The 144,179-nt window shown below is 40.9% G+C and overlaps 2 protein-coding genes across 3 annotated transcripts; both read left to right on the forward strand.

The window, feature by feature from the left end:
- Nucleotides 1–12,331: 12,331 nt before the first annotated feature.
- On the forward strand, nucleotides 12,332–70,891 carry LOC147633690 (choline/ethanolaminephosphotransferase 1-like). Its single transcript, XM_086804689.1, has 20 exons — nucleotides 12,332–12,718; nucleotides 12,811–13,003; nucleotides 13,316–13,468; nucleotides 13,806–13,815; nucleotides 13,912–13,962; nucleotides 15,241–15,318; nucleotides 15,638–15,713; nucleotides 15,806–15,828; nucleotides 15,925–16,025; nucleotides 27,702–27,796; nucleotides 27,917–27,985; nucleotides 28,102–28,171; nucleotides 28,292–28,355; nucleotides 28,695–28,735; nucleotides 53,282–53,366; nucleotides 53,514–53,576; nucleotides 53,678–53,736; nucleotides 70,052–70,104; nucleotides 70,201–70,273; nucleotides 70,368–70,891. The coding sequence occupies exons 3-20, from the start codon at nucleotides 13,332–13,334 to the stop codon at nucleotides 70,387–70,389; spliced, it is 1,170 nt and encodes a 389-aa protein (XP_086660815.1). The 5' UTR covers nucleotides 12,332–12,718; nucleotides 12,811–13,003; nucleotides 13,316–13,331; the 3' UTR covers nucleotides 70,390–70,891.
- Nucleotides 70,892–131,840: 60,949 nt separating this feature from the next.
- On the forward strand, nucleotides 131,841–134,244 carry LOC147633691 (uncharacterized). Of its 2 annotated transcripts, none has more exons than XM_086804690.1 (2): nucleotides 131,841–132,364; nucleotides 132,465–134,244. In XM_086804690.1, the coding sequence occupies exon 2, from the start codon at nucleotides 132,606–132,608 to the stop codon at nucleotides 133,782–133,784; it is 1,179 nt and encodes a 392-aa protein (XP_086660816.1). In that variant the 5' UTR covers nucleotides 131,841–132,364; nucleotides 132,465–132,605; the 3' UTR covers nucleotides 133,785–134,244. The 2 variants fall into 2 exon arrangements, with proteins under 2 accessions (XP_086660816.1, XP_086660818.1); XM_086804692.1 differs by having other exon boundaries at nucleotides 131,885–132,364; nucleotides 132,527–134,244.
- The last annotated feature ends 9,935 nt before the right edge of the window (nucleotides 134,245–144,179 follow it).

A 144,179-nucleotide genomic window follows, 5' to 3' on the forward strand; every position in this document is an offset into this window, starting at 1 on the left:
TTCCTTTAGATACACTACTCAATTAATCGATGGCGATATAGAATTTACATTCCATGTTACCCTAGATTCCCTTGAGTATGACGTCGTCCTTAGGACGAAACTTGGATAAGTGAATCATTGTATTCACTAGATGAATCCATGCAAACAGTCACCTTGAGCACTCCTGCAAGTAATGTAAAATTGCTATTACGGGAGGAAGAGACCTTACAAACAAGAGCCGGAACTTCTAACATATCTTACTGAAAAGATCCCTAGGATTCTAATTGGATAGAAAATTACAAATAAAATCACCACAGCTCAAGCACAGCTTTATCCAACATGAGAATACAATCTTATGACTCTCGAGCTATGGGATTTGTTAGGTCAAGGAGAGTTAGAGTGAGCCATAAAATTTTTAGCACCGTTGCGCTATCCCTTGGCTTTTTCCATCGTTTTGCCTCTAATCTATGCATAACCCATTGCCCATTATCTTGATTAATGGTTTTCCATAAAAAAAAGATATGGATTTGATGATGAATTGTGTGAGATTTGGTGTAGAATAGCTCTCTTTTTTGTTTTTGAAAGGAATACTTTTTGCTTAATTTTTAGATTAATTTATTATTTTTATTATTATTTTTGTGGTTTTTCATGTTCCTAGGGCTTGCACATAGTTTGTATTAGGCTTAGTTTGCATCCATTGCATCAAACAATGCATTAGAATGTAATTTTTAATGAATGTTAGCTCTCTTTAGTGTTAAACATAGAACTAAGATCATTAATTCTAGTTTAATTATGTGTTTTTTAATGAAATTATTGAGATTAGAGTGTTAGCAAGCATTAGGAGTAGCTTAATCTTTCAAAAACATTCTTAAAACTATCAAAAAACCCTTGAATTTGACTAATTTCTCTTAATGGACTAGTTTTTATCATTAAGTGTGATTAATCTTGTTCAAAAGGCCAAAAATTTAGAAAATGTGTTAATTAGGGTCTAAATGGATCATATGAGTAGTTGAAATTGGTGTTTTTGAGTGTTTTGAGAGCATCTAGATACATCAAAACACCTAATCACATCAATTTTTTCATCAATTGGAGAAATTTGACTTTCTTTGCTTAATTTTATCTTAAAAGAGGAGATCATAATTAAGAGTCTAATTAATATCCTATTTTAGATTAATTTACACAATTGTTGATGCACAAAGATTAGCATTCCCTTGCTCTATCCAATGTGCTCAATTGTATGAATTAATTAAGGATTAATGGTTAATTAGAGTCCTTGATTAGTGTAAAAGAGAGAAAGATTAGTAAAAGAATTAATCTTAGATTAATCCTTAATCACTTTTTTACATAACTCATTAAGGCTAATGAGCATTCAATGAGTAGATGCTTATGAGTGTAAGGGGTGTCATTAAAAGGTTGACTTTTTTTATTTCCACTTACTTTTTTGTGGAAAAATGTCCATACCCCTTTCATTTTAAATTAAAAAATATTCTCCCTCCCAAAAAAAGGAAAATGCCCATATCCCTTTAGTCCCGCCGTGAGGAAATTTCAGCAAAAATTTCGGCCGTGAAAGTGCAGGCCGTGAAAAGGTCTGTCGTCGTGAAAAGTTCCGCAGTGAAAGTGCAGGTCGTGAAAAGGTCCGCTGTGAAAGTGCAGGCCATGAAATAAATTTCGGTGAAAATTCCGCGACCGTGAAAAGGTCGGCCGTGAAAAGATCCGTCATGAAAGTGCAGGCCGTGAAAGTTCAAACGTTTTAAAAAAAACAAATTTAATATTCCGTGGAGTTCAGCATGAAAAGCTGTTTCACGCGAAAAAAAACCTCCGGAAACCACCCCTATTTGGAGGCTCGTATCTTGTAAACTGTATATCCGATAAAGGCACTCTAGGACATCGAGCTCTTCAACTTTGGACCTATTGTCCGAAGTCAAAATCGACCATTTTGGCCTCCGACCAGCAGCCTCAAAATTTGACCCTAAAATCGAGGTAAAAAATAGCCCAAAAATCACACAAAAAAATCATAAAAAACAGTGCGAAAACGACAAGACGAGCCATATTCGGGCTACTTTTTGAGGGTCTAAGTGACAAAATCACAGCCGACTCAAGGAAACAAAGTTGTAGTACTCTAAAAATACTACAACTGTCTCATACATGCGTCATACAGATATAGAGTTTTTCAAAATTCCTTTTAGAACACCCTAAAAAACGTGCTGCGAAACATGGAAAAAAATTCTTGAGACGGTGATGGAAAATAGGTTTTAGGGCCTCCTCTCCCATCTGGGAAGTTACTAGCATATGCTTTTTTCATAAAAATATCTCTCAGAGGTTCACGTGCGTATAACGCTTAAGCTAATTAGGACGAACGGACATTCGTTTGATCCATGAAGTACGCCAAGCCTCTTGAGGCTGTAACGGGCTGTGGAAAAATATTAAAAAAAAACTTTTAAAAAACTGTGATTGCTCATTAAGGAGTATTTAGGCACTCTGACATGGCCATAATAGAGAGATTGCCAAGGATCATACAAGGACTGAACCCAAGGGCTGACATCTTCGAGCCATTGAGTTCTATGCCACAAATTCACCTCCCAATGCCATTGGCCATGCTTATAACAAGCGTGTCATCAGGTTTTACACCCCCTATCACTTCGATCTCACCGGGCTTTGGTCCCTTGCCTAACATTCCCCCGCAAATCCTGTAAGTACCAACCCTTTCTTGGATGCCCACACCTTGGACATATTGACTAGTCTAGGAAGGGGGGTGGCCTAAGGACTCAATGAGTCTCTTCCAACAAGAGCACTCACATACGGCTTCAATGACTCATACAGAAATACGACCGTAAAAATTTTCAAAATTATGGGCAAATATGACGGAACAACAGACCCTGTTCAATTCATTCAAATGTTTGAACAAAGATGTGAAGCTTTTGGAAATCCCAACTGCCCCACTAAAGTACATGCGTTGAACTTATGCTTAGAGGGAAAAGCTAGTTGATGGTTCATCGCATTGATGCCAGCGAGATCAAGACCAACTTCAAAACCTTGAAATCAGCCCTTTATACATGGCTTTTCCAGACAAGATGCTCGGTGGAGTGCAGTAACAGAAATCTATTCAATTGAGTGTCAACCAAATGAATCCATTAGAGATTTCATCGCATTGATGCCAGCGATCAAGACCAACTTCAAAACCTTGAAATCAGCCTTTATATATGGCTTTTCTAGATAAGATGATCGGTGGAGTCAAGTAACAGAACTCTATTCAATTGAGCGTCAACCCTATGAATCCATTAGAGATTTTATCCTTAGGATAAAACTCGGACTCACAATGCGAGTGATGGGAAAAATTAAACGATGTTCAATTAAGGAGATGTTTCATGATGGGCTTGAAGAATAATAGCTTACACAACTTGATTATTGTATCCAATCTGGAAACATTCGATCAATGTTGCAAAGAAGCAATGCGTTAAGATGACAACATGCTAGAAGATGATCATGCTACGAGGTGTTCCTCATCTAAACCAAGTGAAGCAATGGCAAAAGAAAGATTGATTTCGGAATTGACATTCCTAGACTTTTATGCAGCCTTGCTTGAGACCTTACAATCAACGTCTCTAAGAGAGGATAAAAACCTTCAAACCTAGACATCCTTAATGCCTCTAAAAGTGAGGAACGAGATGCCTTGTGTTAAGTGCAATCACTATGACCATCCCAATCCTCATTGTGCATACAAGGCACCCGTTCTTCTATACTGCATATATTGTAAAACCTTTGATCGTGATACTAAAAAGTGTCCCGCTTCCTTGACAATGGACTCAAAACCTCCCGTGCACCAAACAGAACAGTCCAAAGGATAGAAACTAGTTTGGAATACTTCCATGCCCATAGTCATTGACACCTTGCGACCAATGTTGTGGCATTGATCACATGCTCCAAGATTGCCCAAGACGAGGTACTTCAATGCAACTTGTCTCTCACAAAATACAACTCTTGATATCTTAAGTGTACAAAATGGGCAACTGGCCACAATAGCCTTGAATGTGCTTACATGCTTACATGCCAAGGCAAGAGAAATAGTAAAAAAGAGTGTAAAAGACAATACCTCAACATGGGTAGAAGAACACGCTTCAAAATAGAACCTAAAAGAAGAAGCAAAACCTTCTAAACCCAAGAAAAACAGAAGACAATAAATTGTCAAAACCAAGGTCGAATTAAAAGACATAGAAAAGGAGTCTGTAGAGGACATAAACATAAAAGAGCCAAAAGCTATACATGATGCAGAAGCATCCACCACACAAACCTCAACACCCATATGTGCGACACAAGATACAAAAACCCAAAAGAAAATTTGATCTCATCGCATGGGTAAACATAATGAAAAACTAACAAACCAAAGAAAGTAAGAGAATGAAACAAGTTCTAGTACATCACTAAGTGAGGATGAAACAAGTTCTTACTCTTCGCTCAGTGCACCACATAGACCAATCAAGAAACTAGAACCCACCCAACCACCCCAAATGGATAATAATGATCACATGACGTATGCGGAACGCAAAAAGCAAGCTCAGGAGAGCATGCTTAGCTTGGTTGAATGTCTTACAGGGTCATCGGTTAAGATTGAACCTCATAATGCCAATCCTAAAACAGCAACCAAAATACAAAGCCCAGAGGAGTATCGCTTTCCCTTTCACAAGAGGAAGACATCATCTCTATAGAAGAGTCATTTTTTGAAACAGATTGTACGAACTATAAGCTTGAGAAAGCATGTGAGGAATTCGATAATTCCCTTACAAGATTAAAAAAGTCTCTCAAAACCTCATTCGGAAGAATTCTCTTCTCTCATTGATAAAGCCAGCATCACATCAGCACTTGCACCTTTAAGGGCTCAACCTAGGTTATACCAAGACATAAAGAACTCCATAAAATAGGACTGTGAGGATTCACAAGTTTCCAAACACACATCATTATGAATTGTCAGAGGGCCAAGTGTGCTAGTGTATGCATTGGGTACTCTTGAAAAAGATGAGACCTAAACGAAGGATGAAAGTGAATGGGAGTATGAAACAGAAACATGATCTGAAGCCGAGTCAATAACAGAAACATCCATGGTTTCTTTGGAAGATTCTATCATGGTATGGTTGGATTTTCTTAGAGGCAATGATGTTAACGCGCATTGATTAGCCCTCGAGCTAGTCATAACATCGTGACAATAGACACTTGGGTGTCATTGGGACAACCTAAACTCATCTCCTACAAGCAATAGTTTTGCAAGAGGAGCCAATGGATAAAACATTGAAGTTTCAGGTTACTTTAAATACACTACTCAAACAATCGATGGGGCGATATGGAATTTAGATTCCATGTTACCCTAGATTCCCTTGAGCATGATGTCGTCCTTGGCAGAACTTGGATAGGTGAATCGTTGTATAGATGAATCCATGCAAATAGTCACCTTGAACACTCCTATAGGGGCAATGTACAATTGCTATTATTTATGGGAGGAATAAACCTTGCAAGAGCTGGAACTTAGAACATATCTTACTGAAAAGATCCCTAGGATTTTGGTGGGATTGGAAATTTCAAATAAAATCACCACAGCTCAAGCACAACTTTATCCAACACAGGAGAACAAAATCTCATGACCCTCGAGCTATCGGATTTGTTAGGTCAACCAACACTCACGGCACAACCTGAAAGAATAAAATTTACACAAGACTTGAACATGCCATGTTTGGGGTACTTTGAACATACAATGTATATTGAAACTAACCCCCTCACTTTAAATTTTTTATAGTTGAGTATGTATTAGAAATAGATTTGATCGTGGCATAAATGGACTATTACTGCCCAAGCACCACTATGCTTTGCTAGCGATAAAGTCATCTCATGATGGTCAAAGACAAAAAGTTGATAATACTAGACTACAAGAAAGAGGATCCAACTTTAATGGATTTCTATGATGCTCAATGCAAAAGGATACAAGCCTCTTCCACAAAAGCCCCTCTACACAATGACCTACCATCTCCATTAATGATCGACTCCGATAAAGCATCTACTCCTTCAACCCCATCCTCACCTATGAAGTTTGATGCCAAAACCTCGCAATCAGCAACTATTCCTGAAGAAGTTCCCAGAGCCAAAACCATCTATCTCTAACAAGGAAATCAAAGGAAAGACCCTGGATCATATGCATCTTCATCAACAAACCTCACCAAAGGAGACAACCACATGCTCAAAGGCCTCATCATCATTGACAGCCACTCCACAAGAGACTCTAACCTCATCATCATTAATAATGTCCATGAGTCTCAAACTTGCAGCCTCAGCACCAACCAAGTCAAGGAGGGCTCTAAACCTTCCACACCAACCCAAAAGAAAACTCCACCAAGACTACCACAATCACGATATCTTAATAGTATCAAAATGTGGGTGGAGAAGCAGCTACTTGTAGCTCAAGGCTACTATGAAGGTGCCAATCAAATTTGGGTGCCTTGACAGTCAAAACCTCTTCCTCAACGCAGCACTCAGAGGCCAAGAAAAAAGAAAAGTACTCCACAACACTGTCTACAAAAGCCTATGCAAGTTTCTCAAAGAACTCCACCAATGCAACAAGTGTGTGGGTACCAAAAACACTACTGCAAGAACAAAGGTACTACCAAAGAAATACCAAATCTTGGGTTCCCAAGCGAATCACAAAGTCCCCTAAGCTTGCACAAAGACGAAAGCCTCAACACCACAAGCACATCAACCACCAAATTACAATGTTCGTCAAAGATGGGTGCCTGTGCATGTACTTCAACAACAAGGATACTATGATGGTAATTCCATCATATGGTTGCCAAAATTGAACAACGTGAAGAAAACCTCACCACCGACTTCAACCCCAATAACTTCACCTAAAGTTTGACAAGAATGGAGGCCCAAGCAACAACAAGCAAATCACTCAACCACTCTCATGCATTCAACACCAACACAAGAGCTTGTCTGTTCAAGCAAACAATCAGCAGTCTTCCCTACTGCCTCGACATCATTTCAGCAAACAAATTCAAGAATCAATACGGAGACTTAGGAACACATCAAGAACAAAATAACAATGCTCTTGTGTCACCCCTCTGGAAGTGAGAAATGAGTGCACAAGAAGCTGTTGCTTGCAAATCATGACCTAGATGACCCATAAAATAAAATAAAATAAAATCCTCGGGGTCAAAACTTGCAACTTCATCGAATTAGGCCATCTCACGAAATAACCCCCCACGGCCAAAAATCTTGCAATCTCACGAGTTCAGGTTTCTCAAGAAATACAATCTCACAGTTTAAGAACCAGCACTGTCACGATTTAAGCCTCATCAGGGAGTAAGACATATCACGCAATAGACACTATATAATTTTTAAGCTTATTGCTTACTATTCTTTTGGCTCAATTAATGTAGCAGCTGCTCCATGAGTACATATCCATACTCATGCATTAGAGAACATTTGCACCATAGCCTCACTATCGACATCTTCCAGGTACATCTCTAGATGGGGGGGCCATGGTGGGTGAAAGTCTGGTCAATGGTACAACCCACATCGCCTAGAATTTTCCTTCAAATTGCAAACCTCTCCAAATGACGCCACCATCTTCACAAATCATGCATCTTCAATCCTTAGTGAAGATATCTATATTAGCCTCGCATCGCCTAGAATTTTCCTTCAAATTGCAAACCTCTCCAAATGACGCCACCATCTTCACAAATCAATAATCTTCAATCCTTAGTGAAGATATCTATATTAGCCTCGCAAGTCGACTTTGTTCTTTCAATCCTCAATAACAAGTAGCTATTTTAAACACAGAGCAGTACAATAAGAGTCTATATGACTCAATTCTTGTACTTTATGTAAATCTGCTTCATAAGAGCACTTAAATATACATAAAAACATAAAAAGCACATGGGCAGAAGAAGACACGAACAGGTCCTTCTCAACAACATTTGACAAGAATCTTGCCGCACAAAGGGACATCATCAAAAGCCAATTACTTCAAATGATGAATGTCGCTTCAATGAATCAAATGAGGAACTGAGAATCACCATCTCGTTATGATGATTAAGTCTACGTTCCCATGGAATCCTTCCCTCTCTTCTCTCCCATTATTAACATCTCTTAGTGTCCCCACCACTAACAAAAATCACATATAACCTTACTGATGGTTGCCAAAAACAAATTGAGCCCAAAAAAAGGGCTCACATAAATATAAAAATACAATCATTACCCCGTTAGGAATTCCCAATACACCACTAACCTATTCATTCATTAACTAGCTTTTCTTGTTCCTTCTGGAGGAACAAAGACCATTAAACGTCACTCAACATCAACGCCATCGACAAATCTTGTTCGTTCTCTCCACACAAAGGTCTTCAATCACGATCACGAGGACGCGATCTACCACCATTATCTTACATCAAGGACTCACGGTAGATACACCAACGGGTCATACATTCAAGATATGAAGCAATAAGTCCAAGGCTACAACTTGGACGGGCGTCAGTAATGGTGTGACAGAGTATTTATGGGTGGCGATTCTCGCTTCAAGAGCGAGTGGTAGCAAGATAGGATGAAGTCCTAAGTGATTTACTTCATGGATATATTATGAGAGTAGTCATTGTAACAGCATTAGGCCTCTTATGAGCCTAAAGTGCCCGGTCGACCACAGTATAAGAAGTGAGTGTGAACACTTATGGCCACGTATATAAGTGAATTTCTCTCATAATACAACGGACTCTCCCATTGTGCAATTGAGGCTTGCTCTTACTAATCCTCTTGCTAATCTCTCTCCCTAATGCATGCTAGTGAGTGTGTGTGAGTGAAGTGAGGTGAGAGGAGGGATGAGGACCCATAGTGCAACGCAGCAGTGTGACAACGCTTATGGGGGGAGACGCGATGGAATTGCTTCTCAAGGAGTTATAGAGCCTGGAGACCTCAAGGGTTACGAGCTCGCCCATTGGAAAGATCCTCACGACAGTTGTGGTTCACTAGTAGGTAATCTCTTTTTGGATGTGTTTCAAGGAGGGTTAGGGTGAGCCCCACAATGGAAGAAGCCATGTGGGATGGCAAAGATGCACATGTGTTAATCCATTTTAGGGTTAATAAGGTTTGCCACACCTAATTATATGTTAAAGCATAAGTAATCTATATCAAATGTCAAGGATGTACACACTAAACTCATATCAAAATAAGCCATGAAATAATGATGTCCAAGTCTCAAACTTGGATGGGTGCTTGTAAAGGTTTGATGGATAATTATTGGCATTTTTGCTCTAAGAGCGTGTGGTAGTGAGATAGGATGTGCTCCCTAGTGTTGTAATAAATCAATATATTATGAGATTAAGCAATGTACAAGTAATAAGCCAATAGAAGTTTAGGCGCCTACCTGAAAGTGTGTGTGAACACTTATGGTCATGTATATAAGGCAATTTCTCTCATAATGCAAGAACATTCTCCCACTGTGCAATTGAGCTTCCTCTCTTGCTAAGACTCTCTCTAATCTTCTCTCTAATGCATGGTAATGAGTGTGTGAGTGATTTGAGGTGAGAGGAGGCAGTAGTGCCCGTAATGGTCGACAATGGTGTGGCAACGCTCACAAGAGAAGGCAAATTGTAAGCTACACATAGCGGTGTTGAGCTTCGAGACCTCAAGAGTTATGAGCTCGACCATCAAAAAGATCCCAATGACACGTTAAGGTGAGTAGAGGTGAGTGGTTTCCTCTTTGCTATCTCTTAGCCTTAACATTTTTAGTGCTATGCCAAGGAGCAATCACTTGGCTTTAGCATTTGTTTTTCTCTAATATGTGGTTTACCCATTGCTCACACTGTTAAATGGTGGATTAGCTGTTAGCATTCATACTAGGTAGCTTAACCAACAAAAAAACAAAATAAAACTCATGATTTTTGCTAATTTTCAGTACTACACTAGTTTTTTTATTAGTGAAGTCAAGAGATTAGGCTCCTTTGAACACATATTAGTGAAGTCAAGAGATTAGGCTCCTTTGAACACATATTCATGATTTTCATGCTTAGGAGACCCATATTGGACAATTTGGTCAAGTAAAAACATCCCAAAATTTGAATTTTGATTTTTTCTACAAAATCACATTTTTTGGGTAAAACCTACAAAATCACTATCGTGATTCTTTAACAATCACGCCCATGATTATTTTCCCTAAATTTCCGTGCGATTTCTGAGATTGTGAGGCTGAAAATAGAAAAGCCTTATCTTATCTTGATCGATGTGTTTTTGCAGTCATGAAAAAAATAGACGTGATATAACAGATCACGGTGCGTACGACCAAATCACGGTGTATGAGTGACGTGATTCTACAATCATGGAAAAATTTGACATAATCACAGATCACAACATATGACCAAATCATGGTGTTAACCCTTAGTTATCCCCCAATAGTTATTTGCCAAATAGATATTCTTTATCTTTATTCATTATTCAATCGGCATACTGAAAGTATGTGTCGCTTTGTATCTTAACTAGAAACACCTTATGGCACAAAGCGCAGTCACTTTGAAGTATATGTGTATTCAGAGAGAAGTAGCAATATATGCAAATACGGATGGTTTGCCGACTACTTGTCTTTCATTTACTTCTATCTATGTTGTTATTCATTTATGTTCTTTGTCTTTGTCTGCAGTGCGTTAATATGAATAACGATACATGTTGGCTATCCACCAACACTTTGGCAATCCTGCAACCATGATTCTTAGAGCCCTTGCCTTTTTTTTTCCCACATGCAGATAGGTGAAGCAGGATGGCGGTTGGAGACCTGACGCGGTTCCGTAATTTTCGTTTGTGGGTGAGCAACCGGTAGATCTGTAGTGGGCTATCAGGCGATTGAGTGGGCTATCAACCGACCTTTGCATGTCCCCATAAAATCAAGGAGCACTATTCCTCCAATGTAGCATGGTTCCCACTTGATGCTTTCTCAAGCAAAAATCCTATCCCTTTCATGGAAACTCTACTCGATTGTTGACTCTCTGATTGTAATCATGTTCACACTTAGCTTGGCATGTGGTTGCTAAACTTGTGTGTGGTTACACATGTGTTAACTCAAGTACAATTATAGAGCCTCCATATTTTATCACATAATTGTCATGAATACTCAGAGTATATTACTTGAAGATTGCACTTTTAAGACTTGAGAAGGACTTAAAATTCAATTTAGAAAAACTAAACAAGGTGCACTTTTAAGACTTGAGAAGGACTTAAATTAGAAAAGACCAACTTGTTCAGGCCTTTGCGAGAGCGAGGTGACCCTTGGAAGGCTTGGATAGCACTAAGATTTACTTATTGGCTTTCATGAGGAAGTTTGCCAAGCCAAACTTACCACATTTGATAGAGATGACTGCGACCTAAGGAGAGATCTCATGGGGGTGAGGCCTACATTTAGAACATTTAGAACATTTTGTTTTGGTTGTATTAATTAAGTGGCCACTTAATTATTATTTTTAGTCTAAGGCTACTTTCTCTCCACGCTCCCTCCCTTCACCAGCCTCCTCGACCGCTTGCCATGCCTGCTCACCTCTGCTTGCCTACCCTATCCTATCATATCCTCTCCTCGCCCGCTTGCTTGCTTCCCCTAGCCGGGTCGCCTCCCTCACCTTCCCCTTGCCTGCTTCTGCTCTGTTGCTGGCTGCAGAGCAGGCAAGAATCCTCATTGCTAGCAGTTGAGGCACTACTTAGAGACCTTGTCCGATTCTGTATAGCTTGGAGATTATGTCCAAGCATGTTATTGCTTGTTGCCAAGCCTGCATGGCCTGGGATGCCATTCACCTGCCAATTTCCATCCTGTGTGCCTCGCCTCCCCGCGCTTGCCCAATTCTTAACCCTCTCTCAACCATGGCAACCTCGCTACCCCGCCTTTCCTCCTTGGCCTAGTCGCCTCCCCCACCTTCCCCTCGCCCGGTCTCGACTACAGACAGAGATGGCCACAGAGAGAGAAATAACGAGTGAGGAGTGAAAATTGCATGGAGAGATGACAACCGACAATATCTGAAGATATTTATTTCACATGCCTCCCAAAAGTAGAAAGGCATGGATGCTCGTCCGCTGTTGCAATAAAAAATTTTGGATGCCTCATTACGTTATACATTAAAAAATACTTTTCGACTTTCAGCAAAACCTTGAAGATTTTGACCTTCTTTCCTGCACCACTATCTAATTAATTTATGGCACAAAACGTTCTATTATGTGACAAATGGCTTCAGGAGGCTAGGTACTTATATTTGGGATTGTCTAGTGTGCTAATAACATAGGTTCAAATGTTAGGAGGCTTCAGGAGGCTAGGTACTTATATTTGGGATTGTCTTCCTTCTTTAGTGTGCTAATCGCATAGGTTCAAATGTGAGGGAGGGCTTCGGGGTTTTGGAACGTCAGCTCTTATGCAAAACTTTTGAAATCCATGTCGCAATGCGAAGAGGAGACCGACAGCCTCCGGGAGTCTCTTGCCCTAGCCCACCCAATAACAACAATACAACAAATTAAAGTGTGACGCGCACATTCTCCCCTTAGATTCTTCCCACAAAACCCTCCCCCTCCCTACAAAAATCACTGTGACAAACAAGACAAGCTGCCTGAGTGTTTGCCAGCGACCTGTGAACTGCTTTCAATTTAGCCGTACCTATATGGCATTCCTGTGTTCTAGAATCTACATGACATGCTGCTGATAAACAAGCTTGGTGTGCTCACTTACACATATCATATTTAGGTCATTTTTGTATGTCCTTCTCTCTCTGCTGTAAATCCTGTTTACCACTTTTGGCATGTTGAACTGAAATCTTGTGCCATGATTTTGAGCAGGCACTTAACATACATACGAGCTTAGGCTTCCCTGTTCCAAGCCTGCCTTTGTGCATCCTGGAGGGCCCGAAGTTTGCAAAGCATTCACGGATTCATTCGACCTCTGGGCCAGCCGAGTCACCTTTTAAAACGAAGGCATTATATTTGAAGTTATGAGAGTTCAAGCCTAATCTTGAGGTTGCGTTAAGCTGAGGTGAGGTGGATGCCCAAAGGGTTGGAGCTTGATGAGGACTTGTGTGTTTATACTAGACTGCATGGCTTTGTCTTTGGTAGTGATACTTTTGGAGCTGTGGCTGCATGGTACAAATTTGTGAGATTAGGGATATCAATACTCGTAGTGAATGGTGAGAGCTATAGCAGTTGGGATAAGATATGCCTTTTGTGCCATCTAGAACAGGAATTCTTTCCATGCTGCCCTGTCAAGGTCGCTCAATCTGAAAGCTTGGATGTAATTTGATCTCTCATGAAAATTTATTCATTGGACTTGTCACATTATCTTTTGCAGGCTACACGCTGTTGGGATGGGTTACATAGGGAAACATGGAATCGAGGCCTTACAAAAGTATAAATACAGTGGCGTGGACCTCTCATACATGGCAAAATATGTCTTTCAGCCTTTTTGGAGCCGATTTGTCACGGTTTTCCCCTTATGGATGCCGTAAGTCTTCAAGTTCTTTTTCCATTGCTACAAACTGTGGGTGTTTTCCATAGATCATTAGAAAGGCTTCACTATCTCGACAAGCTAGTGTCGTACGTGCCAAGATGACTATTATACTTCTTTGGATTCCTTGGACAGCTTCTTAATGGTTTGAACTCGAAAACATTAAGCCATTCTATCGATCTTAATAACTGTGTTATTTTCACATTAGGAGCTTTGGTTCAAAATTTTGCTTTTAATTAGGCACCGTAATCTCCAATAAGAAGTTCTAAGTTTGCTCATTCCCTTTTTTTTTGGGCGGGGGGGCTGTTCGCGGGGCTGGATTTTGCTGCATCAGGCCAAATATGGTAAGTTCTGTTTTTACTTCTTTGTATATGAAGTCAGGTTTTTCATGGACTCTGGAATTATTCAACACACTGACTACTTCTGTTTTTGAAATTCAGATCACTTTGACAGGATTTCTGTTCGTTGTTGCATCTGCTATGCTGAGTTATGTAAGTGTTAATGAGAGTGCTGCATGGCAAGCTTAGCCTTTTTTGTGGACTTGAAATTTGAAAATTGTTGCTTGGCCTTTCTTGCAAAAAAACCTTACGTTGATATGTGGAATTGTAAGTCCAGTCGCCCAGCATCTTCAATTTGCAAGAACCATTTTATATGGGGTTTCAGTTTCCAACGCCAGTTTAATAAGTTTTATAGTATGTAATACAAGCTATCAAAAGCTCTGTATCTGCCTTCAAGTGATGGCTTGACCAAAGGTTAATTTCATGCCTGCATGGATCACTGTCAAAGCATTCAATGGCCACAGCTTTGGCCACTGATCAGCTTGTCCTACCCCTCAAGTCTCAACAAAAATGGTTACAAGAGGGGGGAAATAAAACAACATAGGACTCACTAGTCAAGAGTCGAAAGCTAAGAGAGCCCTGGCCCCTTACCTCAAAGTTCTTTTATTATTATGAGCAGAATAATGACCCTCCTGTTAGGCAATTTTGGGTTGTGCTTTTCTTCCTGGACAGCTCGTCCTCTTAAGTTCCATTTGAAGCATGGATGAACTTAGAGCTTATGGGTATACTCTTGTTGATTAGTGACCATCTCATCTTACATTTTGGAACTTGGAAGTAATCGTAGAGTAGAGTATTTGAGGTGGCGGTCATTGACAAGGCATAGTACGATGGCTACGTTTCAATCAGAGAATGCTACAAGTCTTTTTCCAAAAATGGGATTCTCAATATAAGGGCTCTCTCTTCCCTTGTTACCTAAGTGGGTGTTATCATGGTTACGAAGCTTCGGAACCTCATGATCTTTGAGATCATCGTGAGGCTGTATGATCGTCATTGACTTGGGCTCATAGGACAAGAAAGTGACCTTGGAGGGAAGGGCAAAATGCTTGTACTGCTCTACTGTCCTGACATTGAACAGGCAAAATGCTTTCCAAAAAAAAGTAGGCTTAGCAGATCTTTGTACTCAAGATATTTGCATAGAGTTATTGGTGATTGAGTTTCATTTGTGAAAATTTTTAATGTTTGCAGGGCGATCTTTTTTGAACTTGCAACTGCTGTACTTCACAATTTAAGTCCTATTACTCCTATGTTATGATTATCAGGCTTAAGTATAGACTGTTACATTTTTTTCGTGGAGATTTCAGCTGAACCTCAGCTATTAGCTTTTTGAGAAGATTTTGAACTAGGCAATTGCAATGAAGAAGGTTAAAATATTCAATTTACAGTGAGCCAGTAAAGCTGCATCATCGTGATGCTTTTGTCACCTTTGTGCAGATCTACTCTCCAGGGTTTGCTTCTCCTTCTCCAAAGTGGGTCCACTTTTTGCACGGTCTCCTACTGTTCCTATACCAGGTTTGGCTGAGGATTTTCTCAAGTGTGTTGCTGAATCCATCTACCAACAGCAGTAGAAGCTTTTACTGTAAAATATCAGCATTGTGTAGGGTAGCAAGAAGAAAATGATCTGCCACATGAAGTTGTGAGGGCAAGAAGAAAACGATTTGCCACATGAAGTTGTAATGTTATGGATGAGATAACCTTTGGAGCAGTAAAAATCTATCTCAAGCCTTACTGAAGGGATCAAATTTTGGGATGGTCTATTGCAAGTTCAAGACACAATGCTGGAGGTTCATTTACTGTAGGCTCATGTGTGTCACCTTGAGTTGTTTCCCAGACATTTGATGCTGTTGATGGCAAGCAAGCCAGGCGAACGAGTTCTTCTAGCCCTTTGGGAGAGCTTTTTGATCACGGTAATTATGTTCTTCATGCTTTGGTTTAGCAATGCTTGCTAACTTTTAGTGGGTGTTTTTGGTGACACATTTCAGCGACTGTTTCTGTGCAGGTTGTGATGCTCTTTCATGTGCAGTAAGTTGTATTCTTTTGTGCTGACAATTCATGGCTTAAAGCATAGCATCTCAACTGCTTGAAGAGTGAACTTTTTGGATCTTGGACTTTGTGCAGTTTGAGACAATGGCTTTTGGGAATTCAGTCATGAGTGGAAAGCACACACTATGGTTCTGGGTGATAGCAACCATCCCCTTTTATGGGGCAACTTGGGAACAGTACGTAATCATAAATTTTGAGTTTACTTTGGCTCATTGATAAAAATAGCGTGTCCTTCTGTTTTGTTTGCTTGGTATATTTATCTTCAAAGCTGATTCATACAAGTAACAAAGGGACTTAAGGCAGCTGACAGGCTTGTTTCATATCCTGGTTTGACTGGAATATGATACTGTAAAATTGGTTGATTGACAACCGAATTCACCTTCAGACTTTTGGGAGAACAAGGGGCTTGCTGTAATCGTGCTAAAGTGAAACCATCGCAATGGCGCTTATGCCACAATTCTTGCTGCAAAAGGAGGAACCTTTTTCTCAAGCTTGCAGGAGGGAAGTTTGTTACATCCCAAACCCTAGGTGGGTTACAGGTGTAACTTATAGGTTAGGTTAACCAGGATTCAGTGATTAGGCATTTATGGGGAGGTCTAGTGGTTATTAGAGGCATAGGGCTATTTATGGTTCCTGCTTGTGGTGTGCTTATCTGCTTCAAGCTAACTTTGCAGCCTAGTGTAGCAGGGTACACAAAAAAGCGTGGTAAGAGGGCTGGATGTTGCTGTACAGCACCATGGAAGGGCCGTACATGTGGCTGTACAGCAGCAGCACAATTTTCAGTATGCTGGCTGTACAGATATCACTGTACAGAACTGGTGGTACAGGGCAGCAGGCTGGTCGTATAGAAGCTGGCTGTACACGTATGATTCTACAGAGGTGGTCATTTGGGGCTGGCTGTACAGGTGGGCAGCACGGTCATGGGCATGTGTATAGATGGGCAGGTAATTGTGGGTTTAAGAGAGGGCAAAGATGCTTTTCTTGGCAGTAGAGAGCGCATCTGATAAATATGCATCGTGCACTTGATCGACCAAAAGCTCTGCAAATTAGAGCCCAAAAGCGGTGTGCTAAGCCCAAAAAAGGATGCACACCCAAAAATACCCTAGTTGCCTAAAAAATGCAACTTTCCACAAAAAGATGGGAATGTGTGTAGGACTGGCTAGTCAAAAAGCTGAGAGGTGCCCTTTTCTACTCCCTATTAATCACCCTGGGCATGCTTTCAAACTCCGGGAGCTAGCAGCCATTGTTTTGCTACAAACAGGCCATCTCTCATGGCCAAGACTTGCCTTTGCTTCAGTTTGCAAGAGAACGGGCCAATCCAAAAGAGCCGAGTATTGGAGAAAGGGTGTACCAGGGGGCCTTTGGGTGGAATGTCAGGTCCCTCTTGTGCCACTAGAGGGAAGTGTACCACATTTACGGTGATGGAAAAGTGTAAAGACCTTGTATGCCGGGAGTGCAATATCTGATGTAAACCACCGGTTGTAGATATCTATGTCATAAATAGTTAAAGTAGGTAAATGATTTGAGGTTCAATGGATCAGAGTACGGCTCTCCCATATATATATATATATATGTGTGTGTGTGTGTGTGTGTGTGTATATATGTATATATGTGTATATATGTATATATGTATATATATGTATATATATATATATATAGAGAGAGAGAGAGAGAGAGAGAGAGAGAGAGAGAGAGAGAGAGAGAGAGAGTCTACTAAAGACCCAATGGGCCTATGAGACCAACGTGATACAATATTTCCATGGCATATCTCATCATGGAACAAAAAATAAAATAGAAGCAAAACAAAACTATCTCATTGGGATGATACAAAACTGTCCATGGAAATCTCATCATGGAATGCCAGGAACACGAAACATGTGAGTAGCATTAGCCCCCAATAGGTGGTCTACCACTCTCCAAAATATCAAGCATGGGGCTAATGAGTATGGCGAGAGGTCTCCCTCAACTATGTCATGTGGAAAGGTAGCTCGATGGCGGGGGAGCATGTCTAGGATTTGGAGCAGATGGGGGGATCATGGCCGATGTCGTCGGGGAGTTGGGCACACCGGAATGCGGAGGTCTGGTTCAAGCTAACTCCTCGAGCAAGGTGGGTCCGGAGTTGCGAGCAGCCCGAGGTGGGTCCACGGGATCCAGTGTATGGGTGTACTCCTCCTCTTGGGTCTTGAAGAAGCAAGTGATGGTTGGCTAGCGAGGGAGGGGTCAGGGTCGGGCGGGTCCAGGGTGGCTGGGGTCGAAGCTCTCTCAAGAAAGTGTCCATGTGTCTATGGAGCTCGAGCAAGAAGAGCCCTAGGTAATGCTGGTTCAGGAAGTCAATCATTGTGGGGTAAGTCGGCCAAATCCCTCGTGGAATAGATAGTGAAATGTCCCACGGATCTCATAGTGTATTGGGTAGCGGCATATGTAATGCTCCTTTGTCTCAACCTCTGTGTGGCTTAATCGGCAGATCCTCTCCTCCTTGGTTCTCCGTATGAGCTCCCTGGTTCTGAAGACGTGCTCAGCTCTGCCTATCTTAACTCTGAGACGGTGGGATGAAACCCGTATCTGCGTGGCATAATCGGCAGATCCTATATATATGGCAAGGGGCAGTCAATCGGCTTGTATAAATAGGGCCGACAGCCCCAATATGGGCCCTCCAACTAGGCATGGCCTGGTCGGCCAGCCTCTAGTCGCCCCCCCCACGGCCAGCCGCCTCCTACAAGACAACCATAGAGAGCAAAAATTAGCCCCCCTCTACACGACTACAGAACTGGGAAAAATGGACATAATCGGGGACTCCTCTTGCGGGTGGGCACACCCACATGACATGCCCTCACTCCCTACTGTATGGTACAGACACGAGATGAATGCTAACACCCCCTCTTAGCTCCTAGATGTGGAACCAATCCCAGTGAGCTGGTGTGTTTATGGATCATTTGTTGAGGAAGAGTCTTCGTGAAGAGGTCCGCTGCATTGTCCTCCTTTGAACAAAAGGCTAGCAAGATGTCACCATCCAAAATCTTTTCTCGAACAAAGTGATATTGTATCCTATATGCTTGGTTTAGGCATGAAAGGTTGGGTTCCGAGCAATAGTTATGCAACTCTGGTTATCGCACGGGATGACCGTGGGTTCCTTCTGTGGAAACCTGATCTCGCCAAGTAACCTCCTCAGCCACACCACCTTGCAAGCAGCACCGCAAGCAATCCGATACTTTGCCTCAATGGAAGACAAGGCAACAAAAGGTGGCTGCTTCTTGTTGCTCCAAGAAATCGCTCCCGAGCCAAGGGTAAAGCCGTATCCTGAAGTAGATCTCCTCCCCAATCAGAGTCACTCCAACCTCGGAGATTGCCTCGGTCCTTCGATCCCTCCCCAGTGTCATAAAAGAGTCCAAGATCCTTCGTATCCTGCATATACTGCAAGATCCACAATCCTGCATCCCAATGAGTCTTTAAAGGTGTCTACATAAATGAGCTCAACAGTCCCACTAGAAAACTGAAGTCCAATCTGGTGTTCAGCAACCAAATCAATGAACCGACAAGTTTCCGATATAAAGAGACATCAACTTGCTCACAAAGATCATGTACAGTAAGTTTAGTATTCAGTCCATCGGAGATAAATAGGCTTGCAGTTCTCCATCCCAATGGCCTCCAACAACTCATGAACATATTGTTGTTGAGAAACAAAGAACCCCCTTTGGGTTTGCCAAATCTCCAATCCCAAAAAGAAATGGAGTAAGCCTAAATCTGTCATCTCAAACTCCTGTGACAAGGTAGCCTTTGTCACGACTATGTGCTCCACATGACTGCCAGTGAGGACAAGATCATCCACATAGACGATAATCAATGTGACCATATCGCATTCTTGAAAGTGATACAAGTTCGGATCTGCCCCACTGATCTCTGGAAATCCTGTATCTGAAAGAACGCATCAATTTTCTGGTTTCAAGCCCTGGGAACCTGTTTCAGACTATACAAGGCCTTCCGCAACTTGTAAACCATACTTTTTGAGCCCAGAACCTCACAGCCTAGAGGTTGCTCAACATACACCTCCTCTTGCAAGTCACCATTCAAGAACACAAATTTAACATTTATCTGATACACCGGCCACTGCTAATGAGAGGTAAGGGCAAGAGCTGTTTGAATCGTGGCCATCCTAGCTGTCGGTGCAAAAGTTTTCTCATAGTCAATGCTTGGCCGTTGAGCATAGCCCTTGGCCACAAGTTTGGCCTTGTGCTTGTCCACAGACCCATCGGACGTATACTTGGTTTTGTAGACCCACTTAACACCAATGACTGATTGTTTTGACGGCCTCCGAACCAACTCCCAAGTCCCATTCTTCACTATGGCCTCAAGTTCCACTTGCATGGCTTTCCTCCAAGTCTCTTGGGAAAGAGCTTCCTTAACTGAAGTAGGCTCCTTGACTCAAACGATACGAGACATCAAGGCAGAATTTACTTGTAAACGCTTCTCTAACTGACTTTTGTCACGAACTTTGTGCGATCTTCGAGGTCCATCCTCCGTGGTCCACTCAGAGGGATACTCCGTCACACTAGACTCTCGAATGGTATCCAATAACCACTTCGAAACCCGAATAGAACGTGGAGCCGCCTGTTGTTGCTGTGCTGTGGCAAATCTCCAACCTCGAGATCAACCTCTCCTACTGACCGAGGTTGGCTAGCTGGAAAAATAGCCCGGTACTCATCTTCATACTCATTTGGCTCTCCAAGAAGCGGTGACTCCTCAACAGTGGAAGCTGGAACATGCTCATTGAAGTCAACATCTTGGCTAACAACCACCTCATTCTGCTCCGGGTCATGTAACTTGTAGCCTTTGGAAAGAGAGTTATATCCCACAAAAACAAGCTTATGGGACTTGGAGTCAAGCTTTCCCCTCTGCCTCTTCGGAATGTGAACATAGGCATCACTCCCAAAAACACAGAAACGGGACACATTTGGTTTCTTGCCAAAATAAGCCTCAAATGGCGTCACCTTAGGCACTACAGTCATGGGAGATCACTTGAGGATATGGACAGTTGTAGCCACAGCCTCTCCCCAAAGTGGACGAGGAAGGTCGCGATGCTCCAACATCGTCCTCACCGTCTCCACCACAGTCAGGTTCTTTCGCTCAACCACTCCATTCTCTGAAGGAGACCTAGCATTGGCCAGCTCTCCCGCTTGATGCCATTCTACGCACAAAACGGCACAAAAGCATTGGTAGAGAACTCCCCTCCTTTGTCAGCCCGAATAGTCTTCACCTACAATCCAGACTCCTTTTCCACCAAAGCATACCGGTTTTTGAATCAAGCAAAGGCTTGGTCCTTATGTGGCAGAAAGTACACCCATGTAAACCTGCTTCAATCATCCACAATCAGCATGAAATACAAGGCTCCTCCCAAAGATGGGGTTTGCATAGCCCACACATGTAATATGTGGAAGATTCGGAGAAGAATCGGTAACTTCAATACTCATAATTCAGCACTCTTTTTGCGACGGAAATTAACGCACAAACTGAAAGGAGATGTGCAGAAAATAGAGAGAGAGAGGGAGAGATGGAGAGGACACAGTATTGGGTCCCAATTACCCTCTGTAGGGCCCCCACCACGGATGGTGTATTTGCTTTATTAGAATGATGAGAAATCTGAAAGAAAATACAGCAATCTTGGACCTTTTCTTGGCTGAGAAATCTCTGCCCTTGACCTTCAGTTCTCCACCCCTTTGCTTAGCAATTCCCTTGGCTTGTCTAGCCCTCGATTTGCTTGAGCTCTTGGTGAATATGAATGAATGGGTTTATGGGCCATCCTATTTATACTACCCAATCATGAGCAGTCGGCCAGCATTAAAGCAGCATCAAATACTCCCACGACCAGAAATTCAGCAATAAATGCTGAATTAAATCCCAAAAAATGCTGCTTTTTTTCCCTAACAGGCTGCAAGTGATGCGCCTGATTCTAAAGGGCTGGGCACAGCTTTTGCCCACAATCCAAGGGCTGGGCAGCCTGTATGGGCTGCCCCATACCTGCCCTACAGCCATGCAAAGGCTGTAAACTCTTGGAATCTGCCTTTTGCTTGCCCTAGGGCTGTCCTACAGCCCCTTCATGGCTGGTGGGTTCAGCCTGGGCCTTCCTGGCCCTCATGGGGGTGGTTCTACACCATTCCCATGCCCACACTGAGATCCGAGGTAGCCCTATGGGCTGGCCCCTTGTCCTAACCACTATCTACTCAGTGATCTGGTATCCGGTACCATACCAGATACACAAAACCACTGACATCATTCTAGAGGGAGACTCACAGCGCGGACTGGCACTGTTTCATGTGCAGGACCATGCACACCTGACCTTGGACTCATGTGCAAGACAATGCACACCTGACCTCGGACGACCGAGATGGATCCCTGGCTGACTCGTCCCGGACTGGGCTCACATGGGACCAGTTCACCATCCCAGGTCGTGCACCTTCTGTACAGAAATGTCTACGTGGCATCCAAGTGCGGGATGCACGTGACGACACAAGTCAGTGTGAACCAACTCCAGTGGTTTCGAAGCTCGCTTGGTATCCTACTTCGGAAAAGACTCCCTATGTTGCTTCCCACACGAATGCAAGAATTGCAATGTCCCTGCCTCTTGCCAACATCTGGCAAGCCATCCACCATCTGGTCCAAGAAAGCCCGCCATAGCGCGTCTGCATTCAAGTGGCTAAAATGAAAATGCCACAAATCACCGAGCTGAGTACTTGTAAGAGAAGAGAGTGGTGAGAGTTTGTAAATCCTATTCTCCACTCCGCCTGCCCAAACAATGTGGCCTATTGCTTTGTCTCGGATAGCAATTGAATGCTCATCAAACTCCACCCGCATGCTAGTCATGCAAACCTCATGCAGTGACAAAAGATGAAAGCCAAGAGATGGGACATAAAGAATTGGGGAGGAATGCTTCCCTCCTCTGCCCTATCGGGAACAATCTCCAACCTACCCTCACTGTGAATCGGGATAGTGGACTTGTCACCAATAAAGATGTGACTTGTTTGCCTCCGAAGGTCCTGTAACAACTCTCGGGAAGGAGTCATGTGCCTGGAAGCACCATTGTCGAGAATCCACTCCTGAGTATCCCCAACGGTGAGACCAACTACCTCCCTGCTCGAAGAAGATGAAGCTCCGGTGTCCATAATCTCCAAGTGCAGAAAAGTTGGAGTCTTCGCGGTTGTAGCTGAGGAATCAACACCTTTCTCGGTGCTCCGTTGAGGACATTACCTCTAGTAGTGACCCTTCTGGTCACAATGGTTAGAGGTCCGCTCGGCTTTCAGGCATCACGATCCGAGTCGGGCTTCTTCTTAGAAGATTTTGATTGTGAAGACTTCCCTTTGCCCTTCTTGTTGTTGTTGCGGCCTTTTGACCGCGGGCCAATCAAAGCCTCAGAACCTTTGAACGGTGGAGGGTTCAGAAACCGCTCCTCCTGGTCCAAGATCATTGGCACAAGCTCCTCCCAAGTAATGGTGCTGAGCCTCCCGCTGGTGATCAAAGAGGAATAGAAAGCTGAGTACTGAAAGGATAGATGAGACAGCAGGGTGATGGCCATGTCCTTTGATGATATCTCCTTCCCAGCCTGAAGAACCTCCTGCTGAAGAGCCCGGAGTTTATTGATGTGCTCCCGCATTGTCGAAGACTTTGCAGGATTCATCATTTGCATGTGCACTTCAAGGAAACTCTCTTCATGGTTGATACCTGATTGTACAGAGAGGCCAAGTGCTTCCAAATCCCTCGAGCCAGCATCATGTGTTTGATATGATTGATCACTTGGTGTGTGCAGTTGAGGAAGATGAAAGAGCGCACACATGCATTGACACGATCCCACAACTGTGCTTGGGCCTCTTGCTCTTTGGTGACTGATAGTGAAATTTCCTCCTGCTCCGGATCTGGCCTTGGAACTCCAACCATGATGAAGTTAGCCAAATCATAAGATTCCAAAACAGACTCCATCATCACCTTCCAAATGCCATAGTTGTTCCCGTCCAACTGTCAGTCCACTGGGAATGTCGGGAGGGTCGGGATCTTCACAGGTTTATCCGTCATCTCGAGCAAATCTACCATCTCGGGGGTTCACTTGGTCTTGTGAAGGGAGGGTGGGTGGGTAGAAAAAATTAAAGAAGAGGCTGCACTTTCTTGCAAGGTGGCTGTCCAGCAATGACGCCCGCCTTCTACCTGCTTCTCCACGTCCTGTACGGCCCGAACACTCTCCAATCAGCACCAAGCACAGCAGCCCTGCAAGCTCTCACCGTCTCCAAAGCTTCAAGCCACCTTGGGCTCTAATACCATGTTGGAATGTGCAGCGGAAATGAGACCAAGAACTGAGAGCAGAAAATGCAGAAGTGCAAGAGAGGAGAAGTGCTGTAAAGCTCTGCTATATACACAGTAGATCCGGTACAATATGTGGGCCTATATATATGGCAAGGGGCAGCCAGTCGGCCTGTATAAACAGGGCTGACAGCTCCAATATTGGCCCACCGACTGGGCATGGTCTGGTCGGCCAGCCTCTAGTCGGCGGACCCCCCATGGCCAGGCGCCTCCTATAGGCCGACTAGAGAAAGCAAAAAATAGCCCCCCTCTACACGACTACAGAACTGGGAAAAATGGACAAAATCGGGGACTCCTCCCGCGGGTGGGCACACCCACATCACATGCCCTCACTCCCTATGGTATAGTATGGTACAGATAAGAGATGAATGCTAACAAATAGCCCATCCCTCATGGCCAAAACTTGCCTTTGCTTCAGTTTTCTGTGTGGATCCCTGTGTGAATCTGAAACAAATTTGTTGGGTGCATAGTTGAGCTTTGAGAGTTTGATTTGGAGTCTTCAAGGGCTGATCGCCATGGATCCTCAAGAAATCAGAAATCTCAAAATCAAGAGCAGGATGTTCACCCAGAATCTCAATAGCCCTAGTCTATGATTTATCAAATGCAAGCGTTAAGCTGCCTTGGATATTCTCAGATAGAATAAGCTGTTGTTGCAAAGGAATCCGAGTCTAATATTTTCAAGCTAGAAATTATGTATCTGGGACACATCATTGGTGTGCGGATAGACTCAGGTAAGGTGAGGATGGGAGACCCTTAGCATTCGAAGTAAGAAACTTTTAGAGGTAGAGATGTGGTATTCTACTTAGGAAAAGGAACTTCTGGTGGTGGTTTATGTGTTGAAGGTCCAGCCTAGTGGCCCTTGGTGTAGATATCAATCTCCTACAATAAGGTGCTAGTCCACATGACCCTTGTTGGCGTGTCCATAAGTCCCCTTCCAAGAGGCGTCATTTCCACACTATGGAACCCGTCCATCCATATGTCTGGAAGCGTAGAGAATGCCCCAATAGTGTGATTACCTCGGCTTCTAAATAGTTGGCCACAATTGAAAAGCTTCCAATTATGCATCTATGAGCTATGGATATTCCTAAAAGTACACCTCATTCATCCATTTAGCATCCATGGGTGAACAACTCTTGAATTTCTTAAGGTAGTGTATTTGAAGTTTGCTACTTGTAAGCTTACGCTCCTTGTGAACACAATTTGTTCTGGCTGCAACATCGCTACTAGCTCATCCACTTTGAGTGGATCTTCCATAACCGGCTCTTTAGGCTCCGGCCCTACATATTTGCACGAGAGGCTTACATGAAATGCATTGTGTATCCTCAGCAAAGCCAACCAGAAAGCCACTTCATTAGTCTTCTCAATGGCCTTGAACGTTCCATAATACTTGGTAGTAGTTCATGATTATTTCAAGTCATACACTATTGATGAGAGAGCTATGCTTCATCTTAGGGAACAATGTTCTAAAGATGATGGGAGACATCCCGTCTTTCCCAGGCCTCTCCCAAAGTCTGACTTTCTCAAATTTCAGCAATACCTAATCATTTTCTTTGATGTCCAATTGCCTTCTCTGCGTATCGGCAACCCTCTCATGCTTGTCTTGTGAACGCTCCATGGAGGGCAAGAATCCATTCCAACAACAAGTACATGAACAGGTACTGGTATGCGGTGTTAATAGTAGGTACTCAAACAGGTACACTTGGTGCCAGTATATTCAGCACGTACTTGTGGTACAGTAGGGATTTCGGTATGTACTTGCCACCACAACAGTAGGGTTTTCAACATGTACTTGTAGGTACAATTAGGGTTTCGGTATGTACTTGCGGGTATAGTTAGGGTTTCAGTTTGTACTTGTAGGTGCAATTAGGGTTTTGGCATGTACTTGTAGGTACAGTTAAGGTTTCAGCAAGTACACAGGTACATCAGGCGAAAACAAGTCACGCGAAATCAGTTTTAAGCAAGTAGAGATGCATGCATATGCATTATGGAATGGATATATCTCCGGTTCCTAGAACTTGTAAGTAGGAGGTCTTCCTAAGCACGGAATTGGTTGAGTGGGAAGCCTAAACTAGGATCCTTGACAGTGGGTTGCATGTCTTGGCCACACTATAGGCGACACGAGGCCTGGCCTCTGGTAGGTGATGCGGCTGACATAAAGCTCCCTGGCCTACCCTATGTACGACTGACATAAAGCTCCGTGGCCTCCCGTACCTTGGCACGAATTAGGGGAAGACCACTTGGGCGGTCAAATGGTGACATGCGGCATGCTACAAGCTAGCTAAATGAAAGGGAGATTGTCCAAGTATGACATACTTGCATGCCTGGAATTGTTTTCGTGTGAAATGATTTACTGTGTGCAAGATCCGCGTGTCTAGTTTTTGGTCAGAGGAACGCCCTCTCATGAACCGTGCGTGTGAATGTGTGTTTTGACCTCGCTTGTGGGCTGTAGATAGGTGGTAGGTGTGACTCTGAACTCTTTGTTTAAGCTTATTTGTGTTGCTTTGCAGGTCCACACTTCATTAAAGTATGGCCGGACAACTTATAAGTGACTTTGGGCATCCACACTTCATTAAAGATTGGTAGACAGGTCATAAGTGAGTTTGGGCACTTATTTGATGGCGGCCAGCCAAACTCTTATAAATCAGGCACACTTTTAAATAAAAGAGTATGGACAACTTATTGGGCACCCTCTCCAATTATGGGGGAGGTCTGGCTCTTGTTGAGGTGGCCCAACGGCCACCCATTATATGAATGGAAAGACTTATCCTCTCCCTTCCTTGTAGGGAAATAGGTGCCTTCTTCATGAGGAGGAAAAAGGAAGACAATTTTCAGCATAACCAGTCCACACACATACTTTTTGGCATGGTTTCTTGCTTCTCCAGCTCTTGGATCAGCAAGCAAATGATTGCTAAATCGCTGTCCAGCCCTAGCGAGTCCTTTTCAGCTGCTCTCTCTTGGATATGTGCGTGCTGAAAATGCTTTGGAGCATTTCTATCGCCAACAATTTGATCAAAAGCTGATTTCTTGGATCAGCAGGCAAATGATTGCTACATTGCTGTCCAGCCCTTGGGAGTCCTTTTCAGCTGCTCTCTCTTGGCTATGTACGTGTTGAAAATGCTTTGGAGCAATTCTATTGCCAACAATTTGATCCTTCTGAATTCCTTAAGGCATGCACTGAGCTAGTTGGGGAGGCTGCATATCATTTATGGGTTCAACGAGACATTCCATAGAGAGATGCATTTTTTAGGTTCAATTGAAGTCGTTAGTGTCATTCTTTGGGTTAGAGGAATAAAGTGGGTCTTGATTGATGCGTCATAAAACAGCACTTAATGCAGTGTAGTGTAATACTTCATGAATGGAAGATGAAAGGTCTATGCCAAGTTAGATGGAGTCGGGAAACCCCCTTTCAACCTTTTTCCAAAGTTATATGATGCTTTTGACATGAATAGTTATATCGTGCGTTTGACTACCTAACCAGCTCCTGTTGAATGGCTATTTTTTGTGGATTGCAGTTTTTTCACAAACACACTCATTCTTCCAGAGATCAACGGTCCCACTGAAGGCTTGATGTTGATATATATGGCTCATTTTTTCACGGCTATCGTTGGTAGTGCACATTAACTGCCAAAGCTTGCTTGCAAGCTGATTTGATAGGTACTTTGAACATAGTAGGAAGGCTGGTGCTCAACGCTCTTATTAAGATTTCTTTTCTTTGCCATCTTTGCAGGACCAGCTTGGTGGACTCAGAAAGTTGGTGACATTTTCTATGTTCTTGCAGGGTTGCCAATTTTATCAGGTAAGATCAAGGTGATGAGTCGTGTCTTGTACTTTGATCATTTTTTCACCTGAACTTTTTCAATATGAAGTTTTGTGCATCTCACTGTTGATGTCTGTGGGGAGTTTCACATTCAGACCTTGTCCTTCACGACTTTGTCATAGTAGCCATGATGTTGTTTGCAGTTACGCCAACGGTGAGCTACAAGTAAGTCGTTTGGTATCTTTTATATCTGTATCATTACCCATTTATTTAATTATGAGTTTGTTCACTGATATATTTCAAGGTTTTTCTGGGTTACCTTATCCTTTGGGTTGTGTCTGGCAGTGTCTACAATGTGTACAAAGTGGTTCAAAGCAGAAATGGGAGCATGCCCTTGGCATTGGCCATGGTAAAGTTATAACCATTGAAATTGCTTGTGCTCAAAGTGATTGAATCAGACATGCAGTGTCGAATGAAGCACTTGTATCAGTCCCCATGGTATTTTTGGTGTGTAGAGTTCATCGTTCATGTTGTTGATGCAACTTGATTACACATTTTCTTTTTGTGATGAGCTGTGGTGCTCTCTAAGTGCTTGAACTTGAGAGTCATGTTCCACTGTACAAGGACTTCTTTGCGTTTTCAAACCTTGAGAGGTGCTATTAGAAGAGTGTTAGCAAAGACTATGCTTTGCTAGTGTGCTCAAACAGATATACTTGGACTTGATTTTGATCCTCTTGTTTTGTTTCAGCTTTTCCCTTTCTTCTTGCTGATAGGTGGCGTTACAACCTGGTATGATGCCATTTTATGGCTTCAATGATTGTCTTAATTTAGTGACTTCCTTACTTATTGTTGTGGTCAGTGTTTACATTCATTTGCATCAAGTGCTGTAGAAAAAGGTATTACTGCACTAGAAAAAAGTTCTCCTGTCTGATGGCTTTTGAATGATGTTGTGACTTGGCTTCTTGAAGTCCTGATAGAGGCCTCTTTTAAAACCATTCTGTATATTGGATGAATAGCAGAAAGTTCTTTGTTTTCTCCTGGAGAAATTGAACAGCTTATCGGTGTAGTTGAAATTGAAATAGGGTGCTCCCTGAATTGTCCCATACTCAATAGAAGGCCTCCCCATCATGTACCAGCACTGCCATTTATAGATGGAGGGTACCCATGCGGAACACTCCAACACTTCATGAAACACAACTTAGTGTCAAAAGGTGCCTTTCTAGTGGATGAATGCACCGTGTTATTCTAAGCAAATTCAACTAATGGCAAGTACTTTTCCTTGGCTGTTTTCTGTCCAGCCACAAAGCATTTCAAAAGATCAAGTGCTGCAGTGCTCACTAAAATAAGCTTGTAGCCATGGGATCTCTGTTCCCAGCAATTGATTCAGGCATCCCATGGTGTTTGAAAATTTGGGAAAGAAATAATCCCCAATGGCCATGTGATCTGGCTTGAAACCTTCTGACATACTTTGCATTCATGTACATTTGCTCTATGTCCTTTTGCAAAGTAGGCCAAAAGAATTATCTTTCCAATTCTTGTGTAGTAGGCAGAATCCCTCTGTGTCCTCCATAGGGAGGAGCGTGGGACTCTTCCATGACCTTGCACCTCAACTTTTTAAACCACGCTAATGCGGTTCTGCATATACATATAACCATCCTTCAAAGAGTACGATGGGACTATATGACCAGCATTTAAATCAGCCCATAGACTTTTAAAAGCATCATCATTTTCGTACATTCTATTTTTTTTCCGGAAAAAAGATCCTTCTATTAGTTAATGAGAACATGCCATAAGGCTACAAAGCTCACCTCGCAAGGAGGGATAAAAAACACAGTGAACTCCTGAGCTCCACCCCCGTGGCTGGCCGCTCTCTGGGGGGGGCTACCTAATAGTACATGTGGGAGGTGAGAAAAGCCAAACTGGAGGCCTGTAGTGCCAAGTGACATCCTCGCCCCTCGCGGTGAGGAAAGGGCCAGGCTGCCAAGTGCGGAGGAAAGCCTTGCGGCGCCCTCTCATGCGATCCGAGTCGCCCTGGAGTTTCCCCCAGTGTCCTCCGCTGGTGGAGTCGCTGGCGGTCAATGGCCTCCCTGCATCGGGCTCTCCAAATGTGCCAAGCCGTCATGCTGCTGATCATCTCCCATCTGTGCCCGACCCCCTCCTGAGGTGCTGCCGAAGAGAAGTCTGGCGTCGGAACCACCGCCATCGCCCTGTCAGAGACCTGGATGGTCGCACTGCCAGGGGCGTCCTCATATCCAAGGGCCGGGCCTCTGTCCGTGGCCCAAGCCACCGCACCCCACGTCACCAGCATCTCACCTGGTGAGCCTGCAAAAACCATCCTGAGAGCGCGCTGCCAGACCTGCTGTGCCTGTGGGCAATCCCATAAGCAGTGCCGCTGCGACTCCTGTGCATGGCCGCACCGAGGGCAGGACGCTGGGTGACTGCTGAAAGCTAGCCAAGCCCCCACAGCCAGTCCTCTATGCGCTGTGAGCCAGAGAAACAACGTCACCTTCCGGGGCCGGAAGCTGGCCCACAGGCGCTGCCAGAAGTCCCTAAGAAAGGCAGGGGAGAGCCCCTGTCGCCGCCAATGCTCGGCCGCCGCCGGGGTGCTCGCTATCCTGTGTCTCTGAATCCGCCGCCCCAGCCTCGCTGTGTACTGAAAAAAGGGGATGCCTGGGCTGGTAGGGGCCAAGTAGGGATCTCGCCAAAACCACTCACCTGGATCCCACTGAAGGCGAATAAGAGGCCTGCTGTCCCAAGCCCATAATCTCCAAGAACAGTCCTCCCCTATCGAGGCCGGTGAGGGGTCTACATACCACTGTCTCTGATGAAAGCCGACCACCCACACCCTCTGAAGAATACATCCCTGGAGCCCATCCAAATCTAGTCGTGTCCTCTGAAGCTGGCCACCCTCTCCCACCTCGAAAGTGAGTGGGGCGACTCTCTTCGCTGTGCCGCAGACCGCTAGAAGGATCTCATGCTGAGTAAAGACACCCATCCACTGTGGAGGTGGAGGGTCCTGTACTGGGGTCCGCCACTCCCGGGGGATGGCCGCCTCAATGTCCTGTCTCATCAACTCTCTGCCCCTCATCCCACTGAGTCTCCTCTCCTGAGCCTCGAGAGGCAGCTGCTGAAAACCTATCCAGTCGTCTAGGGACTGGGCTGGGCCAGAGCTCAGCGGGCCCCACGACACGTGAGACCGCGATCCAACCATATGGCCACTGGGGAGACGAATCAAGGGGTTCCAGATCAAAGGCTGCCTCAAGCGCTCCTCATCGGTGCCCGGGGGAGTCTGGAAGAGTGACGGCCTCAGATGCGCCCAGGCCCTCAGAAGGCTAGCTGCAAAACGCTCCTCGAAGCCAAGGCCCACTCCTCTGGATCGCTGCTCTGTAAAGATCCACCTGATGCTGGGGGTCCAGGGGCCGCTAAGAGAAGGGGTGCGGCTGAGCATCCTGGAAACAAGAAACTCCTTCCACGGCTCAGCGCCTGGCAGGAGGCCACGAACTACCAACTTGCCAAGCAATGCTCGGCTTTGGCAAATAGGATCAACAATGCCCAGGCCGCCTCTCTCCCTCGGCTGAGTGATCACCGCCCATGCCACCTTGGCCCTGGCGGGCCGCCCGTCGCCACCGGACCAAAGAAAGTTCCTGATGAGCCTCTGCACCTGGCCAATGCACGACCGTGAGAAGGCCCAGCAAGAAGTGATGTACCACATAGTAGCAAGCAGAACCTGGTTGGCCACAACTACTCGGCCAGCCAGAGATAAACGAGCGGTACTCCAATACAGAAGCTTCTTCCGAATGCTCAGAAGAAGGGGGGCTATCTGCTGCTCCGGAGATATGTCAATGCCCACATAGCATCCCAAATAACGCACTGTAGTGCCGGGGGGCAGCCACTGAAAAAACCGTCAACTGGCCTCCAAGTCGGGGGGGCATAGAGCTGACCCACAACCCACACGACTTGTGCCAGTTGATCAAAGCGCCTGAAGCTCTGCAAAACCTGTCCATGGCTAAGGCGAAGCGGCGGAGGTTCTCCTCACCTCCCTGAAGATAGACAGCAGTGTCATCCGCAAACTCCGAGTCTAGGAGCTCCTCCGAGGTGCGGATGGGAAGCTGGAGGCCCCGCAAACCTGTATCCTGTGCCGTAAAAAAAGTGCTCATGGCCTCCGCCACAAAAAGAAAAAGAAAGGGCGCCAAGGGGCACCCCTGCCGCACCGAGCGCGAGAGCTGGAACCTCTCTCCGCGCACGCCCTGTATCAGCACACCTGGCTATGAGCCGATGTGTAGAGTGCAGAGACCCCACAGATCCACTGAGGGGGGAAGCCCATCCTCTCGATAGTGCCTTCCAAGAAGGCCCAGTCCACCCGATCATATGCCTTCTCGAAGTCGAGAAGGAGCACTGCCAGATCCTCCTGTCGAAATCTAGCCAGAGCCGTAGCCTCCCAGAAAGAGAAAATGTTATCCAGAATGCTCCTATCCTGGATGAAGCTTGTCTGCGTGGAGTGGATGATGTCCGGAAGGTGAGGCTGAAGCCGCCTGCTGATCGCCTTAGCTAGGACCTTGTAGGCCGTGCCTAGCAAGGTGATCGGTCTCCACTGTCTAATCTCCAGTCTGTCTCCTCCCTCTTTGGGGATCAAGTGGATCAACCCCTCTGCCATGCTGTCCGGCATGACTCCTGACTCCATAATATCCTGGAATGCCAATCTGAAGCCCCTATGTAATAGGCCCCAGTACCTCTGGAAGAAGGCCACCGAAAGACCGTCCTCTCCTGGGCATTTGCCCCGAGGTAATGCCTGAAGAGCCTCCTCCAGTTCCGTATCCGAGAAGGGGGAGAGAAGGGAGTGCTGCAAATGGGCCGGCACAACCGGTCTCGTGAAGCTCCAGACTGCCTCTCGAGCCTCTCTCACCCTGTCATCTGCTGGCTCAGCAGAGAGAAGATCCCTGTAAAAATCTGTGGCTATAGCCCGAACCCTGGGGGGATCCACCACAACCTGGCCATCAGCCTGCCGAAGACGCCTGAGACCCTCTCGTCTGAAGCGAGGCCCTGTCGCCTCAAAGAAATCCCGAGTCACTCTGTCTCCAGCCTGTGTCCAAAAAGAAGCCCGAGCATGGAATCGGAACTCCACCCTCCTCTCCTCCATGGATCTGATCTCAGTGCGAGCTGACTCCATCTGCTCTGAGATCCAAGGGCTCGTAGGATCCCTCTCCTGGAGTCTCTGGAGGGACGCTAGACTCCTCCGTAGGCTCCTCTCCTGCTCTCTGAAGGCCTCCAGCCGGTCCAAGGCAGCCTGTCTGAGCATCTGGCTGATCTCCTGCAAGCCACTGGCAAGATCGCTGGCTGCTGATCCTCTCCTGAACTGCAGCTCCTGCCAGACCTGCTCAACTCTGATCGCAATCTCGGGCTCCTCTATGAGACAATCTGGAATCTGGACGCTCTGGCCCTGCTCTCCTCTCGTGGGGTCCTCGATCTGGAGAAGCACTGGAAAGTGGTCTGAAAACGAGGAGCCTGCGAGTATGCCCACCGTGCCACCTCTATCATAGGCCCACTCATCAATGTAAAACCTGTCGATGCGGGAAAGGTTAACTCCTGTGGCCCGTCTATCCGAGCGCGAGAAAGATAGACTCCCCTGCAACCTGCCAAACTCCGGGAGAGTCCACGGATCTTGGCCTCTCACCTGTAGCACTAGTTCCTCCCAGGCAGCGAGCTCCGGCCCATGAATGGTCTCCTGGCTGCCCCCCATCCTGTCCTCTGCATCCTCCAGCATGTTGCAATCCCCTCCGAGGCACCAGTGGTCTGCCAAGGGGAGGGACTGCCTAATGGTGCTCCAGAACTCGGCTCTCCCGGTCGCCCCATTAGGGGCGTAGAAGTTGAGGAAGCCAATGCGGTCTTCCCCAACCCGAAGGATGATCCACTGCGCACGACCCTGGACCAGAATGCCAGAGTCCACAACCTCGGATAGAAGCTGCTCGCTGACTGAGATGCATACTCCACCCTGGTTCCCCTGGGAGCCATATGCCGGTGACCAAAAAGTGTGACTCCTGCCTGGCAAGATCTTCCCGCAGGTGCGGGCACGCCCGGCAGAAAGGTGGTGCTCCTGGATGAAAAGGATATCTATGGGTCCTCCAACGAGAGCCCTCTGGATCTCCTGGCGAAGTCTGCCCCGACCAATGTAGCAGCGATGTCCACCGAGACCCTGGATGTTCCATGAGAGGATCCTCATGGATGAGCTATGGCAAGTGAAGCAGCCTCCACTGGCTCACCCCTCTCAGCCGGCCCGGATGATCTGCCCTCCACTCTGTGAGTCTTGGGCGCCGGCTTGGAGGGAGAATAATCACTGTCTGTCCGGGTGCGGAGTCTCTCCAAAAAGAGGGTGACCTGTCTCTGTGTCCAGCCCCACTCCGCCTTCGCCTGTCCAGGGCATAGGCGTGAGACCAATCCTCTGCATATATGTATCTAAAGGTAGGTTGCACCCTCGGGGCGGCATGGAGGAGAATCAGAAGCACCGCCTCAACTGAGGTGTGGACCGGATCCGCCCGCCAGTCTCCTATACCAAACAAGCTCATGCGGGCTGAGTGTAATCGGGTCTGCAATAGGTCCGTGAGCCCCAAGTCACTGAAGTGGTGAGAAAACTCCAGTATCTGATCACGCAAAACTTCCTCTACAGAGTTGCAATCCCATGCTGTGTCTGGGGCAACACTGAGAGGAAAGGAGAAAGCCACCATGCTGCTCACCACTGAGGGAGAACGAGAAGGATGGCACACCACGCAAACTCGCAAGGGTGCGACCAGTGTCTCGAACGGGCCAGCATCCAGCTGGAGACACCTGAAAAAACCGTAATCCACTGGTAGCCCCATCACTCGCGGGGGCCCCCCAGGGGAGGCTGGAGAGAACTCTGTGGCGGGCGAAGCAAGGATCGCCATCTCCACCGGCCCGGAGTGGCGGTGGAACAGCCGCTGGACTGAGCTCTGGCCTACCCAGCTGCGCTGCCCCGAGGCAGTGGGTGGTCTGGCGAAGTATCCTGGAGAGGGTGAGGGAGGGATGGGGGCTCGCGGCGAGGAGGGGGGAGAGCGAGGAGAGGATGGAGAGGCATCTGCCAGAGGATAGGTGTCAGGGGGGGCGCCGGGGGAGGCGGGAGGGGGGGGGCTGGGGGGGGAGAGGGGGGGGTGGAAGGAGTGCTCTCCGGGTGAGGGGAAGGGGAGCCGGGGGTCGAAGAGTGCGGCCCAGGATCCTCAGGAATCTGCTCCAAGGAGGGGGCGGGGCCCCCCGCGGGGGGAGGCGGGAGCGGGGTCTCCATGTGGGAGGCTCCCCCAGCGGCCTCAACGGGCACTGAGTCTGAATTCTCGTCCATCGGGGTGGGACCTGCTGGCCGCCTATCCCTGACAGGAGCATAAGTGCGGGTAGGTGCCTGTACGCCAACCGGAGTCGCCTGTCCACCAGCCTGTGCTGCCTGCTGGCGTCTGCGACGGTCCCTGCGGGCCGGGCGTCTCCGCCGGCGAACCTCCTGCCATCCGCCAGCCTCCTGGGACTGCGCGGCATCCTCCGCCGGGGCCTGCTCGTCAGATGATGGCGCCTGCTGTGGCGAGCCAGGGATGTCCGGTCTCTGAGGTGGATGGCCACCCCTCGGGTCTCCTGCAGGGGGTCCAGAGGCGGCATAGCGTGAAGGATGAACCCCCTTGCGGGGACAGGCGCGTGCGAGATGGCCCATCTCCCGACATGTGTAACACTGGCCGGGGAGGCCCGAATACTCCACGCGCTGTATCATATGTCCTCCAGAAAGACAAGGGAGAAGGATCGTCTTCGGGAGGGACTGCGGTGACGGAACCACAACCCGAATGGCCGGGAGTCCTGCTGCCCGAGCAATCACTGAAGCCGCTGTCTGAGGCGTCTCCACCACCTGCCCGAACGCCTTGCCAATGGATGACAAGAGGGGCAAGTACTCCCTACGGAGTCCAGGAAAGCAGATAGTGACGGGGAAACTTGTCGCGCCTGCTAGCGGGTCAGAAGCGGGGTCGAAACCATGAGTCCATCGCGCCAGGAACGCCCGGGATGAGCGGAGGGCAATGGGGCTCCGAGCCAGCACCATCTGAGCTGCCTGTGGGGACTCGAAATCCACCTGGTAGTAGCCACGTCCCAAAAAATCTACGCTGACGATCTTGGCGGGCACGCCAACAAGGCTGCCTTGTAGAAGGTCGCGAAGCTCTCTCCACATCGGACGGCTACCCACTATCTTGCAGACCAAGGAGGAGGCCTCAAGAGCGGAAACTGTGGAAACAAACAACTGAAGATCTTCAGCTGTGAACTCCAGACGGAGACCGGAATCGGCAGGGTTAGTCGGAGCGGCTTCCATGGAGTCCTCCAGAGGGAAAAGGCCAGAAACCGGGGTCACCAACGGGAGGGACACAGCCCTGCGAGGAAAAAGAGAGGCGGAGGGCTACAGGATAGCGGGGGCGGGGCGGGGGGGGGGGGGGGGGGAAGCTGAGGCGGGGAGGAGTTAGCGGTGGGCGGAGGGGCGAGACGGAAGGGAGGAGAGGGAGAAGGCGGAGGGGAAGAGATGCACCGCGTAGGAGAAGGCGGAGGGGGGAGAGGTGGCGGGGGAGAGAAGAGAGGCGGGGGAGAAGGAGGCGAAGGGGTTAGAGAGGCGGAGGAAAAGATGACGGGGGAAGGAAGCAAGCGGCGGGGGGAATGGCGGGGAAGGCAGCGTGGAAGGTGGCGAAGGAAGAGAAGGCGGGGGGAAAGAAGGCGGAAACGAGGAGGGAGGCGGGGAGCGAAGGCGGGGGAGGACGCGAGGCAGAAGGCGGGGGAGAGCTGGCGAAGAGGGGCGTAATGAAGGAGGCGGGGGAGAGGACGGAGGAGAAAACGGTGGGCTGGCGGGGGGGAGAGGGGGGCGCGATGGCGAGAAGCAGCGGGGGGGGGGGGGGGGGGGGGGAGGGGAGAAGCGGAGCTCGCATGCGAGGTCGTCAGTCGCAGTCCAGCTCGTTATTTGAGGTGCCGTGTAAGAAGTTGGTCTTAAGGGGGGATTGTTGGATCATTTTCGTACATTCTAGGCATAGCATCAGCAGCCAGATTTTAAGGGCATGGATCACTGCAAGCATCTCTTTCTCATAAACAACATATGTGAGTTCGGCACAAAACGTTTGGAAAGATTAGGCACAAAAAGCACAGGCCCTTGTCTGATTGCATTTTTCAACTCGTGGAATGCTGCAATCTGAGGTCCCACCCATGTAAAATTTTTTCTCTTCTTCACAAGATCATGCAAAGGTGCTGCCAACAAGGCAAAGTTTTTGATAAACCGCTTGTAATAAGAGCATAACCCAAGAAAACTATTTGGCTAGTCTAAAATGGCTTGGATCTTTGCAGGATCCATTTGTATGCTATCTTTTGACACAATGTGTCCCAAATATTCAATTTCAGCAAAGAAAAACTCGCTCTTTTTCACATTAATGATCAGCTGGTGTCTACGAAGCTCCTCAAACACAATGGCCAAATGTTCTGTGTTCTTCCTCGGTCTTTGAAAACACTAAAATGTCATCAAAGAACACACTGCGGAGCTTTCGGTGAGGTCTGAATATACGGTCCATCATCCTACTAAATGTGGAAATGCATTTGTGAGGCCAAATGGTATGACAAGAAACTCATACAATCCACAAGTGGTCTTGAAAGCAGTTTTGTGCACATCCTTGGGTAGCACTGGGATCTAATGATAACCACTCTTGAGGTCAATTCTACTAAAGCATGCTAAACCTTCCCATTCATCTGGGATATCATTAATCCTCGGGATCAGAAACCGATTCTTGATGGTTACCTTGTTTAATGCTCTATAGTTAACACACATTCTGTAATTAGCACCCTTTTCTTGGACAAGGAAGATAGGAGAACAGTATGGCGAAGAACTTGGCTGAATCAACCCTTTTTTCCAAGAGATCATATACTCGTGTCATGATCTCTTGTTGACTACACTTACTCTATATGGTGGCCTGTTAGGAGGTGAACTCCCAAGAATAAGATCTATGTGATGATCTTCAGGCCTTTGGGGAGGTAAGTGACCTGGTAATGAGTTTGCAAAACAATCTCGATAGTTGCTAAGGAAACCAATTCTATCATTATCTAGTATGGATATGTTGTTCTTTACATTTTCTTCACGATTCTAACAAAAAGAAAGAAAGAAGCAATGGATCTCTTTATTTCTTTGCGAACAACAATATGATTTACAAGGGGTATAGTAGTACCAAATGTGCTTGCATGTATACATATATCTCTACCCTTATGTACAAAGGTGAGTTTCTTATTTACATACTTAATCTCAGGGTTATGATGATATTGCCACAATGCACAACGGAAATGAAGACAACTAATGTAGAGAGCAAAACGTAGATGAGAGAGGGAGAGAAGCTGTGTAACTTTGCTCTATATACACAACAAAATCCCGAATATGATACAAGACAAGTGTGGGGGGGCCAGGGCCATTTTATATGGCCCCAGGTCGCTGGTCCGCCAGCCCAAAATAGGCCGATAGCTGCCAGACATGCTCACAACCAGCAAAAATCACAGTTGGCCAGCATACTCTCAATCGGCCAGCACTGTAGAACAGGTCGGGTAGCACAGTCTAGTCAGCCAGTAGAAAGGTACAGTCGAGAGCTAGAAAACAGTCCTCCCACACCCAACAAAAATGGGTAAATACTATGGAAAGTGAGGAAAAATGGGGGAACACCTAAAATGGGCAGACACACCCACAACAGAGGCCCTGGTGAATGTATAGATAGGAGATGACTGCTAACACCCCCTCTCAACTCCGGATGTGGAACCAACCCCAGTGTGTTGGAGTGCTGCCGGAGCATAGCCTGAGGTAGAGACTTCGTGAAGAGGTCTACTGCATTGTCCTCCGTCCAACAATAAACAAGCAGATGTCACCAGCCAAAATCTTATCACGAACAAAGTGATATTGTATCTCTATGTGCTTGGTCTGGGCATGGAAGACCGGGTTCCGAGTAATAGCGATGTAGCTCTGGTTATCGCATTGGATGACCATGGGCTCCTTCTGTGGAAACCCAATCTCGCCAAGCAACCTCTGTAGCCACACAACCTGAAACCGATCCCGTCAAGTGGGAATAGACTCCGTTGGACACCCACACACGTAATAGCACAACTTAATATCACAATTTGAAATGGACAACTTAATAACAACTTGAAATTGAAATGAAATGAAATGAGATAAATGGACACTAGCACTGGGGCCGGAACGGGCCGACCCCCCCCCCCCCCCCTCAATATATGATATATTTATTGGGAGTATTTAACAAATACAATGCTCCATGGGTTCCAAGAACCAGATGATGTCCATGTACAAATGAATACAGTACCAAACAAAAAGCTCGAAGTAGATATTCGAAGTAGCGTGGTCCAGTCTCTACGGTCCTGTGCTTTCACTGGACTCCGCGGAGAGCGCCCCACTGGTGTTCCAAGAGCACGCACAAACAGGCGCTCTCGTACTAACACGTGGCTCTCCCGATCTCAGCACCTTTGGACCAAGGTTCTCCAAGAGCTTGGACTACCTGGCACCGAACGAGTGTTGCCGTGGAGAGAGTCCTTTATTAGATTTATCACAAAATACTTTACTTAAATCTGAAAATTCACTTACTTGAAGATGGCAGATGGAAGTCCAATACCCGAGGTATCTGTGTGTAGTTACTTGAGTGGGACACCAAAATGTAGCCACTTGAAGAAAGAAAACACCGCACCGCCTATGGAAAGGAGGTATAACCACTTGCTATGCAGGACACAGCCTGCCTTCTTGTGGAGGAGGAGGCGTAGCTTGTCTTGCTACAGCCGCCTAGTGATGCAGCCGCCTAGTGAAGGATACAACAGCCTGTATGGAAGGAGAGGCTTGTGCAGTCACCAGCTTTGGACAGGCGCAGCCACCTACTGAGGGCACAGCCGCCTATGAGAAGAAAGGGGCGCCTGGTTGCTGTACACAGACACCTTGGTGCAGCCTGGGTGAGTATGCGCAGCCTTTGGAGATGCAGTCGCCTGAGAGAGAGCTTGCGCAGCAGTACAGTAGTCGCCTGGGTGAGTATGCGTAGCCTATGGAGATGCAGCCGCCTGATAGAGAGCACAGCCGCCTGTTGTGAGAGGAGGAGCACCCGCTTGCAAGGGAAGAGACGCCTGGCTGCAGCCTGAAGAGGCGTGGAGGAATTGAATTGCCGGCTGTAACTCAGCCTGAATGGACAGGAAGCACCTGGCTGCAGTTTGATAGGAGCAGAGGCGTAGCCCTCGGGTGGTGGCAGCCGCCTGCTGAATAGGCAGAGCAGCCTGCAGGAAAACAGGCGCAGCCACCTGTATGGGAGAAAGTACAGCCACTGTGCAGGGGAGGCAGATGTGCAGTCTGCTCAGCAGTCGCCTAGGTTGCCATGAGGAGGAGCAGCCTGAAGGATGAAGCGTACCCCTAAAGCGAAGGAGATGTTCGCTCGATCATCTGCCTCGAAGGATGGTCGTGGTACTTCTTTTTGTAGATATTGGAGTGAAGTAAACAAATAGCGTTGGCTGGCTCCCCACGTATGCATGTGGGCGGCCAGTTCTATGGTGGTGTGGGTAGGTGACCATGCACCCACTCCCACACACACACAAGCTAAGTGAGGCTCCCCACCTTGGCCCCTAAGTGGGTGCCCACTTTTAAGTGAGTGTGAACATATAACCTTATAAAACAAAAGGTTAGAATATAAAAGATTAAACTGACATGTGCAATATACTTACCACCTGTTCACATGCACCAAAACTCGTCAGAAGACAAAGCAAACTTCACGACTCACTGGCAGGCGTCCCCGCTCAGTAAGTAACACGTCAAACAGGCAAACACAAAAATACAAGTCATGCGAAAACAGTTTCAAACATGCAAAACATGAGTGCATGTGCAAATAGTATCATGGACATATCCCCCGTTCATGGAACAAGTACAAAATATCTGTCGGCACAAAAACGGCACGACGTAAAACATAAATCTTGGTCTTCCTATGGAGTGACAGTCCCATAGGTAAGACACAGTTCCAGGCACGAGCCTCCCTATGGTGTGATAGTCCCATAGGCAAGACATGGCACGAATACTGGCTCGTCCATGGCGTGACAATCCCATGGATAGAACACAGTCCAGGTCATACACGGGTGGCACCAGTCTGGCTCCCGTCCATACGACACCTTCCTGCTAACACACGGGTGGCACCAGTTTGGCTCCCGTCCATGTCAGCAAAATACTGGCCTCTTCACATGAGACACCGGCGTGGCCTCAAGTGAACGAGACACAAAATCTGGAGATGGACCAAATGGTCGGCCAATTGGTGACATCCCCCCGGGCTTCTAAAGAGTTGTCCTCAATTGAAAAGCCTCAAGATATACCTGCAACAACTGTGGGAAGTCAACAAAATAGTCCAGGACGAGACAAATCCTAGCACTAAAAAGCCTAGTAGGAAGCTTCGAAATAACAAAAGCGCACGCTACCGAACGCGTCAACTTCTCAAAAAAGCCCAGGCCGATGTGCAATGGCTTCACTACTATGGGGCTATAGAAGCTTATGAAAAGTCTTGCCAGAATCGGGGAGAAGAGCTTGCGAAGGTTACATCCCATAAGGAACCTACTGTCCCAAGCGCTTCCACTTCCTTAACTTCTAACGAGAAACTCTCTCGCCTTGAAAGACAACGTAGATGCAAAGGAGAGAATATAAAGAAGAAGCAAGTCTGCCAAGCATAGCATGACATCTTCTCAGCTAGTGATGATAGTGAGGCTGACCTGAGGAAAGTCCCAAAGCATAACACAAAGGCTTCACGATAGGCTCTTGCAAGCTAGCATTTGATTAGCCTAGCAAATTAAACTTCACAAGGTATCTCCTGGAAAGCTTTCCTGCAGGTAGCTTTCTCTCCTTGTGAAAAACAATCTGTTCTGGCTGGAGGATCACCTCAAGCTCATCAATTTCTGGCGGATCTTCTGTATAACAGGCTCATTAGGATCTGGCCCCACATATTTCCGAAATAGACTCACATGAAATGCATTGTGAATCTTCTAGTGACTAGGTAAAGCAAGCCTGTAGGACACTTCATTGATCTTGTGAATCACCTTGAAGGGTCCATAATAGTGAGGAGAAAACTTAGGATATGATCCTTCTCGTCCTGGCCTCTTCCGAAGCCTGGCCTTCTCAAATTTCAACAAAACCCAATCACCTTCTTTGACTTGCATGTCCCTTCTATGCTTGTCAGCAGCCATTTTATGCTTATCTTGCGACCTTGCAATGGCTGTCTGCACTTGACCAAAGGCTACATCCAAGTCACGAACATGTTCATCAACTGCAAAAATCTCATCCTTTGTACGAAGGATGGGCGGCAATACTACTCCGCCATAAATAATCTCAAAGGGAGCCTTTCCTGTGGAGGCATGGATTGTATTGTTGTAGGTAAACTCAACAAGTGGAAGATACTTCTCCCATGCAGTCTTTTGATCCGCCACATAACACTTCAGTAAATCCAACACGCCTGAATTTGCAGCTTCACTTTGGCCATCCGTTTGGGGATGATAAGCTGATGAAAACTCAAGTTTAGTACCCATATTATCAAATAAAGCCCTCCAAAAGAGGTTTTTGGTCCTGGGATCTCTATCCTCAACAATGGATTTAGGCATACCATGATGCTTGAAAATATTAGCAAGAAAAAGCTTTACCATATGATCAGCTTTAATGGTTTTCTTGACGGGAAAGAAATGAACTTGCTTGCTAAATCTGTCCACAATGGTCCAAATAGCATCATTCCCATGCTGGGATCTAGGCAAATCCATAATAAAATCCATAGTAATACTTTCCCAAGGTTGCGAGGGAATAGGCAATGGCTGAAGCAAACCTGGAGGTTTTTGCCTGTCAAATTTCACCTTTTGGCACGTAATACATGCACGCACATAAGCCTCAATATCTTTACGCATGGTTGGCCAAAAGAAATATCTATGAATCATGCGTGTAGTGGGCATAATACCTCTATGACCAGCAGAAGGTGGAGCGTGACATTCGTCCATAACCTTTGGACGCAAATCCTTCACCACACATAGGCAATTATCCTTCATAAGATAATCCTTTGATAGTATAAGAAGCATGTGAATGACCAGCCATAAAATCAGTCCATATATGGCAAAAATCAGCATCCAAATGATACAAATCTCGCATAGCAGATAAGTCACCATGAGAGGCCACTGAGACTGCAGCTACATAAGACCTCCTGGATAATGCATCGGCCACTACATTTTTCTTTCTTGGAGTATGCACAATCTGAAAATGAAACATGGAAAGAAAGTTTGCCATTCTCATCTGCTTCTCTGAAAGCTTTGTTTGAGATAGAAAGTATCTCAAGCTTTGATGATCTGTCTTGACTACAAATTCAGCCCCAAGAAGATAATGTTTCCATATCTTTAAGGCATGAATTACAGCCAAGAGCTCTTTCTCATAGATATCCATATGAAGCTCAGCATCATGCAAACGATGGCTCTCGTATGCAACTACATGCCCTTCTTGATTTAGGATAGCTCCTATACAATCACCACAAGCATCACATTCAACTACGAATGACTTGTGCAAGTCAGGAACAATCAATACTCGACCACATATGATAGCATGCTTGAGCTGCAAGAAAGCATCTTGTTCTTTTGAAGTCCATTTAAAAGTGGTTTTCTTCTTTGTGAGATCATGTAGAGGAGTGGCTATCATAGCAAAATGCCTTATGAAACGCCTATAATACGAACATAATCCCAGAAAACTACGTACTTGATGTACGTTTTGCAATTCGGGCCAATTCCGAATGGTCTCTATCTTTGCAGGATCCATTGTTACTCCTTCTTTGGATACAATATGACCCAGATAATGAATCTCTGAAAGGAAGAACTCACTTTTCTTGGCATTAATGAAAAGTTTATGCTTCCGCAACTCTTCGAACACTGTGACCAAATGAGTTCTGTGTTCCTGCTCATTCTTGGAGAAAACCAAGATATCATCAAAGAATACTCTTGTGAATTTGCGATGGAGTCGGAATATCCTATCCATCATACGATTAAAAGTAGCAGGAGCATTGGTGAGACCAAAAGGCATTACCAAAAATTCATATAGTCCAAAGGCTGTCCTGAATGCAGTTTTATGGACATTTGTGGCACCACTCGTATTTGGTGATAACCACTCTTCAAATCAAGTCTGCTAAAACAAGCTGAGCCATCAAGCTTATCCAAAATATCATCAATTCGCGGAATTGGGAATCTGTTCTTGATGGTAAGCTTGTTTAAATCTCTATAGTCCACACACATACGGAATGAGCCATCCTTCTTTTGAACAAGAAGCACAGGAGAGCAATAAGGTGAGGAACTGGGTTGAACCAAACCTTTATCTAAAAGCTCATTTACTTGCTTCATGATCTCTTCTTATTGTGCAGCACTCACTCGGTATGCGGGTTTGTTAGGTGGAGAACTACCTGGTACAAGATCTATGCGATGATCTTCGGGCCTTTGGGGAGGTAATTCTCCTGGCAAAGTGTCAGCAAAACAGTCGTTGCATGCATGAAGAAAATTCAGCCTATCATTAGTCATAGCATGCACATTTTGATGATTTGGCACAAGGCTATCACGAACAAAAACCAAGTATGCAGAAAGACTCTTTTTGATTGCTTTATTAATTTGGATGTGTGATACAAGTGGGATGGAATCCCCTTCTTTGCCAGCATCAATAAAATGCATGCGGCCTTTATGCATAAAAGAAATCATATTGGTCTTGTATTCTTTGCGGGGCTCAAGCCTATGATGCCACGGCTTGCCCAACAATACATCACATCCATTTAGTGGAGCAACTAGGAAATATTTATTATCAAGGTAGCCCTGGATATGGATGCGCAACTTCCCCTGGATATGGATGCGCAACTTCCCTATCAAAGGGCTAACCTGCACCTCTTTACCAACAAATGCAGCTTTGGCTTCAATCTGAGGTCCCATGTTCTCAACCTCAATACCCAATGTAGCTGTCGTTTGCATAGAGATGAAGTTATCGGTTGCACAGTCATCAAACATGAATAAGGCGGGTTGATCCTTGATTTGCCCCCAAGCCTTGCATCCCATACGCTCTTTTGCATCATGACTTGTATTTCCTTGCACATCAGGAACTGCATGTACATTAGCCTTGGTCTGCTTGTCCTCGTGCTTAGGTTTGCGGTCAGGGCACTGTCGAAACATGTGCTCTTTGCTACCACAAGAAAAACATTTTTCCTCCTTGGCATATTGCTCTCTTTGCTCGGGGGCTAGGCCGAATTTGTTCTTCTTTGGGCCCTGTTCTTTAGATGTGGTATTTTCAGCTCTACCACCCTTGTGGGTCTCCTGGAAGTTCCTTTTAGGTGGCTGTCCACCCTTTTGCAGATTTGGGACAGCCTTGTCTTTCCCCTTTGAACCGCCTTGATCCTGCTTGATTTTGAGCACCAATTGCTCCGTAGCAAGAGCAGAAGCTGTGAGCTGTTGCAAAGTATGTTCCGGGTGCAATTCAATGCCCGAACGATATGCTGGTTGCAGTCCGGAGCGAAACTTTCTCTTTCTTTCATCCTCAGTGATTTGCATGAAGGGAGTTACTTCTAGCAACACTTTCCAAAACTTGTTAACATACTGTTGCACGCTTTCATTATCTCTTTGCTCAAGTCTATCCCACTTTTGGGTGAGAGTTTGCTCCGCATTTGTGGCAAAAACTGAGCACAGAATCTATCCTTAAACTCCTTCCAGGTGCAAATAGGATCCTTGGTGATCTTTTCAGTGATCCACCAATGAGCAGCGGTCCCTTTCAAAAACATGCTAGCATGGCGTACTTTAGACTTTTCAGTGAAGTCCTCATCGCTAAAGGCAATGTCAAACTGTGCCACAAATGCTAACACTTTAGAAGCATCATGCTCTCCATGAAAAACATCAAACTTGACAGATTTGTCACCTGCTTTAAATTCCTTGAGCTTTCTGGCATGAGGCTCATGGTCTTCTCTTTTTCTTTTCCCCTTATCCAACGGGGCAGCCCTATCTGCATGGGCTCCATGGGCCATCCTGGAAGTTTCATGAGGCACGGTGGCATGTGCTCCACGAACTCTAAACTCAGATGCATGTGACTTACCTGCATAAGGCAGTGTCTCTCCATGAGACAACTCAGAAGGCAAAATTCTTCTAGTGGGAGACCTGTCACCCCTACCATGGGATACATGTCTTGAATGCATGTGACCTTCATGCCCTCCATGAGCACTATCATACATATACCTGTCAGGTTTTGTGCCTTGTGGAGAAGATGCATGTCAAGAGGTGACTGTCACCTCTTCCTTTTGCATAAAAGACCTCAGCCTTTGAGATGCGGGATCTCCATGCTTCAAGCGGGGTGGATTTCTGAATTTCAGCTCTCCGTCGTCTCCCTCTTTGATATCACCTTTGCGGAGGAGGTAGGCAAGTGCCAACTCCCTTGGCTTCTTGTCCACTTCCCGTGCCATGGACTCAAAAGTTACATCTACCATTGCATCAGCTTTCCTAGCTTCAATGGCACTTTGCACATGGGGATCTTCATGCAAAAATTTCAACTCTTGCTCTTGTGCCTGCAAAAGTTTTCTCATATGTTCCATTTCAGCCCTCATTGCATCAGGCTCTTGTTCAAGCATGACTGTCTTTCCTCGAGACAGTTGTTCCTTTGATTCACTATCATTTACCCTTTCAAGGGACTTGTGCCTTCCTCGCAGAGTATCAGACCCACAAGAGGGACTAGATGGACCCCTCGAATTAGGCACTTCCAAAGGGTTGCCTTGGCTGTCCATTGTGTTAAGTGTGCTAGAAGCGGGGTGTCCAATACACAGATTTGTTTCCCCACTAGGAAGAGGGAAACAACCTGGCTCTGAAACCAATGAAACCGATCCCGTCAAGTGGGAATAGACTCCGTTGGACACCCACACGCGTAATAGCACAACTTAATATCACAATTTGAAATGGACAACTTAATATCAACTTGAAATTGAAATGAAATGAAATGAGATAAATGGACACCAGCACACTGGGGCCGGAACGGGCCGACCCCCCTTTCAATATATGATATATTTATTGGGAGTATTTAACAAATACAATGCTCCATGGGTTCCAAGAACCAGATGATGTCCATGTACAAATGAATACAGTACCAAACAAAAAGCTAAGATCTGCTAAAACACTGTCCAAAACAAGATTAGAGGAACCAAATAAAAGGGATGTAGGCAAGCTCACCACCTAATCACAGGATCATACTTTGATCCACCCTCAAGCCAGGGGCTAAGGCTCCACTCCATAGATACATGCCAGTATACACTGGCATCCCATACCACCAGTGCCTGCCCACAAGGGCTCCCGACAAGACTATCGATAACATGTCATGTCCACGGTAAGAGTAGAAACTCTGGTCCCGGCACACACTGCACGACTAACTACACAATAACAACCCAAGGCATCACTTATATATTGATAATTGTCACTATAAATAGCTAAGCTACTATAGACAGCCAACGGCCTAGTTTTATTAATTCTGAACCTTAGTCCTCTGCATCTCCATGCTATCTCCTAATCTGAGGGTCCACTGTTCCTGTTGGATTAGGCTCGCTTATCCGATGATTATCTCTAGGTACATAACATACTCCCTCTCTCAAACGTTTCCACCCTTGGAAACAAAATCTGTCTAAGCAAGAAAACCAAGGAACCTATGCTTTTCAAACTATCAACTCTCTCCCAAGTCGAGTCTTCCTTTGCCTATCTTTCTGCTTAATTTTATACTCACGGATCAACTTATTTCTAAGTTGCCTTTCCATGATATCAAATCACCGTTTACGGTTTATATGGAACATAGGACAAGTTCTCAACCTCAACAAGCTTCTGAGGAGTCACAGTGCTATCCTCAACTCCGAGTATCTCTCAGTCTACTAACATGAAAGATTGGATGAACATTCACATTCTGAGCCAGTTCTAGCTTACAGGCTTCCTCTCCGATCTTTTTAAGGATCCGAAAAGGTCCCCAGTACCTAGGAGATAACTTTCCAACCTACCTTGCCCGTAATGTCTCTGAACTCTTGGGTATTTGCAAATACACCAGCATTCCCTCAGATAACTCCCTCAGCAAGCATTGTCTATCAGCATAAAACCGTGCTCTATCCTGAATGCTCTTGATAGAATCTCTAGCTTTGGTAGCATCTCTTGCATATCTCCCAAGAAATCCCTAGTCGCATTATTCTGAATACCCTCAAGTCCCATAGCTACCGAAGATCTAGGTTGGTGTCCATACATCAACATAAACGGGCTATAACCAGTGGCTGCATTCTTAGCACTATTTTGGGCAAACTCCAACTGGTCTGTCCATGCTCTGCGTCTAGGGTTAGACGGTAGACATGATCACTTGGCTAGGTCTCCACTCCCAATTTCTGCACCAATTTGGCATTAATAAAATTATGATTGCTACCTGGGTCAAATAGGATGTGTACCGTTTGCCCCAAAACTGAGCCATACATACGTATGTGATCATTGCATTCAGCAATTGCCATATTAAAGCTACAATAATGCAAGAACTATGATCCAGAACTGTGGTATCTATGGAAGTAATCGTAGGGTTATTTGTAATCTCGGTCAAGTGAGCTTCCTCCTTAGGCTTTTGCTTTTTTTTTTTTTGGCTCTTGAGGGTAGCTTCCTTTCCAAATGGTCCGTGTGGCCACAAATAAAGCACGGACCCTCTCGAATGTTATGGCGGCTCTACTTGGTCCTCTAAGTCTTCTTGGAATCGGGTTGACGTGAAGTCTGGGTCTGATTCTTGATTCGTGGAAGCCTTCACAAACCTAAACTTTTGTTTACGTTTGGTATCTGGTTTGGAGTTGCCCAAGCTCTTCTGCTTTTGAGGAATATTCTTTTTATGCTTGCCGGCATTTGTCTCTTCAAAAATCTTTGCAAAATGGACAACATCCTCAAGTGTTTTGCAATTATTGTTCCTTACCTGAAGCTTATGTCCTGGGAACAATGCTTGCATAAAAAATCCAAGCAAGGTGACCCTATCCATATGCGTCACCTACAACTCTCTAAACTTCACCTACAACTCTTTAGTATGTGTTGAAAGACATGATCTTTATATCCAACATTGTAAACTTGGTTACCATGTCGTACTCATCTTCTGCATATAGGAACTCGCCCCTGAACATCTGCCCGAAACTAGCCCAAGCAGTAGGCTTGTTCCGAAGCTCTCTCAACCATGACAAGTCTTTCCCTTTCAAGAGGCCTTGCACCAACTGAATCGTCGAAGCATCTTGGAGAGGATGGGATTCAAAGTGGACATTCCACCTATTAAGCAATGCATCAACCGCTTCTTGAGTTTTGTCCTTCCTTTCCCCCAAAAAAACCTGTGGGGTGAAGAAAGGAGCTGTTGAAATCTGCCTACAGGTGCGGGAGTACTCGCAACCTCCTTCTGCAGTATAGTGAGGTGCTGATGTAAAAGAGTAATCTCCTTCCAGAGATTGGCTATCGCAATGCCTTGGTTCTATTGCTTTTTCTTAAAAAAAACAGGCGACCCCCTTCTAGAACCCCAAAAGCAGCTTGAGTCGAGCTATTTTAGAAGATTTCTCTAAAAAAACAACACGCATGCTTTTTTTAATAAAGAAACATCATCAATAATAGCAACTTGTGCCTTTCTCTCCTTGGTGGCCTGTGCAGTGTGTCTAGTCCATACCCGAACACCTGCACACACTAGGCTCGCCCCTCTGCTGGCTGCCGTGGTCCACTCTCTTCCAGCTGCATGCTTTTCTTTACTTCACACTGGTCTGCCGCCCACGCAGCAAGCTAACTACTGTATGCAGATTGCAGCAGCCCCCTGCCACAATTTCAGGGCTTCAAATCCATCCCGTTGCCTACATGTATACAATACATATCAAGGGTAGACTCTTGAGTATAAATCGCAGCCCATCTGGCAGTTAAACCAGAAAAGAACTAGGGTTTCATAAGGGTTCTTCTGCACATCTTCAATGCGCATGACACTCGTATATTCGCCCTCTTAAAATCCACATACAATCATGGCAGCAACCCTAGAAAGCATACTTCTTTTACGAAACAAGAAACAAGCTGTGGTGCTGAGAGAAATACCTGGGAATGTTGATGTGAATAAAACCATGAAAGACACGCAAACCTTTGTAGACTTGGTGTTTAGGTTGCTTTGATACCAAGTGTAAGAGGCCTTCCAAGCGTGTCTAGCCAAGATCTCCTAACCAAGTCCGAAGCAAGATAAGAGAAACCAAATACTTCGATCCACCCCTGAGCCAAGGGCTAAGGCTCCAATCCACAGATACATGCAGTCAGAATTGGCGTCCCATACCACAAGTGCCTGCCCACAGGGGTCCTCGGTAAGACTATCTATGATTTGCCATGTCCACTGCAGGTGTAGAAACTCTGGTCCAAACATTGACCCATCAGAAGTGTACCGCAGGATTGACTACACAATAATAACCCAAGGCATCACTTAAATAGTGATAACTGCCACTATAAAGCATGTGCCTCTATCTCCTAATCCCAAGGTCACCTAACCCTGCTGGATTGGGTCCTCTAAACCGAGGATTAGCTCCTGGTACATAACATTCTCGGCATGAGAGGGGCCTCCACCATGATCCTTGACATCAACATAGCCATTCCCCGAGATTTGCTACTTCCTCCAGAGGATTCCCTGATGCCCCGTGGATGGCGTCCTTCACACGTGCATGTGTGTGTGGCTACTCCCTGGTTGCGGAGCAGCGTCTTGCTACGGAAGTGACACTTTTTTTCTCTGGCTACTGGCCTACTGGAGCCTCGTAGTTGGCACTTGGTTGGCAATCGTTGGGTGGGGGCCAGTTGCAGCCAGTGCGGCGACCCTGAGGAGAGCCAATAGCACTGCCTTTGGGACCCAGCAAGTAGGGCAACGCATCCTCTGACTCTTCACATCTGATCTGAGTGCCGCCTGCACAGTTAAGTTGGGTGCACTCACCTGGATAGCAGAGGGAGACCAGGCCCTATTTTATGAGGATTATGGGAGCGGCTTAGCACTGATTCTCACCCGTTCTCACCCACCTCCGCATGTCCGTGGTTACAGTGGCCACTACCCCGGTTCAACCATGGGAGCTTGGGAAACCACGCTTGTAGGCCCCTGGGAGGAGCAGCTTGGGCAAGGGCCTTGTGAGCAAGATATTAAGGATGACTGCCATCTCTACAAGTCTGCACATTATTTGTGCAGCCCATGACACCTGCCCGTACAGATCCTACAGTGCCGCACAGGTCATGTTGCTTTTCGTACTGTTTGTACGTGCTAAAGCGTCTTAACTAGCCTGTTTGTGACAAGAATAAGGGATAGAGTGCACAAGGGAAGGATTGTGGAACAAGTGGATGCGTATGGGCGTGTTTGTGTGAGAGAAAAGCTTATGTGTGAGAGCTTGTGGAAGCCATGACCATGACAGAGCTCGAGTTGGAGATTGAGGAGAGAAGGGAAAGTGGCCCCTATCACTCCCAAAGAGAGACGTCCAAGATAAGGACCCCTGTACACCAGACAATAGCTAAAAGATAATCACAAGAGGCACACGACAATCACTTGACTAAAGGATCTTGGTCACATTAGCCTTCAGCTTTTTGAATGCATACATAGCACAAGCTACCTTGGCATTTTATAGAAATGCAAGGTTCTCATATCCCTCAATAAGGATGAGGTGTACCCTTCTCAACCACATCATGACTCTTCTCTCCTGGCCACATGCCAATAAGGTGAGTTTACATGAATAAGGTGCGGTAGAGATTTTAACACCCCCCTCAGTGCAAGCATGCATTGGACCATTCTACACCACCCTACATTTTACAGACTCCAAATGGATGCCTTTATAATGGTAGGCATTTTACAAAGAGAGTTACAACATGATGCTTTAACAGAAAAGTCGGACTAAAGAATTCCATCCGGTAATTTTGGACAAGAAGCATTTACAAAGTTACTTGCCTCCTTATTACCGCTCGTGCAGTCACGAGTAAGATGACCCATCTCCCCACACTTGCCACACTTTTTCTTCTGAGGGTCCTTTTTAAAGCACTTTGACTCGGTATGGCCCTTCTTCTTGCAGAAGGTGCAACAAACCTGAGTCTTGGCCATCATAGCTATGGCTTGAGAGGTGGAGGTAGAGGTAGATTATGATGCACGATCCCGCACTTTGTTTTCTTCTGCCTAGTGGGCTGAAATACACCCTTCAAGTGTTGGTGACGGCAAGTTCTTCAAGGTGGTGACTAGAGAGTCATACTCGGCCAGCATACTTTTGAGGATGGCTATTGCGTCATCATCATCGACTTTACAATCGATGGATGCAAGCTGAGCCATAATGCTCTTTAGATTGGAGATGTGAGCTCCTAAGGCTTCACCCGCCTGCATCTTCAAATCATAGAATTTAATCTTTAATGCGACCTTAGAGTTTTTACCTTTAGCTCCATACAACTTGTCTAGCTCCTCCCACATTGCCTTGGCCGTTGTGAAGTCCGACACATGATGTATAAGATCTTTTGTGAGATGAAGTGCAATAATGGACTGCGTGTTCTCATCATGGTGGATGTCGTCTTTATCATCCGGGTTAAGCTCCCTTGTTCCCTTTACGAGGGACCACACACCCTTTGACATTAGCAAATATCGGATTGAAACCTGCCATGTATGAAATCCATTGCCATCAAATTTATCAACATAAATGGTCTCTTTCGCCATGACGGGAAGGTCTTACTGGCTTATATGATGTCCAGCAGTGTCTAGTCCCTTACTGGCTTATATGATGTCCAGCAGTGTCTAGTCCCTTACAACCACTATTATGACCACAATGAAGTTGGAAATTACAAAGACTGCGGACAGTACCAAATACTCAGTGGGGCTAGCTTAATGAAAAGCTTGGACCGGATTATGTTATTTTATTTTAAATTGTATTAATAGACTAAGTGATGATGCTCCTAGCTGCTATTATTCTTTATCTTGCTTGACCCATGCTTGCTACTCTAGTTCAGATATTTGATCTGTCACAAAGAAACAACTGAGATTTCCTAAAAGAGGGCCAATGCTTATTCAAGGTTTGGTCAGTGAAGTCATGGCTAATATAGCTGCAAGAGAAAACTGCCCGGATGACTTTAGCCCTGTTGAATCTATGGTGTACGAGAAATACACAGAAGCATTAAACAATTATCAAGCTGCTAGATATAAATATTTTGTTTTGAAGATGGCACATGTATGGCGACTTAAGACCTTCCTTGCTACCCTTTGTGCCTGATGTTTAACAGCCCCCATGATCTCTTTGTTTGCTCTTTCAGGGGATTGCTGTCACCTTCTGACATCCTACAAACCCAGCCTCATTTGCTCATGATTGGTAGTGGCTTTGCGTTTGGCTACCTGGTTGTAAGTGTTTGAGCTCCATTCACTGGTTTTCTCCCATTTGAGTGCATGTTCTTCTGTCTGTTTGGGAATAGGCTCCAGAATAGTGTAAGCTTTTTTATGGGCTCTTTTGGTAGTCACTTATTTCTTCACTCCAAATTTTTATTCAAGGGGAGGATGATCCTAGCTCATTTGTGTGATGAGCCGAAAGGATTGAAGACGGGCATGTGTGTGGTATGTTTTCTCTCTTCTAAATTGATTTGGCTTTTTTTGCAAATGTTTTGTACACCAATTTCACTGAATCTCTTTGTTGTGATGCTTTGTGGTTGTGACAGGCATTGCTGTTCCTTCCCCTTGCTATTGCCAATGCTCTTTCTGCAAGTCTTTTGGGCGGGTAAGGAGGGTTTTCATTAACTTAACAAAAGTAATGCTGATATCATATGTATGTATGTATGCATGCATGCATGTATGCATGTATGTATATGTGTGGGCTCGTGTGTGTGTGTGTGTGTGAGAGGAGACCTGCTCGCCTGTGTAACCTGCTCGCCGGGACCTGCTCGCCTGTGGACCTGCTCGCCTGTGTGACCTGCTCGCCGGGACCTGCTCGCCTGTGGACTTGCTCGCCGGGACCTGCTTGCCTGCGCACGTGTCTGAGAGAGAGTAGATTCTCCTTACGCTTTTCCTCTGGCTGCAGCTCTCACCTGTGTGTGTGTGTGTGTGTATCGTTGCACGTTTGTGTGCTTGCGTCCTACCAAGCTGCGTTCATCGACTTGTTCTACTTCTTTCTCTGCGTTTGATGTGTGCGCCTGTATCTTGTGTCTAGCGTCCCGTGTAATCTGCAGCTTCTCCTGTCCTTCTCTGTACATCCCTCTGTGTGTGTGTGTGTGTGTGTGTGTGAGAGAGAGAGAGATCTCTGAGAGAGAGAGAGAGAACATCATGGCTTCTCCTACAAAATATTATGCTCATAAAAAACAAAAGCAGGCTGTGGATCAGAATGATCCTGTGCATGAGACGCCCGAGGCTGGGCTGATTTATGAGGTAATGCATGAAGGATTTCAGGGTACACGCAAGAATTGGAAAGATCCTGTTCCTATGGTGGGGCTTGCAGTGGATGTGGATGAAATCATAGATCCCATTCGAGAATATGCGAAGCATGCTGTGATTATCTTTTTTCTAGGCAGGATGCTTGTTGCTGCTGATGTCGGGAATTGGTTAACACGGACATTGGGTGGTTGTTTTGTTCGCAAAGTCCACTATGTGGCAAGAGGTTTCTTTGAGGTTATTATGGTAGATGAGCACCATAAACAAACGCTTTTAGAGCACTCCCCTCTCTTCTATGGACAACAGATGGTTCATGTATTACCATGGTCCCCCACCAGAGACTATCAGGCTTTGATTAAGCATCGCTGTCCTGTTTGGGTAGAAGTGGTGGACTTCCCCCAATGTTTGGCCTCCTTGTTACCTAAAATTGCAGCATCTCTAGGAAAGGTTGTATGCCCTCCTAGACCAAATGGCAACTCAAATCGATTCTGTATTTTATGGGACACAGATCAGCCCACTCCGGAATCTTATGCTGTTACCATAAATAACGTTTCCATGGGGAGTGCATTTTTCAGACTCAAATGGGGTCTTTTTGCAGGTGCATGCTTTGAGTGCAAAAAGTTTGGACATATGGCATCTCAATGCCCTCTGGTCCTCCATAAGATGCCGCCTGATGCCTTGCCCATCCCAATGCAAAATAAGGACACTCCTGGTCCTTCAGGGATTAAAAACAAAAGTATGAAGAATCCTGTTATGCCTCAAGAAAAAGGCAAAGTGCCAGTCTCTTCTGATATGAATGTAGCTGTGGCTAATCCCTCTACTTCTTCACCAAAAGGAAAAGAAAAGATACTTCAAGAAACCTCTCAGCCACCACGCAGGACAATTATCCCCAGGCGTCCTTTACCTTCTAGAACTTGGAATGGAGCCTCCTCCAGTGGGCATACCCCGGAAGAAAATTCTGGAATTGGCATCACCTGGGCTACTGTAACTGCAGGTCGTACTCTGTTTCCAGAAGAAGAGGCTGCTAGCTTGCTAGCCACCCGTCTCATAGATATTCCTCCTCCTGATCGAGGTGCAGACCCTGTGGAGGAAATGCAAGCTTGAGCTACTTTTTTGTTCATGCTGTACATACACTATAAATATGATGTCATATATCACAGTTTTGACTCTCAATGTACAGGGTTTGTGTAACCCTAAAAAGTGGAAGATGGTTTGGGAATATTTGAAGCATATGCAGCCAGATATCGTTGCTCTTCAGGAACACAATCAACATCACTATGCTGGACAGCAAGGCCATTATGCTGGTTATGATATTTTTTATGCAGGCCACCATGCCTTTTCGGGTGTACTTTTTCTTGTGAAACATCATTTGCAGCCAGTCATGGCATTTAATGACTTCCAAGGCAGATGGATGGTTATGCAGTGCTTTATTCAGGATGAAATATTTGAATTTGCATCGATATATGCACCTCAATCCTCTCAGGCTAGAGGACAGATATGGCAACAAATGAAATTGTACCCTTGGAGACAGAAAGCATTCATATGTGGAGATTTCAATAATGCTCCTCAACCTGGTGATAATACATCCGGTCGTACACATATGCTTGCTACTGAGAGGTCTTCGTGGGCAGATTTTGTAGCAACGCTTAATCTGATTGATATTTGGAAAGAATCTCAGCCTCTGATGCCTGGGTATACCTTCCAACATAATGCTCAATCCACTTACAAAGCTCGATTGGATCGATGGTATCAGCTTGATCCGTATCATTATGATACTCTCACAACCAAATTGTGGCTAGATTATACATTTACATATTCAGATCATGTACCCTTATGGCTCAGAGTTCATCTGCATGACATGCCCGATGACAGATTGCCACTTCGAAGGTTGCTTATCATCAATAATAGTTACTTGGAGCATGATGCATTCAAAGCACTGATACTTGAGGCCTATCAGCCACTCTTTCCTCAATCTTTCATTGACTTGGATTATGCATGGACAACTTTTATTGCTCGCATGCAATCAGTCATCCGTGATTATGGTAAACAGTATATGAAAGGTTGGAGACAGACTGTTGCTTATGCTAAGCAAACATGCCAATCGTTAATTGAGCTTAGTCATCTTCGCTCTCTAACTTTGGCTGAAGCCACTTCTTTATGTCAAGCTCGTCACTGTTTTCAGGTAAATGATCATCGAAAGCTTGTCAAATGGGAGATACGGGCACGACAACAGGCGCTTTTGGACAAAGGCTGCTCTTCCAAAATTTTTTTCAAGAGTTTACATTCCAGAAAACAAGCTGCATCTATATGTCGCACTTTAATTTCAGATGACACGTGGACCTCCACCCGAGCACAATTGGCTGCGACTTGTGTTGCCCATTTCTCCTCTCAATTTGATGAGGATGATTCTCACGCCATGGAAGTGTACGATGCACGTCATAAGTTATTACAGCATGTATTCCCCATCCTTTCTGCTACTCAAGCGCAACAACTAGAAATAAAATTCTCTGAACAAGAACTGTCTGATGCAATCAGGTCTTGTGGCCGATGGAAAGCTCTAGGATGGGATGGCCTTACAGTTGAATTTTTTCTTGCATATTGGGACACCCTCAAATTACCTTTGCTGCGTATGGTAAACATTGCCTGGGAGACAAGGCAAATGCCAGCTTCCTGGAAAAAAGGATTAGTGAAGCTGTTGCCTAAAAAACACTTATGTCAGTCTTTGGCAGACTGGAGACCAATTACCCTTATGCCGGTGATATACAAGATTATCAGTAAAATGGTTGTCAATCGCATTAAGGGTTACTTGAATGATGGACTTCATTCTGCACAGTATGGATTTATTCCTCGCAGGCACATTACAGATAACATTGCAAATGCTTATATCGGCATTGAATATGCCAAATACACGCAGCAGGATGTCTTATTATTGCAAGTGGATATTGCTAAGGCTTTTGATACTATTAAATGGGGGTTCATTCAAGAAACCATGCATGCTCTGGGATTTGGAGAAAAAATGCAGAATATCATTTACTGGCTTTATGCTGATAGTCAGGCGGCTTGTATATTGTCAGGAGATCTCTCAGAATCATGGACTTTGCATCGTTCAGTTAGGCAGGGATGCCCTTTAAGTGCTCTTTTGTATGCTATAGCAACGCATCCCATGCTTCTTTATATGGATCATTTGGTTGATACTGGCAGTCTTCATGGATTGGACATTCAGAATAGACGTCAGTTGGTTGCTCAAGCTTATGCTGACGATTCTTTTTTTCTTCCTCGCAATACACATCAGGATCTCTCTACTTTGATGCAGGCTCTTTCTTTGTTTGCGCTTGCGGCTGGCCTACAAATCAATTTTCAGAAATCTAAATTGCTGCCTTTGCATTCAAAACAGTGGCATAATTTGCTATGGCCAGGGGAAATAGTTCACTCCACTCATTTGATTCGGCATTTGGGATATCCTTTGGGATGGACAGTCACTCGCCGTCAACAAACAGATTGGGTCTTGGCAAAGCTCAAGAAAAAGTTGGAATACTGGAAACTTGCAACATGGCCTTTGCATGTTCGTTTGCGGATTCTCCAATCCATCTTGGTTGCCTATATTCAGTTCTACCTTCCTCTCATCAGGTTTTCTCAGGGGGGAGCTGAAATTATTTATGTCCACCATCTTGGAGATATTCTGGAGATCGAAGCAGGGGAAAAAGAGTGTACGTTTGCTTTCGGCAAATCGTTTGTGTACCCCTAAAATGCATGGAGGCTTGAATATCCTTAATTTACAGGTGCATATTCTTGCCCATAGAGGTAAACTGATGCTTCAATTTCTGGAAGGCACTCAGCCTTGGACAGCGATGATCCGTCATTTATTACTTCATCTGACGACTTCGGCTTTTGGCCATTGGCAACCTACTCATTGGGAATTTATTCTTGGTTACATTACTGGCAAAATTAAGGGCTGTCCTCTCATTTCTGGCTTACTTGCTGATTGGAAGCTTGTCCTTTCAAATTTAAAATGGAATGGTCGTGATTCCTTACAAGGCAACTCTCTCCGCGCTGAGAGCATCCATTGGTCCAGAGCATTTTCAGTTCCCCTGGCGGTGCAAGAACCCCGGCGTTCATATTTCCTCCACTCAAAGGGTGTTACCTCTGTGGGAGATGTCGTCCATCCTGATGGCTCCCCTCTTTCTTTTCCACAGGCTGCTGCACATTATGGCTTGGGACCTCACTATCGTCGTCTTTGGCATGATATAATGCAGATGCTTCAGCCTTTTTTGCCGATTCCACTGTTGGAAATTCGAGATCGCCTACAGGATTGGACTATCTCCTCTTTTGATTCTTCATGCCATCCCTTGAGGCTATCTGATATTACAGTTGCTGGTCTGTATAAACATTTGTTGCCATTGCCTTGGGTTTCTGAACGGGCAAATCTCTTCTGGCATATGCATCGGTCGTCTTTGTGGTGGAAAAGACGATTGCGATCTCTTTGGCATTCGAAGCTTCCTCTTCGACAACAGCTTTTTTTGTGGCGTGTTCTTTTGGCTGTTATTCCCTCAGGACAGTTTCTGGCACACAGACATATATCCTCATCCACTTGCCATAGATGCTCTGCTTCCAGAGAGACAGTCATTCATATTTTCTGGAACTGTCCTTCTTCTCGTCAGTTTTTTCTTTCTATCGTCCAGCTTCTACGGGCTAGATTTCCAAATATGAAATTTGGAAAGTTTTTCTGGCTATTTGGTCTTCATTTACCCAGACCAGAATTCACTCTTTTCTTCTCATGGGTGCGCTACTGGGCTTTATGGACACTATGAAAAGTTCGCAACCATGGAGTTTTCGGTGATGCGGCTTTTTCTGCTTTTTCTTTCTTTCGGTACTCCCTGCATCAATCTTTCCTCGATTGCATGCAGGTTGACCAAATAGATCATGATGTATATTTGTCTTATATTGACATCTTCAGTTGATGTACTTTGAGACTATCTACTTTGGATAGTCATCTTGTAAATCTAATATACAAATGATTCCACAAAAAAAAAAAAAGTGTGTGTGTGTGTGTGTGTGTGAGAGAGAGAGAGAGAGAGAGAGAGAGAGAGAGAGAGAGAAAGAAAGAAAGTTGTATTAACGTCTTCAAAAGGCCAAAATGACCTATGAGACCAAAAGGTTACATCATATCCATGAGATACATCATCTTGGGTACAAAATAGTAATAAAGAAAGATAACAAAAAATCTAGAACTTTAAAATCTGATCTAGGTACATGAGCAGAGAGCTCTCATATCACCCTAATACATCCCTCATGGGCCGCTGTGACATGGTGCTCAAGGTGGTAAAACTGAGCTGGCGCGAGAAGGTCCTGCGATGATGGGAGATGATGGCCCGGATCTTCCTGTGGTGGTGTGGCCGTGGGCGAGGGCCATGGGGTCTGGGGCGTCGAGCTCTACATAACTCAGTGGCTCTGTCGAGTGTCACACCTCTCGGTCGAGCTCCTACACTAGCCTGTGGTCTGGGTATGATGCGTGGATCGGTCCTCGGAGTGTTGGTATGGAAGAAGTCGGTGAGAGCTCTCTGTGTTGGTCCTCGAGCAAGTACAGCTTCACAATCTGTGTGTGTAGCTTCACAATGTGTGCGTGTATCTGCTTCTCCTCTGCTCGATCATTTGGTTAAATCATTAGGAGGTGTTACGGTTCACTTCTTGGAGACCTCCAGATTCTTGTCGAGATGAGAACTTCCTGCTTGCAGCGGTATTGGCCACCTCTCGTGTGATTACTTGGCCAGAGAAGAATGATTGTAGACGGCAATTCAATTGTATGGTGAGATTGGGTGTTGTGAGGATGTCTGATATTTTGTTGCCTAGGCGGCTGTGAATATTATCATCATTCTATCGTGCTTGTCATAGATTTTGTGTGCCCGAGGTTACAGGTGTATTTGGTTCCAGTTGCAGCAACAAGTGCAGTCTCTAGGGCGCCTTCCTAGGATGGATTCTTCTCATGCATGGATGATTGGGTGTTGGGTCGCAAGACCATGCTGTTGAAGCTAATGCTGTATATCATCTTTTGGTCCAAGAGAAGAGATGGCTTGCAGAGAAAGCTAATAAAGTATGGAATGTTAAAAAAATGACCTCGTGGTGGAAGTGCATCCTATTCTGTAGTTGGAATTCCAAGCTTCCTTTTCAGGGTAAAGTGTTTATTTGGCGAGTCATGGTTGGGGGCATGCCTTTGGCCATTGCCCTTCGGCATCGGAGACTTTCGAATGGCAACTGTTTCTTCTGTCAGACTTGTCCAGAATCTAGTCGACACAAGTTTATTTCTTGCCCGGTGGCTCGCCAGATATCGGAGTTCATCTCTTCAGTGTGGCAAATGGTGAGTGAACACACTTTGTCACCCCGGCAGTGGGTATTTGGACATGATTAGCCTGGGGGGGGACAATCAACAACATGAGGTCTTCTTTGTTTTTTTTCGATGGTTGGGTCTTCGGCATAATTGGCTCATGCGAAATGCTTTCATCTTTGATTCACAATCTGGGGTGAAGGGTCATGTGTAGCGTGTTCATGGTCTATTGCTTTGGCAAGTTTCTTCTTTGATCAATGCACATATTATCACCAGGGCGCAAGCTGACCCTTGGCTACATGCTCTTCGTACAATGGGCATGCCTCATGTGGCCTTTTAGTGTGTGTGGTCTTACGGCCTCTATGTACATGTTTGTATAGCGGGTCATGCGACCTTTGCTTTGTATAACTTTTTCGTAATCTAATCAACCAACCATTACGAAAAAAAAAGAGAGGGACAATATTTTAAAAAGTGCATCCTCCTCCTCCCCCCCCCCCCCCCCGGGTTTTTTATGGGCGCCTACTGGAGACCAGCTTTCCCCCTTTTTTAAATTGGTATTGCTCCATGCCGATTCGAGTGTGGACTGGATCTCCCATATGGTGTCTCCACCACTATTTCCTCGGAATTTGGACAAAAATGCTCTCACTAGCATGCATTTTACCTTCTAAATGACATGACTAATGCTCCAGGCACCTGAGCAGAGGTCTAATAAATTCCTGGCGTGATACTCTCTCTGCATCCATCAACAATCCTTGCAAGTTCATCCTTTTCATTCTTCAGCCTTCCTCTATGGATTAAAATTAAGTGTCCCCATCCTCATTCCAATGAATTCTAATGTCCTGAAGGGGTACAGGGGCGTGAAAATACTCCTAGTGAGGAGACACGGGTATCTTCTTTTTCCCCTCTAAAAGTCAAGGGGAGTCGGGATGCCCTTGTCAACCTGTGACATTCTCCTTTGCGCCACGAAGTCCCGCAGTCAACCTATTTGAAAGCCTTCCACGCACCAATAGAAAATGCTGGCCCTCTTCCCCATCTGAACAACTGCATATCCATCAACACCCAATGGTTGGATATGGAGTCATTACACCTAATCGGCTGCCTATCTTTCTCATCTCTAGTGCTTGACGTGACTGCTGCATACCCAATCTGATGGGAGCGAGGAAAGTGGAGGAAGGTATTTTAAGTATCTGCCTAGAGATCTATCTCGGGTGGGGCTCCAACCCCCCCACGCTTTCTAGGAATGCATGCATAAGCTGATAAGAGTAGTTTTTTTTCATGTTTGATCCCATGGAAGAAAGCCACACTTAAGTAGTTTTGATTTTAATGCTCTGCTTTGCATATCAGGATCAACTCTCCCCAACCCTCTTTCTTGCTTGGTTTATATGATAGTCTCCCATACAACATGTGCCGTAGAGTCATGGACCAAGTCCTGACCAAAGGAAAGATAATTGCCAATCAATCTTTTCAGCTTTCCTATACATGATAGTGGCATGTACCAGCAAGAAGCTATGTACCAAGCTGTGTCCTACACGACTGTGAACAGCACCAGCAAGAAGCTATGTACCAAGCTGTGTTCCACACATGACTATGAAAAGAACCAGCAAGAAGCTATGTACCAAGCTGTCGAGGAGCACCTAATTTACCTTCACCACTCTAGATGCCAAAACCTAAAGCCACTCAAGGTTGGTGCAAACCATTGAGTAGGAGTAATGTCTATGCCCACCTGCATTTTCCTTGGGAATCCAAGTGAAGTCTCCCTAGATTGGCTCCTAAACATTAGAGATCCTAATTAACTGATTTGTTTCAATTAGTTATAGCTTTAGGGGCATGATATGGTCTTTGCGTTGCCAGCACTTGATGCACCTGTCAAACATGTTTGTGAGGGTTGCATTTTAGGCAAAATGCATCAGGCACCATTTTCCAAGGATGCTCAAAAATTGCAGCTCATACATAGTGATGTATGTGGTCCGATGAGGACACCGTCGTCTCTACTTCGTTACGTTCATTGATGACCTTTCCAGATTCAGTTGGGTCTATGCTATATGAAGCAAAGGTTAGAGGTATTTATGTGCTTTAAGCATTTTCAGCTCATGGCTGAAAATGTCTTAGGATGTAAGATTCATACATTACATACAGATAGAGGGGGAGAATACATGTCCAAAGAGTTCAATTCATAGTTGTCAGAAAGAGGCATTCAACATTAGTGTACCATGCCCTATACACATCAGCAAAATGGTGTATTTGAGAGAAAAAATAGGTCTCTCATGGAGATGGCACGATGTATGGTCAAAAGCCAAAGCTTGCCTCACAAGTTTTGGATGGAAGCTGTCATGTGTGCAACCTATGTTCTTAACAAATGTCCTAGCAAGGCTTTGCAGAACATCATTCCTTACGAAGCTTGGCATGATAGGAAGCCATCCATGGCTCACATGTGTCTTTGGATGCTTGGCTTATGCTCTTGTTTATGAGCGGTGATGCACGAAGCTTGATGATACGGTAGTGAAATGCATTTTTGTGGGCTACAGTTCAGAGAGCAAAGGGTACCGTCTCTACCATCTTGCCTCAACGGATTATGGTTAGCAGAGATTGGTTTTTGTGGAGAATTCTTCTCAGCCCTTGCTTGAGTGCATAAAATAGCCACATGTAGGTGCACAAGATCTCTTTGATACTCTTCTTCTTGTGTATGGTACATCCTTGCGTGCTGTTGGGGTTTTGGACACTCATCTTATGGCTGGAAATCAGCCCATACATGCTGAAAATCAGCAGCCAAACATACCTGATGTTGAGCCCCTTGGTCAAGCAGATGTTGATGATGCAGTGGCAAAAGAAAGAACAGCCATGCACGCAGCTAAAGCCGTACCTCGTTGGCTGTTGCAAACCTTACTGGACAGCCATGTTTAGACTCCCTTGCTAGGGAAAACGTGTGCTAGTTCTTGCCATGCATTTGGGCACTTTGTTGATCATGCTCTCATGAGCACCTTGTGCAATGAAGACGAGCCTGTTTCTTTTGAGGAAGCATAGGAGGATGATCAATGGATGCATGCTATGCAAAAGGAGTATGGCTCAATACTCAGAATGACACTTATTTGGCAAATTTGCCTCATGGCAAAAGAGCCATTTGTACGAAGTGGGTTTACAAGTTGAAGAGAAAAGCAAATGGTAGCGTAGACCACTACAAGGCAAGGCTTGTTGCCAAAGGTTATGCTTAGCAAAAGGGCATTGATTATGATGAGACTTTTGCACCCATGTCTCGTATTACCACCATTCGGTCCATCATTGCATTGGCAGCACATCATGGATGGCATGTACATCAGTTGGACATCAAAATTGCTTCCTTGAATGGTGACTTGCACGAGGAGGTATATGTATCTTAGCCTCGTGGTTTTGTACGAAAGGGATAGTAAAGGAAAGTATGTAGGCTTAGAGAAGCTTTATATGGCCTTAAACAGGTTCCTAGGGCATGTTATGACAAGATATATGCATACTTAGTTGCACATGGTTTCTGCAACAGTCCTACTGAGAGTACTCTCTATGTACAGAAGACTCACGATAATTTCTTGGTCATCGTCTTGTACGTTGATGACATGCTGCTCACAGGCCTTGATGAGGAACAAATTTCAGCTTTCAAAGCTGAATTGCATTTATCATTTGAGGTGTCAGATTTGGACCAGGTGCATTTTTATTTAGGCATTCAGTTCTTACAGCATGGAGATGGCATAGTCATGGTGCAGCCAAAATACATATAGAGACTGCGTAAAAGGTTTAATCTTGAGGATTGTAAGCCTGTGTCTACATTGGTTGAGACAGGTGCGAGGCTTTGCATTCAGGATTTTGGAGAGTCTTTTGATCAGACATTATGTTAGCAAGGTGTTGGTTCCTTGATTTATTTATGTAACACGAGGCCATACATTCAGTTTGGGGTCTCTCAGTTGAGTAGGTTTATGCATAGCCGAGGCTCTAGCCATTGGCAGACTGTCAAGTGGGTTTTCCGCTACTTACAGGGCACTTAGCACCTTGTATTGTTCTATTCCGAGGAGGTGATTCATGGCTGCATGCCTTTACAGATTTGGATTGGGCTGGATGTTACGACACGCAAGTGTCCTCTAGTGGCTTTTGTTTTTGTCTTGGTGATTCATGTATATCATGGTTGAGCAAGAAGCAACCAACAGTGGCCACTTGTAGCTGTGAATCTGAGTACAGGGCAGCTTTTACAACTACAATTGAGCGTGTCTAGCTTAGATGCCTTCTGGCTAATTTGGGCGATGGACAGTCCTTCTCCACTACCATTTTCACCAACAGTCAGAGCGCATTGGTAGTTGTGAAAAACCCAGTGTTTCATGCTCGCACTAAGCACATTGAGGTGTGTTATCACTATGTCAAGGGAAGACTCTCAGCAGGAGACATCAGCTTGATATATGTACGTACATGCGATTTTATTCACGGAGGCTCTTTCTCCTGAAAAGTTAAAAGGTTTCGCAAAGCTTTGGGCTTGTTTTCTTTTGTGATCCGCTTATCCCTGTACATGTTTCACATCATCACTCCGAGGGGGTTTGTTGACATGTATGTCACAGGTAGTGTTGTGTGACCACCGTAGGATAGGTGGGGCACTTTTTACTCTCCTTAGGAGGGGTTTTTTTCCTATGCATAGGAACACACCCTAAGTCCTCTTCTCCCGGTGATTGGTGGAGCCATTGGGAGTGCGATGGAATCCCTGTCACAGTTGCTTCGTCCCTCGCACGAGCAACCGAGATTCCACCCTTACGCATTTGTATTGCCTCGTTGGAGAGTGCCCCATGTCATATCCATTCCTTGCCTTCGGGGAGACCCCATCATTCAACGAGTGGAGTACTCAGGCCATCCCGGCCAATGTTTCATTTTTCTCCCGCAGCAGTAGGGACGTCAGCCAACTACTAGAGCTGGGCATTGCCGCTGCGCGCGCTAGGCTAGCAGAGTACAAGAGGATTCGGTTCTATCAAAGAACTATTTCGAGCAACACCCACACGTTGGCGATGGCCTCCCCTTCGATTTGGCGGCCACTACCCCACTAAGATGACTCCTTTGGTTCTCAATTTGGCTGTTCTCATTTTCCAGTGAGGCCAGCTTGCCCCATTGAACCCCCAACAAGCCCCTCCCAACAGCCTCCCTCTCTGATGGATCACTCCCATCGGCTCCCAGCCCCTCCCAACACCCTCCCTCTCTGATGGATCACTCCCATCGGCTCCCATCTCCCTCTTCTCCACCTCCGCACCCCCAGCCCCCTCCCTCCTCCCCCATTCTCGCCTCTGACTCTGTCCACAGCAATTCCCTATACCCCGCACTACCCCCTCCCTCTGCCTCTCCAGAGCACTCCCGTCGCCCTCCAACAGCGCCGAGGCAGCTAGCGAGCTCTATTCGCCATTTGATTCATCGATTCTCGGAGCCAGTAGAGATGACCATCGCCGCTTCCTTGGTGAGGGCTCTCCCGCCAGAGTCCCTAGGTGGGCACCCCAAGATCTTGGGACTGCCTGTGGATTACAGTGTCTTCCGATGTCTTCCGGCAGAAGGGACATTTTTTGTAGGAGACAGTAGCTCCCATTCGGATTTGTGTGGTGTTTCATCACTCGAGACCTTCTATGCCAGAGAGTGGCGTGATGATCTTCGCCTTTCCCTTGGGTGTAGCCCCAAGGACAGTGGGATTCGGAGTCGGTGGCTGTCACCATTGAGGAGCAGGCAAAAGAGCTCTCACACCATCTTCATGATTTACACATCACCGACGTGCTCACCCACCTCTGGCCCTTGGCTAGGATGGAGCTTGCATGTTCAGGCTATAGAGACCTGGACGGAGAGGTGGTGGCCTCCAGCCTGGAGGTGTTGCTATTTGTGTTTCTTCATATCTCAATCATAGTACCCCTCCAACCCCCTACAAATACCTCCATTGTGATCGATTGAGTTCGGAGTATGCCTACTCTTGCGCTTGGACAGAGTGACGACACATGGAGGATAGGATCCGCGCCCACTTGGCGCGCCTTTGCCCCAGCATTGATTGTGATTATTCCCCATCTAAACCCACGCCCAAGACACTTCGAGTGGAGGGTAATTCCGATAGTTCACCCAAGGAGATTGTAGTCTCAAGGAACATTAAAGGTTTAGTGCTTTCAAAGGCGAGGCGTCCTCAAAGGAGAGCTTAACAGAGCTACAATTGGGTGACCCATCGACATTCTTTTCCGAGGGGCGTACCCGCTGTCACGGGAAAGCTTGAAACGCCAGCGAGAGGGTCGGAAGTGGGGTTGAAGCCGTGCCACCACCACACAAAGAAGGCCTGGGTCGTATGCAATGCAACAGGGCTCAACTGCATGCCTCAATCTGACGCTGTGGTGGCAAGTCGAACTCAACTTGATAGTAGCCACGCCCCAGAGGATAAATGTTTGTGATCTTTGCATGTCCACCAAGGAGGTTATCCTATAGAAGATCTCTGAGTTGTCCGTGTGAAGGGTGGCTACCGACAATCTTGCATACCAGGGTGGAGGCTTCTAGGGATGCAACAGTTGTAGCGAGAAGCTGAAGGTCGCTTGAAAGAAAGCTAAGCAAGTTACGGTGGCCTTGGATGGGGATTACGGAGTGGCTACCATAGAGGAGTCCTCAGGATGAAGACCAAAAGAGGCCGAGACTTGCCGAATCATAAATGCCCAAGAGCTAAAGACGTTGCAGAAAGAAGATGGAGGGACAATGAACCACAGGAAGATGGGGAAAGTGATGAGGCTTTGGAGGGGGAGAGTGAGGAGGAAGGGGGGGGGGGGGGTTGCAAAGAGAGAGAAAAGGGCATTGAAGGCGGGGGTGTAGGGGGAGAAAAGGAGGGGGCAGCGCGGGAGGGAGAGGGGAGGCGCAAACGGCAACATGAGGGTAGGACAAGAGCGGGGACGGCAGCGAAGGTGGGGGGGGGGGTTGGAGTTAGGCGAGGTAGGGGGGGCTATGCACAGTTGAAGGAGGTGGGGTGGGTAGGCTCGTGCAGGGGAGCAGGGGGGGGGGTGGAGGGGCTTCAGCTTCACACAGATCCATATTGTATGCCTCCTTTTCTTATCGAGGGTCCTTGGGTTTAATCCTTAGAAGATGATTGCCTTGCCATAGATCAATCTTGGTGAAATAACTAGCACCCTGAAGATGATCTACGAGGTCATCCATCCTCGGCAAAAGGATACCCGTTCTTGACAGTGGGTTTATTCAAGTCTTTGTAATCTACACAAAAGTGCATGCTACCATCTTTCTTTCTGTCTCAAAAGAAAGATGGTAGCATGCACTTTTGTAATCTACACAAAAGTGCATGCTACCTACCATCTTTCTTTTGAGATAGAAGGACGGGAGTGCCCCATGGAGACTTCCTAGACTGAACAAAACCTTTATTGAGATAATCTCGCAGTGTCCAGCAATCTCGTTCTCCTCCTTGAGAGACGAGATTACTACCAGACAATAGCTCAATTGCATGATCAATGTCCCTCTTGGGTGGCATCTGGTAACTCACTCGGAAATACATCACAAAACTCTCTTAAAATATCATCCCAAATATGGTTCACAATTTGGATCAAGAAGGTTTTATATATATCCTTGGCTGAAGCTTGAGTTGAGTTTACATTTTTATATATATCCTCGGCAAGATCCACGGGGAACATCACCCTGGATTATGTACAGCTCACTGTCATAAACAAATGAGAGCCTATGAGACTGATAATCCAACATCATCGTCTCGTTCTTATCGAAAAACCAGGACATTCCCAAGATCATGCCCATAATGGTAAAGGGGGGAGAGGTGGAGTGGCTATGGGGGCTCGAGGAGGTACATGGCTATGGCATTGGACAAAGAGAGAAGGAGAGAGAGAGAGAGAGACACAAATGTAGATGAAATTGAATGATGTGACTGTTTGCTTGATCATTTCAATGGAAGTACAAGTACCTTTATAGGTTACAAAGGTTGTCTCCTGACATCATTGCTTATGTCACTCACACATAAATATCTAGATATTATTGTGACCCCTCTAAGAGGTTGTTCACACACACATACACAAACATGTAAGTGCTCTTCTTGTGAAAAGTCAACAGTTCCCTCCGCTGGTGTAGGTGGAGAGGGTTCAGCTGAAGCACAAGCCATTTGCCAAACAAAGATAGATAGGCCAACTTAAATTTGAAGTAAATGTTTTCATCAGCTAGCAGTTTAAATGTAAAGACTCCGGATGGGGAGCTGCAAGCAGATTATATTATTTTTATTTTTCTAGGTTTATGTTTGCTTGTTGTTCAAGGGAGCTATAAATGGATTTCTCCTTTGGATGACAAGAAGTCCCACAAAATAGCGGACATGGAAAAAAGAGCAATTGACAAAATTGAAGACAGGCTAGAACTAAGGGTTACTTTTTGTGAGTAGAACAAATTACTAATGGGAAAAAGATCTTAGGAGACACATACACATGGTAAAGCTTCTCTTTTGAGCTGATACATGGAGCAAAAGGTGGATCAAAGGTAGACAACAAGCTGCTAAAAATGTGTTGAAATCTGTTTCTTCAAAAACAAACTGAAAATTGGGTTTCAAATAGCCGTAAGATCAATTCAGCATTTGAAGAAAGTTTTTGAAGGATGCATATACAAGGTAAGACCTCCCTTTTTAGATGTAATTTGTGGCAAATGCTGGAGCATACACATACACATAGATACAATCTGTCCAAGAATTGAGGAAATTTGTTTTTCAAAGCAGGCTCAAAAATGAAACATTTGATGCACCTAGGCTAAACCATTACTTGGAAAAGGTTCTTAGGCAATAAATCTACAAGATTAAAGTTTTCTTTTGAGTTGTAGAATGCAGCAGAATGTGAAGCATGCAAGGAGAACATTTCAAGAGGTGACTAAATCGGCAGCTACAAATAAAATATCTATATTCTGAATCAACAAATTCCACACAGATCTCAGGGTTCCCACAAACTCCATGTGTGTTGGGGGTGGGTGAGAGGGGTCTGTTGTGTATTGTGTGTGAACTTAAAAGAAGTGTTTCTGTGATCCTTACGGAATGCCATTCAGCTATACTACACAGAGCTCAGGGTTCCCACAAACTTCGTGTGTGTGTGTGTGTGTGTGTGTGTGTGAAATCAAAAACTTCCACACGTCGGGGTTCCCATAAACTCCTTGTGTGTTGGGACGGGGTTGGGCAGGAGGGGTCTGTTGTGTATTGTGTGTGAACTTAAAAGAAGTGTTTCTGTGATCCTAAAGGAAGGCCATTCAGCTGTGAGTTTTCAATAGCTGCAGTTTAATAGGTGGGCTCAAAACTGAACTGTGAGCCTACTATTTTCTTGCATCCTTTATTAAATAATTTAGTTGTTGTAACACATGTCAGGTTACCTTTGATCGACGAGCAATGGATACTCCTTGGCTTCTGTGCTTTTACAAGTAAGCTGCTGCCCCTTTTTGTCTCATGTAATTTGGCTGAGGGATGAGACCAGGTAAATTTTGGGTTGTTTTGTTTTCTTCCCTTTTCTCCTGCAGTATCACTGTACATGCACTTTGCTGTTAGTGTTATCCATGAGATCACAAGTGCCCTTGGTATACATTGCTTCAGGTAAGAGCAGAAAAAGCTGTCTGGTTTTGGCTTGTATTAGTTCCTGAAGGCTTCTGTACTTCATAAGAAGCTTATAAAGCGTTTTGGGTTGCAGAATTGGCAGGAAAGAGGCATGAGTCTTAATCAGCTTTTATAGCCTCAAAATTCCCGTCCGGAGCATGGGAAATGATTGTTTTCTTGCCTGTTAATTTAGGATAGGGATTTAGGGTGTAACAGGGCACCAGAAATTCTGTGGTGTCCCCTTCAGCTTGCAATAAAGGCGGAGATACCTGATGTGTGAAGTGATGACTATTATTTGTTTAAGCTGTTTTGTAAGGGCGACCTTGTACAGCAATTTTAGAGGACAAATTTTGCCCGATTTGGATACTCCAGCATGACTTGCTTATCTTGTTTGCATTTACTTTCAGAGGGATAGACCTAAAGATTGATTGAAATGGAGGCCTTGTATGGATGGCCAACCAAGTCATTGACAGGAATTAGAGTTAGTAAGGGTATCAATTGATGGTCCCCCAAAAACAACACACACACACACACATACACCCAACCCCCACATTTTTTGTTTATGCTCTCCTTGTGTATTTGGGCTTAATTCACCTACTTCAGACTGTTACCTTGCAATTCCAGGAAGATACTAGCACCATGAGATCCTTAAGCACCTCAAGGAAGGAAAGCTCCAGGGTGGGTATTTCATGGTATATTTGAAGTGAGTCTCGTCTCTGGTATCTTCTCGTTTCAATGACTTGTGCGTAGCTTGTGTCCCCATGGGATAAAGTTCTCCCCATTGATTTGACTGAGAATTCTTTGAGCGGCCCTCCAAAGGAGGAAAAAGACCTTTTAGGGGCGCAAGCAGTTGGTGGATCGATCGGGCTTGTCATGTTCTTGCTAACCATTGCTGTTGGGTGTGGGAAATATGCCTCGGCTGATGAATCTGCATCCTACCCATAGGTGCGTCTAGTTCAATTTCCTTAGGTTACATTGAAATACGGCAATGAAGCTCAAAGTAAAAGCATAAATTGGGCTCAAGTCGGGCTCAACATTATAACAATGTTCTCTTTATTGGTGGACTAATCCAGTTTGGTATCTTGAAATGTTATGGCAAGGTCCATCAAAATTCTCAAAACCATAATCTTTTTTGTATAGAGGTAAAAGAGTATACGCCCCTTGGTTTTATGACTAGCTCGCAAATATGCATTTTACTCGTTTTTCAACAAACTTACTTGTGGAGACAAAAAGACATGCAACTAAATGAACGGCCTAAACATGGTTCTTCTTACCATACCATGCTTGGAAATGGGTTTTGATCTTCAAAGCCTCTTCTTGGTACATATTAAAAACATAAGTTTGGAAGACTTGCATAACTATAATGATAAAATGTAGTTTGCAAAAGTGTACTACATTCACACAAGTTGACAAGCATATTGATGTACTTGAGTAGTATTGAAACTTTGGGGGAAACCAAAAAATCAGATCAAGCAATATGCAACAGGTCTCACAGCTCTACTGAGAGGAACGATACATTTTTGCTTTCCCTCCCAACCCAACCCAACCCAAACAAACTTGGAAAAACAAAGAGTTAGGTCCCCATCAGGAGATCCCATCATGAGAGTCAAGTCCCCACCAAGAGATCCCAATATGAGAATCACCACTATTTTACTAGAGCAATTTGGATTTCTTTGTGGAGGAGGTTGTAGAGTGTCCCTCCAGAGTATGGATGGTAAGCATAATGCTTTGTCATTATTACCTAGAATATCGAGAATTTGTTATTATTACCTAGAATATCGAGAATTGGGTCCCCATCAGAAACAAAGAGTTAGGTCCCCATCAGGAGATCCCATCATGAGAGTCAAGTCCCCACCAAGAGATCCCAATATGAGAATCACCACTATTTTACTAGAGCAATTTGGATTTCTTTGTGGAGGAGGTTGTAGAGTGTCCCTCCAGAGTATGGATGGTAAGCATAATGCTTTGTCATTATTACCTAGAATATCGAGAATTTGTTGGTCCAAGGAAGTCATAAAGTAGGTTCTTTTTAATTTGTCGCGAATCCAAAAAAGGGCTTATGGATCATCCTAATCCATTTGACAAAATTGGAGTCTCTATTATAAAAGATTCTAGCTTACTATAAAAGTCTGTGGTCTTAGTGTATATAGTTGCATAAGACTAATTATAGAGACCGACTCATTTTGTAAGTTTGGTTGGCCTAGTGTGAAAACTAGTCATTTGTATATGAGTTGTTTTTTACAATAAGCATGATGCTTATAAATTGGGCTTCTTAGGGTTAAATATATCGATGAAGGCGAGGTTTTATTAATATTGAAAATGAGTTGAAGGAGAGGATACATGCATAAGTGTCCGTTAAAGGTACCTACAAGGTCAGGGACTCATACCATGGGCCATGCTTGGGTATGCCATGGTCTCCTCCATCCAAAAATGTCCTAAATTTCTCTATTCCCATGGGTAGTCCAATCTCAATCCCATTCACCTTATCGGCCAACCTCGTTACACATCAACAACCAATGACCCATTTGAGACTATGTGTAAGAGTTAAGAAAGCAAAATGGAAAGTGACATAGAAAGCAGATTGTTGGAGTTTTCACCAAAAGCTTATTCACGGGTTCACCTTTTGCCCAATGCTCGTGTACTTGCAATGTATCCACGAGCTTTGCATGTAATAGACATATAGGCACTATTCTTACACAAATATGGATAGAGACTTGTTATCGATAGTTTTACATCTCTGGACGGGGAGACCATGGCATGCACAAGTCTAGCCCATGGTACGATGTATCGCATGGACCTTCGTCCAATCAAGAGAACCCTTCCATGGCCTCGCCTTCTACCACCACCCACTAATTTCCACTACCTCTTTTCCATGCGCTTGCCTCTATTAAATCCATCAAGCCAGAGAGGCCGCCAAGCTCCATTGTAGTTGTGGGCATAGCTATGCGCAAATCAATTGCCTTGCCGCAAACACTTTAATGATCTTGACTCCCCACAAAAAATCACAGAAAGGAGCAAAGAGTCGAAGAAAGCAATCGAGTTAGAGAATTCTTTGTTTGGATAAGTATGCATACACGGACACACCTTTTTTCCATTGCCCATGCATGTTACCTACTATAAGCATTATAATTTTTTCACTTCGCATCTCACGGCTCACTGAAACACTTGCACTTGCAACTAACCTCGCCAACGTCAATCCAATTTGGTAGGGAAATAGGTAAACCACAAACTATCGGTGGCTTGCCGAACATGGCCGAAAAGATTCGAGTGCTTCTTCAGCTTTTTTTGGAAATGTTAGTAGTTATTGAGTCCACTGGCTTAAAGCATGCCAAGTGAGCTTTCTCGGCTACTTCGGGTTGAAATTTGGAGTGCGGAAAGTGTGGGCCTTGGCTATGCAGCTTTGTTGTGACCTTTTAGGCATCTCTATCTTGCTTCAAGAGTACCACGGATGGAGGAAGTGTTGTGTGGTAGAGGGAGGTGTAAAGCGTGGTCGATTGCATTGCTGGCTCTTCAGTGCGTTTAGGTGCTCTTATTGGTTCTCTTCTCGAGGAAGGCTTTCATGGGTCCTCTCCCTCCCTCCCTCCCTCCCTCCCTCCCTCCCTCTCTCTCTCTCTCTCTCTCTCTCTCTCTCTCTCTCTCTCTCTTTCGTAATAGAAGATATAATACCAAAATTACTTTACAAGTGGCCACATGGTCGCCATGTGATGTACTTTCTCTCACTAATTACTCCGAATTGTAGGTATAGCTCGGCGTACCCTCATCCAATATATAGACGTGCCATTCTCCACCAAATGAGCTGATCGCAAGGAAGATGCTTGCTACAATAGTAGCCGTTTTATACGACCTATGTGAGATGTAATACCCACTTTGACATCAAATATAAAGGCATTCCTAGTTAACTAAATATGTCACAAATCTATCCACCTAAAAAAATGAAAGAAAACTAAATGTTTTGGGTTATCCAGTCCATTCGAAATCTTGCCAAAAATCTAGTCTTTAATCTTTACGGGCCTATTTGTCAACAGAATCCATACATGAGAAAGGAAGTTCCACACCTTTTGCCATCGGACATGAAATGAAAAAATGCGGGCATGTTTCCAAGCATATATTAAAAAACACACAATTACTAGAAGCAATTTGTGGCTTTTGCAAACAACTGGGTCTCCAACTATCATGGGCCATAGGAACACCTTTTCTTGATATGGAATCTTAGACCACCAATAGTGTAAGATTACTTCTTTTCACCAGGCCCTACTTTTATCGATGTTCCATACCCTATTAGCCTTCTCGTTGATCGAGTGCTGATCTTCCACCATCATATGGTACACTTGATTTGTTGTACGTTGGTCAATGTTTTGAGGCTTTCTAAATGCCCAATCTAACCACGGTTGCCGATCCTCCAATTGAGGAATATCACCAAACGGTGTAAGGCCTTCCCTCACCTTTCTCATAACTGTACATATCCACGTGGAACTTGAAAATATTGATGGATTTTTTGAAAAGGCAATAAGTAGTCTCTACGTGGCAACAAAGCATCCATAATTCTCACTAGTCCCAATTGAGCCATTCTCTTTAATTTTGGCCGCTCAAAAAGTTTGATAGGCTACTCCAGAAGTCATGAAGTAGCCAACACCTCACTTGCCATAGAATTCAACTACAACCCTTGATCTAAAGACTTCCATTTAGTGTGTGCCAACACCTCCTTCCATGAGATCATCAAATGCGAAAGGAGAGGTAAAGCCACCACTCAAACCTGTTGGGAACCATTCACTACATCCCACCATGTACCATCAATCCTGGTATTACTAATGCACAAATGTGATCTCCTCTATGAGAGCCTTAGCCATTGCCACCCATGGCTCTTGAGATACACACATATCTTGCAATAAAGGCCATCTCCTAGTGACCATATGTAATCTAACATCTAATAGGGGTGTCCCTCCACTCCTCTTCAGTGTAGTAACATGTTCCCAAGAAATCCACGTTTGCACTGGCTTATTTCCTGCTCTTTTCCATAGCATAAATCTAATTGGTTGTTGTATATGATGCAAAGCTTTGCCCATTCATGGGAATAAAAGCAAGAAAAAAGATATCATGCTAATCATAATGGATTGTGTCACACTTTGAGCCGCACATGCATAGGCCAACCCTGTGATTTTTCCAATACACAAACTTATCATTTATCCTTGCAGAAATCCATGCCAACAAAGCCTGTGAATCAACATCAACTCCAACCGGGCGGATAACCCAAGTGGGGTGTGATGCATTCCCTTTGTGTATGACCTACCATTTTATCCCAAACCAACCATATTGCTCTCAGTATAGCTTATTAGAGCATATTTCTACATATTAATGTATAACCCTAAAGCAAGACCAAAAGTATTCCAAACAACCATAGCCTTCTCTGGAACAATATATCTTTGAGCCTTAAGGAATATGAAAGAATCATCTGTCCCAATGCTTGGCCGACCATCTGCTCTCCGCTTGAAAGACTAAGTCCTACGACTTCACCATCCTCCACTAGCTTATCCAGTCGAGATAAGATTAGATGTGTAATAATTACAAACAAGATAGGGCTAAGTGGGCATCCTTGCCTGATCGATCTCGTCATGAATGGGCTCAGTCACCTCACCATTAATCATAAGCCTAGCCACTTCATGTTGGCTAATAGTATAAATCAAAGAGGACATGTGAGGGCCAAATCCCATAGCCTATATAAGTTATGAAACAAAAGACCAACTAATGTGATCATAAGCCTTTTCAATATCCAGTTGAATCATAATCACCTCCTACCTCGAAGCCCTTGCATAATCAATTTCAATTTGTACATTCAGTATATTATACAAAATATTTTGACCTTTAATAAATCCATATTGCCTTGGATGAATTAAAGTAGGAAGAAATAGTTGTTGTGACCTATTGGCTCCCATCAATGTGATGCTCCACATTAACGCAGATTAATTCGGGATGGAACTTTAGGAAATCAATGTATAAGCCCAATCTTCATGATACCTGTATTTCACACGTTCTAAAAAATAAAAGCGAGAGGGACCTTCAACTCATCAACATACTTCGTGAAAAGCCCATTATTGGGGAGCCCATTTCATCTTGGACTTTTCTCTTTATGCAAATGCTTCTTCCACCTCATCCGCGTAGAAATATCTTTTTCTAATTCATTTGCAGAAACGTCTGATACCTGGTGACAAACCAGTGAAACAAAGACTCTCTAGCTGCAATGACATCAGGAGAGATGAGCTCTTGCGTACCCAACAAATGGCGATAAAAGTCCATACGCACATCTAGAACATAAGTAAGATCAGTAATCAATACTCCTTGCCTATCTTGCATCCTGACAATATTCTCACGTGCATGCTTTTGCTACAAACAAGCAAAGAACATATGTGACTGACAATTAGAATCCATTAGGGCATCCATTTGAGCCATAAGCATATATCTCACATATTGATTCTCGTGCAATGCTCCAATTTGATGGGACAACCAATCAATAGCTACTCAATGTCAAGGAAAGAACCGGTCCTCTTGAACCACATGGTTCAAATTAACCAACAACGATTCTAGGTTCTGCAACTTCTCCCTAAGATATGATGCATTATGAATCCCATACTGGTGAGCAAGCTTTTGAATATTGAACATACAACACTCCCAAGTTAACACCCCAACAGAGATTACATGGCCTTAAAAGTTTTGTAACACCTGCAACATAAACTGATGGAAACCAACATGCTTTAACAAAGTTTGGTTAGCCTTAAGAGGAGCCTTTTCCAATAACGGCCTATAAGCATCCACAGAATGGCTATGCATCTCCAATACCAAAGAGAAATGATCTGATAAAATATGATTATATTCCACCTACATGGACAATATCTTTGGCAGAAACAAATCATACTCGCAAATATACATTTGGTCCAAACAAGCTCTTCTACCCACGTATTGTTGTTGAGAGGCATATGTAAATCCTCTCTCATGCGGGTGTAGCCACGACCACATATCTTTTTTCAAAACTTGATTGGCAAACACATTCTAGCTAAGCCTCTCCGGCCTATCCATAATAGAGTGAGGTGTAGAAGCATGCTCTGGTAATTTATAAAAATTAAAATCGCCCAACACAAAGCCAAGCTTAGAGTTACACAAACACAATAAATCGTCCCATAACTTACGACAATGTGCAATAGCATTAGGTGCATACAGTCCCACTGTTAAACAATCCTAAAATGGGATTGATCATGGTGATAGATTTAGATTAAGCAACATAATTAGGGTGGATTAAACCACACTAAGAACTCCATAAGCGAGAGAGAGAGAGAGAGAGAGAGAGAGAGAGAGATTGCACACTCAACACTCAATTCTATTCCTTGCATTCACAATGAATCATACAATGATATAGGCTTTCTAGCCTTATCCCACTTTACACATTATCATCCATGTGGCAACTCCTTTTCCACTCTTTTGGTCAACAGTCATACACCATTCAATATTACATGTGGCATTCTTATCTTGCCACAATATCTTGCACCTCTAGGGTGCTTTCCCACATACACATAGCACTGCGATTACATCTCTCAACACCCCCTCTTAATCGAGGTGTTCCACAACTCACCCATCACATCAATGTAGCATTGCACAACCGCAATCGCTACCTCTCAACACTCCCCCTCAATGATACATTGGAGTGTTTTCATCAACCAAACATGTGTGCGCGTATCTACCATCTTAGACACCAAGTCCATTTTGAGCTGACTTGCTTACAGCGGAACCATTGAGTCCAATTTGAGCATAGAAGTTCAGGTGGGAACCAACCCATGTGCATGCACCTCACACGTGCATCGCTCATGCACACATCACAACAACCATTTTGAGCTTCCCGGTGAGCTCGGGTAGGGCAACCCTTATACCAATAGGTGATTACAAAAAAATTTGTTTTGAGCACACAGGCTCAGAGATGATTTGCCTATCATTAATTATGGGTGAAAATAAAAATTACAAAGCCTTTTGTAGCCAAAGCTGGGTAGCGGACCCACATGTGAATGCATCCTCACAATACCATCCCATTTTGACAGCATGTGAACAGTATGTGTTTGTGGTAGAAATAAAAAAATCTTCTAAAGCATGTGAATTAGGTGTGTGAATCAACCCTTAATTTTTAAAGAAGTTTATCAAGAAATGATATATATATATATATGCGCCCCTTAAATACGCCAGTTGTTTTTGCACTCCAGCTATGTCAGTTCGCTGCCATCGGGGACCGCCGGCTTGTCTTCTCCATGGCTACTCTGTAGCTCCCATGGTGACCTTCAATCACCAAGCTTTACCTTGTCTTCTCCACAACTTCCTCCACCAACACTACCTTCTATGCTTCACTTTGGTTGTGAGCAAAGCTTGCGTGACCTGTGCTCACGGTTGTGTGTTATCACAAAAGAGATCTCTTGCTCTTCTTCGCTATAGATTCTTCTCCTATACACTACGATGAGGCTGCTGTGCCACCAATTTTCTCATCATACATCTTGTTTATGTGCTATAAACAAACTTTTGTAGCTGTTGTTCACTGTTGTTTACTTCTCTTCACGGGTTATGCACAGACTTCTTGGCTCAAGCTTGGTGTTGCTCTACATTATGGTCATGCCACCTTTCCTTACTATTCTGAACTCTTTAAGGTCATGCGCTGGTGTCTGCTACTGCTACACTATGCTTGCCATACTTCATCATTTTCTACTGATGCAGATGTGCTCTCTCTTGGTCGTCTTTTATAGCTATCCTCACTGCAATGCCTATAGCTTCTACCTTGGGATTTGATGCTTCTCAAGCATATTTTTGATGGCCTATAAATAGTTTTTTTTTTCTTGTCACACTGTGCTACTTCCTCCTTTGTTGTTTAAGTACCTTTATCTTGTTGCCCTTCACCTCTCTACGCCATAGATTGCTTCAATGAATGCATCCTTCTTGATGCACAAATCTTTGCCTCTTCAACCTCTTTCATAAGGTTTTATCATAGCCATTTACATGGCCATGTTGAGCTCACACATGAGCTCCATAACTGCTTGCCTCTTCCATCTTTGATGACAAGCAAGATTTCCATGCGGCTTCTCTCACAAGGAAACCACTCCAAGGGTGCCTTCAACTAGATTTCTCACAAGAAATCTCTAGGTGCCAAACATGCTATTAAGTGCTTCCACCGTTGTTGCCTATCTTCCATGAGCAACTCTATGAGCCATGCCCTTTCAACATGCTCCAACATGAGTTGCAAATCAACCCATTATCGCTTGCCTCTCACATAGACAAGCATGCACCTCTACACATGCTCTTTGCCAACTTGCAAGAGCCAAGGGATTCACTCATTGCCAACTTGCAAGAGCCAAGGGATTCACTCATCCCATAAATCGGCAACCCTTCTTCACATTAAGTATTCTTCCATGCTCAAACCAAAAAATTAATGAGGCAAAATCCAAAATACCTTCACAAATCTTTTCTTGGCAGCTTCTCCTTGATGACACCGAAGATTTCATAGCCTTCATACTTGCTGAAATCTCCATTTTCAACTTCCATGGGCAACACCATAATCTCCAAATCTCCATGAGCATAATCTCTCTCCAAATGCAATACTAATGACAATGAGTGTGCTAATGTTTTCCATATAATAAACTGAAAATAATGCTTAATCAAATAAACACATAACCAAGAAATCTATATATAGATATTCACCATGACCAAGAGCCCACCCAAGCTCTGATACCATGTTAAACAATCCTAAAATGGGATTGATCATGGTGATAGATATAGATTAAGCAACATAATTAGAGTGGATTAAACCACACTAAGAACTCCATAAGAGAGAGAGAGAGAGAGAGAGAGAGAGAGAGAGAGAGATTGCACACTCAACACTCAATTCTATTCCTTGCATTCACAATAAATCATACAATGATATAGGCTTTCTAGCCTTATCTCACTTTACACATCATCATCCATGTGGCAACTCCTTTTCCACTCTTTTGGTCAACACTCATACACCATTCAATATTACATGTGGCATTCTTATCTTGCCACAATATCTTGCACCTCTAGGATGCTTTCCCACATACACAGAACACTGCGATTACATCTCTCAACACCCACAAGCCATAATGTTTCATCTATAAACTCCACTTCCACAACAATGAACCGCCCTTGGACATCCTGCATAACCAATGATGGCTTAAATTGAGATTTCACTAAAGTCATGATCCCAGATATAAAACATACGAAATTCCTTGTAATCATACACTTGTCCAGCCATGGAATATTGTTTATGCTGCACAAGAAAAAAAAAACCCATTGACGTTGAAACACAATACACCACATTCGATAATTCTTGGACGGTGAACACACACCTTTTACATTCCAAAGAGCAATCTTCATAATCCATCAAAACAGAAAGCTAATCAAAACAGAGGTACCACCACCGGCCTCTCTTTCCTTAAAATATTACACAGGATCCTCAATGCCTTCTCTCCATCTATTCCCATACTCTTCGTAACAAAACATCCACCCGTTTCTTCTCACCTAAAGTACGGGCATCATTAGGTGATGTATCCTGTCTCCACTTGACATCCGGATACTTCTTGTCCCAGGCTAAGACCATAGCCCCTTTTTTATCAAATAGAAGAGAAAATTTTGCCTGATTTTCTTTTGTAACTTGAGGTCTAAGATTATACTGAGAGTGTGATACCCTACCTTGGTTATCTTTCTCTCAAGTTTATCTTGTGGCACAAGGACGAAATGATGAAGAATCACCATGACTAGCACCCACATTTTGATTACCACTAGAAGTAGTTGTCTTCTTGTGAGCACCTCTCTTTGCCACCACAAGCCAAGGTCTATCATTCGTATCTGCCAAAACTTGTTTACCTTTATCTACCACTCACTCACTTTGTTTTGCTACTTGTTTGCCCTTCTCTATATATTCAAACCAGATGGCAAAATAGGAGCTAATGTATCCTTATGAGTCGGACCCTCGGACACATTTGGATGTAGCTAAGCATTCAACTTCTCCCGGACACTCTGAAATGAAGCGACCCATCTCCCCACTTTAATTCGAAATACAAAGGGTCAAATCCATCCACGCATATATATATGTATGTATATATATATATATACATACATATATATACATACATATATATATACATATATATATATATACATATATATTACAGGGCTTCCCTTTGAAGTTGCCACCAGCAGTAGCCAGCAGGTGGTAACTTTTTTAGGAATGTCTTCTTTTCTAGGTGTTCTAGGCGTCTCCTTTAGAATTCAAAAATGGTTGGAGCCTGGAGGAGAATAAGTCATGGTGGGCCAGAGCAGAGAGCCGTTGCTTGCTCTATCAGACAGGCATTTCAGGCCTGCTATTTGCCCGTTCATTATGTTGCGATGTTCCACATCTGCCATAGCCGCCCGCTCTAAGGCTCCGTAAGCTTTTCTTCGATCTTCCATTGCCAAACCTTGCCCCTCCATAGCCAGACCTTCACCCTCATAGCTAGACCTTGCGCTTCTTTCACTCGCCATGGCGCTAGAACTTTCCTTCCTTTCACTTGCCATAGCTTGTTGCCCCTCTTTCACCCACCATAGCCAAACCTTGCCTTGCTTTCATCTCCCATAACCAGACCTAGCTCCTCCCTTCTAGACAGACCTCACATTGAGCTTCATAGTTGCAAAAAATGCTGCGGTACGTACATTCAGAGAGACACTTACCATAGGGGACAAAGAGAAGCTAAGATGATGAAAAATACAGGGTTTGAAAACTCTTCTCTAAAACCAGAGCTCATGTCAAGCAAGGCATGGTCTCATAAGTGAGGAGAGATTGAGCATTTCGAGATGTAAGAAGGAAGTGAGCATGAGGAAGGTGAAGAGGCCGAGCTCTCGAGCCTATTTTAAACTATTCCATCATATAGCCAACTTGAAATAAGCTCCGTTGTAAAACAAGATTCGTGGGCCACCGCCGCTGAATTCTGACCCAATCATGAAGGCGGTTCCTTCATGATTTATGGTCGTTAGTGTTTATTTTTGAAGGTTGCAGAGCCCTTCTAAGGGCAATTTGACCTGCTAAAGAAGTATAAAAAAGAATGGAGTATTGCTCTTGAAGTGTTATTAAAAAAAATTGCCCTTCACATGGAAGGGTGAAAAAAATTGAACGTTGCACATGAAGGGCATGTAGGTATTAGTTTGTTGCTTCTTTAGATACACATTACATATTAATTAGTTCTTTTTTTGAAGACGTTCGTTGTAGCTTATTGAGAAAATTGATGAAGCTTTATAGCAGAACCATGGTGGTCAAGAAAAACAAACTTCAAAGCACAAAGAGATTGTAATACAATGGGTCAATGGATATATTGTTACCATAATGGGTCAATGACTTAACAATTTTATTTCATTTGTAAATGTTTTAAGAAGGAACTTGAAAGATAACCTTTATGTTGGCCGTCTCTTGAAGGCCAAAGCAAAAAAATATACCCTTCACATTGAAAGACAAATTTGAAAGAGGCCTTCCTAAGAAAGCATACCCTCGTCGTAGAGCGGTTCGTGAAGGAAGTACTGGTGGGTATATGTTTTTTTCTTTGGCGTGGCGGTATATGTGTCTAACTAAGATGGTTTGTTAACGTGGAGCCCACAGTCCAACAGTGACAAGATCAGTGATTTGAGGCAGTGTTGTCAAGTAACATGTTGTGCCTGTATTATTATGATATGACTGAGAGGAGGGTTGAACTGGTAACATTGGTGGTGGTAAGAAAGCCCGAGCTGCAAAATGAGGTTATGTCCTAAACAACAGAAGACCTAATCTGGATTAAGTGATACGGTGAGCACTACAGTGAAGACGATGGGTAAGTGTGTGTAAGCTCGCTCGTATGCGCGTCGGCGCAGTGAGAAGTGTATTAGTGGTGGCTCTAAGAGATGAACGTTAATTTACCTACTATATTAAGACAAAAAGCCCACCACCGTACTTGGGCATTCCGTCGTCTTAACAACAAGTGATGGTGGCGGCTAGAGGGATGGATTCCTCTTTTGATGTGCCTCCCCTATTCTCCCTTGCCTTCTGGAGAGGCACCCCCTGCCTTTTGGATGATCCACTGCTATGCGCAGGCAACAAGAGAAGTGCATTTGGAGAGATGCTTCTGTCTACTATTCTTTTTTCTATCCCAGTTTGCTTTTAGAGGAGATGGATCCCGTTTCTTTTCTCTCTTTACTAGTGTTTTCTGTCTCAATGTGCAAGTTGCTGAATGTATGTGGTGTGGGAGGAGATGGGACCTGTGCTTCTTTGTAGGGAGGCATCCTTCTTGCATTGTCTACACAATAAAAGGAGAAAATTTTGATTGCCTCATCTGACGAGACACGACTCGGGGTCACTCGGCCCCTTGGTGTCAGCACCATGCATATTTGTCATTTGTTTATTGTGGAGCCTTTTTAGGAGTACACACTACGCAGGGCTTCTACTCTACCAATATTGTCCATAATTGATTGATTTTTGGCTTTTTCAAAAGATGGTTTGAAACCTTGAGTTGAGGCTGTTTGCAGATGAATTGGGTCACTGGAGGTTGAGTTACTTTTACACATGTAACCCTAAAAAGATGCATGCTAGAGAGAGTTGGTTTTAGTCGGCATATGAAATTGATTTAGAGGTTGAGCTACTTTTACACCACATGTAACCCTAAAAAGGAGGTACGCATGTGGAGATAAAAATTGATTTTGTGCTGCACCGTTGAGCTTAGGATTGAGTTGAATAATTATTGTTGAGCTACAAAGAGTAGCCACAAAGTACTATGTGTTATATGTACATTATGTGTGCTATGTTATATACACATTATGTGTGCATATACTAGGAGGCTAATCCACACTAGGCTTGTGAGCATGGGAGCATAGGTTAGGACTAACCTTAAGGTTTAAGGTTATGGTCAGGCATCCAAGGGTCACACATGGGAAATGGAAAGTCAAGAGTCACTTAAGGGCCCTCCTATATAATAGGGGCATGGGACACACTCAAGGGGGCTTGGGGGGCTTGGAGCTTGAGGGCTTGGAGGCTTATGCTATGGTCTCTTGTGTAGAGGTCTATATCTACTCATTTATCATTTCACACTTTAGCTACATGCTATTGGATTGGAGTTATACCTCTTGATGGTATGGGACATCAAGGTAGAGGTATGATGTATTTCATTATTATTCATGTGTGCATCCCTTGGGCTCGGCGATGGTTGGGTGGTTGAGTTTATGCTTGATTTATGCATGTTTATGCATAACAATTATCTAGAGAGATCTTAGGGTTTTAATAGTGGTATCAGAGCAATCTCTATTTAATTGTTGTTGATTTTTTTTAGTAAATTTTAATATTTACTAATAAAAATATTATTTTGTTGATTTGTGTTGATAACTTACACGTGGATTATCGATATGGTGATTGGAACACATGTTACTACAATTCAATGGATGAATCGACGTTGCAGCAGAATTTCGTGAGTTAATGCTTATTTTTATGGTTAAAATCAAACATTAATGGAATTTTTTTACAAAAATACCATAAAGTTTATGGTGGATATTTTTGTTAGAATGGATTCCCTGAATTTCTAGAAATTTTAGAATTTTTTTCTAATTTTCAAGAAAATTTTTGAGTATTTTTTTGGTTTAAAATATATTTTTATACATTTTTACGGGTTTTTTCACGGGAATGCGATCAAATTTCTGTCAATTTCCTACTGAAATTCAGTAGGGGACAGCGTGTTGATGCATGAAATGCTCTCCCGTGTGCGTGGGACTCTCTCCGCCTCTCAAATCTAATTTTTCTTTCTTTTTTTCGTGAGAAAATCTCTTTAAAATGATTTTTTTAAACATTAATCATAATTAATGATAATTATGATTAGAAAAAAGTTTAATTAAAAACTTGATCATGGATTAAGTTAATCTCTCTGATTAACACACACACACAGAGAGAGAGAGAGAGAGAGAGAGAGAGAGAGAGAGAGAGAGAGAGAAGAGATTAGAGGAGAAGGATTGTAATGGAGAGGAAAGGAAGGAGAGGGGAGAAGAGAGAGTCCCTCTCTCTCTCACATCTCTACGCCCAGGCGACGGGAGGGGGGGGCTGCGCACAGCAGCCGGCGAAAAAAAATGCCCCCCTCCTAAAAAAATCAAAAGGGTTAATAAGCTTAATTAAGCTTTCTTTTATTTTTTTTAAAAATGAGTTTTTTATTTTAAAAAAAAGCTTTTTGATAATATTTCAGAAAATAGCTTGAAAAAATCTTGGAAAATACTGAAAAATATGGGATTTGAGGAAAAAAATCTTTGAAAATTTCTTCTTGAAATTTCTTGGCTTTTCATCTTCTGAAAAATCTTTGGCTTTCCGTTTTCCCGAAACCTTTTGGCTTTCCGAATTCCGGAAAAACTTTTGACCTTCCGTATTCTGAAAACCTTTGACCTTTCACATTTCGATTTTTTTTTTGTCTTTTCATTTTCCCAAAACTTTTGGCTTTCCGTATTCTGGGAAAATCGTTGGAATTCCGAAATTTTTTGACCGTTCATATTCTAAATGCGTTCAGGGTAATTTAAAAATTTTAAAAAATTCTTGAAAATTAGTGAAAAATTAGACAAAGGTTATTTTAAATTTTGAGAAAATGTGGGGTTAGTGTTTGGCATGTGGTGTGTCCATTCGGGCACCCGTGACCATTCAAATTCCTTTAAAAATATATTTTTTGATAGAAAATTAAAAAATTCATTAAAATTAAAAAATTTCATTGGATTTGAGAATTGTCAGCGGGACAGAATTGAAAATTTCGTGAACGATGGGATTCTCGAAAAAAATTAGGAATATTCTAGATATTATTTTTAAAAATCTTAAAAATTGATATTTTTTAAAATATCAATGATATTTTGGTAAAATTAATTGCTTTTTTTTTGGAAAAATATAGGTTTGGAATGCCATAAGATAGGTTTGGTGGAATTCAAAATTATTATATTTTGAGGTCCTAGAAAATTAGAAAAAATTTAAAAAAAATCATGATAATTTTTTTTCTCAAGAATTTAATATTTTCGAGGGTTATTTAATGTTGAAGTACGTTTTCTCGTGCTGACATTAGATAGATGCGGATTATTTGCATATTATTAATACGATTATACCTCGTATTGATGGATATTTATGTTTGGATTAATTCTAAACGATGTATTCATGATTTTTTATCATTGTTTAGTCATTCTTTTTGGACATGTTCCTTAATTTCTTTTGATGGCTATAATTTACGTTCAAAGTGTGTTTCACCTTTGACACTTTTCCATGATAACTTATTTTGCACTTGTTTAAGTGTGGTTTGTGCTTAATTTATTAAGCCTAAGACAAACTCTATCATGGATTAGTTGATCAGTTTGTTTTGGTGGATTTTATTGGATGTTTTCCAAGTTTTATATGGACTCATCAGGTGCTGCCTAGATCACTTATGTCTAGGGTTTTCTTATTGAGTGCTACACACGTGTTTCACTTTCTTACTTTGGAGTTTTATTTGAACAACACAATGTTCATATACTCCGGGAATTGATGAGTTGGCCACCAATTTTAATGCTTCTTTTGGCATGATTTATGTCCATTAGATGGTATGCATTGATTTTTATGATCAACTATGGTCTTTACAGATTGGAAGAGCTTCTATGCTTTTATCCATGGTTTTATAAGGATCTTTTGATCTTTTGGATAATTTCATGTGCTTTGAAGGTAGCATTTGCCTTCATTTTTTGCATGTAATTTTGGACTATGTTCCTTGTACTCTTGTACATATTCCAACTCGGATACCTAGTTGCTTATGAATCTAGGCGAGTTTTTTTTCTACCCTAACTTTATTGTATTTTGGGTAGTTATCATTAGAAAGGCGCCAATAATTCAATTTCTTTTCTAAATGATGTACTTAGAAGAATTTATTCCTTGATGTAGTCTCAAGTATATAGAGACAGGGTTAGTATGTGAAAGTCTAGATAAGGCCATCTTATTCCTTTTATACGGGATTTTATTCATATTTTCCTAGACGGCATACTAGGGAGTTTCAAATTATTAAGGTATATATGGGTGGTATCATGGTGGAATGGGACGCTAGTGATCCCTCACATATATTATCTTATGGGATAATTTGGGCTCAAGACTGTTGCTTTGCTTACATCACTTAGCATGTTGACCTCAACATTCAAAGATAATCTTATTTTCTAAATTCACTAGAAGTTATATTGTGGACATTCTCTAGATAAATTTCTTTTATCTAGAGCCTGCATGTTTTGATGACAGAAATCTCATCGGCATTTTCACTTGTTGAAATCTCTTTGTTTAGAGTTCAAACAAGGTTATCTTGTTGTGTTTGGATAAGAAAATTAGGATTCTTCCTTTGTTGGCATTTCTTTCTCTAGTTCCGTACTTTAGGTGATCTATATAGTAAACCTGATTGTTTACGGATGGACATATGTGTCTCATCGAGACGTTGATGACTCTCTATGTTGATATGGGTAACTCGAGACGTCGATTATTCCATATGCAGATGTGGGTATGTCGGGGCACCGATGAATCCCTGGTTTCTGCTGTTAAAATGCCATGCTTTCCTACTTTATTCCGAAAGGTTTACAACGAAAAAGTTACTTTGAATGTGAATTGCTCTGATCATCCACACTAGTCTGATGGGCAAACAGAGTGTATGAATCAGATTGTAGAGTATATGCTTCGTGTATATGTCTCTAGAAAATCATCATATTGGAAAAAATATCTTCCGATGATGGAAATTACCTATAACAGTTCTAAATTTACGTCTATTATTTTTTAGTCCGTGCATACTTATGTATGGGTATCAACCCAGGGCACCTATTGATGTCGGTCTTAAGGACATCGAGCTTGATGCATTAAGGGATTTCTTGTGAGATATGCAGGAAAGGAAATGCTGACCGAAGCTCGGGATTCTATCAGGAGTGCTCATGATAGGGCATGGTTTTATGCTGATAGGGGATGCTCATCTCGGTCTTTTGAACCAAGAGCGTTGGTTTATTATAATGTTCCTAAAGATTCTCAGACTTTGTCAATGGGAAAATGCTCGAATTTATCTCCTAGATATTGTGGTCCATTTCGAATTATACATCGGATTGGCACGGTTGTGTAAGAACTAAAACTACCTCCAATTGTTAGAGTTCATCCAGTCTTTCATATCCATAGATTGAAAGGGAAACTGGGAGGTGAGGATAACACAGTTACTCCTCAAGAACTCATTGAAGTTGAAGATTTATCCTATGTTCCACATGAACCTGATAAGGTACATGAATTCAAGGAAAGGAAACTTTGTAGTTGACTTATCCCTGAGGTTAAAATTAGGTGGAAAGATAGGGAAATTGAGGATTCGACTTGGGAGTCGGTTGAGATTGTTCAGCGCAGTTCTCCTTCTTTTCATTGCAAGAGTGCAATGTTTTGAGAGAGAAAAAGTATGTTATATGTACATTATGTGTGCTATGTTATATACACATTATGTGTGCATATACTAGGAGGCTAACCCACATTAGGCTTGTGAGCATGGGAGCATGGGAACAAGCTCTAGTGGAGCATGGGTTAGGACTAACCTTAAGGTTTAAGGTTAGGGTCAGGCATCCAAGGGTCACACATGGGAAATGGAAAGTCAAGAGTCACTTAAGGGCCCTTCTATATAATAGGGGCATGGGGCACACTCAAGGGGGTTTGGGGGGCTTGGAGCTTGAGGGCTTGGAGGCTTATGCTATGGTCTCTTGTGTAGAGGTCCATATCTACTCATCTACCATTTCACACTTTAGCTACATGCTATTGGATTGGAGTTATACCTCTTGATGGTATGGGACATCAAGGTAGAGGTATGATGTATTTCATTATTATTCATGTGTGCATCCCTTGGGCTCAGGGGTGGTTGGGTGGTTGAGTTTATGCTTGATTTATGCATGTTTATGCATAACAATTATCTAGAGAGATCTTAGGGTTTTAATACTATGGGAGATTTACACATTAGCTTCTAGAGGAAATCGTTAACACTTTACCACTTCTTCTTCTTTGTGTGGGTAGCTCCCACCTGCAATCTCTAATGTCTAATCCTTGAGTGCAACCTGTGTGTACTCGACTATCAAAGCAACAACTCTTTGTTTTTCAACATCTACTAGCAAGCAACAACTCAAAAGTTAAAAGTCTCCCGAGCAAGGGCTTTTTCTTTTGTGAAGAAACATCCTAGGAAGGAAAGACTGAAGATGGTAATGTGAGCTTCGTGTAATTGAAGTCTCAAGAGAGAACAAGAACCTAGGAAAGAATGAATTCTCTTTTGGCACGTGTCATCACAAACAATGCAAAGTGCTGGCCGGGGGGGGGGACTCACACGTCTCACAACACAAACGTGACACACACACACACACACACACACATAGGGTGGACAAAGAGTGGGGGGGAGAGAGAGAAGGGGGGAGGGCTGAAGAGAGAGAGAGAGAGAGAGAGAGAGAGAGAGAGAGGTGACAACCCTGTGACACACGTCTCACAACACAAACGTGACACACGTCTCACAACACAAACGTGACACACACACACACACATAGGGTGGACAAAGAGTGGGGGAGACAGAGAGGGGGGAGGGCTGAAGAGAGAGAGAGAGAGAGAGGTGTCAACCCTGTCAGAGATGAGTGAGGACCGACTTATTATTAATAATTTCTACCCTTCAAGGCCCATTCGGGCTGTGCAGTGTGCTCTCTCTTCACTAACTAGTGTAAGTGATTGCCAAAATGGGCTTCAATTCAAATTTAAGGCCTACTCTATGGTATCCATTCCTCTCCTATCCAGAGGACAGGTTGGTGGGACTAGTGCTATATGTCGAGAATAACACTATGCCATATGACTTGTTTATTTCAAGTTTGGATATCAGTTGGTATCCTTATCATATACTTTCCGACATACATCACTCACATACATGGCATCCTTATTTCCGGCATACATCACTTGCATACATGGCATCCTTATCATACACTTTTCGTCATACATCACTCCCATACATGGCATTAACACATTACTGCACTTCATTACTATCCGCCATTGACATACATATGTTACTTTATTGCATTCAATAATTTTTATGTTCTCCTTTACACATGCTCACAGTTTTTCTTTAATACGATTGAGGTCTTTAGCTCTTTATTTTCTTGGTATTTTATTAAAATTTTAATTTCCCAACATATGCTTAACCTTTATTTCTTCATAAAGTGCAGTTCAATTTGGAGTATAAAAAGTCTACCCTCATAGATTGCAATTGTGGTAACAAACTTTATGAGAATTATGACACTCAACATGTAGAAATATAAGGCATGCTTACTCTCAAGTGTTTCACATCCAGTCTAGTCCCTAACCACTTCAAAAGTACATCCATAGTTACTTACTTTGGTATGCATCTAGTTTTCTTAAGTCTTCTAGCTTGGAAAGAGGTGTAAACTTAGAGTCGATATGGTCTTATTCCAAACGCTTATTGGAATTTTGACATACATTTATTGTTGTAGATCTAGCTATTGTATCATAATTTTTCAAATTAATGAGAAGCTTGTTCAACAATATCTTAGATAATCCTCTATTGGCCTTTATGCTTTAGTGATCACTAACAATAGAGTGTGTGGGATTATCGTCCATCCAGGTTGTGGGAGGTGTAGGTAGAATCCCTTTTTGATTGCCTTGTAAAATGTTGGTGGCTTTGTTGAAATGAGTTCTTTGAGAGCCTTGTGGTGCATAGTGGAAATGCATTGCACTTCTTTGTTGTAGTGGATAGCCATAGTGCTAAAAATGATTGAAGAATAGAGATTTGTACCTTTGATGTGGTGGTTTTGGTAGCTGGGAAAGCTTGATTGTTGATGCAAGCCTTGTTGTTGATAAGATGCTTGATACCTTAGAAAGCTTGATGTTTGATGAAATTCGACGAGCGAGTCAGGCTACGTGATCTCGCCTTGACATTGGCGGTCCAGCTTATGGAGAAGAGACCAAGGCCTTCTCCAACCAAAAGATGTCTCGTACTTATCTCCATGCAATAATAATAATAATTTTGACAATCCAATTAATAAATATTCTTAAGAATAAAATATAGATGTAAAATAGAACCCCTACAAATAGTCCTCGAGGATTAAGAAAGTCCACCGACGCAGTTGCTTCAAATTGAAGTAACTGGGGTGTCAAAATTTATTTACATTGGATTTGATATGCTAAATTTGAGGATGTGTATACCCCATTGATCCAATAATGGGGAATCAAAATCTAAAAGGACTCCATTATGATCAGGGTAGTGGCCATAGAAGGAGATGCTGCTTCTAGTGGCATGGTAGAACTTTTCTCACTCAAAGAGGTGAAGGATTAATAAAGCCAAAGTTGAAGCCAAACAAAGTAGAAAGTTAAGAAGGAAATGAAGATTTTAGGTAAGTACTTGAAAACTTTAAAACTAATAAGGTTGAGGACCAATTTTTACACTTTGAGAAGGTAACAGTGAGCCAAACACTAACAGTGAGCTATATACTTTAGATAATGGTCTTGCTGAGGTCAAAGAAGTGAACCTTACACACTTGGTAAATATCCAAAACATATGTACATTGTCAATATATGAAGGAAGTACCTCTAGAGGTAGTCAAACATGTGATCCTATCATGGAGGGAGCAAGGCTCATGAAGCAACAACCTTATCCAAGTATGAGGGATTCATTTATAGATTGAATATACCATATGGGTTTTACACATAGTGATTGTGCCAATGTACCAAGAAGGGAAAGTTTGTACAAAGGTCAAAAAGGCAAACATTACTACAATATGTGATCACTATTGACTTCCATAACCACATTAGTTAACATCTCCAAGATCATTTTGTAAGGCACTTGCACCTAATTTTTTAACCAATCTTTGGTCTTATAAGTGATGGCAAAAACAAGGCCTTCGGGTTAAGCTTCCACCACATATTCATGGTGATGGATTTTTGGAGAAGAAGAGGGCCGTACACTATGATCCTCAAAAGGCCTTACATGAGTAAGACTCGTTCACATGATTAGGAAAGCAATCATGTTTCTATAGGCAAAGTAAGACTCGTTCACATGATTAGGAAACCAATCATGTTTCTATAGGCAAAGACAACTAGTTCTTGAAGATAAAACCTAAAAAAAGGGAAGAGTCGGCAAGGAACCATGTCTACTTACAATTTGATGGTTTAATCCTTCAAGTAGACCTTTTGACTGGTCATGTACATCCTATGGGTAGTGGTGGTGGACTTTTTGGCAAATCAATCGAATACCACCATCAATTCTGTTCCATTAAAATATTGCTTCACATGCAAGGAGGGAACATATATGAGCTAGGGACCATCCTAATTGAAGGTCATAGATGAAGGTGATGATTTAAATTGGATTCAAATGATGGCCACCATAGATATTTGGGAAAGGCAAGGATCAACATAGGTAGCACTGGATGGTACAGAACACGGAGTTTATGCTTATAGAGTTATGCCATTTAGCTTGATAAATGTAGCAGCCACATTCCAATAGCTTATGAACAATGTCTTTAAAGATTCTCTAAGGACATTTTTGAAGCTTTCTTGGATGATTTATGCATTCATTCGTCTTGGAAAGAGCACCTAGCGTGCCTAAAAGAGTATTTGAAAGGTGTCAATTTTATCGCATATCCTTAAACCCTTACAAATGCTAATTTTGGGTGAAGCATGGAGTTATTCTTGGGTATATAGTGTCCAAAAATAGAATTTTCACTTATGAGAGCAAAATCAAGGTCATCTTGGAATTACCCCCACCAAAAAACTACAAGTTCATGGGCCATGTCGGCTACTACTGTCAATTTATTCTTTTCTATGCAGACATAGCTCCAGACATAGCTCGTCCTTTATACAAGCTATTGGTTATATTTTTATGGACCAAGGAGTGTCAACAAGCTTATGACATGCTAAAGAAACCCTAAGCGATTGCTCTAATCTTGCGAGCACCCGATTGGGACGCCATCTTCCATGTTAATGCCTCACACTTTGCAATTGGATGCATCTTAGTACAGCTAGGAGAACACAAGTTGGACTATTTTATTAGTTTTGCAAGTCGACAACTAGACGAGGCTAAAATAAATTATACTACCACTGAGCATGAAGGGTTAGCAATGATTTATGCTATAAAGAAATTTAGGCATTACCTTCTTGCTATCAAATTTGTTTTCCATGTCGATCATCAAGCCTTGTTGTATCTTGTGAGCAAACCATGCTCCATGGGATCACAAGGTGATTGTTGATTCTTCTTGAGTTTGATTTTATAGTACTTTTTGTGAGGCCTGGCAAGAAACATGTCATGGTGGATCATCTATCATACATACCTAATGCCATACATAAGTACAAGATCTCCTTATCCTTAAGATTTTGGTCAAACCACTTCTTTCTATGGTCCTTCTCTGTCAACATGTTTTGCAATGCAATTTGTCTTTCCTCTTCAAGTTGTTCTAAAATAAACAACCGGTCACCCAATTCATTACCGTCAAGATCTTTAGTTTTACAGCTACTCTTAAGATGGGTATCATGAACTCCCAAGGCAATAATGTGTCAAGTCCATACACCATCTTAAAGGGAATACAACCAATTGCAACTTTGTATAGTATGTGATAGGCCCATAAAGCTACTATGATCTTAGACTTCCAATTAGTGCATTGAGCCTCAACAGTCTTTGTCAATATCAAAATAAGAACCTTGTTGGTGCTCTCTCGTTGGCCATTTTCTTGTGGATAATATGGCATTGACTTGTGGTGTGCGATCATGAATGTGCTAGTGAGATTTTTGATAACATCATTGATGAAATGTTTACCTTAATCACTAACTCAAATGGACCAAAGTGGTCATGTCAAGAAGGCCCAAAGAAGCCAGGGTAGAGAGCCTCATGTCTCTTATGACCATCCCATTGAGGTTAAGGGGGCCAAAGAAGCCCGAGTGGAGAGCCTCATGTCTCTTGTGACCACACCCCTCTAAGATTAAGGAAGTAAACCTAGTGGGCATTAGTGAAAAAACCCAAGCCAATATTCATTACCAAGGACCTCACCCTTGAGCAAGAAGGAGAGTTGTTAGCCTTGCATAAAGAGTTTTCTTAAAGAGAGTTCAAAGATAATTTCACTTGGATGTACACTAATGTGAAGGGTATTCCTATTTATACTTCAATGGTAGTAATAGTTGAAACACCTAGGACATGCTCAATCCAATCCACAAGAAAAATGAGGAGAAATAGATCATGGAAACCATAGGGAACACATCGAGGCAATCACCATATAAAAAAGGAACCAAAGAGGCCATAAACCCCTAAGTGTGCAAATCTATGCACATAATGCCAACCTTCACGTGCGGCTAAAATAGTGCCAAAGGTGGAACCTGCTCATCTCGAGCTAGAATTTCCCAAGAAGGGCCATGTTCCTACATAGGCTATATGGGTGACCTTCGTTAACACTAGGGATAGTCATAACATAACGTCTTGGGAGATGTGGATCTCATTGGGCCACCACCCTCACACCATCTCTGCAACTACCCGCACTGCGGTAAACAACTCCCAATCCATAACCATCGGTTGTTTTGAAGTAGAATTTACATTGGAACTAAACCTATATCTTGTAAGTTGTATGTGACCCCCATAGGTACAATGAAAGAGAGCATCATCCTTGAAAGGGAATGTATTATTGAAGCTATTGATTGCATAATCAATTGGCAAAGAATAACCATTACACCCGAGTTACTATACACTTGGTGATGAGGATACCTCCTCGAACCTCTAAATATCCTTAGCCTCTTCATCTTCCAAATGCATTCCATCACCTTAAGTAAACCCTAAGACTCAATATTCCTCTCACCTCGCCATGTCAATTGCCCCTTATGGAGATCCAAAACCTCCTAGTAAAGACAAAGACTACCCCCCATACATCATCTCGAGGAAGTGTCTCAGGGAGTGCTTGTTGGTTGTCGAGACCTCTCGTGGCAAAAGACCTAACAGTCACCACCACTAGAAGCCTATCCATGAGCAAAAATTTGCCAAGCAAGAGCAAAAGTGTTTTAGCCATAACCTGAGCCCCGTTGATCCTCATCAAGGTGCTAGAGGCTTAAGGCTACTATAAAGGAAACCCTTGAGTTTGGGTACCAAAATTCAATCACAATAAAGCTGCTAGAAGCTCAAGGTTTCCACAAAGGAAACCCCCATATTTGGATCTCGTGGTCAGAAAAATCCATACGATAAGCCTCTACAATGATGTCATCCAATGCCAAATCAAGGATGAAGTGAACGCCATGCCTCCAACGCCACTCCTAAAGCTTAAGAAAGAATAGAGAGTAGTGTCTACCACCTCAATTCAAGAGTCCCAAAGGAGTTGAAAGACGTCGTGGGGACACCAAGTGGCGGCAAGAGGCAACACCAATTCCATGTGTGGTGATCAGATCCCCTTACACATTGAAAATAAGAGCCACCCACAGTGCCAAACCTCCAAGAGAGCTATGCACAAACTTTCGTGGCATAGCCAAGCCCAAGGCTCAAAGGGAGAACCATGGTCCCACAACACCCCCATGCACCATGCCATAACACTACCAACTCACGAGCTAGAAGGCCAAATATCAATCAGGCACACAAGCAAAGCACCAATGATGGTGGCATCAAAGTTTTATTTGTGGATGTGCAAGAGTTTTTTTGCCTTTGCTCATTGAGCTCACAACCTAAGTTGGAAGAAGGCTCAACCACGTTTGTACATATGTAATATAGCACCTATGCTCAAAGCATATTTTCTAGGACTTGATTAACCCCTTTTTTCTATCCATCGTTTTGTGGATGGGGAAGAGGAAGAGAATAAGAGGAAAGAAAGAGAAGAGGGGGAGAGAGAAGGAGGAGGAGAGGAAAGAAAGAGAAGGAGAAAAGGAAGAGAAGAAGAGGGGAAAAAAAGAAAAGAGGAGGAGAGAAAAGAAAACAAAAAAAAGGGGGAGGAGAAAGAGGAGAAGAGAGAAGAAGGAGAAAGAGGAGGACATAGAAGAAAAGAGGAAAAAAGGGAAGGAAGAGGAAAAGAAGGAGAAAAGGGGAGAAAGAAAGGGACAAGGAGAGAAAATAAAGGAGAAGGAAGAATGGTAGAACAATACAAAAGAAAGGAGAAGAAGAGAAAATAAAGGAGAAGGAAGAAGGGTAGAACAATAAAAAAGAAAGGAGAAGGAAGAAGAAAAGATAAGGGGAGGAAGAAAAGGAAAGGCAAAGGAGAAAGAAAGAAAAGAAGGAAGAAGGAAGAAAGAGAAAGAAAGAAAAGAAGGAAGAAGGAAGAAAGAGAGAGAAGGAGGAGGAAGAAGAAAGAAGGAGGAAGAATGAATTAAAAAAGAAAGAGAAGAAGAGAAATAAGAAGGAAAAGGAGAGAGAAGGAGAAAAGGAAGAGAAGAATAGGCAAGAAAGAGAAGAGGAGGAGAGAGAGAAAGGAGAAAAAGAAGGAGGAGAGCTCTAATTGTTTTTACTAAATGAGAGAGTGAGAGTGATTTGTCCATTTTTTTAACTCTGTGAGAGAGTGAGAAAAGGAAGAGAAGAAGAGCAAGAAGAAGAAAGAGAAAAGGAAGAGAAGAAGAAGATAAAAGAGAAAAAGAAGGAGGAAAGCTCCAATTCTTTTTACTAAATAATAGAGCGAGAGAGGTCTATCCATTTTTTTAACTCTGTGTGTGTGTGTGTGTGTGTGTGTGTGTGTGTGTGTGTGTGAGAGAGAGAGAGAGAGAGAGAGAGAGAGAGAGCAAATAAGAGGACAAAAAGCAAAATAAAAGGAAAGACCACAAAGGCACGATAAAAAGATGGAGCACCGTTAGGACAAAAGGTAGCGCAACACCATTCAGACAAAAGGCGGCTCAACATAACACACGATGGTAATCATCTTGACCCAAATTTTTTCCCAAGCCAACTTTTCCCACATGGAACGTACATTGCCATCCCACTGCTAAGCTCAACACCATTGCGACAAAAGGTAGCTCAACACTTAATACACGTTGGTAACCATCTTAACCCAATTTTTTTCTCAAGCCAGCCTTGACATACACTGCTAAGCTCAAGAACACAACAGATGCCCTCGGCCAAACACATTTAAAAGGAGAAGCTCATGGTTCTCCTCAATCAAATAGCCAAAACTATGAGACCAACCAAAGAACACGATAGTTCGCTTGAAGCTAAAGTTACTAAAAAGTGTGTATGCATTATACCCTCTCCATCGACGTACGTCCATGTATATCTTTGGATGGGGGACCATGTTGGGCAAAAGCCTAGTCTATGGTACAACCCATCACTTGGGTCCTCTTTGAATGTAAAAGAACCTCCTAGATCATTTCAAAGAAAACAACTCCTTTTGTGGTCTCCATTGGACCATTTACCTCCTTTTCGACTACCTTCACCATCACAACAAGAACCTCACCACCAGAGGTGCAACATGCAAGAGCAAAGCCCAATCTCTCCTCACACACCACCTTAAGATTTGGGAATCGTACCTTGCTGCATCAACATACAATTTGACCACCATTGATCATTGCTAATCAAATGATGGTGGTCTTGGCATATGAATCCACAAAGCAAAGCCACGGGCCCTCTTTCTTTATAGGGGCACAAGCACCTCACGACCTTGCAGATGAGGCCTTGCAACATTAAGCATTTTTATGCCCACATTACACCACATGCAACTTCGACATGTTTCCTAACTCAAGGGCCAAAAAAACTCTTTAATAGGCCCCACATGTGGATTGGCCTCTTCAATGACTAAATCTTGAACCATCTAGACCTCTTTGGATGCACTAACATCTCATCGCTTGAGCTTGGTGACACTAGGATGTAGTCACCATTAGGAAGGGGGTATAACATGATTTTGCATACTTGTCCTAGGCACTTTGACCATCCACACATCTTTGGAACTAGTAACATCTCACCACCCAATCTTGGTGATGCTAGGACGTGGTCACCATTAGGAAGGAGGTATGTTAACCACTTCATTGGTTAACATGGTTTTGCATGCTTGTCCTACCGTAAGGTGCTTTGCTATCTTACTTGTATGCCCATTTCTTGTAAGATGACACTTCGCTATCTTACTTGCATGTAATAGAAGCTCATCCTTGAAAGAAGAAAGAAGACGATGTTGGAATCTATGAGAAGTGACCTTGTCGTGAATAGGAAAGTTACAAACTTCATGTACATACTTACTTTGGCCATGGACTTTTTGAGTTTTGTCTGGCCTAGTGTGAAAGCTAGTCATTTGCATATATGTCAATTTTGACATGCAACAATACACAACATTCCCTTGCATTAGAATACTTATGAGCTCTTCCTCTTCTCTACTCTCTGGCTTTCTTATTTTGACATGGATATATACATAGCTTCATGGTTTGTTTACTTAGAAGGGACTGAGTGCGGGTACATATTAAGTGGGCATATTTTATTCAGAGTTTTCAGCCAACTATTTAATATATACCTGGATGTGAAAATGTTGCTCTTGATGCTTTAAGCAGGAGACTTGTCATTATAATATATTTATTATTCAAGGCATTTATTTTAATAACATGAAAGGAACATCTGAAAATCATTCTAATGATTTTGATGCATACAACAAGATGAAAGATAATGATTGGTTACCTCATTTGGATTATTCAAATGATGATGGTTTTCTTTTCTTCCAAAAGAGATTATGCATTACTAAACCATTTAGGTAAGCTATTATTAAATAATCTCATCAACCACCTTTTGTTGGTCATAGAGGAGCATCATCTACTTTGCAAATAGTTGGCAGTGATTTGTTTTGGCCTACTTTGTGTAAAGATGTTACTAAGTTTGTGTCAGAATGTCTTGTTTGTCGAAAGATTAAGTCATAAAGGAAATAAATTTGGTTTTCTTATGCCTTTACCTATTCCTAATGAAACGTGGGAAAAAATAAGTATGGATTTTAATATTGGTTTTCCTTTCATCACTAAAAATAATGATATAATTAGGATTATAGTAGATAGATTTAGCAAATAGGCTTACTTTATAGTTTGTAAAAAGACATCAACTGCTTATCGAGCTGCACATGTTTTCATTAGATAAGTGTTTGTGCATCATGGTTTATCAAAGATTATTGTTTTCGATAGAGATACAAAGTTTTGTAGTGATTTTTGGACTACTTTGTTTAATAATCTTGGAACAAAACTTGATTTCTCTACTGCTTTTCATCCTGAATCTAATGGACAAAAATCGAAGTGACATATAGTATAATTCTTGATTTGCTTAGAACATATGTCTTATCTCAGCCTAAGCAATGGAATAAGAAGTATTTACATATTTTTAAATTTGCATATAGCGATTGTCCTCATATTGTTACTAAAAAAGCACCATTTGAGATAGTATATGGTAAGACTTTGCTAACTCCTATGACTAGACTATCACATTCTATAGAAGCTACAGATTTTTTTGTTATAGACTTTGACCAAATGCAAGAGTTAGTAAAATTGAATATTCAAAAATCTTAAGAAAAACACAGTCATATTAAGTGGGCATATTTTATTCAAAGTTTTCAGCCAACTATTCAATATATACTTGGATGTGAAAATGTTGTTTTGCTGATGCTTTGAGTAGGAGACTTGTCATTATAATATATTTATTATTGAAGGCATTTATTTTGATAACATGAAAGAAACATATGAAAATCATTTTAACGTTCTTGATGCATACAACAAGATGAAAGATAATGATTGGTAACCTCATTCGGATTATTCATATGATGATGGTTTTCTTTTCTTCCAAAAGAAATTATGCATTACTAAACCATTACGCAAGCTATTATTAAAGAATCTCATCAACCACCTTTTGTTGGTCATAAGAGGAGCATCATCTACTTTGCAAATAGTTGGCAGTGATTTGTTTTGGCCTGCTATGCGTAAAGATGTTGCTAAGTTTGTGTCAGAATGTGTTGTTTGTCGAAAGATTAAGAGTCATCAAGGAAATAAATTTGGTTTGCTTATGCCTTTACCTATTCGTGAACCGTGGAAAAAATAAGTATGGATTTTAATATTGGTTTTCCTTTGATCAGTAACAAGAATGATATGATTAGGACTATAGTAGATAGATTAGCAAATAGGCTTACTTTATTGTTTGCAAAAAGACATTGACTGCTTATCGAGCTGCACATGTTTTCATTAGATAAGTGTTTGTGCATCATGGTTTATCAAAGATCATTGTTTTCGATAGAGATAGAAAGTTTTCTAGTGACTTTTGGACTTCTTTGTTTGATAATCTTGAAACAAAACTTGATTTCTCTACTGCTTTTCATTTTGAATCTAATGGACAAAAATCGAAGTAACAAATAGTATAATTCTTGATTTGCTTAGATCATACGTCTCATCTCAGCTGAAGCAGTGGGATAAATATTTACATATTTTTCAATTTGCATATAACAGCTGTACTCATATTTTTACTAAGAAAGCACTATTTGACATAGTCCATGGTAAGACTTTGCCAACTCCTATGACTAGACTTTCACATTCTATAGAGGCTGCAAATTCTTTTGTTATAGACTTTGACCAAATGCATGAGTTAGTAAAATTGAATATTCAATAATCTTAAGAAAAAAATATAGACATATTAAGTGGACATATTTTATTCAAACTTTTCAGCCAACTATTCCATATATACCTAGATGTAAAAATGTTATTTTTGCTGATGCTTTGAGTAGAAGACTTGTCATTATAATATATTTATTATTGAAGGCATTTATTTTGATAACATGAAAGAAACATCTGAAAATCATTCTAACGTTTCTGATGCATACAACAAGATGAAAGATAATGATTGGTTACCTCATTCGGATTATTCAAATGATGATGGTTTTCTTTCTTCCAAAAGAGGTTATGCATTACTAAACCATTTAGGCAAGATATAATTAAAGAATCTCATCACCACCTTTTGTTCGTCATAAAGGAGCATCATCTACTTTGCAAATAGTTGGCAGTGATTTGTTTTGGCCTAATATACGTAAAGATGTTGCTAAGTTTGTGTGTCTCAGAATATGTTGTTTGTCGAAACATTAAGAGTCATAAAGGAAATAAATTTGGTTTGCTTATGCCTTTACCTATTCCTAATGAACCGTGGGAACAAATAAGTATGGATTTTACTATTGGTTTTCCTTTGATTATTAACAAGAATGATATGATTAGGACTATAGTAGATAGATTTAATAGATAGGCTTATTTTATTGTTTGCAAAAAGACATTGAGACTCCTTATCGTATTGCACATGTTTTCATTAGATAAGTGTTTGTGCATCATGGTTTATCAAAGATTATTGTTTTGGATAGAGATAAAAAGTTTTGTAGTGACTTTTGGACTCTTTTGTTTGATAATCTTGGAACAAAACTTGATTTCTCTACTGCTTTTTATCCTAAATCTAATGGACAAAAATCGAAGTAACAAATAGTACAGTTCTTGATTTGCTTAGATCATATGTCTCATCTTAGCCGAAGCAGTGGGATAAGTATTTACATTTTTTTTTATTTGCATATAACAACTGTCCTCATATTGTTTTTAATTTGCATATAACAACTATCCTCTTATTGTTACTAAGAAAGCACCATTTGAGATAGTCTATGGTAAGACTTTCCCAACTCCTATGACTAGACTTTCACATTCTATAGAGGCTGGAGACTCTTTTGTTATAGACTTTGATCAAATGCATGAGATAGTAAAATTGAATATTCAATAATCTCAAGAAAAATACAGAGATATTAAGAGGGCATATTTTATTCAAAGTTTTCAACCAACTATTCCATATATACAGGATGTGAAAATGTTGTTTTTGCTGATGCTTTGAGTAGAAGACTTGTCATTAGAATATATTTATTATTGAAGGCATTTATTTTGATAACATGAAAGAAACATCTGAAAATCATTCTAACGTTTTTGATGCATACAACAAGATGAAAGATAATGATTGGTTACCTCATTCGGATTATTCATATGATGATGGTTTTCTTTTCTTCCAAAAGAGATTATGCATTACTAAACCATTTAGGCAAGCTTTTATTAAAGAATCTCATCAACCACCTTTTGTTGGTCATCAAGGAGCATCATCTACTTTGCAAATAGTTGGCAGTGATTTGTTTTGGGCTACTATGTGTAAAGATGTTGCTAAGTTTGTGTCAGAATGTGTTGTTTGTCGAAAGATTAAGAGTCATCAAGGAAATAAATTTGGATTTCTTATGCCTTTACCTATTCCTAATGAACCGTGAAACAAATAAGTATGGATTTTAATATTGGTTTTCCTTTGATCACTAATAAGAATGATATAATTAGGACTAGAGTAGATAGATTTAACAGATAGGCTTACTTTATTGTTTGCAAAAAGACATTAACTGCTTATCATGTTGTACATGTTTTCATTAGATAAGTGTTTGTGCATCATGGTTTATCAAAGATTATTGTTTTCGATAGAGATAGAAAGTTTTGTAGTGACTTTTGGACTACTTTGTTTGATAATCTTGGAACAAAACTTGATTTCTCTACTACTTTTCATTTTGAATCTAATGGACAAAAATCAAAGTAACAAATAGTATAATTCTTGATTTGCTTAGATCATATGTCTCATCTCAACCGAAGCAGTGGGATAAGTATTTACATATTTTTCAATTTGCATATAACAACTGTCCTCATATTGTTACTAAGAAAGCACCATTTGAGATAGTCTATCGTAAGACTTTGCCAACTCCTATGACTTTGACCAAATGCATGAGTTAGTAAAATTGAATATTCAATAATCTCAAGAAAAATGCATAGACATATTAGGTGGGCATATTTTATTCAAAGTTTTCAGCCAACTATTCCATATATACCTGGATGTGAAAATGTTGTTTTTGCTCATGCTTTGAGTAGGAGAATTGTCATTATAATATATTTATTATTGAAGGCATTTATTTTGATAACATGAAACAAACATCTAAAAATCATTCTAGCGTTTTTGATGCATACAAAAAGATGAAGGATAATGATTGGTTACCTCATTCGAATTATTCAAATGATGATGGTTTTCTTTTCTTCCAAAAGAGATTATGCATTACTAAACCATTTAGGCAAGCTATTATTAAAGAATCTCATCAACCACCTTTTGTTGGTTGTCATAGAGGAGCATCATCTACTTTGCAAATAGGTGGCAGTGATTTGTTTTGGCTTACTATACGTAAAGATGTTGCTAAGTTTGTGTCAAAATGTGTTGTTTGTCAAAAGATTAAGAGTCATCAAGGAAATAAATTTGGTTTGCTTATGCCTTTACCTATTCCTAATGAACCATGGGAACAAATAAGTATGGATTTTAATATTCATTTTCCTTTGATCACTATAACAAGAATGATATAATTAGGACTATAGTAGATAGATTTATTAAATACACCTACTTTATTGTTTGCAAAAAGACATCGACTGCTATCGAGCTACACATGTTTTTATTAGATAAGTATTTGTGCAGCATGGTTTATCAAAGATTATTATTTTCGATAGAGATATAAAGTTTTATAGTGACTTCTGGACTACTTTGTTTGATAATCTTAGAGCAAAACTTGATTTCTCTACTGCTTTTCATCCTAAATCTAATGGACAAAAATCGAAGTAACAAATAGTATAATTTTTGATTTTCTTAGATCATATGTCTCATCTCAGCCTAAGCAGTGGGATAAGTATTTACTTATTTTTTAATTTATATATAACAACTGTCCTCATATTGTTATACTAAGAAAGCACCATTTGAGATAGTCTATGGTAAGACTTTGCCAACTCCTATGACTAGACTTTCACATTCTATAGAGGCTGGAGATTCTTTTGTTATAGACTTTAACTAAATTCATGAGTTAGTAAAATTGAATATTCAAAAATCTGAAGAAAAATACAGACACATTAAGTGGGCATATTTTATTCAAAGTTTTCAGCCAACTATTCGATATATACCTGGATGTGAAAATGATGTTGTTGCTGATGCTTTGAGTAGGAGACTTGTTATTATAATATATTCATTATTGAAGGCATTTATTGATAACATGAAATATATTCATTATTGAAGGCATTTATTGATAACATGAAAGAAACATCTGAAAATCATTCTAACATTTTTTATGCATACAACAAGATGAAAGATAAGGATTGGTTACCTGATTTCGATTATTGAAATGATGATGGTTTTCTTTTCTTCCAAAATAAATTTTGCATTACTAAACCATTTAGGCAAGCTATTATTAAAGAGTCTCATCGACCACCTTTTGTTGGTCAGAGAGGAGCATCATCTACTTTGCAAATAGTTGGCAGTGATTTATTTTGGCCTACAATGCGTTAAGATGTTGCTAAGTTTGTGTCAGAATATGTTGTTTGTCGATAGATTAAGAGTCATAAAGGAAATGAATTTGGTTTGCTTATGCCTTTACCTATTCCTAATGAACCGTGGGAACAAATAAGTATGGATTTTAATATTGGTTTTCCTTTCATCACTAACAAGAATGATATATTAGGACTATAGTAGATAGATTTAGCAGATAGCCTTACTTTATTATTTGCAAAAAGACATCGACTGCTTATCGAGCTGCAAATGTTTTCATTAGATAAGTGTTTGTGCATCATGGTTTATCAAAGATTATTGTTTTCGATATAGAGATAGAAAGTTTTGTAGTGACTTTTGGACAACTTTGTTTGATAATCTTGGAACAAAACTTGATTTGTCTACTTCTTTTCATCCTGAATCTAATGGACAAAAATCAAAGTAACAAATAGTATAATTCTTGATTTGCTTAGATCGTATGTCTCATCTCAGCCTAAGCATTAGGATAAGTATTTACATATTTTTCAATTTTCATATAACATTTATCCTCATATTGTTACTAAGAAAGAACCATTTGAAATAGTCTATGGTAAGACTTTGCCAACACCTATGACTAGACTTTCACATTATTCTATAGAGACTGCAGATTCTTTTGTTATAGACTTTGACCAAATTCATGAGTTAGTAAAATTGAATATTCAAAAATCTCAAGAAAAATACAGACATATTAAGTGGGCATATTTTATTCAAGGTTTTCAGCCAGTTCTATTCCATATATACCTGGATGTGAAAATGTTTTTCCTGTTGCTTTGAGTAGGAGATGTCATAATATTATATTTATTATTGATGGCATTTATTTTGATAACATGAAAGAAACATCTGAGAATCATTCTAACATTTTTTATGCATACAACAAGATGAAAGATAATGATTGGTTACCTGATTCAGATTATTGAAATGATGATGATTTTCTTTTCTTCCAAAAGAGATTATGCATTACTAAACCATTTACGCAAGCTATTATTAAAGAATCTCATCGACCACCTTGTGTTGGTCATAAAGGAACATTATCTACTTTGCAAATAGTTTGGCAGTGATTTGTTTTGGCCTACTATGTGCATAAAGATGTTGCTAAGTTTGTGTCAGAATGTATTGTTTGTCGAAAGGTTAAAAGGCATAAAGGAAATAAATTTGGTTTGCTTATGCCTTTACCTATTCCTACTGAACTATGGGAACAAATAAGTATGGATTTTAATATTGGTTTTCCTTTAATCACTAACAAAAATGATATGATTAGGACTATAGTAGATAGATTTTACAAATAATATTACTTTATTGTTTGCAAAAAGACATTGCTTGCTTATGGAGATGCAGATGTTTTCAATAGATAAGTGTATTTGTATCCTGGTTTATCAAAGATTATTGTTTTTGATAGAGATAGAAAGTTTTGTAGTGACTTCTGGACTACTTTGTTTGATAATCTTGGAACAAAACTTGATTTCTCTACTGCTTTTCATCCTGAATCTAATGGAAAAAAATCGAAGTAACAAATAGTATAATTCTTGATTTGCTTAGATCATATGTCTCATCTCAGCCTAAGCAGTAGGATAAGTATTTACATATTTTTTCATTTTCTTATAATAACTGTCCTCATATTGTTATTAAAGAAAGCACCATTTGAGATAGTATATGGTAAGACTTTGCCAACTCCTATGACTAGACTTTCACGTTCTAGAGGCTGCAGATTCTTTTATTATAGACTTTGACCAAATTCATGAGTTAGTAAAATTGAATATTCAAAAATCTTAAGAAAAATACAGACATATTAAGTGGGCATATTTTATTCAAAGTTTTCAGCCAACTATTCGATATATACCTGGATGTGAAAATGTTATTACTGATGCTTTGAGTAGGAGACTTGTCATTATAATATATTTATTATTGAAGGCATTTATTTTGATAACATGAAAGAAATATCTGAAAATCATTCTAACGTTTTTGATGCATACAACAAGATGAAAGATAATGATTGGTAACCTGATTCGAATTATTGAAATGATGATGGTTTTCTTTTCTTCCAAAATAAATTTTACTTTACTAAACCATTTAAGCAAGCTATTATTAAAGAATCTCATCGACCACCTTTTTTTGGTCATAGAGGAGCATCATCTCCTTTGTAAATAGTTGGCAGTGATTTGTTTTGGGCTACTATGTGTAAAGATGTTGCTAAGTTTGAGTCAGAATGTGTTGTTTGTCGAAAGATTAAGAGTCATAAAGGAAATAAATTTGGTTTGTTTATGCCTTTACCTATTCCTAAATGAACCGTGGGAACAAATAAGTATGGATTTTAATATTGATTTTTCGTTTTGATCACTCACAAGAATGATATGATTAGGGTTATAGTAGATAGATTTAGCAAATAGGCTATCTTTATTGTTCCCAGAAAGACATTGACTGCTTATCGAGTTGCACATGTTTTCATTAGATAAGTGTTTGTGCATCATGGTTTATCAAAGATTATTGTTTTCTATAGAGATAGAAAGTTTTGTAGTGGCTTTCGGACTACTTTGTTTGATAATCTTGGAACAAAAATTGATTTCCCTACTGATTTTCATCTTGAATCTAATGGACAAAAATTGAAGTAACAAATAGTATAATTCTTGATTTGCTTAGATCATGTGTGTCATCTCAGCCTAAGCAGTGGGTTAAGTATTTACATTATTTCAAATTTGCACATAATAACTGTCCTCATATTGTTACTAAGAAAGCATCATTTTAGAGAGTCTATGGGGTAAGACTTTGACAACTCCTATGACAAGACTTTCACATTCTATAGAGGCTGTAGATTCTTTTGTTATAGACTTTGACTAAATCATGAGTTAGTAAAATTGAATATTCAAAAATCTTAAGAAAAATACAGACATATTAAGTGGGCACATTTTATTCAAAGTTTTCAGCCAACTATTCAATATATAGTTGGATGTGAAAATGTTGTTACTGATGCTTTGATTAGGAGACATGTCATTATAATATATTTATTATTAAAGGCATTTATTTTGATAACATGAAAGAAACATCTGAAAATCATTCTAACGTTTTTGATGCATAGAACAAGATGAAAGATAATGATTGGTTACCTGATTCGGATTATTGAAATGATGATGGTTTTCTTTTCTTTCAAAAGAGATTATGCATTACTAAACTTGTTACGTAAGCTATTATTAAAGAATCTCATCAACCACCTTTTGTTGGTCATAGAGGAGCATCATCAACTTTGCAAATAGTTGCGATTGATTTGTTATGGCCTACTATGCATAAAGATGTTGCTAAGTTTGTGTCAGAATGTGTTGTTCATCTCAAAAGAATAAGACTCATAAAAGAAGTAAATTTGGTTTGCTTATGCCTTTATCACTAACAAGAATGATATGATTAGGACTATAGTAGATAGATTTAAAAAATAGGCTTACTTTATTATTTCCCAAAATACATTGAGTGCTTATCGAGCTACACATGTCTTCATAAGTGTTTGTGCATCATGGTTTATCAAGGATTATTGTTTTCGATAGAGATAGAAAGTTTTGTAGTGACTTTTAGACTACTTTGTTTGATAATCTTGGAGCAAAACTTGATTTCTCTACTGCTTTTCATCCTAAATCTAATGGATTCTTAATTTGCTTAGATCATATGTCTCATCTCAGCCTAAGCAGTGGGATAAGTATTTACATATTTTTCAATTTGCATATAACAACTATCCTCATATTGTTACAATGAAAGCACCATTTGAGATAGTCTATGGATAAGAGTTTGCCAACTCCTATGACTAGACTTTCACATTCTATAGAGGCTGTAGATTCTTTTGTTTTAGACGTTGACCAAATTCATGAGTTAGTAAAATTGAATATTCAGAAATCTCAAGAAAATAACATAAACATATTAACTAGGCATATTTTATTCAAAGTTTTTAGCCAACTATTCAATATATACTTGTATGTGAAAATGTTGATGGCTAACGCTTTGAGTAGGAGACTTGTATTGTAATATATTTATTATTGAAGGCATTTATTTTGTTAACATGAAAGCAACATCTGAAAATCATTCTAACTTTTTCGATGCATACAACAAGATGATAGATAATGATTGGTAACCTCATTCGGATTATTTATATGATGATGGTTTTCTTTTCTTCCAAAAGAGATCATGCATTACTAAACCATTTATGTAAGCTATTATTAAGGAATCTCATCAACCATGTTTTGTTGGTCATAGAGGAGCATCATCTACTTTGCAAATAATTGACAGTGATTTGTTTTGGCCTACTATGTGTAAAGATGTTGCTAAGTTTGTGTCAGAATGTGTTGTTTGTCGAAAGATAAAGAGTCATAAAGGAAATGAATTTGGTTTGCTTATGCCTTTACCTATTCCTAATGAATCGTGGGAACATATAAGTGTGGATTTTAATATTGGTTTTCCTTTGATCACTATAACAAGAATGATATAATTAGGACTATAAAAGATAGATTTAGCAAATAGGCATACTTTATTGTTTGCAAAAAGTAAAATTGAATATTCAAAAATCTCAAGAAAAATACATTGACATATTAAGTGGGCATATTTTAATCAAAGTTTTCAGACAACTATTCAATATATACTTGGATGTGAAAATGTTGTTGGTGGCTGATGCTTTGAGTAGGAGACTTGTTATTATAATATATTTATTATTGAAGGCATTTATTTTGATAACATGAAAATCATTCTAACTTTTTCAATGCATACAACAAGATGAAAGATAATGATTGGTAACCTCATTCAGATTATTAATATGATGATGGTTTTTTTTTCTTCCAAAAGAGATTATGCATTACTAAACCATTTACACAAGCTATTATTAAAGAATCTCATCAACCATCTTTTGTTGGTCATAAAGAAGCATCATCTACTATGCAAATAATTGGCAGTGATCTGTTTTGGCCTACTATGCATAAAGATGTTGCTAAGTTTGTGTTGGAATGTGTTGTTTGTTGAAAGATTAGGAGTTATACAGGAAATAAATTTGGTTTGCTTATGCCTTTACCTATTCCTAATGAATCGTGGGAACATATAAGTGTGGATTTTAATATTGGTTTTCCTTTGATCAGTAACAAGAATGATATGATTAGGACTATAGTAGATAGATTTAGCAAATAGGCATACTTTATTGTTTGCAAAAAGACATTGTCTGCTTATCGAGCTGCACATGTTTTCATTAGATAAGTGTTTGTGCATCATGGTTTATCAAAGATTATGGTTTGCGATAGAGATAGAAAGTTTTGTAGTGACTTTTGGACTACTTTGTTTGATAATCTTGGAACAAAACTTGATTTCTCTACTGCTTTTCATCCTAAATCTAATGGACAAAAATCAAAGTAACAAATAGTATAATTCTTTGCTTAGATCATAAAATACATAGACTGTTATAGACGTATAATTCTTTTGTTACAGACTATTACCAAATTCAGGAGTTAGTAAAATTGAATATTTAAAAATCTCAAGAAAAAGACAGACATATTAAGTGGGCATATTTTATTCAAAGTTTTCAGCCAACTATTCAATATATACCTAGATGTGATAATGTTGTTGTTGATGCTTTGAGTAGGAGACTTGTCATTATAATATACTTATTATTGAAGGCATTTATTTTGGTAACATGAAAGAAACATTTGAAAATCATTCTAACGTTTTCGATGCATACAACAAGATGATAGATAATGATTGGTAACCTCATTCGGATTATTCATATGATGGTTTTCTTTTCCTCCAAAAGAGATTATGCATTACTAAACCATTTACGCAAGCTATTATTAAAGAATCTCATCAACCATCTTTTGTTGGTCATAGAGGAGCGTCATCTACTTTGCAAAAAGTTGGCAGTGATTTGTTTTGGCCTACTATGCATAAAGATGTTGCTAAGTTTGTGTCAGAATGTGTTGTTTGTCGAAAGATTAAGAGTCACAAAGGAAATAAATTTGGTTTGCATATGCCTTTACCTATTTCTAATGAACCGTGGGAACAAATAAGTATGGATTTTAATATTGGTTTTCCTTTGATCACTAACAAGAATGATATGATTAGGACTATAGTAGATAGATTTAGCCAATAGCCTTACTTTATTGTTTACAAAAAGACATTGATTGCTTATCGAACTTCACGTGTCTTCATTAGATAAGTGTTTGTGCATCATGGTTTATCAAAGATTATGGTTTTCGATAGAGATAGAAAGTTTTGTTTGGACTACTTTGTTTGATAATCTAGTTACAAAACTTGATTTCTCTATTGCTTTTCATCCTGAATCTAATGGACAAAAATCAAAGTAACAAATAGTTAATTCTTGATTTGCTTAGATCATATGTCTCATCTCATCCTAAGTAGTGGTAAGACTTTGCCAACTCCTCATATTATTACTAAGAAAGCACCATTTGAGATAGTCAATGATGGTAAGACTTTGCCAACTCCTATGACTAGACTTTCACATTGTATAGAGGCTGCAGATTCTTTTATTATAGACTTTGACTAAATTCATGAGTTAGTAAAATTGAATATTCAAAAATCTCAAGAAAAATACATAAACATATTAAGTGGGCGTGTTTTATTCAAAGTTTTTAGCCAACTATTCGATATATACCTAGATGTGAAAATGTTATTTTTGCTCATGCTTGTCATTATAATATATTTATTATTGAAGGTATTTATTTTGATAACATGAAAGAAACATCTGAAAATCATTCTAATGTTTTTTATGCATACAACAAGATGAAAGATAATGATTTGTTACCTCATTCGGATTATTCAAATGATGATGGGTTTCTTTTCTTCCAAAAGAGATTATGCATTTCCTAAACCACTTAGGCAATCTATTATGAAAGAATCTCATCAACCACATTTTGTTAGTCATAGAGGAGGAGTATCTACTTTGCAAATACTTGGCAATGATTTGTTTTGGGCTACTATATGTAAAGATGTTAGTAAGTTTGTGTCAGAATGTGTTGTTTGTCGAAAGATTAAGTCATAAAGGAAATAAATTTGGTTTGTTTATGCCTTTACCTATTCCTAATGAACCGTGGGAACAAATAAGTATGGATTTTAATATTGGATTTCCTTTGATCACTAACAAGAATGATATGATTAAGACTATAGTAGATAGATTTAGCAAATAGGCTTACTTTATTGTTTGCAAAATAGGCTTACTTTATTGTTTGCAAAAAGACATTGACTGCTTATTGAACTGCACATTTATTCATGAGCTAAGTGTTTGGGCATCATGGTTTATCAAAGATTATTGTTTTCGATAGAGATAGAAAGTTTTGTAGTGACTTCTGGATTAGTTTCACATTCTATAGAGGTTGCATATTCTTTTGTTATAGACTTTAAACAAATTCATGAGTTAGTAAAATTGAATATTTAGAAATCTCAAGAAAAATATATAGATATATTAAGTGGGCATATTTTATTCAAAGTTTTCGGTCAACTGTTTAATATATACCTAGATGTGAAAATGTTGTTGCTAATACTTTGAGTAAGAGACTTGTCATTATAAAATATTTATTATTGAAGGTATTTTTTTGATAACATGAAAGAAACATTTGAAAATCATTCTAACGTTTTCGATGCATACAACAAGATGAAAGATAATGATTGGTAACCTCATTCGGATTATTTATATGATGATGGTTTTCTTTTCTTCCAAAAGAGATTATGCATTACTAAACCATTTACGCAAGCTATTATTAAACAATCTCATCAACCATCTTTTGTGAGTCATAGAGAGAAGCATGATCTACTTTGCAAATAGTTGGCAGTGATTTGTTTTGGCCTACTATGCGTAAAGATGTTGCTAAGTTTGTGTCAGAATGTGTTGTTTATCGAAAGATTAAAAGTCATAAAGGAAATAAATTTGGCTTGCTTATGACTTTACCTATTCCTAATGAACCGTGGAAACAAATAAGTATGGATTTTAATATTGGCTTTCCTTTGATCACTAACAAATAGGATATGATTAGGACTATAGTAGATAGATTTAGAAAATAGGCTTTCTTTATTGTTTCCCAAAAGACATTGACTGCTTATCGAGCTGCACATGTCTTCATAAGTGTTTGTGCATCATGGTTTATCAAAGATTATTGTTTTCGATAGAGATATTTGTAGTGACTTATGGACTACTTTGTTTGATAATCTTGGAACAAAACTTGATTTCTCTACTGATTTTCATCCTGAATCTAATGGACAAAAATCGAAGTAACAAAAAGTATAATTCTTTATTTACTTAGGTCATATATCTTATCTCAGCCTAAGTAGTGGGATAAGTATCTACATATTTTTCAATTTGCATATAACAATTGTCCTCATATTGTTACTAAGAAAGCACCATTTGAGATAGTCTATGGTAAGACTTTGCCAACTCCTATGACTAGACTTTCACATTCTATAGAGGCTGCAGAGTCTTTTGCTATAGACTTTGATCAAATTCATGAGTTAGTAAATCTGAATATTTAGAAATCTCAAGAAAAATACATAAACATATTAAGTGGGCATATCTTATTCAAAGTTTTCACCCAACTATTCAATATATACCTGGATGTAAAAATGTTGTCTAATACTTTGAGTAGGAGACTTGTCATTATGATATATTTATTATTGAAGGCATTTATATTGATAACATGAAAGAAACATCTGAAAATCATTTTAACGTTTTTGATGCATACAACAAGATGAAAGATAATAACTGGTAACCTCATTCGGATTATTCATATGATGATGGTTTTCTTTTCTTCCAAAAGAGATTATGCATTACTAAACCATTTATGCAAGGTATTATTAAACAATCTCATCAACCATCTTTTGTGAGTCATAGAGGAGCATCATCTACTTTGTAAATAGTTGCCAATGATTTGTTTTGTCCTACTATGCATAAAGATGTTGCTAAGTTTGTGTTAGAATGTGTTGTTTGTCGAAAGATTAAAAGTCATAAAGGAAATAAATTTGGTTTGCTTATGCCTTTACCTAATGAACCGTGGGAACAAATATGTATGGATTTTAATATTGGTTTTCCTTTGATCTTCACTAACAAGAATGATATGATTAGGACTATAGTAGATAGATTTAGCAAATAGGCTTACTTTATTGTTTGCAAAAAGACATTGACTGCTTATCAAGCTGCACATGTTTTCATTAGATAAGTGTTTGTGCATCATGGTTTATCAAAGATTATGGTTTGCAATAGAGATAGAAAATTTTGTAGTGACTTATGGACTACTTTGTTTGATAATCTTGGAGTAAAACTTGATTTCTCTATTGCTTTTCATCTTGAATCTAATGGATAAAAATATAAGTAACAAATAGTATAGTAGTTTATTTGCTTAGATCATATGTCTCATCTCAGCCTAAGTAGTGGGATAAGTATTGTTGTTGCTGATGCTTTTTTGAATATGAGACTTGTCATAATATTATATTTATTATTGAAGGTATTTATTTTGATAACTTGAAAGAAACAACTAAAAATCATTCTAACGTGTTCCATGCATATAACAAGATGAAGGATAATGATTGGTTACCTCATTTAGATTATTCATGTGATGATGGTTTTCTTTTCTTCCAAAAGAGATTATGCATTACTAAACCATTTAGGCAAGCTGTTATTAAAAAACCTCATCAACCACCTTTTGTTGGTCATGGAGAAGCATCATCTGCTTTGCAAATAGTTGGCATTGATTTGTTTTGGCCTACTATGCACAAAGATGTTGCTAAGTTTGTGTCATGATGTGTTGTTTGTTGTCGAAAGACTAAGAGTCATAAAGGATATAAATTTGGTTGCTTATACCTTTACCTATTCCTAATGAACCGTGAAAACAAATAAGTATGGATTTTAATATTGGTTTTCCTTTGATCACTAACAAGAATGATATGATTAGGACTATAGTAGATAGATTTAGCAGATAGGCTTACTTTATTGTTTGCAAAAACACATTGACTGCTTATCGAGTTGCACATGTTTTCACTAGATAAGTGTTTGTGCATCATGGTTTATCAAAGATTATTGTTTTTGATAGAGATAGAAAGTTTTATAGTGACTTCTGGACTACTTTGTTTGATAATCTTGAAACAAAACTTGATTTCTCTACTGCTTTTCATCCTGAACCTAATGGACAAAAATTGAAGTAACAAATGGTATAATTCTTGATTTGCTTAGATCATATGTCTCATCTCAGCCTAAGCAGTGGGATAAGTATTTACATATCTTTCAATTTGTATATAACAAATATCCTCATATTGTTACTAAGAAAGCACCATTTGAGATAGTCTATGGTAAGGCTTTGCCAACTCCTATGACTAGACTTTCATATTCTATAGAGGCCTGCAGATTCTTTTGTCATAGACTTTGACCAAATTCAAGAGTTAGTAAAACTGTATATTTAAAAATCTTAAGAAAAATACAGACATATTAAGTGGGCGTATTTTATTCAAAGTTTTCAACCAACTATTCGATGTATACCTGGATGTGAAAATGTTGTTTTTGCTAAAGCTTTGAGTAGGAGACTTGTCATTATAATATATTTATTATTCAAGGCATTTATTTTGATAACATAAAAAAAACATGTGAAAATCATTCTAACGTTTTTTATGCATACAACAAGATAAAAGATAATGATTGGTTACCTCATTTGGATTATTCAAATGATGATGGTTTTCTTTTCTTCCGAAAGAGCATTACTAAATCACTTAGGTAAGCTATTATGCATTACTAAATCACTTAGGCAAGCTATTATTAAAGAATCTCATCAACCACCTTTTGTAGGTCATATTATTATTAAAGAATGTGTTATTATTAAAGAATCTCTTTTCTTCCAAAAGAGATTATGCATTACTAAATCACTTAGGCAAGCTATTATTAAAGAATCTCATTAACCACCTTTTGTAGGTCATAGAAAAGCATTATCTACTTTGCAAATAGTTGGCAGTGATTTGTTTTGGCCTACTATGCGTAGAGATGTTGCTAAGTTTGTGTTGTCAGAATATGTTATTTGTCGAAAGATTAAGAGTCATAAAGGAAATAAATTTGGTTTGCTTATGCCTTTACCTATTCCTAATGAATCGTTGTTTGGGAACATATAAGTGTGGATTTTACTATTGGTTTTCCTTTGATCACTAACAAGAATGATATGATTAGGACTATAAAAGATAGATTTAGCAGATAGGCTTACTTTATTGTTTGCAAAAAGACATTGACTACTTATCAAGCTGCACATGTTTTTATTAGATAAGTGTTTGTGCATCATGGTTTATCAAAGATTATTGTTTTCGATATAGAAAGTTTTGTAGTGACTTTTGGACTACTTTGTTTGATAATCTTGGAACAAAACTTGATTTCTCTACTGATTTGCATCCTAAATCTAATGGATAAAAATCGAAGTAACAAATAGTATAATTCTTTATTTGCTTAGATCATATGTCTCATCTCAGCCTAAGCAGTGAGATAAGTATTTACATATTTTTCAATTTGCATATAAGAACTGTCCTCATATTGTTACTGAGAAAGCACCAATCTAATATGGTAAGACTTTGCCAACTCCTATGACTAGACTTTCACATTCTATAGAGGCTGGAGATTCTTTTGTTATAGACTTTGACTAAATTCATGAGTTAGTAAAATTGAATATTCAAAAATCTCAAGAAAAATACATAGACATATTAAGTGGGCATATTTTATTCAAACTTTTCAGCCAACTATTCCATATATACCTGGATGTGAAAATGTTATTTTTGCTTATGCTTTGAGTAGAAGACTTGTCATTATAATATATTTATTATTGAAGGCATTTATTTTGATAACATAAGAGAAGCATCGGAAAATCATTCTAACGTTTTTGATGCATACAAAAAGATGAAAGATAATGATTGGTTACCTCATCTGGATTATTCACATGATGATGGTTTTCTTTTCTTCCAAAAGAGATTATGCATAACTAAATTATTTAAGCAAGCTATTGTTAAAGAATCTCATCAACCATCTTTTGTTGGTCATAGAGAAGCATCATCTACTTCGCAAATAGTTGGCAGTGATTTGTTTTGGCCTACTATACGTAAAGATGTTGCTAAGTTTGTGTTTGAATGTATTGTTTGTCGAAAGATTAAGAGTCATAAAGGAAGTAAATTTGGTTTGCTTATGCCTTTAGCTATTCCTAAAGAACCATGGGAACAAATAAGTATAGATTTTACTATTGGTTTTTCTTTGATCTCACTAACAAGAATGATATGATATGATTAGGATTATAGTAGATAGATTTAGCACATAGGCTTACTTTATTGTTTGCAAAAAGACATTGACTACTTATTGAGCGGCACATGTTTTCAATAGATAAGTGTTTGTGCATCATGGTTTATCAAATAATAGTGTTTTCGATAGAGGTAGAGAGTTTTGTAGTGACTTCTGGACTACTTTGTTTGATAATCTTGGAACAAAACTTGATTTCTCTACTGCTTTTCATCCTGAATTTAATGGACAAAAATCAAAGTAACAAATAGTACAATTCTTGATTTGCTTAGATCATATGTCTCATCTCAGACGAAGCAGTGGGATAAGTATTTACATATTTTTCAATTTGCATATAACAACTGTCCTCATATTATTACTAAGAAAGCACCATTTGACATAGTCTATGGTAACACTTTGCCAACTCCTATGACTAGACTTTCACATTCTATAGAGCCCTGCAGATTCTTTTGTTATAGACTGTTACCAAATTCATGAGTTAGTAAAATTGAATATTTAAAAATCTCAAGAAAAATACATAGACATATTAAGTGGGCACATTTTATTCAAAGTTTTCAGCCAACTATTCAATATATTCCTGGATGTGAAAATGTTGTTTTGTTGATGCTTTGAGTAGGAGACTTGTCAATATATTTATTACTGAAGGCATTTATTTTGATAACATGAAAGAAACATCTAAAAAGCATTCTAACGTTTTCGATGCATACAACAAGATGAAAGATAATGATTGGTAACCTTATTCAAATTATTCATATGATGATGGTTTTCTTTTCTTCCAAAAGAGATTATGGATTACTAAACCATTTACGCAAACTATTATTAAAGAATCTCATCAACCATCTTCTGTCGGTCATAGAGGAGCATCATCTACTTTGCAAATAGTTGCTCGTGATTTGTTTTGGCCTACTATACGTAGAGATGTTGCTAAGTTTGTGTCAGAATGTATTTGAGTCATAAAGGAAATAAATTAGATTTACTTATGCCTTTACCTATTCCTAAAATGAATCATCGGAACATATAAGTATGGATTTTAATATTGGTTTTCCTTTGATCACTAACAAGAATGATATGATTAGGACTATAGTAGATAGATTTAGCAGATAGGCTTACTTTATTATTTGCAAAAAGACATTGACTACTTATCGAGCTGAACATGTTTTCATTAGATAAGTGTTTGTGCATCATGGTTTATCAAAGACTATTGTTTTCGATAGAGATAGAAAGTTTTGCAGTGACTTTTGGACTACTTTGTTTGATAATCTTGAAACAAAACTTGATTTCTCTACAGCTTTTCATCATGAATCTAATGGACAAAAATCGAAGTAACAAATAGTATAATTCCTTATTTGCTTAGATCATGTCTCATCTCAGCCTAAGCAGTGGGATAAGTATTTACATATTTTTCAATTTGCATATAATAAATGTCCTCATATTGTTACTAAGAAAGCACCATTTGAAATAGTCTATGGTATAACTTTGCCAACTCCTATGACTAGACTTTCACATTCTATAGAGGCTGCATATTCTTTTATTATAGACTGTTACCAAATTCATGAGTTAGTAAAATTGAATATTAAAAAATCTCAAGAAAAATACAAACATATTATTTTATTCAAAGTTTTCAGCCAACTATTCAATATATTCCTGGATGTGAAAATGTTGTTTTGTTGATGCTTTGAGTAGGAGACTTATCATTATAATATATTTATTATTGAAGGCATTTATTTTGATAACATGAAAGAAACATCTAAAAATCATTTTAACGTTTTTGATGCATACAACAAGACGATACATAATGATTGGTAACCTCATTTGGATTATTCATATAATGATGGTTTTCTTTTCTTCCCAAAGAGATTATGCATTACTAAACCGTTTACGCAAGCTCGTTTACGCAAGCTATTATCAAAGAATCTCATCAACCATCTTTTGTTGGTCATAGAGGAGCGTCATCTACTTTGCAAATAGTTGGTAGATATTTGTTTTCGCCTATTATGCATAAAGATGTTGCTAAGTTTGTGTTAGAATGGGTTGTTTATTGAAAGATTAACAGTCATAAAGGAAATAAATTTAGTTTACTTCTGCCTTTACCTATTTCTAATGAACCATGGAAACAAATAAGTATGGATTTTAGTATTGGTTTTCCTTTGATCACTAATAAGAATGATATGATTAGGACTATAGTAGATAGATTTAGCAAAGGCTTACTTTATTGTTTGCAAAAAGACATTGACTGCTTATCGAACTTCACATGTCTTCATTAGATAAGTGTTTGTGTTTTCCTTTGATCACTAACAAGAATGATATGATTAGGACTATAGTAGATAGATTTAGCAAATAGGCTTACTTTATTGTTTGTGCAAAAAGACATTGACTGCTTATCGAACTGCACATGTCTTCATTAGATAAGTGTTTGTGCATCATGGTTTATCAAAGGTTATGGTTTTCGATAAAGATAGACGTTTTGTACTGACTTTTGAACTACTTTGTTTGATAATCTTGGAACAAAACTTGATTTCTCTACTACTTTTCATCTTGAATCTAATGGGCAAAAATCGAAGTAACAAATAGTTAATTCTTGATTTGCTTATGTCATACGTCTCATCTCAGCCTAAATAGTGGGATAAGTATTTACATATTTTTCAATTTGCATATAAAAACTATCCTCATATTGTTACTAAGAATGCACCATTTGAGATCACTAATAAGAATGATATGATTAGGACTATAGGAGATAGATTTAGCAAATAGGCTTACTTTATTGTTTGCAAAAAGACATTGACTACTTATCGAACTACACATGTCTTCATTAGATAAGTGTTTGTGCATCATGGTTTATCAAAGATTAATAGTTTTCGATAGAGATAGAAAGTTTTGTAGTGACTTTTGGACTACTTTGTTTGATAATCTTGGAACAAAACTTGATTTCTCTACTGCTTCTCATCCTGGATCTAATGGATAAAAATCGAAGTAACAAATAGTTAATTCTTGATTTGCTTAGATCATATGTCTCATCTCAGCCTAAGTAGTGGGATAAGTATTTACATATTTTTTGATTTGCATATAACAACTATCCTCATATTGTTACTCAGAAAGCACCATTTGAGATAGTCTATTGTTAGACTTTACCAACTCCTATGACTAGACTTTCGCATTCTATAGAGGCTGCAGATTCTTTTGTTGTAGACTTGGACCAAATTCATGAGTTAGTAAAATTGAATATTCAAAAATCTCAAGAAAAATACACACATATTAAGTGGGCATATTTAATTCAAAGTTTTCATCCAACTAAGTGGACATATTAAGTGGGCATATTTAATTTTTGCTGATGCTTTGAGTAGGAGACTTGTCATTATATATACTTGGATGTGAAAATGTAATTTTTGCTGATGCTTTGAGTAGGAGACTTGTCATTATAATATATTTATTATTGAAGACATTTATTTTGATAACATGAAAGCAACATCTGAAAATCATTCTAACTTTTTTGATGCATACAACAAGATGAAAGATAATGATTGGTTAACTCATTCGGATTATTCAAATGATGATGGTTTTCTTTTCTTCTAAAAGAGATTATGCATTACTAAACCAATTAGGAAAGCTATTATTAAAGAATCTCATCAACCACCTTTTGTTGGTCATAGAGGAGCATCATCTACTTTTCAAATAGTTGGCAGTGATTTGTTTTGGCCTACTATGCATAAAGATGTTGCTAAGTTTATGTCAGAATGTGTTGTTTGTCAAAGGATTAAGAGTCATAGAGGAAATAAATTTGGTTTGCTTATGCCTTTACCTATTCAGGACTAATGAACCGTGGGAACAAATAAGTATGGATTTTAATATTGGTTTTCCTTTGATCACTAACAAGAATGATATGATTAGGACTATAGTAGATAGATTTAGCGAATAGGCTTACTTTATTGTTTGCAAAAAGACATTGACTGCTTATTTTATTCAAAAAGATATTATTGGAAGGCATTTATTTTGATAACATGAAAGAAACATCTGAAAATCATTCTAACATTTTTTATGCATACAATAAGATAAAAGATAATGATTGGTTACCTGATTTGGATTATTGAAATGATGATGGTTTTCTTTTCTTCCAAAAGAGATTATGGATTATTAAACCATTTACACAAGCTATTATTAAACAATCTCATCGACCACCTTTTGTGGGTCATAGAGGAGCATCATCTACTTTGCAAATAGTTAGCATTGATTTGTTTTAGCCTACTATGCGTAAAGATGTTACTAAGTTTGTGTCAGAATGTGTTGTTTCTCGAAAGATTAAGAGTCATAAAACGGAAATAAATTTGGTTTGCTTATGCCTTTACCTATTCCTAATGAACCGTGCAAACAAATAAGTATGGATTTTAATATTGGTTTTCCTCTTATCACTAACAAGAATGATATGATTAGGACTACAGTAGATAGGCTTACTTTATTGTTTGCTTATGCCTTTACCTATTCCTAATGAACCGTGGGAACAAATAAGTATGGATTTTAATATTGGTTTTCCTTTTATCACTAACAAGAATGATATGATTAGGACTACAGTAGATAGATTTAGCAGATAGGCTTACTTTATTATTTGCAAAAAGACATTGCCTTCTTATCGAGGTTAACATGTTTTCAATAGATAATTGTTTGTGCTTCATGGTTTATCAAAGATTATTGTTTTCGATAGAGATAGAAAGTTTTGTAGTGACTTTTGGACTACTTTGTTTGATAATCTTGGAACAAAACATGATTTCTCTATTGCTTTTCACCCTGAATCTAATGGACAAAAATCCAAGTATCAAATAGTATAATTCTTGATTTGCTTAGATCATATGTCTCATCTCAGTCTAAGCAGTGGGATAAGTATTAAAATATTTTTCAATTTGCATATAACAATTGTCCTCATATTGTTACTAAGAAAGCACCATTTGACACTTTGCCAACTCCTATGATTAGACTTTCACATGCTATAGAGGCTCCAGATTCTTTTGTTATAGACTTTGACCAAAATCATGAGTTAGTAAAATTGAATATTCAAAAGTCTCAAGAAAAATACATAGACATATTAAGTGGGCATATTATTGAAGGCATTTATTTTGATAACATGAAAGCAACATCTGAAAATCATCCTAACTTTTTTGATGCATACAACAAGATGAAAGATAATGATTGGTTACGTCATTCGGATTATTCAAATGATGATGGTTTTCTTTTCTTCAAAAGAGATTATGCATTACTAAACCAATTATAGGCAAGGTATTATTAAAGAATCTCATCAACCACCTTTTGTTGGTCATAGAGGAGGAGCATCTACTTTGCAAATAGTTGGCAGTGATTTGTTTTGGCCTACTATGCGTAAAGATGTTGCTAAGTTTGTGTCAGAATGTGTTGTTTATCGAAAGATTAAGAGTTATAAAGAAAAAAAATTTGGTTTGCTTATGCCTTTACCTATTCCTAATGAACCGTGGGAACAAATAAGCATGGATTTTAATATTGATTTTCCTTTGATCACTAACAAGAATGATATAATTAGGACTATAATAAATAGATTTAGCAAATAGGCTTACTTTATTGTTTGCAAAAAGACATTGACTGCTTATTGAGCTGCACATGTTTTCATTAGATAAGTGTTTATGCATCATGGTTTATCAAAGATTATTGTTTTCGATAGAGATAGAAATTTTTATAGTGACTTCTGGACTACTCTGTTTGATAATCTTAAAACAAAACTTGATTTCTCTACTGTTTTTCATCCTTAATCTAATGGACAAAAATCGAAGTATTAAATAGTATAATTCTTAATTTTCTTAGATCATATGTCTCATCTCATCCTAAGCAGTGGGATAAGTATTTACATATTTTTCAATTTGCATATAATAACTATCCTCATATTGTTACTAAGAAAGCACCATTTGAGATAGTCTATGGTAAGACTTTGCCAACTCCTATGACTAGACTTTCACATTCTATAGAGGCTGTAGATTCTTTTGTTGTAGACTTGGACCAAATTCATGAGTTAGTAAAATTGAATATTTAGAAATCTCAAGAAAGATATATAGATATATTAAGTGGGCATATTTAATTCAAAGTTTTCAGCCAACTATTCGATATATACCTAGATGTGAAAATGTTATTTTTGCTGATGCTTTGAGTAGGAGACTTGTCATTATAATATATTTATTATTGAAGGCAACTTTTTTGATGCATACAACAAGATGAAAGATAATGATTGGTTAACTCATTCGGATTATTCAAATGATGATGGTTTTCTTTTCTTCCAAAAGAGAAGAATAGTTGTTTTGCATCATCTACTTTGCAAATACTTGGCATTGATTTGTTTTGGCCTACTATGCGTAAAGATGCTAAGTTTGTGTCAAAATGTATTGTTTGTCGAAAGATTAAGAGTCATAAAGGAAATAAATTTGGTTTACTTATGCCTTTACCTATTCCTAATGAACCATGTGGGAACAAATAGGTATGGATTGTGTTATTGCTTTTCCTTTGATCACTAACAAGAATGATATGATTAGGACTATAGTAGATAGATTTAGCAAATAGGCTTACTTTATTGTTTAGCAAATAGGCTTACTTTATTGTTTGCAAAAAGACATCGACTACTTATTGAGCTGCATACGTTTTCATTAGATAAGTGTTTGTGCATCATGGTTTATCAAAGATTATTGTTTTTGATAGAGATAGAAAGTTTTATAGTGACTTCTGGACTACTTTGTTTGATAATCTTGGAACAAAACTTGATTTCTCTACTGCTTTTCATCCTAAATCTAATAGATAAAAATTAAAGTAATAAATAATATAATTCTTGATTTGCTTAGATCATATGTCTCATCTCAGCCTAAGCAGCGTGATGAGTATTTACATATTTTTCAATTTGCATATAAGAACTGTCCTCATATTGTTACTCAGAAAGCACTATTTGAGAGAGTCTATGGTAAGACTTTGCCAACTACTATGACTAGACTTTCACATTCTATAGAGGCCTGCAGATTCTTTTGTTAGACTTTGACCAAATTCATGAGTTAGTAAAATTTAATATTAAAAAATCTCAAGAAAAATACATAGACATATTAAGTGGGCATATGTTATTCAAAGTTTTCAGCCAACTATTCATTATATACTTGGATGTGAAAATGTTGTTGCTGATGCTTTGAGTAGGAGACTTGTCACTATAATATATTTATTATTGAAGTCATTTAGTTTAATAACATGAAAGAAACATTTGAAAATCATTCTAATGTTTTTAATGCATACAACAAGATGAAAGATAATGATTGGTTACCTCATTTGGATTATTTATATGATGATGGTTTTCTTTTCTTCCAAAAGAGATTATTCATTACTAAACCATTTACACAAACTATTATTAAAGAATCTCATCAACCACCTTTTGTTGGTCATAGAGGAGCATCATCTACTTTGTAAATAGTTGCCAGTGATTTGTTTTGGCGTACTATGCGTAAAGATGTTGCTAAGTTTGTGTCAGAACGTGTTGTTTGTCGAAAGATTAAGAGTTATAAAGGAAATAAATTTGGTTCGCTTATGCCTTTACCTATTCCCAATGAACCGTGGGAACAAATAAGTATGGATTTTAATATTGCTTTTTCTTTGATCACTAACAAGAATGATATGATTAGGACTATAGTAGTAGATAGATTTAGGAAATAGGCTTACTTTATTGTTTGCAAAAGACATTGACTGCTTATCGAGCTGCACATGTTTTCATTAGATAAGTTATTGTGCATCATGGTTTATCAAAGATTATTGTTTTCAATAGGGATAGAAAGTTTTGTAGTGACTTTTGGACTACTTTGTTTGATAATCTTGGAACAAAACTTGATTTCTCTATTGCTTTTCATCTTGAATCTAATGGACAAAAGTCAAAGTAACAAATAATATAATTCTTGATTTGCTTAGATCACATGTCTCATCTCAACCTAAGCGACGGGATAAGTATCTACATATTTTCTAATTTGCGTATATTAACTGTCCTTATATTTTTTAATTTGCGTATAATAACTGTCCTCATATTGTTACCACCAAGAAAGCACCATTTAAGATAGTCTAGACTTTTCCAACTCCTATGACTAGACTTTCACATTCTATAGAGGCTGCAGATTCTTTTGCTATAGACTTTTACCAAATTCATGAGTTAGTAAAATTGAATATTCAAAAATCTCAAGAAAAATACATGTACGTAAATCATAAATGCAAACATGTCATTATCTACAATGTAGGCGATCATGTACCTCTTCATATTAAGAAAATGAGACTTAATTTTGTAGAAACCAACCCTGTAGTAAAATTAGCTCCTAGATTCTATGGACCTTTCAAGATAATTGCCAAAAAAATTGTATATAAGTTGAAGCTACCTTCTAGTCGGCATCTAATTGGTATATAAGTTGAAGCTATCTTCTAGTTGGCATCTAATTGGTATATTCATAATTCTTTTTATATTAGTCTAGACCTTTTAGAGAATCTCTACCTTCTCATCCTTCATTAGAATAGCCTCCTGAAGTGGTAGATGAATAAGAACATCTTGTGCCTGAGTCTATTGTTGACCATGAGACCATCACTAGAAGCATAAGCAACACTTATGTTAAGGATCTTTGTGACTTTCAAGAATCATCCTATTGAAGATGCCAAATGGATGCCAACAAAGTTTTTCTATTTTTACCAAAATCTCACACTCTTGACATCCACGTAATTGAGGTCAATTGCAACCCGAGCAAGAGGGAATGTTAGTCATAACCTCTATGGGGATGCCATCCACGTAATTGAGGTCAATTGCAACCCGAGCAAGAGGGAATGTTAGTCATAACCTCTATGGGGATGCCCATTATTTTATTTCAGGATATTTTATTTTGGATAGGCCTTCTATTTATCATTTATCAGGATTAGTGTGTTTAATCAGCTGTATGCGCTAGTATGATATAGTTAAGATTAATGTGTTTAATCAGGTGTGTGTACTGACTAACATTATTTTGGATGTAACCGATGATTTATTGGTGGATTATGTGTTAATCACAGGTGGAGCATGTGTTGGACCACTACGAGATATATTGGAAGACATGTGAACACCTTTTATGGTTTCATATCTAGGCATTAATATTCTTGTAAGACTAAGGCCTCATACCTTTGTACGTGCCAAATAATATTTTATACTTTTGGTAGGCCCGACTTTTTAATTGTAGCTTGCTATATTTTTATAGAGCTTATATGCTCAAAAACTCAAAAGCCCTTGTGCTTTGTTTTTTGAAGTTATCTTTTTGAAAAGCAAGCTTTTTCTAATACATATAAATATGGGTGTAGTACAAGGGCCACACTCATCCAGGCGAGATTCAGCCCAATCTTATGTCGATGGTGATCTCTTCTCTGTTTATTTAATTTTATTTATTAAGGTTTATGCTTTTAATTTGTGCAAGTGCTCTAATTTTTGTACTTGAGAATTAGATTTTCTTCTCCAAGTGTCGTAAAGGTCATGACAAAAGTTTCATCATAATCTACTAGGCATAACCTTTTACAATAAGTCCAGCCTTGAACCTATCCACAAATCCATTAGCCTTTCTCTTAACTTTGTAAACCCTTGTACCATTTTTCTTAATGGCTTGAATTTTACCCTGCATGACTTTAACCCAATTTGGATCTTCTTGAATTTTATCTTGCATGGCTTTAACCCAATTTGGATCTTCTTGAGCCTCTTCAAAAGACTTAGGTTCATCTACATATATAGAGAACTAAGAAATAAAAGCTCAGCAATATCTACCGAAGAGATGGTTCTAGCATCGGATTTGGTTCTACTCTGTAAAGGAGTAGACAATATGCTATCTTGTAAGGTGCTTCTAACCCATCTAGGCATAAGCCTAGCTAGCCTCATTGATTACTGATCTTTCAAAATATATTGGTCAGAAGTTGGTGCATCAAGTTCTTAAGCCTTCCCCCCTTTCAACAAACGAGGATCAATAAACATAATTTACTACGTATCAATAGACATTAGCACTGGTAACAAACCATCAAACATATTTGGAGATTCGACATAAGTACGTTTAGTGAATTTCATCATAGGATAGATAACTCAACACAAAAAGAACATCCCTACTGACAATGTTTTTCTTGGTAAGAGGTTGAGACAATAGCCTTTAGTTTGTGCATTATAACCAATAAAAATGCATCTTGTTATGAAGCTTAGTCATGCTTTGTGATGGCACATGGGCATATACCAAACAACCAAAAACATGCATGTGTTCAACCTTAAGTTTTTTGTTGAACCAAGCTTCATAAGGATGATGGTTTTTAGAGCTTTAGTGGGGCACCTATTCAACACATATGTAATATAAAGAACCGCTTCCTCCTCCAAAACTTATGTGGAAGCTGTTGATCTTTGACCATGCATCTAACCATCTCCATGAGAGTCCTATTTCTTCTCTTATTAGTAACACCATTTTACTGTGGTGTATAAGGAGTTGTGCATTGATGTTGAAATTATGGATCAAGCTCTCCTAATTACAAATAAGATGCTAATCTTATACTAATAACAACACAATTAGCATGACAAATCTAAGGTGGGTGGTACCTAAGTGAACTCATCATGAGTGAGTAGTGCTAGGGAACTCAAGTACAATTAGGTTACAAGATTGAAACTTGTACTCATATTGAAACTTGTACTCATAGAGAGACTTGAGATTTGTGCTTATGTTCCATTTCTTGAAATGTCCTCCTTTTATATGAGGAGAGCACAACTTAGCATTTCTCTTGCATGTGAGATAATTCTCACTTGGTGATGTGGCTTCTCACACTCACTCCATATTTTCCTTGTGCTCTTTGGCACCATATTTCTCAACACCCCCCTTGGTGCCAAATCTTTGGGCTACTCAAGGTGGTTGAATGTCGGTTACAAAGTCTTGTTTTTACTTTTTACTTTTTATATTCCCCTATGTGTTGTGAGCAACTTTGGCCCATGTGCTACTTTGGCACTTCCCCCCCTTAATGCTACTTTGGCTCTTAGGTGAGGGCTGAATTTCTAGCTTTGGTACATCGTCGGTCCCAGAGGCTAGATTACAAGCACTTTTTTGTAGGAAGTAGGATTTTTTTCACAACAAATTTTTGTTTAAGAGATTGGTAGTGAGATGAATTTTTGATGCGACTCTTTTGCAGCTCCTCTTTCTTCTTCATTGTACCTTTTCTTGTTATTTTCATATTTGTTGCAACTTATGCTTTGTTTGTGCACACTTATATGCTTGCATAATCATTTGGTTGCAGTGTTTTTACCAAGGTTGTACCCTTCTCTTTCACACACATACTAGCTGCTCATTTGGCCGCTGATTACAAGCACTTTGACTCATGGTCAAACACAACAACGGGACAACCTCTTAAGGAGGATAGGGTTTTTTTAAAACCTTTGGAGATTTATATTTTTTTTAATTTTTAATAGCGAAATGTTATCCTTTCACTTGGATGTGTGGAGCTCAGCGCTGGTGGTGCTGCTCGGTCGCTGTGTGTCTACGCAGAAGGGGTTGTCATCACTGTTGTTGCAGTCGTCATGAGACACCACGGGCGTACAAACCTACAAGAAGGAGCATTTTGAGGCCAATGCAAGATGGTGACCCAAGCTGGAGGTTTTACTCATCTGCATCCGGACCAATCTCAACCCCACTTCTAGGAGGAGCTCAGCTCTGGGAGGAGGTATCTGCCTCTATGGTCTTTTGGGCTTCAGCCGCCTGCAGTGCCAAGCGCCTGTTTGTTGTCTGCCTATCGCACTTGCTAACTGATTTCCAGTCTTTTGTTTCTTGCTCTCCCTCACGGAGGTTATTTGCATAAAGCGCAGAATAGCTGCTTATGCCAGCCTGCTTCTCTATCGTGATGCTACTATTGATGATGGAGTTTTTGTGTTGATGCAAGTCTTCTATCTTGTCAGATGCACCTTCTAATAGAACTTGTGCGAGGCTAGGTCAATACGCTTGGCCTCCTTATCCAACTTTGCCAGTAGTTCAACCTCTTCCTATCTCTCGTGGTATGTGAGAGAGAACTTTCTTTAATAGAAAATGAAGCAGCTGATGCTAAGGTGGAAGCTATCTTTGACCAGGTTGGCATTAATGGCAATCCCAGACTCCCACGTGAGACTTTACAATGCTACACACTCACCCTTGTTGTGTTCACTCTCTTTGATTCTTAATGCAAGAAATCAGGAAACCCTCATCACTAAAAGAGAAGCTTAATTTGCCCTAACTTGTTCACTAAGTGAACCCTAATGAAGTGGAGAAAACAACTAAGCTAAGAGAGCAACACCTAATATTTGATACCATGTTGAAATTATGGATCAAGCTCTCCTAATGACAAATGAGATGCTAATCCTACACTAATAACAACACAATTAGCATGACAAATCTAAGGTGGGTGGTACCTAAGTGAACTCATTCATGAGTGAGTAGTGCTAATGAACTCAAGTACAATTAGGTTACAAGATTGAAACTTGTACTCATAGAGAAACTTGAGATTTGTGCTTATGTTCCATTTCTTGAAATGTCCTCCTTTTATATGAGGAGAGTACAACTTAGAATTTCTCTTGCATGTGGGATAATTCTCACTTGGTGATGTGGCTTCTCACACTCACTCCATATTTTCCTTGTGCTCTTTGGCACCATATTTCTCAACAATTGATGCTTAGTATCTTTTTGTGCCAAAAAGTTTTTGAAAGTATTAGACAAATATTCCCCCCCTCGATTTGTACAAAGGGTTTGGACTTTTACACTAGTTTTGTTCTCAACCAAAGCAAGAAAGTGTTGAAAATGAGAAAACACCTTTGATTTTGCTTTCATGGGGTAAGACTAGCTGAATTTACTGTAATCATCAACGAAGATCACAAAGTAAAGATTTCCTCCCAAAGATGGCGTTTGCATTGAACCACACACATCATTGTGTATGAGTTGCAATTTGTGGCCAGTTATACCTATTGTATTCTTTAGCAAAGGTTGGCATGAGAGTTTAACAAGGATACAACCTTCACAAACATATGTGAGTGGGAGATTGTTGAGGCATCTCATGTTTGCTAAGGATACATCCTTTTCAAACATATCTGGGTGGGGGATCAAGTTGAGGTGGGTCCTCTAATATCCCATGTTTTTGCAAAAGCATTAAACCACTAAAATATATGTATGGCCAAACCTAGCATGCCACAGTTGGACATCTTTCATTACATTTGAAGTGCCTACTAGACAAACACACTTGTCATACATATCCAATTTGTACAAACCATGGTTAAGAGTTCTAGTAAGCACAATCTGCCACACAAGCATCATCACACGCATACATATTCAATTTGTACAAACCATGGCCAAATTGAATATGTATGACAACTTGGTTAAGTGTTCATTCATGGACCCTTCTCAACTTGGTTAAGTTGAGAAGTTGTTTTCTTAAGTCCTCCAACTTGGTTAAGTGTTCATTTATGACCCAGTCTCCTGCATTTTCTCATTATTAAGTTGTCTTTTGAGAAAAGTAACTTATGCATCATTTTAAGCCAGATAGTCTCTAAAGTATCCCAAGTAAGTTTAAAAGAACAAAGATAAAAAAAATAAACCTTTTGTGAAACAGACAAAGCAATTAATGCCAAAACTTGTGCATCATTAGAATTAAATTTTCTTTGATCATCTATAATTTAAGAGGCATGTGTCTGGGTTTTTTGGCCCTAACCTCGTTGAGGAGTGTTATTTGTCTAACCATAAAACTCTAGAGGGAGTAATTTGACCCATCTAACTTGTCTTCTTTTGAAAGAATACCAAACAAATCATTGTTGCATGTGAGAAAGAGAAAATATATATATGCATACACACACACACACACACACACACACACACATACACACATAAAACATTATATCTATTACATAAAAAATCTACTTTGAATTGACCCAAGCTACAACATTGCTTTGAGGCTCCAAAAACTCATATTATCACCAGCGTTGCAAGGCAATACTAAATTTGACGAAACCATAAATTAAGTAGATTAGGCTTCTAACCGTGAAGAAGGGAAAAGCATGTAAATTACCGACCTCTATGCTATCACTCCGCACATATACAAAAACACCTTAAATTGACACCCACCAAAATAGATATTTTGCAGCTCAAATAAATAGATATTCATGGAAAAAAACCACCAGCGTTGGATAATGCAAAATGTTGACGATATGGAAGTTGATTAAAAAAGAAAAAACTATTTCCAATATTCCCAAGATGGGAGAGCCTCAGCACTATCTACCATCATGGGGTCTTAAAGACCCTTGTCAGGTGAGATCAATGGATGGCATTGATCTAAATCGCGCACCTTTTTTGGGCCGTTGGATAAACTAAACTTGGACAAGTAAACTACGCTCAGACAAGTAAACTATGTCGGCGCATCGCGAAGTAATAAAATGGCTTGAAACCTTATGGTTTCATTGCTTGAAGGTATAGTGTAGTAGTAAGATGTTCCCAACAATGACCCAAGGTTTTGAGATCACATCTTTTTTTGCACATAACATATTGTTCCAAATTTTTCTAAGTCCCAAACCCAAATTCACTCTCATCACATGATGAAGTTTACTTGTCCGAGTTTACTTTATCTAAAATAGTTTATTTGTCTGAGTTTACTTTATCAGACAACCCAAAAAGGGCGTCGCGATTTAGATCAATGCCAACCATTGATCTCATTAAGACTTAGTGCGGAGGGTGGGAAAGAAAATAAAGGCAAGGCCAAATTCAGACTAGGATTTTTAAATTAAAGTTGAGAAAAATAGAAACTGCGTTTTCGGAGCAAAATGATGAATCTATTTTTATTTTTCTGTCCCCCTTTGCCTGAGTGTTTTTACACACGAACTTTGTAGAGAGGGCCCATTCGTCTATTTTTATTTTTCTGTCCCCCTTTGCCTGAGTGTTTTTACACACGAACTTTGTAGAGAGGGCCCATTCACACTCGTCAGTCCTCGATCGGCGATTTCAACAAACGTCTACTAGGTCACTCGCTCGACCTGCTAAATCTTTTCTTGTTTTCTCTCTCCAGAAGCCAGCTTGCACGGTGATGTCGTGTATTATATGGGACCTATTCTTTGTCCCGTTTTGTCTTGTAGTGTAGTGTAGTGTACTCTGCTGTGCTGTGCTGCAGGAATGGGCTGGGGGAAGTAGGCGTTGCGAGCACACACAGAGAAAGAGAGAGAGAGAGAGAGAGAGAGAGAGAGAGAGAGATTTTTAGTGATGTTGGGAGGAGCTGTTGCGGAGGAGCCTATATGTGTGCCCTGGTGGGGGTGGCACGGATTTGTGTTCGTGTAGCGAGCTTGACTTGTCTGGTGATTTTCCAAGGCTGCCTTTATTTCCTGTGTCTCCCGGTGTGTATGTGCTGTGCGTGCTTGGTGGGGAGCGTTTGCGATTGATCAATCGAGTCACGAATTCCACCTTGAAATCTATTCAAAGGGTAAGCTAAGGTGCTCAAGGTTTACTCTTGGAGCTTAATTAGATAGATTCTTTTTCTTTTTTCCAAGTGAACTTAATTAGATAAATTCTGATGTGTGCAGCTGGAAATGCGCAAGGGCACCTCTATTGTTTGACAACAACTCTTTTGTTTGGTTGCCTAAAGTGAAGGATATCCATAAACCTGCACAGTAGCTAAGAAATGCAAAGGCCAAGAAGAATGAATTAAAGAGAGAGGAAGCAAGATGAGCCAGCTTGGGCCCGTTGGAGTTGGGCTGAGCGTGGCGTTTGCGGTGTTCATGGTGGTGCTGGCTGTAGAGCTGTACTATGTATGGCGGAGCAGGCAGAGGAGGCGGGAGGCAGTGGCCAGAAGCAGCGACGCTGTTGCGCCGTCAGTGGATGTTCCTGCAGCGGCCGAGTGGGCTTACTGGAACGCGTGGCGAGAGATTGCACGTCACGGCGGTAGCTGGATGGCGGTGCGGGCAAAAGAGGCCAAGAACTGGGCGAGGCTGCGCCTGCACAGCGTTCTGTTAGTGGGGCCGAGGGTTAAAATATCGGTGGGAAACGGCTGGGTGGAGGCCGCGGCGCCACCATTGGAAGTAAGAGACGAGCCGGAAGCTGGCGAAGAGGCGGATGAAGAGGATATCTTCAAGCTGGGAGGTTTATGGGGGCCGCCCCGCCTGCTCTTCACTATCACTGAGGAGACTAAAGAGGAAATGGACCTGGAAGACGCACGGTCACGCGCGGGCGGCAAGGGCAGTCGCCGTGCCTCTCGCGCCTCCAGCGAGCTCGTATTTGTGCCCTCGGCCTGCACGTCCCCCTATGTTACGCCACCATCGTCACCGCCCTTCGCCACTCCTTTTGGCTCCCCCGGCCCTCTGCCGCCCACCAAGCCCTTCATAGATGTGGACTCTACTTCCTCTTCATCGACTACGTCATCCTCTCCGCGGCTGAACCGCCGCCCGCTCTCCGCCCTATTTGAAGAAACGTCTTCCTTCTCATCCTCGTCCGCAGCGTCATCCTCCGCCACTCCTTCCACCCTATCGCCGCCCCCTCCGCTACCCTCTTCCGCCAGCCCAAAGCGCCAGCGCCGCCCACTGGGCCTCCTCTTCGACCCCCCTCCTTCCCCTTCCTCTGCCCTTTACCATTACCACAATCGCGTACATCCCCTCTCCCCGCCCTCCTCCCGCCGTATTAACATGGACGGAAACCCCATTCTCGCCTGTTCTTTGCCCAAGAGTGAGCATCCGCTCATCTCTTCCCCTACACCGCCCGCTTCTTCCCCGCCCAGGTTTTATCTCCCCGCCCCTTCCCAACCCACCACCCCTTCGCCCTTCCGCCTCTCCTCACATACCTATCATATCCAACCCAACGGGTTCCTCGTTTCCCCGAAGGTCAAACAAGCTTACATTGCGGAGGTGTAAGAGGCCATGTGAAGCCGGTTTTGCCAGTGCTGCGCATGGTCGGCGACCCCACAAGACCTCTGCCTTTCTTGGACGATGGGCCCCGTTGCTTGGTATTTTCCGCCCACGTGTGAAGTGAAATCACGACTGGCGGTGCAATGCTGGGGACAGGACTGGTCACATGAAAGTAGGAAGGGACACTTTCCATCCAAGCGAATCGAGAGCGCAGTACAGCGGCGCCCACATATCAGCATCAGGTGAAGGACGTCTTTCTTCCAATCCATGTTCTTAGGCAGTGGTCTATGCAAAACATATGCTTTCGCTCCTTGATGTGGTCTCCATCTGCACTATACATTTTCCACCTCCACAGTTCGCTTATACTATGCAGTTCATCTCTTTTGATCCCACGTTGAGGTCGTATATGTTCGTTCAAAATTTAATGGAGTCTTAATAGTAAAGGATATAGTGCCCTTTGACATGACTTGCAGAGTTTTGGAGCTCTAGAATTTCTGTTTAACGCGCCATATTTGTTTGTTAAGTTGAAGTCTTTCCGGGCAGATCCCTTGTCCATCAGATGGGACGAGGATGGCAATGGCCTTAAGCCACTTGTTCCTAACCAGAAGAGTGGGGAGGCAGGAGCCGAGTGGTTGTATGTCTGGGAACATAGGACGGCTCACGTGGCAAAAACCTGCCCAGGTCTTGACCAGCCTGGGTATGGTGTAAAATGGTGTGCTTCCGGTACGATTGGCGAGGGCCGACGAAGCGGTACCTGAGTGAAGTGCCAGGATACCTAAGGAGGATCCTGGAGGGTTCTAACCAGGCGATGCACGGGCTTGCGATGCTTAGGACACCCATGCGTATGTCGTGGAAGATGTATATATGAATGATGACGAGAATATTAATATGTTACTGGATCTTGTTGTTGACCTGCTGGTCTCAACGGAGTCCAGAGTTTGTTCACCGGACTCCTACAATGTGGATTGCAAAGGGAGGCACAGTAATGAGTGCCTTTTTGCCACCTTCGTGGGATTTGAAGGTTATTCAACATCAGGGTGACAAGATAAAGTGCATGGTGGTGTCGGAGAAGATGGTCGTTCGGTACCAGCTTGGAAGGTGAGGAATCAACCTTTCAGTTGTGGTGGAATTGGCAAGAATTACTTGTATTTCATTGGTGGAGCCTTTGCAGGTGTCATACAACTCCCTAATTGGTGGAACCATGGTGCTTGGAATGAACCGGCTGAGGCCATGACAGGGTAGGATTCTACGCCCATAAATTATAATTCAAAGGGCGGCCCTTTTCAGGAGTGGGGGTTGTCTGTGTAAACTTTAAAACTTTAATAATGTCATCTTCAACTAGAGTTCCATTCATAGATCCCACTTCTCGTTAGAGTAGCGAGGTGTCGTGTTAGTGCTCGTTGGGCGCATACATGACTCAATAGTTATTAGTGAGAGAGAGCAATAGCAGTTTTGCTACTGATCACACTTCCAAAGAACGTTTAAAGCTTTCAAGTGGCCACTACCAAATGATTACGACACACTTCAATGAAATATGTTCTTGGTGTACTTATTCAATAGATAGTCATGTTATATGTATCTTCAGAGGACATACCCCCACTTGTCCTACCTAGCCACCTCTAGTAACCTTTGACAATAGGCGATTTGTTATTAAGTAGATTCAGGCTATGCGAGTTGAACTTGGGATATGACCACATTTGATTGAGTTGTACTGGACTCTCTAGAGCTATAGCGGAAAGTTATGGTAAGTTGAAACCTTGCAAATTCCTGTACACGTTTGTGGCTAAGTTTCAGCAAAGCAGAAGCTTGCAATCGGATGTGCCCCTTTGTGAGCGATAAGGAGTACTAGGTGGAGCATGTTGGGAGCTCGTTCTTTTTTTCACACGAACAATGTTTCAAATTACAGTACGAGTTGACTCCATCGATCACTAACCATGGTGCAAGTACTTGCAGATATCTGGCTTCTAAGTTTGTAGCCCAGAAGCTAGAAAGTGGTCATATGATTAGAACATCACATAACGTTTTGGTTTTTGCATCTTGCCTCTTCAGGGAGGAGTCAAAATGGAGATATGAACTATGGTGTGATTAACACTATGCTTGCCTCCCGAAAGGGAGGTATAGCATTCGAATCTACCCACTCCCTCCCATAGTGAGAGGTAATGAATGGCATGATTTACGTGCTTGTGCAAACAAAAGCATGTAGCGTGATTAAGATTATTCTCGTGCTAACAAAAGCCTATGGTGATTAATGTTATGCTCGTTCAAACAAACAATTTAAAATTCTACAAGAATGCGAGCTTGCCATTTATGTAGAGTCCTTTATCCTTGAGGTGCTTTCTCATCATTTGAGGAACACTTGTGTGCCTTCATCTGTCTTGAACACTTATAAAATTGGAAGTTACTTAAAAACATGTATTCTACTAGAAGGGCTTACAGAAAAAAGCACCTTTGGCTCGAAATCATTCTTATTGGAAAGAAATTGGAAGACAATAGATTAGAATGTGTTCTCATGTAGTGGGTGCTCTTCAATTTGAACCTCGCATTTCTAAAACTTTTCCCGACATTTGATTATCTAACCGCGCTTCTAAATTGCTTCTCTCGTGTGTGCGCATTTGTGTTTGTTTGTGCACAATCTCTTTTATAAAGAACTATGTTTAAAAGCGTAGTGCTTACCAAAAATCTCTCATCTCTCGTAAGCACTACACTTTGAATTTGCTAGTCACATATTTTGGAAATGGGGCCTCCTAGCTATTGTTACATTGTGTGTGCTCATTCTCTTTTTCTTGAGTAATAGTATATATATATATAAAATTGTCTCTTCCACTTTTCGGAAAAGTATACACTCTCTCTCTCTCTCGCTCGGTCAACATACCAGTTCAGCTAGCGCTAGAGGTTCGCCTCATGAAAAGTAGAATGGATGAAAGAAATAAATAGAGAAGGGGCCTTAAGGGGGCCTCTTGGTTTGCACTAGAGTTTCTTCTGAAAGGAGGAAAAAAAGAAGGGAAACAAGGGCCGCGATGTGATCTTGTGACGGTAATTATGGCCTCTTAGCTAGCACTAGAGTTTTGTATGTAAGGTGAAATTTGATATTGGATGGCGTTGTGAGTCCGTTGATTCAACGACACCTCTCCGGTATGGAAAGGGCTTCTCTGTTGAAAGTTCGATCCCAGTTACCACAGGAGATTGGCTTCTAATAAAGTTATTGATAATACGAATCAAGAGGCTTAACAAAACTGAACCCCTAACAACCAAACCGGGCTCTAATACCAATGTGGGAAATTAGTGAGTTGTATTCAACAAAGCCTAACCCCAAATTAAACTACAAGAGACTACATTTTAGTATAGTGCACCACATGAGAAAAAGAAAAAAACAACTTTTTAATATTTTGGGTAAGACCTTTTTACAGGAGGTGCGTACTATTGAGACCATGAAGCATCAGATCTTGTAAGATGAGTCTTGTTTTACGTATGAAAATGAAAGATGAGAATTTCTATGTAAAATTTTGATTGAGGTTAAAAAAGAGTATAGAGTTGAGTATTTGGGGGTAATGTATGACAGAGAGAGTTGAATCTTTGGAGGTGATATGTATGATAGATTTTTGAACAGTTAAACAATAAATGTTATTAATCCCAATTAGTACAAATAAATATTACTAGTCCAAAAAAATTATCTCATCCATTCTTATCGGAAAGGTCCTAAGAATAAATGCATGAGCTTGGACTATCGGTTTTAACCATATATTTATGGGTTCTATTTAAATGGGCTTATGTCGGAGAGAAGGGAGGATGGCAATGCGGCAGTGGGGGGTTGCACGAAAAGGGGGCATTGTCTAGGAAGTAGGAACAAAAGGCTTGCGTACGAGTGAAGGGAGGTCAGCAATGAGGTGGTGGGGTTACAGGTTATTAGTATCAAGGCTTGCACCTTACCATCAAAGCATGCTTCGCTTTGAGGGCTTTAATCAACGCATGAACTTAATGTGAAATAGCGAACCAAAACCTATAAATTTGATCCAAATAAATGGTTAAAGCTAATAGGCATGTAGTGGAGAACTCTTTCAAATATGATAGTGCGATGACAATGATCTATTAAAACCTTGTTAAAGTAAATTTGACCTCTGTCTTTGAGTGGTCATTCTGTCATTTTTAATCTTCTTGTAGCTCTAGTTGAAGATCACTATTGCTGGGTGGTTATTCTCTGTTTGGCTAGAAATCCTTTTGTCCTCTTTGGTCTCTCTCTAGACTATACCTAGTCACATGGCATCTATCCTTGGAAAAAATGTAGGACATTATGTAAGCGCACATGAGATGGTAGCCGTAGCGAGGGCGGTGCTGGTGGTCGTGGCTCCTTTTCCTTGGCCACTAGTGGCCGAACCAATCAACTGGGGCAAGGGCAGACTGGTTTGTACACCAAAACATATTTTTAGCTCTTAAAAATCAACTTGTGCATACCACTCTAGTTCTTGCAAAGCCAGTTTACATGTATTCAGTTGACAATGTAGTCGTATTTCTTGAACACACCATTGTGCACACATTTCAGTGTTGTGTGAATAGCTCTATTCCCTTCCAACGGGTATGAGTCTGGGTGTTGACAGGATGTAGCTTTTACCCCCGTAAATTATTATCATACGGCCAACTTCCGAGAGTCCACAAGTTCCTCATCTGGACATTATTATTATCCAGGGTGTGAGCTCTCATTAATTAATTAGTGCACACATGCAGGCACTAATTAATTAATGAACCGTAATCATTTAAGGATTTAATCTTCACGTTCTCCTTCGGCTCTCTCAGGCTCGCCCGGCATCTCTCTCTTCCTTCTCTCTTCAGGCTTTCTCTCCTTTTCTCTCAGGCTCGCATCTGTCCCTTCTCTTGTGCAAAATACGGCATCCACAATATTTGAGAAGTGGCTAGATAATTTTAGAGCCAGTGCCTTACGTCAAAACCACAAAAGAAAAAAAAATCATTTCATATTGTGTGAACTTGACTTATATTCTGGTAAGCGTTCTTTCGAAAATTTTAGAAGGCGTATTTTACTTTTAAAACTTGTGCTAGACCCTCTTGTAGAAGAGAATTTGTGAGCACTTGACACAAGGGCACGGACAACACTGCAAGTGAAAATTTTCCATTACTGTTTCTGTGACAATGATGTGAGCATTTTGATGTCATTTGGAGAGGTATACTTCACGGCAGCTAAGAGAACATGTGTGCACTGTGGCTCACACCCAATGGGTTAAGAAGAATGTTATTTCTCACAAAATATCTCCAATATCACCTGACTTACTAGTATTGTACCTGCGCATTTTTGCGGTCGACTAAGGTTCCAGAAAAGAACTATTTCCTCTCTACAACCATCTCTCTCTCTCTCTCTCTCTCTCTCTCTCTCTCATACACACACACACACACATGCACATGCACATGGCCCTCTCTCTCTCTCTCTCTGTCACGTACACACACTCTCAAATGTTGAAACTCTCTCTCTCGCATGCACACACATATACACACCTGCTCTCTCTCTCTCTCTCTCTCTCTCTCTCACACACACACACATGCACACACTCCCTCTCTCTTCTTACACTCTCCCACACATAGAAATGCTCTCTCTCTCTCTCTCTCTCTCTCTCTCACACACACACACACACACACACACGTGCGTGCGTGTATGCACACACACACACACACACACATACAAACTCTCTCTCTCTCTCTCATGCACACATACACATATGTAAATATATAGCATACAATATTATGTTTTAGATACATATACCTATACATAGACACATATACTCTTATATATATATATATGTATTTAAAAATATAAATACAAATATCAATATAATTTAATTAATTTTGATTAAATTTTAATGTGCATAGATGGGTGATAAGCTATGGTCACTTTTAAATATATAGATAGATATATCATACACACATCGAAACACACACACACACACACACACACATATATATATGTATGTACATATATATGTATGTATATATATATATATGTATATACATATACATATATATATACAAATGTATGTATGTATAAATGCAAATAAAAACACACACACATGTATACATATATGTTTTTTATTTAATTTATATTTTATTAAAAGCTACTTTTTATTCTCTCTCTCTCTCTCTCTCTCTCTCCAGGTTTGCCCCATCTCACTCTCTCTCAAGCACATTCTACACATAGATGCAGATGTCCACATATGCATGCATATATTTTCTCTCTCTCTTTTTCTCTCTTCTCTCTCTCACACACACACACACACACACATGTACACACTACAAATACACTAATGCAAACACACACTCTCTCCTCCCATACAAACTATCTCTTATGTAGAAATTATTTGCCTCTCTCTCTCTCTCTCTCTCTCTCTCTCTCGCATACACACACACACATGTACACACCGCACATACACTAATGCAAACGCACACTCTCTCCTCCCACATATAGAAACTCTCTCTCTCTCTCTCTCTCTCTCTCTCTCTCTCTCTTCAAACGGGTGTGTGGGTAAATAAACAAAATGGACTAACCTTTCTATCACCCAATGTGTGGTAGATTGGTTAACTCATGGAGTTGTTATTCAACACATCTTGTGTTCGAATCTCACTCCCGTCGGCGGATAGATCATATTTGGTCTCTTGGGATTGTTCCTACGATGTTAAAAGAGCTTCTTCTTCTTCTTCTTCTCTTACATACATTCATACACACACACAAACATAATTCTTTCTCATGCACACGTGCACACGCACACACACACTTTCTCACGCGCACCCATATGTAAATATATATTATCTATAATATTATGTTTTATTATATTTAGAGAAGTATACATATATATACATGTGCATTTATAAAATAAACACATATACACATATATTTTTAATTAATATTAAATTTTAATAAGTGGAGATGCACGATGAGGTGTGTTTACTCTTAAGCAAGTGTATCTTATATACAATGTATTTTGTCTTCTCTTTTGCATACATATGTGTGTGATTGTGTGTGCACATATACACGTATGTGTGATTGTATACTGTCTTCACGCGTGCATGTGTCGTGCAAGTGTCTTAATTGTGTGTATGTGTTAGTGTGTATTTGTTATGTGTGTGTGTACATGGTGTGTATGTTTTTATTTATGTGTATCCATAGCGAGTGTCTACATGTACGTGTGTGTGAGCATGTGAATATACTCGTGTGTACATCTATGTGTATGCACGTGCAGGTGCATATGTGTGTGTGAGTGTGCATGTCCATGTGTGTGCACATGTACTTGTGTATGTGAGTGTATTTATGTGCTTGTGTGCATATATACACATGTGTGTATATGCAAGCTTGAGTATGTGTGTAAGTGTGCATATCTCTATGTGTTGCACGTGTGTCCGTGCGTGCGAGTGTGTGTATGTGTGTTTGTATGCGTATGTGCATGTATCATGTGCTTGTGTTTGTGTGTACATGAACATACATGTGTGCGTCGACATACATATAAACATACATGTGCTTGTGTTTGTGTGTGCATGAACATACATGTGTGCGTCGACATACATATAAATCTTTTTATACATGCTTACATACCTATAGATACACATACATACATAATATATATAAGTGTGTGTATGTATATTCTCTCTCTTACACATGCACATAATATAATATTAGAAGATATGTGTGTGTGTGCGTGGAGGAGGAAGGAGGGGTGGCCAATTTGCTTTCTAATGTATTATATATATATATATATATATATATATATATATATATAAGAAACTCAATGATTAAATAGTTTGATGGTGACAACTAATTGTGAGCCCCAATGCATCCAGGGGTGTGGGAAAGAAACCCCCAAACACTTGTCTTCTCTTCTCCTTTCTCCTTTTCAAAAATTCTCCCTCTCCTTTCTCCAAGTAAAGGGGTGGGGACTCTTCCTTTATCTTGTATAGATATATATATGTATTCGAAAATTGCTTGAAACTTGAAAGTTCACGTTTATCTCATCATGCAATGCTCTTAAAGATTGGGGGCGAGTGCCGTCATGCACACTGCAAGGATATTGGCTCACTGCCCTCCCTTCCCTTGGGGCCTCTGTCCTTACTCCTCCTCCAAGGCTAGGGCTAAGGACATGAAAAGACTCAAAAGGCTTTGCCGCTTAGAGGAAGTTCCCACAAGAAACAAACCGCCCTGCTAACGAACGATCTTTCTCTCAACGGTGCCGAGAAATTGGCGGATGGCGCCCTCCGCTCAGATTTTATTTAGATTTCTTGCTAGAGTCATCATCAATGGAAATATCTCTGGACGACGGAATAGGAATGAAGACCCATGCATGCCTGGAGATGTGGCCGGGGCGGCTCGTTCGTGAGGGCTCAGGGGACTAGGTACCTTCAAATTTTCAAGGGTTTGTTTTAGTAGTAATACCTTTTAATTTTCAAAATTTTAAATTGAAGGTTTTTTACTTTTTCTAAAAATACTTTTTTTTCGAGCACTACTCACTTTGCGAGATTGTGGGTCCCTAGCTGTGAACTTTGCCGGGCGGCCGCGTGGCAAATCGTGGGCGGACATGCACAGTCGGGAAATGGGTCACCCAACCGGTAAAGTAACCGGTTGGAAACTGTGAATTTTGCCTTGAAAAAGAGATATCATTTAAAATATTGTAATGTTTATCTTTGTCTCCCTCCTCCTAATTTAAAAGATATGAATTTTTTTCAAATAGGTTTCCCAGGCCTCTGTTATTTATTGAAATAGTTTTGCGAAAACCTAGGTAGGCCTCTATTATTGAATAGTTAGTTTTACTTTTTAGCAAATTGCAGCAATGTGAGGATTAAATCATTACTGGATTTTTTCCCCAACTCTAAAAGAAAAAGAAGGAAAAAGCTTTGAAAATTCGTAAATCTTCGAGATATTATTTTTTCAGCTTGAAAATGGAAGGCTGCGACTGGAAACTTTTTTTGGGACCCTGTTAGGAATATTGACACGCATCATGACGCAGCTGGGCAGGTCTAAACTTAATGTGCGCACGAGTCACGAGCCACATCCCTCGTTTTAGGGTTCCGCACAACCTCCGCTTGCTTGTTGGATGAAATGAATTTGAATATTTATAAAGACGGTAGTTCAAAATTTAAATAGCAACACCACCTAGGTTCTGACACGTGGAAGGTACGGTGAATACTTAAAATGCTATAATTTTGCCCGGGCGGTGAGTGAATAATAATAATAATAGTGTCAGCAGGACGCAGGGGGGGAGGTTAAAGTAACAGTGTACTAGAGGTTGGTAGGTACTCTACGAAACTCACGAGTCTCTTGCGCACTTGTAAGTTGCAACGTGCCCGTGGAATGTATTGTGTAGCTTTCCAAACCATTTTCAGAAGATTTTTAGAGAACATGTGAAGTGAAAAGACCTGCCAATTCTTTTTCCAAGCCTACACAACAAGCGATAAAAAATATTAAAGGGCTCCAAGAAATCTAGTACGCAAAGAAATCACATTGCATCTTTTTGTTTGGCAACTTTACTTAGAAATCTGTATTAAAAAGGACTCAAAGAAATCACATTGCATCTTTTTGGTTTGGCAACTTTAGTTGAGATTCAACTCCAGACGTAAAGGTGATTGGACTAAGGACAATTTTTGACGCCTCATATAGTGAAATTAATGCTTTCTTCTTTTTTTTTTTCACATTTTGATGATCTCGCAAAATAAATGGCTTTATTTTACGACCAAAATACCCAAAAACAAAGAATGCCGCTAATCAAGAAGCAACGTTGCTCGATAGGACGAGGGCGCTTCAGTATAGATTACTACGAGCCTCTCCTATTATTTATTCAGATATTAAAAACATCTCAGCAAAAAAACGAAGCCTGCATACTGCGCTAATTGAAAGGAAGGAGGGACGGAGGGAGGCAGGGAGGGAGGGAGGAGAGGATCCATTTCCAACGAAGCCTGCATGCTGCACTAATTGAAAGGAAGGAGGGACGGAGGGAGGCAAGGAGGGAGCCGTGCCTCTTGCGAGACATCACCAGTTTGCAACCGTTGGAATTAAAAAATAATAATTAATTTTTAAAAAATTTAATACGTAAGGTTTTGTGATCCTTAGGTTTTTCGATTCAACTAATTAATGAATTTTATTTATCCCTCATTGTGTGCCCCTATTTGCCAAATTCATTTCTTGATATTGTAATCTAGTATTGAATCCCCCAAAGTCATTTCTTGATATTGTAATCTAGTGCCATTGTTGGTTATTTGTAAATCAAGAGTATCGATTTATTGGTATATTTTAATATTAAACCGAATGCACCTTATTATCTGCTCTTTATATGTAAATAATTATATCCCTAGCTTTGGCATCCCTAGCCATGTGAACATGGAGGTGGTCGGTTGTGCCTACCATTTTCGCTGGCTGCCATT

The sequence above is a fragment of the Cibotium barometz genome, chromosome 11 (assembly GCF_041138505.1).
Source record: "Cibotium barometz isolate CiBa-2024 chromosome 11, ASM4113850v1, whole genome shotgun sequence".
Classification (NCBI taxonomy): domain Eukaryota; kingdom Viridiplantae; phylum Streptophyta; class Polypodiopsida; order Cyatheales; family Cibotiaceae; genus Cibotium; species Cibotium barometz.

Bases quoted from the DNA above. Each gene is read 5' to 3' on its own strand.
- LOC147633690 (XM_086804689.1), top strand. From the start codon at position 13,332: ATGGGTTACATAGGGAAACATGGAATCGAGGCCTTACAAAAGTATAAA. The intron at 16,026-27,701 runs GTACGTAATCAT...TGTGGATTGCAG, and splicing joins TATGGGGCAACTTGGGAACA to TTTTTTCACAAACACACTCA. The intron at 53,737-70,051 runs GTAAGGAGGGTT...AACACATGTCAG, and splicing joins TCTGCAAGTCTTTTGGGCGG to GTTACCTTTGATCGACGAGC.
- LOC147633691 (XM_086804690.1), top strand. From the start codon at position 132,606: ATGAGCCAGCTTGGGCCCGTTGGAGTTGGGCTGAGCGTGGCGTTTGCG.